The 144,179-nt window shown below is 43.5% G+C and overlaps 1 long non-coding RNA gene across 1 annotated transcript; it reads left to right on the top strand.

Moving 5' to 3' along the window:
* The first annotated feature begins 81,471 nt into the window (after positions 1-81,471).
* LOC127009757 (uncharacterized) lies at positions 81,472-133,520 on the top strand. Its single transcript, XR_007762235.1, has 3 exons — positions 81,472-81,550; positions 85,999-86,097; positions 133,308-133,520. It is a non-coding gene; the product is annotated as an uncharacterized LOC127009757 (long non-coding RNA).
* The last annotated feature ends 10,659 nt before the right edge of the window (positions 133,521-144,179 follow it).

Raw genomic sequence — 144,179 nt, 5'->3', positions numbered from 1 at the left:
TATTGATACTTATAAAGCAACACGTATAACCGGAACTACTACGCGAAATCTGAAATTGATCATTACTGGAAACATTTAGACCTCCCCCTCCTCCCCAATCCGACTACGGAGGCTGGCGTCTGCCTGTCTCGCGGCGGGACAAGACGCTGCCGCTACTGCCGCGAATCCATTCAGGTGTCAATTCCTCCCGCTCCGGGGGCCGCGGGAGGCTGTGGTGATAATGAGGCCAATCACTGTGGCGGCGGGGCGAGGGGCTTGACGAGGTGGACAGGTAAAGATGGACAGGTGGAGAGAGAGAGAGAGAGAGAGAGAGAGAGAGAGAGAGAGAGAGATGGATGGATGGATGGATGAAGACTAAATTAACTCTGGGTCAGTATGTTCTGACAGGGTATTTTTATAGGCGTCTTAATGCGCTCTGATCTCCGTCCAGTGCACCAAAGCATTCAGTCTTGGAACCCCCATAAAGGTAATCGTGGGTCATTTGAAGGAGCGTCAGCAGTCACAGCGTTGAAGTCACTCTCACGCTATATTAAGCATTAGAACTTATCTGGGTTATACAACACGCCTTTGGCCTTATTATGGAATGGACATAAACAGAGAAATCTTGGCAAAATTGGATAACAAATTATTTTTGAGTTGAGAAACCAGCTATAGAGTATAGGCTTAAACTTGTAGATTTTTTTTTAGAAAGGTGAATGTTGCGAGGAGACGTGGATGAACTTTATAGATGGATGAAGGTTTTTAATAAAGGTGATGCTAATAAGGTTCATAACACGTTGTAATTAGTTTCATTCTGATAAATTCAGATTCAACAATGACATAGACAAGAATCAGCTTATTTCACTAACAGTGATGAGTGAGGGGAACAGCTTGGCCGATATGTAGTGAGTGCTAATACAATAGATTCCTTCATGAAAAGGTTATTTAAATTCATGGAATACGATGATAGGTTGTGTTAGATATACATAAATTGCCCCGAGTAGGCGGACCCGTTTCGTGCAGATTTCGTAGTTTTTATGAACTTATATTTTTAGCCTTGCGTGTTGAATAAATCAGACAGACTGTTGCTGCGCTGACGCCTTGTATGCCAGCCACGGTACGAAGTTCTTGAGTAAAAAAAAATTATACTAGTTTTTCTTCATCATGTTTCCCATCCTAAAGATATTTTAAAAGAATCAAATACAAAACAGCAGCGGTATGTGCGAGAAATAAAGAAATTATTTATCAAATACTTTCCAAATAGCGATTTTCGAATAAATAACCCTTGAAAATTGCTCATAGTTAACATTCTAAGCGTTTTACAGAAAAAAATACCTGATTAATTGATGACCTTCAATCAATCAAGTTTCTTCAACAAGGGGAGACTCAGCTGTTCACGCGATATCCTGCTTCTTGGCATACTATTCGGGTAGTATTGTATAGTGACCAAAGATGCATTGTGACTCCTTGCCAGACTCTCTAAAGACCTGCTTTTCAATGCGAGGTCATAATGCTTTCAGATGATCATATAGGGCAGGCATTGACGGTGGGACCAGCACCCACAGGCGGTTGTATACTCGGTGACCCAAACACCTGAAAATCATCCAAATGCTGTATAGCGATTTTGGTGTAGAACTGACGATAGGGGAGCAGCTGCAACCAAAGAGCAAAAGATATCGCCATCAGTATAATAATGATAATGATAATGGTATAATGCAGATAATGGACATGGAAGTGGGTGGCAGAAGGAAGAGAGGAAGACCCAGGACGAGATGGAAGGACTGTATTGTGGCGGACGGCAGGGAGAAGAACTTGGACCTTGAAGTGGCGGAGGACAGGGTTAGATGGAGGAGACTCATCAAAAACACCGACCCCGTATAGAAACGGGATAATAATGCTGCGGAAGAAGAAGAAGATCGCCGTCAATATAAAAAGGAAAGAAGTGCGCTCCCTCCTCTCCCACCGTCGGGATGAGTCGGTCTTTATTGGCTCCCAGGATAGCCAGGCGGTCAATGTGTCTTCCCGTTAAAGCTGATATAGCCCGGGCAGCCAGCGATGAGGTGAGGGATTGGCATATCATCAGCGTTTTCTTTTTCACTGCCATTTATATTTCATGATGTTTTACTGGAGCACCAATCAAAGTCAAGGCAACTCCTCCCGAAATTGACCTCTCTTTCGGCCATCTCTTTTGATTCTTTTTTGTAGGAGCAGCGAGTAGCGGTTTTTTTTTCATTATTGTTTCCTTTTTTTGTGCCCTTGAGCTGTCCCCTTTGTTGTAAAAAAATAAAAAAATAAATAAAACTGCATGGAATACTGAAGATTGTCAGCGGGAATCTTCCGTGGGGATTCCGTGCGCCAAACTTTAACTCTGCCACCACTCTCCTTCATGTATTTATGTGAAGAAAAAAATAATCATGGGAAAAGTTAGTCAGTGTGTTGCTCCATTGCAGGTAGAGTTGAGGTCCACCTGTCGGCTGATGCATCAAAATAAAAGATGATATTTTAGTGCGCACCTGAACCGGAGCGGGAAAAAAATATAGCGTTTAATACTTCACGAAAAAAGTTTTGTTTCTAAAGTTCACTCTCATGTAACAATAAGAAATGCAAAGGAACAAAAAAAACAATTCCGTAATTCATATCACTTCGAGAAAGGAACGGAAGAACACGAACAAGGGTACAGCGAAGATTTTACCTGCCCGTCACAATCTACCGCCTTGTACTTACTTTTACGGCAGCGAAGAAAGGCAGGGGCATCACAGAACAGGAACAAACAACAAATAAAATGCTGCTCCCACTAAAAATAAAACATATAAAGCGTAATCTAGAAATGTTAGAGAGAGGTTAGAGATGTGTTGGCACAGGTTGGGTTAGAATATGTTTATTTCTTCTCCTATGAAAAGTGCTCAACCTCTTAAGACAGGAAACAGTCTAAAGAGGCCGAAGCGGTTTTAAGTTCATCCAGTTTACACAGTTTTGGGTCTGTTTGTGCAGCTTCAATCGCGTCGTCCAATAGAAAGCATTAGGCAGCGATTAACCTAAAGAAATGAGACTGCCCGACCTTGACCTTCCTCCACGGCCGGCATGCAGCGAGAGAAAAAGAGAGAGAGAGGGAGACGCGAGGCAAGGAAAAAAACGTGAAAGGAAAACCAAGCAAGAGTATATGTTTTTTCAGAAAGGTCGAAAGCGCAGTGGAGCAGGAATCACTTTCTTTTGTGTCTTATTTTCTATTCAGTGCAAGAGAACCGAAAGGGAGAAACAAGGCGCATTATGCAGAACCAAAAAGGAGTGAGAGAACAGGAGGAAAAAAGTGGCCGGGGAGGCGCAATAAGTGAGGAGGTCTGAAGGACGGCTCGGGGTGGGCCAGGGAGGGAGGGGGAGGGGGTGATTTGGAGGGTGGAGCGTCAATATGCAGAAACATTGCAGAACTTTGGTAATATCTTGGGTACGTTGGCGAGCCTGCAGCGTAATGAAGACCCACCGCTGCGCCTTAAGTGGCCTAGTGTGTGTGTGTGTGTGTGTGTGTGTGTGTGTGTGTGTTGGTTAGTTAGCTGGTTACTTTTTTTTGCATTGTTTGATACACCTATTTCCTTGCTGGTAGGTGATTGGCTAAAGGAAAAACAAAACAATATAGGTTCCATATACCCAAAATCGTTCATTAGTTAAAGTTTTCTCCTTACATTATTTTATACTTAAGTTTTACCCGTTCTTTTAGCATTGTTTACTTGGTAGGTGATCGGCTGAAGGGAAATAAACAAGCACTACAGGTTCCAAACACCCCAAAATCAAGCATTAGTTAAAAGCTGAGTCTGAGAAGGGAAGGAAAGTCAGTGCCGTGTGGTGATGAAAAGGAGGAGTGCACCGCCGCGCCCAGGCCTCGCGAGAACACCGCCGCAGGGCTGCCGAGGACTGACTGCGGAGATTGGTTGGAAAGTTGGTGGTGTGGAGGCCGCCTTTGTTGGGGCCGCAGAGTGTGAGGTCGGCAGGCGAAGTGAGGGCGAGGTCAGGTCAGGCTTACTGGCAGAAAGTGTAAGGGGGTGAGGTGGATGTGTGTGGGGTGATGCGTTTTTTTTTTTTTTTTTTTGACGAGGTGTGTGTGTGTGTGTATGTGTGTGTATGTGTATGTGTGTGTGTGTGTGTGTGTGTGTGTGTGTGTGTGAGAGAGAGAGAGAGAGAGAGAGAGAGAGAGATTTTGTTTCTAATCACTAAGGGCAATTCATATGATCCAATCGTCAGCACTACAGTTAGAAATAGTTTAGCATCAAAATAATATAATACAAATTTTCACCTCTGTGACAAAATAACTGTTACCGTTTGTGTTTTCCCTCTTCCTCCGTGTGTCTGGTCCTTGAAACTCGCAGCGGGCGGCGGGGCGAGGCGTTGTTTTTGTTCCATCACCCAACAATTTCCTGGACGTCCCGGTGCGGGAGACCTTCAGGGAGCCGGAGAGTACATGTGGGAGGCACTGAAAGCTTGCTGAGAGCCTCGAACATTTTGAAGGCGCCACGAAAAGCGAAAACGAGATAGTTTTATATATATATATATATATATATATATATATATATATATATATATATATATATATATATATATATATATATATATATATATATATATATATATATATATATATATATATATATATATATATATATATATATATATATATATATATATATATATATATATATATATATATATATATATATATATATATATATATATATATATATATATATATATATATATATATATATATATATATATCAGAAGAGATTCGTCTGTGTTCAAGAGACGCTCACAGACGCGAAATTGCTACATTCATGAATATTTGGCGGTTGATGAGAGCAGGAAGAGCTTTGCGAAGAGAACACAAGAGGGAAACGCGAACCTGGAATGTTTGGTTGGTGATGAAAAATCTTGGTAACGCGGCAGAGATTAACTGAGTAATATGGTTATAACTTGGAGAAAAGAATTCCAAATTAAAACGAAAGCGATATCCACTAATCGTCACGTAATGTGTTCAGGGCTTGAGATGACTTGAGATGCCATCACGAGGAGCCAGAGGAAGAAGTCCTTTTGTGTGTGAACCAGTCACGGCTAAAGGAGAGGGGAGAACTGAAAGATATTAAAAGCGGGGAGAATGAGCGCTTGAGATTACAGAACTTATCTCTTAATGAGGAAAATTTGATTTGGGGATAAAGTCAATGGCCAAGTTTTAATCCCTGTAAGAAACTTTGGTAATTGAGGAAAATGGGAAATGAATCGAGAAGGAAAAGAGAGCATGAATAAATAAATATCCTCAGGGAATTAACGAGGCTTAGTTTGCGCCAGATGAAAGATGAATAAAGGGGTGGGCCTGGTAATAGTACTTTGATATGGTTGAGTAGTCTTGTGTCGGAATGTTGGGATGGCTTCCTAATGCGATGACGGAGGAGAAAAAGACCATGATTTGAGGGAAGGAAGAAGACAGAAGAGGAAGAGATATGGTCAGATAATCAGTAAAGTTGACTTCTCCAATACTGCTTCTTCCCGTTCGTATTTTTTTTACATCAAAGGATTCGGCTCAAGGGCAACAGAAAGAGTACAAAAAAAGCCCGCTACTCGCCTCTCCCACAAAAAGTAAAAAGTAAAGAGTAGCCAAAAGAGAGATCAATGTGAATAGGTTTAAAGTTGCGAGTGTTTCAAGACAATACAGTTTTTCCTCTTGTTGGGCGTGTTTGTCTGTCTGTTTATCTGTTTGGTTGTCCTTGTCTTCCTCTTGCAGTCTACATTTACACAAGTCTGCATCTGCCTGTGTATTTGTTTGCCTGCGTGCTTGTGTTTACGTCGGTTTATCTGTATGTATGTCTTTTTTTTCTTTTCACACAGACACACACACACACACACACACACACACACACACACACACACACACACACACACACACACACACACACACACACACAGGAAAAGCTGGACAAATACAGATATGGAGACGGGACTGCACGAGCGTAAGCCCAGGCCCTGTAAAACTTCAACTAGGTAAATACACACATACACACACACACACACACACACACACACACACACACACGTCTCTTAATACGTAGTCCCAGCATTTAAAGCACCCTAAACGAAGCACTACACAGGGTCGTCGCTTCTCGTTGAACTGAACAAAACGACGGACAGATGTTCTTCGCCTGTCGTGTAGCCCGGCAGCAAAGGCACGGACGTCCTGACCTTTACATTGGTTGGCTTCTCTCTCAGTGACTTAGTTTCACATTATTATTTTTTTACAGCAAAGGAGTCAGTTCAAGGGTATGAGAAAAAGGAAACAATAATGAAAAAAAAAAAGACCGCTACTCCCTGCTCCTCCTATCGGGCTACCATTGCCGCTATTTTCCAAGGCTACAGAGACGGTTAACTTGTTTTTTTATGGTGATTTTACCGTTGAAAATGTAGAAATTGTGTTAAACTATCAATAGGATCATGATATAAGTCCACGAAAGTCCCTGTTACTTCTACGAGAGGCTTTTCAAATAGGTAAACTAAGGGGTCGATACGTTGAAAAATACGGGCCTTAGGCAAACGAAGGGACTCAATGACCGTGTCCCATCGACCGCTCTCTCTGTTATGTATATGCAAGAGCAGCGCCAGCGATTATTTTTTAGTTGTACCTTTATTTATTTATTTTATTGCCCTTGAGCTTTCCTCTGTACTGTGAAAGGTATATAGGTGGGTGTTGTCAGACACTTCCACAACTCACATCAACAATTTCCACACGCCAAAAAGGGGATCACTCGGGGTCTAATGAGTGTTTTTCTAGGTTCATGGTACAGAAAAAGGGCCACCTCTTTGGATTCTTTTTAGGATCAGATAGTAGCGGGCTTTTTTTTATTATTGTTTCCTTTTTCTTGTACCCTTGAGCTGTCTCTTTTGTTGTAAAAAAAAAAAAAAAAAGCATGCCCCTTGAAAATGCCCAGACCTCCCACGAAATTAGTCAATTAGGTGAGCTTGGGCGCCAAAATGTTTAACCCGTACGCTGCGAATGGCACGGATTTAGCCTTCATTGGTAGCCTGGTAACATCGAGCCCCAGGTCTTTCTCTGCCTCTGTGGTGGATAGTGGAGTGTTTCCCATGTGGTATTGGTATGCTGGATTTCCCCTCCCACGGTGCATGACTTTACATTTTTCTTCATTGAGTTGTAGCAGACACTTTTTGTTCCATCTCTGTTGCTTGGTGATGTCTTCTTCTTATAGGAAATCCGCAGTCAGGGGGTTAAGAATGTGATCCGTATAATCTGAAGCCCCACGCGATGCCTCCACCGTCAATACCCCCAACAATGAAACGTTCCTCGGTGTCCTATATCCCCGGGGTGTTATAGTGATTCATTTGTATGAGAATTAATTTATTATCTCGTGCGGTGTTATGGAAAGGCATTCGGAGCGTAAATTATGACGATAGGAACGAGTGCTTTTTTATCCTCTATATGATTAACTGTTCACTTTATTAGATTTTGAATGATTACTATAGTTATCCCCGAACATATATAACTCGCTGGTAGAAATGACGGGCTATGCATGAAACAGCACACGCACACGCACACGCACACACACACACACAAACACACACACGCTCTTCCTCCCCCACCCACCACCAACACACACACACACACACACACACACACACACACACACACACACACACACACACACAGACACACAACCTCCCTCACCTTCCCCACACAACTCCCCCCCCCTTCTCTCCCCCTCACCCGCACCTCTCACCCCACCCCTCCATACACACACTGCGCTAACACATCACCATAGCCTCGGGTGTCCAGGAGGTGCAGGTCTGTAGAGTGGGGCGCCAGCTTGTATGACACAGGCTGACGCGATGCAGCACACCCGGCCCTTGCGTCCTTCATGTAATATTCTATCTGGTCCTCTGTGACAGCGACGCGGGGCCATCTTCGCATCTATATTAAACACCGTATTGGATCCCTCTTGTAAAGCCTCCTCCTCTTCCTCCTCGTCCCTCACACCTCTGCCTTATGGGTTACGGCAATTGGTGTGATGTGTTTTGGCAAGCAGTGGTGGGTTTAGGTTTGAGACGTGGTTGGGGTGTTGCTAGACTCTTTTGATGTGTTTCTTCTCTTTCTGTCATTCTTCTCCTCTTTCTCCAGCTCATCCTGTTTTTTTCATTCTTGGTTTTCCGCTCTCCCTCCTCTTTCATGTTTTCCTCGTTATCTTTCTTGTCCTCCTTCCTTGTCCTCTTCATTTCCTTGTTATCCTTCTTCTCCACTTCCTCCTTTGTCTTCTCCTTCGCCGCCTCCTCCTCCTCGTCCTCCTCCTCATGAAACACAGATTTTTATAATGAAAAATGTTCCGTCCCTCGTACATCATCTTCAGCATCGGAGAGCGGCGTGCGGTGGGCGAGGAAGGAAGCACCACTGAAGTCTTATCTTGAAAGTGCTGAAGCCTGAATTTGAGACGCTGAGAAACACTGGCCCATATTATCAAAACTCTTCTAAATCTTGATACATTTAATTGAAAACGCTCTCGCAGGAATTGAAAGGGTGTCCATGGGTAGTTTCTTGACCATGGCGGTAGTTCTGGAAGGCTTCTGCGCTGTAAACGGGAAAAAACACTTATGGCAACCCAGTGTATCTCTTCCGTGGCCTTTACTAACAGTCGTAACAAGAGCCCAAAATGCTTGATAATATGAGTAATTGTCTCTGGGATGGAAGTATTTATAGCCAAACGCCGTCGCAGTCCAAACCTTCATGACAGTCCCTCCCGACGTATTTTCTTTGTGGCTTTCCAAAACGTTCGTAGCAAGAGCCCGGAACGTTTGATCACACGAGTCGTTGTCACAGGGATAGGCGCATTTATAGCCAAGTGCCATCACAGTCTTAACCTTCATGATAATACCTAACACCACCAACAGCATCCGGTATAGTGTTTGATATAAGGAAATCTATTAAAAGTCAATGAGGTGAGGAAGAGTTTTTTTTATCGGACAACACTTTTGACCGTCCTGCGTCAGCTCCTGAATTACGAGGTTATTGGCCTTAATTTTTTTGTGTGTGTGCATAGTCCGAAAACAAGGCCATTCATTGTCTCCACACAAACAACAATCCCGGGTGCGTTTGTGCGTGTGGGGAGGAGGTGGCTGGGTGGGTGTGGGTGTGGGTGGGTGAGTGGGGTGTGGGTGGGTGTGAGTATGGGTGGGTTTGTGAGTATGGGTGAGTATGGGTGTGGGCGAGTGAGTGGGTGTGAGTATGGGTGGGTGTGGGGGTATGGGTGAGTGTGGATGTGGGTGAGTGTGGGTGTGGGTGAGTGTGGGTGTGGGTGGGTGAGTGTGTGTGTGTGTGGGTGAGTGTGGGTGTGGGTGGGTGACTGTGGGTGTGGGTGGGTGACTGTGGGTGTGGGTGGGTGTGGGTATGGGTGGGTGTGAGAGAGAGAGAGCCAGAGAGAGAGAGAGAGAGAATATTTCCCGGCAGCTATTGCATTAGTATTACATTTTATGAAGTTCATGTCAAAGGTTCATGCATCATGTAAACTCCTCGGTTCATGCAGTTCATTTCCGCCATAAAGTCACGCCTCGACGCGGTGTAATAACTCAGCTTCTCGTCAAATTCCGCGTCTCCGAGGCTTATCCGGGCCATTTCGTTGAGTAATTCCTCACACCAAAGGTCTTAGCACGTGATTCGGTTAAATCACTTGCCACCCGGGCAGGCAGAGGTTCAAACTTTGCTCAGGACGAAAAGTATTTTCCTTTCCGCTTTCCGCCACTCAAAGGTGCGTGAACGTGTAGCTCCAAGCTCAACACAAAGCAGGTGCTGGGTGGTGAGGGCGAGTCCAGCACGTTATCAGACCGTGAGAAAATATCACACACACACACACACACACACACACACACCATTATTACATAGCCCAATGAATCAATTATATCTACAAGAAAACCTCACCATGGTGTTAGTTATAACATATTACATTAAGGATAAACCGAAGAGTTAAGTAATTGAAAACTTTAATAGATTGTTGAGTTTTCAAAAATGTTTGCACTCCTTGGCGCCGTGAATAATAACACTGAGTCTCTCCGGGAAATGATCTGCTGGTATTTTCTGCTCCGTCGTGTCGGGACCTGCTCAGCATGCGATCAAGGTTATATATATGCCTTCGCCGACAACATATTGGCAGACGTGTGATGTTGGCGCCATCTGAGCAATATTGAAGGTTGTATTTTATTGGCTGTAGAGTCTTTTATTATTTTCAGTCCCATTGTGCCTTCTGATTATGATCGAGGCATGTTTTCTGTAATATAACCATAGCAAGACTGACGACGTCGCTCATTAAGCCTTTTGAAAACCATTTCTTGGCACAGTTATTATTTTCTTGGAATTTCTGAAGTGAGGAAAGGTGTCTGGCTTTTCGTAAAATTCCTCCCTGGCACGATGTGGGTGTGTTTGCCTCTCGCCTTTATTATCCTGTGCCTTCCCTGCCACGCCCACTGCCTGATATTTCTCTGTTTGTCTTATTTTCTAGTCCTTCACGTTTTCTCCCGAGTCCACCTGATTGTTTTTTTTTTCTCTCTTGGTTTGTGTGTTTTGCGGTCTTACAATCTGTGTTCTTTATTTAAATGAAAAAAAAAAATATCATGGCGTTGGTATTGTGAATGTGCCATCTTACAATATTAGGTTTGCACGTCAGGTCTTGCGAGAGATCGAATTTGGTGTAGACATTGTGCACTGGAAAGAGATATAGCTGTGTACAATTCCGACTTTATTGGAGGTCACTGCGGATTAACCCCCCCCCCCCCCGCCTTACCTTCTCCCTCTTCCTCCTCCTACGTCCTTTCCCTTGTAGTCTGTCCTCTTTCACCACGCCATTTTGACTTTCTCCATCTTCTCCTCCTTCTCCAATTCTTCTTCCGTCTTCTCCTCCTCGTCCTCCTGCTCGTCTCGTCCCTCTGCTTGTCCTCCTTGCCCTTCTAGTCCGCCTCCTCCTCCTCCTCGTCCTCATCATTCGCCTGTACAAAGAAAAGTCACGCCACATCATTGTGTTCGGCATTCTTCCGGGAATCGATGCGTTCCCCAGTTTTCACGACAAAGCGTTGAGAGTCAGCGCTAGTTGTGGGAACCTCCGTGACGATAAAGGCCGAGCGTTCAATAGTGCGTGGCATCACTCTATTGGGCTTCCGCATTTCTGTGACGACAAATTCACAGCAGAACAAAGGACTATCCCGACGTTTTCTGCCTTGTGTATTGTTGTTGTATTCCGTCCTGTATTCATCTCTCCACGTGGTGTTCTGTCTACCCTGACTTGCATTTTCTGGTCTACTTTTTCTCTCTCTCTCTCTCTCTCTCTCTCTCTCTCTCTCTCTCTCTCTCTCTCTCTCTCTCTCTCTCTCTCTCTCTCTCTCTCTCTCTCTCTCTCTCTCTCTCTCTCTCTCTCTCTCTCTCTCTCTCACACACACACACACACACACACACACACACACACACACACACACACACACACACACACACATTCACACACACACACACACACACACACACACACACACACACACACAACTGGAAGGTTAACAGAGCATTGACTAGGAAGGGAGGCGATGTAGTGTTATTGCTGCATAAAGGAAGGACGAGAGGTGGAGAGGGGCGTGCACTGGTAGGGGAGTAAGCCGTGCAAGCAATAATACCACGCCGAGTGTCCCCTTTCCATGTGTTTTCTGAGGCAACACAAAACTAGCCGCTGTCACTCACTTGTGCTGCGCTGCCTCGGAGGTGCACCTGATAAAACCCGTTCGAGTCTCTGTCCTTGAGAAACATATATGCGTCCATTTGATATCTTCTCAATCTTACCGAGTAACAGGATATAATAATGTGCTCTTTCAAGTAGAGGATGTGCCTTTATTTTGTGCATATTTTCTTGTTCTTGAGGTATAATTTTGTGTATCAGAATTTTGCAGGACGATTTAACGTTTTAAACAGAGGTTATAAAGATGTGTGGATGTGGAGTGGAGCTTTTGCGTGACCCATTCCTTGGAGCTGCCAAGTGCGAGCCGTCAGACCTCTTTTAGTCTACTTAAAATTGTTGTGTATGTCTGTGATTTTATTAGCAATGTGCTTTTCCGGTAACAAATTGAGCATGGTATTTATCCTAGACCATTTCCATGAGTTTTCTCCCACTAGTGTCTGCAGTCCTCCAGTCGCATTACCGTAGAACATAGGCAATAATTATTACATTATTGCTCTATACGAGAGAGTGAATCCTCTCGTACAGGGCAGTGTGGTCGGCTGGCTGTTGTTTTGGGGGTCTGTACAAAGTTCAAATGTTAGCTTTTCATTGTTGCCTCTGGCGAACTCTACGTAAGCGGAATTGCATTTCCCTGCATACAAAGTTCAAATGTTAGCTTTTCATTGTTGCTGGTGGTGAACTCCACATAAACGGAATTGCATTTCCCTGCGTCCTGTTTGTCTATTTTTACGGCAGAGAACGTACTTTTGGCGTAACATATTATGCCTCCCCTTTTTGTGCATTCGGTTTTTGCGAGGGCTTCCATATCCCGTGAGTTCGAAGTTAGACATTAAACGTTCAGGTTAGCCAAAGTTTCGGTAATGGCTATCACGTTTGGCTCTTCCGATGCAACGGAGGCACTGAATTCGTTGCGTTGGATTCGTGTAGGATATATATATATATATATATATATATATATATATATATATATATATATATATATATATATATATATATATATATATATATATATATATATATATATATATATATATATATATATATATATATATATATATATATATATATATATATATATATATATATATATATATATATATATATATATATATATATATATATATATATATATATATATATATATATATATATATATATATATATATATATATATATATATATATATATATATATATATATCTATATATATATATCTATATATATATATATATATATATATATATATATATAAAATAAAAGCAGAGGTGTTGTGCCGTTTCGTCTACAGCAGACTGGGCACATATAGTATCGCTGTTTTTTTTCCTAACTCAGTTTTGAAAGTCACCCACTGTGAAACTTTTGTATTATCTACAAATTACTAGATATTATATATCTTATAGTTCAATAGAGCTACATAAATAAAGAATTTGCCGTAGCTACTCTATTTAGATGGAGGTGTACGTGAAAATCATACGTGACAACATGCTCGCTAATTTAATGTTTGCAAAAATGAGTTCTTTCAAGCGTGCATCCTAATGCCTTTACCTTTGTCCCCCCACACCACACGACACTCCTCACGCACACAGTCACTGTGTCACACCAGCCATTGCATATTTTAGCTCGCTTCGAGTCTTAAAAACTGCTTATATAATAAATTATGGACTTGCTCTTTACAAGTGTATGATTCTTTTGTAGCACTTACCTTTTAAAGCACCCTTAAGTCCTTTGGCATTATATCGCTATATTATTTTCTTTTTTACACATTGGAAAGTTTTTAGAATATAACTTCCTTAGCTGAATAATAATTTGGTTTGGCGCCTGATAACCACATCTGTTGTGGCGCAGAGAACCACTGCACCCTACGATCATTCATTCATTCATTTTGCATCAGTTGCTAACCCATCAGTGCAAACTTATAGACGATCTCCCCCCCCTCCTCCGTAGCTGCCACTCCGTCCCACCATTCACCACCGCCGGTCCTCGGCTCTGCCTCGCCGCACGCCGCCCTCCTCCCACGCAGGCCTCTTTTAACCCTGCTCCCACTCACGCCGCCGCCGTCTGCCGCACACGCTCCATCGCTCCCCAGTCATCGCTGCATTCTCCGGTCCAACACATGTTTCCCCAACTGCTTTTATTCTACTCAGCTACACATTTTCCGTTGCTCGTTCCTCATTTGATGATGTATTGTTATGTCAGGCCTCAATACCTTTGCATATCTTTTTCCCAACAGATTTTCCTTATTGACATTTTCAGTAGTCGAAATTGAATTTCTGCTCCGATAGATTTTCAAAGACGTCAGGTCATCGACGCTACACGACTCGATCATTGCAAAATTCATCGAAGCCTTTCATCTGAGCGTGAAATGGATTTTTTTGGATCGCACAGTGGAATGTAGTTGTTGTGGAAAGGATTCTTCCCTATTTATGAGTGTTAATCTCTCAGGTGATATATTTGGACCCATGCTTTTCTCTCTTATCTCACACTGCACGGTAGCGTTCCTGCAACCCAACAGCTGACGCGTGTACCCCTGAGTTCGGCCACTGACTGTCCCGCACAATTGTTTAATCGGGGGCTGTGTTCCGTCTCCTGGGACCTGTTCCCTTCTATAAATCCTTCCCCTCCAGTCTCTCTCCGGCAAATGACCACAGATGTTGCGCCGACTAAACGAAACTTTCCAACTTTCCCGCACAATTGTCCTGAGTGGAGCCACAGTCCTTGGCGTTTGTAGAATTCCAAGACAACAACAGTTTTCCAAATGGTCGTAACTCAGGGCGACAAGTCCGTCATTGCATACTCAGTTGACCTGGCAGGTTACATAATGCCGCGCGTCTCAGGTAAGGGACAGGAAATTGAGCCTCGTCCACGATGCTCAAGACAATTCTCTTAGTAAGTAGTTTTTTTCTTCTTTTTTCTTTTTTACGTGTACGCCTATAGCGCCGGTAGGCTTTTCTTGAGGGGCCTAGATGGTCGTCGGCCCCAGCCCGTCATGGCGTAGGCGAGTGTTTATAGTGGCGCCATCTTCTCTTGTGAGCATTAGCAGTCACAACGAAGGCCTCAGCAGCACACACAGAATATACAAACAATTTGATTGACCTATATAAAATGTTCCTAAAAAATACATCCTCAAGAAAATGTCACTTATGGAATGGCATTTGTAATCCCTCTCGTGATATTTCTCAAGATAAATCCTGAGAAACATGTCATTGATGGCGTGGCATGTGTATTTCCTTCTCGTGGCCTTTCCATTACTCACTCTGTAGACGAGACTGGCGCACGGAGGGGGCATCAGGACCAACGTTGCCAGATTGTCTTACTCATCCTCTTATATTTACCGACTTCCGACCTAAAAACTGTCTCGTGGACCCCAAGAAGGAGATTCAGTTATAATTATCGTTAAAATAGTTAATTTCTGATGTTTCTTGGCAATAGTTAGGCATCAGAAACCGGTAAATACTGCGTGGAGCTGACAAAGGAAATGGATGTAGGACCAATTTTAGGCCAAAGAAAACTGAGAGGAATGATCGATAAAATAAGAGACGCTCGACTTTCATCCGGCTCATCATTCGGTCTGTTACTCATCGCCGCGACTGTCAACAACAAAAGTTATCCTCCCCTGCGTGCTGAGGGCGGCGCCGGATCACAGATAAAAGTGTTGGGTGCGTGTCTTAGCGGAGGGAAGAAACGTGTCTCCCCAGATTACTGTTAATGACCTTTCGATCAAAAAGACTTCTTGTTAGGGCTCTCCCGAGGACGCGTCAGTGAAGGCAGATGAAAAGTAACGATAATAAAACGACACTGCGAAATAAATGAATAATATATGAATGTGAGGAGTAAAGAATAATAGGAAGGTTTATAAAGGTAGAATACACGAAAGGAAGGGATGAAAGGAGGAGGAGGAGGAGGAGGAGGAGGAGGAGGAGGAGAGCTAGCGTGTTTCGTGCGTGACCCAAGCCAATAAGTTCGGACAGGAATTTAGATACATCATTCGTCACTCACACGCGCCCGTAGACACACACACACACACACACACACACACGCACTCGCACACACCTCACACACACTCCCCCTTCTCCTCCCCCTTCCCCTCCCCCCCCATCCTGCACCCCCCCACACAGAGAAAATAATGTCCTCCAGCAAGTCTCGCCAGGAAGTCGAGAACACGCAGTTGAAAGGCCGGCCAGCTCAGACGCAGGTGAGCCTTCGGGAGCCGGGGACGAGGCGCCGCAGGAACAGACATTTGGCGCTGACAGGCGGGGCAGCAGAGTTCAACACCTGGAGGGCCAACAAACACTCCACCTGATTAATTAACGAAGACAGTGCGGGAAAAGGCGTTCGTTCCCGGACTGAGTAGAGGAAGGTAAATAGAGAGATAGATAGAGAGATAGATAGAGAGATTGCCTTCTTTCTCTTCCTCTTGCATCCTTATTTTTTATTAACGTTAGAGTAGATAGATAGATTGGAATAAATAGATAGAGTACGAGGTTGTAATAATAGTTTGACGAAGAGAATAGTTGAGAGGTAGAAAAGTAGATGGAAAGAAGGAGGATTTAAGATATAGTAAGATATTTTTTTTGCAGCAAGGCAGGCAGTTCAAGGACAAAAAAAAAAAAAAAAAAAAAAAAAGCCTGCTAAACGCTGCTCCAAAGAAGAAAAAAAGAGGATGGTTTCGGTTGGCTAAGGATTCCCTGATTGATTGATACATTGATATATGTTGTTAGATAAGCATAGTGGAGGAAAAGGCCTTCATTCGCGGTAAATATAGATAGATAGATAGCCTGAGAGATAGAGTGGTAGATAGATAGACAGATGGATGAATTAAGATATAATAAGATTTGCAGACTTTTTAAATGATTCGTTAATTAACTGATATATTGAGATTGGTTGTTAGATAAGCATAGGTAGATATTTCGAAAGACTGAAGAATAGTTACGTCGATATGTAGGTTAGTGGATAGATAAATTGATCGATAAAAGATGGAGGACGCTGAAAAATTGCGCGCGATACAACATTCATCTTTTTAGGAACAAACACAACAAAAAGTACAAATTGACACTCCCAGCACGTTTATTTTCTTAATGACTGACTGATTGACTGACTTATTGATGCAGTATTTTTTAGATACACATATGTGAATAAAATAATAGAGAAATAAGTTGGTCGGCAGACAGACAGACAGACAGACAGACAAACACATGATAATCCGGGTACGACACATACATACATAAATACAAGAAGACTGACAGCTAGACAAAGAGGTAATCTGGGTACGCTAGAGTGGCGAGAATTAGAACCTGTCCTTAATTTGCGTCGCCAGGTGTGCGGGGGGACCGTGGACCCTAAACAGCGCTTACTTGGGGATATAATCAGAGCGCGTGGCGAGGACCGGCCAGGCAGAGAGAATTTAATATCATGTAATCAGGATTCTGTTACCGATGTGCAGCGGCAAAGACGAGGCGGATTAATATCATATCGCAGCCGTTTCTCTGCCACATATAGAGTAAACTATTTCTGGTAGGGAAAGTGAAAAGGGTAGTGGAAAAATAGATAAATGAATTCAATATCGTGTAATTAGGATGCTGTTATTGATGCTTTGTGCCGAAGACGAGGCGAATTGAGACTAAACGTGCGGGCTATTTCTGGTAGGGAAAGTGAAAATCAATTGATAGCTCGTGGAAGAATAGATACATGAATTTAATATCGTGTAATTAGGATGCTGTTATCGATGCTTAGTGCCGAAGACGAGGCGAATTAATATCATATTGCAGCCGTTTCTCTGCCACATATAGAGTAAAACTGCGGGCTATTTCTGGTAGGGAAAGTGAAAAGGGTAGTGGAAAAATAGATACATAAATTCAGTATCGTGTAATTAGGATGCTTTTATTGATGCTTAGTGCCGAAGACGAGGCGAATTGAGACTAAAGGTGCGGGCTATTTCTGGTAGGGAAAGAGAAAAGGCAAGTGATTGTTCGCGGAAAAATAGATACATGAATTCAGTATCGTGTAATTAGGATGCTGGTATCGATGCTTAGTGGCTAATTAAGACTAAACGTGCAGGCTATATCTGGTAGTGAAAAGACAAGTGATAGTTTGAAGAGAAATAAATACGATAGAGGCCAAAAGTTGTATATATCATTTGGGTCCAGAACTGAAAATCATGCTGTCGTCTCTCCACCGTATATAAATAAGACTAAGCGTTCTGCCTATTTCTGGTGGTTAAAAGAGAAAAGTCAAGTGATAGTTTGTGGAGAAATCGATACATGATGCCCTTTTATATGAGATAGAGGCCAAAAATTGCATATAACATTTGGGTCCAGAACTGAATATGTTGTCTGTCCACGGTATATAAGACTAAACGTGCGGGCTATTTATGGTTGTTAAAAGGGAAAGGTCAAGTGATAGTTTGTGGAGAAATAGATAAATGGTGCTCCTGTATATAAGACAGAGGCCAAAAATTGTATATAACATTTGGGTCCAGAACTGAATACCGTGTTGTTGCCTTCGCCGCATATAAGACTAAACGTGCGGGCTATTTCCGGTAGTTAATAAAAAGGAAAAACCAGCAATAGTAGAAAAAGCTAAATACATGATGCTCCTGTAATTACGCGCAGCAAAAGCGTATACCCCGAAAAATTATCTTCATCTTCACCAAAATTGTTTCAACATTTACGTCCAGAATTGTTTGTTAGGGGACACAGAGCTTACGGGGGACACAGCGCGTACCTTAGCGAGCCACGTGCCGGGTGTATAACGCCGAGACCACGTTCCCTGAGTTAGTTACTTCGTGTGCCAGGTGCGACGCTGCTGAATTATGCTTTGCCGAGTGTAGGGAGGGGGAGGTAAAGGGAGGAGGAGGGTATGGGGTCGCTGGGTTTACTCGGTCCAAGAAGCTCGAGAGAAAAAGCTGCCGAGGTCACGCAAGTTTTGTCTCATCGTTCAGGTGAAAGCATGGTTGGGGTACGCTACCGTCGCTAGCTGTGCCATGGTACATATATTTGTAGAAGGAAGAGCACTCCCCCCCACACACACACACACACACACACACACACACACACACACACACACACACACACACACACACACACACACACACACACACACACACACACACACACACACACACTCGTGGGGCGTAGTCACGACTGTGCACTGTCGGTCACATTTTCTACCCTAAAATATGTATTCAGCACATTTCCTACACACGCAAATAAAACTGAGTACCCAGCGTATAACCTGCACAAATCAGTGCATTCTTCGTAACTCCTACAGTTATCTATAACGTCGTCTCTCCTTCTATTCCGCAATCATGTAAAATATGCAAAAGTGAAGTACAAAGGAATGTGCAGTTTTAGCAAAAACACAGATGCATTATGCATGAAAGAGTAGAAAACCCTGGAGAGTAATAATGTGGGAACTGTTTTATTTATTTTCTCTAACAATATGCGCATTTAAATTTGAACTGCAAAACGAAGTAAAATTTGATTTCTTGAGCACATCCATTTCCATGGAACTTTTTATATGATGGCACAATGAGAGGGACATTTTGCAGGGTTCTTATTATCTGCTGCTGCCACAAGAATAGCCTTGTAATGGCACAGGAGGCAGCGTGTCGACAAGGAAGAAGAGCCAGGGCGATCGCAGCGCTACCGCACGAGGCTTTTCCAAAAATGCCACCTCTCCTTAGTTGGGGAAAAGTTGGTGTCGTCCTTCCTTGTGCGTTCCCCACGGAAGGAGTTTAGCGCTGTATCGAGCCTAAACTCGACTCGACTCGACTCGACTCGTGTCTGAACGGAAACTCGACTTTTCTCCCTAATCAGAATCGACTCATGGTTAGAATTTCGAGTTAAACACAACTTGACTCGGACTCGCTGCCGTTCTTTCAGGAAATATGACTTGAACCCCCAAGGTCCGTAGGAGCTGTGACAGAATATATTTTTTGTGTAAGAGATATGTTGTATCTCTAGGAAATATATCACTACTCCAAGAACTTCTACGTTATGCATGTGCCGTGTAGGATGTGTGCAACGTACTGGGTGTGGGAAATGTGTCCCGACCCCGTCTTCATAGGCTCCACAAAGTGGCCTATTGAGGCCCAATCCCTCGAGGCTCGTCCTTGGTATCTGCCCAAAGTTTTATTAAATTTTATTTTTGACGCCTCTTTCAGATATTGCTCGGCCTGAATCGTGAGAGGAGAGAAAGAGAAATAATGCGGAGAAAACAAGAAGAAAAGAAAAGAAAAAAAGAAAAAAAAGAAAAAAAAAGAGACCAGAAGAGAGATCAATTTCGGTTGGTTTCGGTTGGCTAAATGATTCCTTGCTTGGTTAATACATTGCGGTAGGTTGTTAGATAAGCATAGTGCAGGAGAGATAAAATTGTGAGTAAGAATAAATGAAAGGAGAAGAAACATGCGTCACTATTGATCCAGTGAGGGAAGGCAAATGGAGTTCATGCCGCTGCTCCGTCGTCAGTCTCTCTCTCATCTTGGTGCTTTCTCCTGGAGCTCTGTAGCCTTGTATTGCCTCGTGCTCCTGTAGACAAAGCGGCGGGAAACAAAGGTGCGAAAAAAAAGGGTGTCAAGGCAAGTCCATAAGAGGAAGCAGGTGCGAGGGGACGAGAAATGGGGCGTTAAAGGAGAATCTGATGGAGCGGTGTGAGGGAAAACGAGGGATCATGAGGAAGCGGTGTGTGGGAGAGTGCGGGATGGAGAGAGGGGATGAATGGCGGCCGTAAAGATTGCTGGAAGGAATACACGTTTCGGCATTGATGGAGTGTGAAGGGAAGGTGAGTGTGAAAGGGAGAGGAGGGAAAGAAAGAGGAGGAGATGAAAAGGTCGAGGCGAGGCGGTGTAAAAAGAGCAGCACGGGGAAGGAGCGGCCCCTCGAGAGCCCTACAGAGCATCGGGAAGCAATACCATTTGGCTCTGTCGCATCGCTTGCACCTCCAGCCTGGCGGATCTCGGGGGACAGGCGCTCGAGGGTGACTTCCACGTGTGTATGTGTGGATGTGTGTGGGTGTGGGTGGGTGGGTGGATGGATGTGTGTGAGTGGGTGGATGTGGATGTGGGTGGGTGTGGGTGTGTGGAGGTGTGGGTTGTGGGTGTGCGGTTGTTGGTGTGGGTGTGAATGAGAGGAGAAAGAAGTAAAATAAATAAAAAAAACATGACAAGCGAAAGAGGAGGAATAGGAGGAGAAATTGGAGAAAAAAAAGGAAGATAAGACAGGAGAGAAGGAGGAGGAGGAGGAGTAAAACCTAAATATATGTTCGGGTAACTTCGTTTATTGAGCAATCTAAAGCAAACGCAATTTTCTCGTCTTATTTATTATTGCTGTGTAAAAAAGAAAAAAAAAGTATAAATATAATTCCCTGACTCAACACATTAAAGTGATGAACTGATTTTGAATTTCACTGACTGGGTTGTAACTTTGAAAGAATCGACATTATGATTTTATCTGTTTAATAATTCTTTCAAAAGCCAGTTTCCATAATGTCAAAGTCAGTCATAGCCGCTTTTAAATAAATGAATAAATAAATAGATAAATAATGTGTGTGCGTGCGTGTGTGCGTGTGTTAATGTGTGGAAACATGGATGTAGATGTGAATATGCATGGATGAGTGTATCGATGTTGATGTCTGGGACGGGGTGTGGGGAGGGGTGGGGAGGGAGGTCATTTTCACACTAAGCATTTCTACAATTACATAAGAACATAAGAACGTAAGGAGTCTGCAAGAGGCCGGTTCTCGACTCCTCGCCGCACTCCTCCTTAGCTACCGCCACCTTGGTCTTGTTTCTCAGCTATATACCGCCACCTGTCTCCTGTCTCTTAGTTATGCCGCCCCTTACCTCCTGTCTCTATTCCCCCACCTGCCTCCTGTCTTGGGTTTTCCGTCACCTGCCTCTTGTCTCCTAGTTATGCCGTCACCTGCGTCCGGTCTCTGAGGTACGCCGCCACTTGCGTTCTTGAGGCGGCCCACTGTACTATATGCCCCCTCGGTTGACGTCATTCCTGGCTGTATGGACAAACCAGACGCAGCTGCACGCGTGGCATGGATCAGGGAGGTGGGCAACGGTGGCATGAGCATTTAACAGCACTTGTGTTTTCCTCTCTCTATTCACTCCGTTGCACTCTTCGCATGGTGTCCGCGACGGGAAGCGAGGCGAGTGTGAAGTAATTCCGCTCCCACCTCCCTCCTGCTCTTTATTCGGTGAAATGCGAGCCTTCTGTGTGGTTCAGGTCACTGACAATGGGCCGTGTGGCACTACGTGTGGGGTGGCTGTGGTAGGGGTGAGCAGAGAAATGGAGGAAGTGTGGAAGGGGAGAGGGAGGAGTGGCGAGGATGCCTTTGTCACTGTTGGTGGAGAGCCTCGTGGTTCTCAGGATACCTCGCTTTGTCTCGCTGGCCTCGCTCGTTCGTCGTGTTTTCGTCGAGGCGTTGAAGCGAAGGTAGATTAAGGAAAGCAGCAGGAAGGGAAAGGCGGAGAAGGCGAAAGCAAAAGACACGTCAGGAGAAACAGGGAAAATAGAAACGGGAGATAGAACAAAGAGGAAAATAAAGCCGAAGTTAAAGTAAAAAGCGTAAGGAAGGTAGCAGGTAGGGAAAGGCGAAGGAGGAGAAAGTACTCGTAAAAAAAAAACAGGTAAGGAGAAACGGGGAAAATAGAAACGAGGATGTAACAATGAGGAAAACTGAGGCGAAATGAATGTAAAAAGCGGTAGGAAAGCAGCAAGTAGGGAAAGGCGAAGGAGGAGAAAAAAAAAAAAAAGGTCAGGAGAAACAAGGGAAAAATAGAAGCGGAAGATAGAACAAAGAAGAGGAGAGAACAAATAAATAAAAGTAAAAAGAATAAAAAAAAGCCACAAGGAAATTAGAAAGCTGGGAAACGCAGAGTGGAAGAATGCAGGCAACGAGGAATGCAACTCTGCCCCTGCCTGTCCCGGGGTGCTGCGCGACCGGCACTTCTGTTCTCGACACCTGGAAATGTGATTCTTTACCTGTGTGTGTGTGTGTGTGTGTGTGTGTGTCAGTATTCTTGCCCTATTTTTGTGTTATTTTTGTTTAATGTTAGTACGTGCTTTCCCTTTCCTCTCTTTATAATTGACTGGCCTACCTCATACCAATATCTGAAGTAATTTTGATAACATTTTCCCTTCTGTTTCATGATTTTCCCCGCCTGCATGTTTTTGAAGTACTTTTGATAACATTATCCTTCCTGTTTCATGATTTCCCCCCGTCTGCTTGTTTTTGATGTACTTTTGATAACATTCTCCTTCCTATTTCATGGTTTCCCCCCCGTCTGCTTGTTTTTGAAGTACTTTTGATAACATTCTCCTTCCTGTTTCATGGTTTTCCCCGTCTGCTTGTTTTTGAAGTACTTTTGATAACATTCTCCTTCCTGTTTCATGGTTTCCCCCCCGTCTGCTTGTTTTTGAAGTACTTTTGATAACATTCACCTTCCTGTTTCATGGTCTCCCCCGTCTGCTTGCTTCTGCTGTTCTGCCTTCTTTTCTGCTGCTGCTAACGTATCAAAGAGAGAAGGAGAGAGCGGGAAGAGGGATTCTCACTCTTATTTACTTGATACCAGCAACAAGTCAGCATGGCCCAGGGGAAAAAGCCTCGTTGTAAGCTATGAGGCTCACAGTATTGGAACTTGCAATCTATTTTTTCCTCCTCCTCCTCCTCCTCCTCCTCCTCCTCCTTCCGCCTCTTACTTTAACTCCTCCTCCTCCTCCTCTTTCTCATCTTCCTCCTCCTTCTTCCGCCTCTTACTTTACTCCTCCTCCTCCTTCTTCTTCTCATCTTCCTTCACCTCCTTTCGCCTCTTACTTCTCTTCTGCCGCCTCCTCGTCCTCCCCTCTACCTCGAACTCCTCGTTATTCTCGTCCTCCTCCTCCTCCTCCTCCTCCTCCTCTTCTTTCTCCACTTCTGTAAACTCATTTCAGAAACTAAACTATTTATGGAGAAGCGCGGTAGCACGAAAATGCAATCAGACAAATACATGATAGAAGAAGTAAGGCTTGCAAAAACTATAAGCAAGAAAGCGGCAAAAGAATGAGAGAAAGATCAACACGACCAGAATGGGTGAGGCGCTAATTTTAGATTCTAGCGTAAAAAACAGTTAAAAAGAAACCAGAAAAGCAGAAAAAAGGTATATCCTGCTGCTTTTCCCTCGGCTGCATAGAGTAAGCCGTAAGGAATCAGCCTCACACCGTTACGTGGGATCGCAGACTGAATACTTGACAGAAAAAAAAATAGCTGAAAGAAAAAATATGTAGTTCAAGGATATGAAGCAGAAAAATGGTGAATATTAACGTCGATGAAGCAGTTCTCTTGTCGCCATTGTACAGTGAAACAAAATACACAGTGTTCGTAAAAATGTTCAGCGCTCCGGAGCCGGGAAACGATATTGGTGAATTTAATGGGACCGATTCTGGCCAGCGTGCGGCCAAGAATAAAAGATTGCTCGAGGGTGGGCTGTGCCGCCGCGAGTTATATATTCGTTCTTGTGGCGATAGAAAAAAGAATTTGTGATAAAAAAACAGGGAATTATGACAGCCACATTTAGCGGCATCTGTGTGTCCCCTCGTGCGGTGTTGTGTTCGTTCAGAAGCGCCTTAGAGGATTTTTTTTTTCAACATCCGAGGCCACGGCTCAAGGGCAATAAAAAGAGTACAAAAAAAAAAAGCCCGCTACTCGCCGCTCCTATAAAAGATAAGAGTAAAGAGTAGCCAAAAGAGAGGTCAATTCGGGTGGAGAGGTGTCTTGGTAATGTAGTCAGACAATATAGGCTGCGTTGCATCGGATATTACCAGCTCAAATTGACCTCTCTTTTGGCCAGTCCTCTATACCTTATTTCATAGGAGCAGTGATTAGCGGGGATCTTTGACCATATATTTTTTCCCTTGAGCTTCCTCCTTTACTGTAAAAACGGGATATTACCACCTATTTTTTTTACAACAAAGGAGACAGCTCAAGGGCACAAAAAAGGAAACAATAATAAAAAAAAGCCCGTTACTCGCTGCTCCTACAAAAGAATCCAAAGAGGTGGCCGAAAGAGGGGTCAATTTCGGGAGGTGTCCTGATACCCTAATACCAGCTGAATATTACCAACAGAATATTACCAACTGGCTGAGACGCAGGGAATAGTGGAAACGATCTGGAGGAAAGACATAATTCGTACTTGGAAATTTTTAATCGGTTCAAATTGTGAAAGAGTGGAAGATTGCTTTGTGGGTCTGGATATCGAGTTCGTCGTTAAATGATGGTACAGAATAACACTATTTTATTTGAGCAGGAACATTTTTTTAAAGTTTTTGCTCTTCGTATTAATTATGAACGACATGCAGATATTTAACTCCTGCTAACTTTTTTTTTTCAATCGTCTTCATGGTCATTAACGTTTTTTTTTTCATCTTTTTTTGTCTTCTTTTTCTTCATCTTCTTGTTCTTATTCTTGCTTTTTTTCTTTTTTTTCTTTTTTTTCTTTTTCTGCTTCGTTTTCTTCTTTTTCGTCTTGCTTTTCTTCTTGTTCTTGTTCATGTTCTTTTTTCTTCTTCTTTCTGCTTTTTCTTCTTCACCTTGCTCCTCCTCCTCCTCCTCCTCCTCCTCCTCCTCCTCCTACTACTACTACTACTACTACTACTACTACTACTATACTACTACTACTACTACTACCACCACTACTACTGCTGACTCGTTTAATGTCCACTCCCTTTAATACCTTCACTTCCACACAACCCGATTTTTTTCTGCTTTTTGTACCTAATCTTGGTAACCAGAATATAGAACTTTCATTTAATATTTTCTTTTTAAAGCGTCTCTTATGTGACCTTCATTTCTCAGCTCTCAATCAGTGGAGCTTTAAGTGTGTGTGTGTGTGTGTGTATGTGTGTGTGTGTGTGTGTGTGTGTTGCATGAGAGAGAAAGAGAGAGACAGACAGACAGATAGACGGACAGAGAAAGACAGACACAGAAAGGCATGGAAGTAGAAGAAGATTAAGAAAGAGGGAAGGAGGGAAAGAAGGAAGGACAAGAAAAACGATAAAGACAAAACAACAGATTAAGAAATACGTATATAAGTGAGTGAGGGGATGAAGAACCACACAAAAACAGAAGCTAAAACGCAACTAACCACGCCACGGCTTTTTATTACCTTTTTCAGCGCGGTGCAGAGAGAAAAGACGGGCAAAGGGATTATTGGCGAGGCGTAAGAGGGGACAACAGGGAGGAAGAATATAATAAGCCGTTGTGGGTAATGAGGTCACGTTGGCGGGAGGGAGAGGAAGGAGGATTAGCAGGGATGGTAAAGAGAGGTAGGATGGCAGAGAGAGAGAGAGAGAGAGAGAGAGAGAGAGAGAGAGAATTGCTAGGCTATACGAGAAATCAATGACAATTTATCTCCTACTGCCCATAGCGCCAGTATGTTCTCATGGGGGGGGGGAGAGTGGCTCCAACCCTTTAGTGGCACGGGCCAATTTTATTTTTAGTGCCTGCCATAGAGGATGTTCATAGAGGGAGTGCTGATCCCGTGAGAGAGAGAGAGAGAGAGAGAGAGAGAGAGAGAGAGAGAGAGAGAGAGAGAGAGAGAGAGAAAGTTTTCCTCAAAGGAGTGCGCTGGTGAATTCCAAGAAGGATTTCCCGACTAAAGTTAAGGTTGGCTAGGGCGGCGCAGACACACGGCCGGCAGCAAGCGGAGGACGGACGGGGCAGGAGAAGAACTGTTGCCTCGGACCGGGTGGAGACTAAGGCCGTTTTTTTTGCGTGACGCTCTTCCTTCCTTGATATGTATGCTCGGAGTTAACTTGTTGTGCCAAAGTTCCGAGGCATAACTTCAATGTAAAAGCTGCTTCCAAATGCATTACTTAGTTTTTTTTTCCTGCGCGTCAGAATTCGAGTTTTAGTAGTATGTTATATGTGTGTTTAGTTGCGTTTCTCCATGGCCATGATTTCAGTGTATATGTGTTTGCTTACGTTATTAGGCAGAGTCTCAAATACAGCGGTTTTGTGTTCCATTTCAGATATTTTGTATGTTTTTTAGTATATTTTTTTCCCTCATTGCTACGCTTTACAGGTGAATTTGTATAGGATTTTCAAGTCGGAACTCCTTTAATGTATATACGGACTCTTGGTTTAGTAGTTCAGTGTTGTTTATAGACTTGAATTCCCTTTATTTTTTTTAGAATCTTTCTGGCTGCTCCGCTTCGTTCAGGTCCAGGTTGGCGAGACTTTTAACATTTTTATTTCTATTTTTTTTCAATTCCATTTTATTTCTGTTTTTCTGTTCTAGTCCGCGGCACACACCATGGTTATTATTTTCATTTCCCTCTTATTTTTTTTCCTATGTCCGCCGGTATCCTACAAACCTTCACCTCATCAAGGTAAAGAGGAGGGGAGGTAGGCTCACACCGGCCGTTCCGCGCAGGGTGTGAACGTCACGTGAAATTAAGTTGTGGTAGAATAGATACCGCGCGCTTGACTGGCGTATATGGTCGGCCGCCGGTCATCATATTGGTACGGCAAATATTAGCGCGGACATCTAAAGAAACGTGTAAATTTAAAGTGAAAGAGAATGACAGGTAGCCTGGTCTGTACTCAGTGATGGAGAACTAACGTCTGTGACCAACATCTAATTTTATACCAGTGTTTATTCCTTTTACGGCATGTGACGACTACACTAAAAGGCAACAGAATCTGCTCGAGAATAAGTATTTTTTCATATTACATATTTCCATCCATTTCTTTCTAAGTTCCTGATATCTTGGCAGCCGATTAATGATGTTTCTTTTCACAGAAACTGATCGACAACCGCGCACAATACAAAAGAAAATACACTTTAGCTAAGTTTCCCATAGAGTGAGTGAGGAGCTCAGGTCAGGAGGCTGGTGCGCGCGAGACCGAGCTCTCTTCCCTGCCCGGACACCGCACCGCTCAGTCCTTCTTTCACCTGACGTCATGCGCAGAAGAGACAAATTTAGGTACCTCGCCCCCCCCCCCTGGTGAACCTACCTTCCATTCTCTTTACCTCGCACCTCATCAAAGTATAAACGATGAAAACATTCATTCCATATTTTCCGGGAACAGATTTACTGGAATTCTCTAAAGCAGTTCTCGCACTTATTAAACGTTTGCATGCACATACTTTCACCCCGTAAGGAAATATGTTTTAAAGTAAGCTGGAGGCCGGAGGAAGCTGCTCATTAAGGCTGCATTTTTAACCATGTTTCGCTCCTGTTAATCACCGTGAGACCCTGAGCTGGAGGAAGACGGGGAGGCGGCGGCGGCGGGCGGAGGGAGGAGGGAGGTATGCCGGTTTGTTTGGGGGACGGGGGGGAAGGCGCTGCTGCTGAGAAAATTGTGTGGAGGAGCGCGATAACTTTGGAGATAGTGTAGTGTTATATATGGCATTGGCGGGGAGCAGCTGGCTGGGGATATTATGATGGCTTGCGGGTAGGCGGCCTCGAGGGTTCCACAGCGGCAGAACAAGTGCAGTCCGCCTCAAGAGAAGATGGCGCCACTATAAACACTTGCCTGCGCCATGACGGGCCCCTCAAGGAAGCCTAAAGGCGTGTAGGTTCAGACGAAAAAAAAAAAAAAAAAAGTAACCGGCTGAGGGAAAAAAATCACCGCCGTTGCACGATTGATGGTTTAGAGGCACATCAGAAAAAAGTGAATTACAGTGGACTTAAGCGAGGAATCTTGAAATAGTCGTGGTGGAAATCCATTACTCTGACATACCGCGACGCTGCTTCAGATTAATTCTCTTCTACTAAAACTTTGACCCTTCTTTCGGCCACCTCTTTGGATTCTTTTTAGGAGCAGCGAGTAGCGGGCTTTTTTTTATATTATTGTTTCCTTTTTTGTGTGCCCTTGAGCTGTCTCCTTTGTTGTAAAAAAAAAAAAGGAAAAAATGTACAAGCTGGTATACCAAATAATCAATGAATAAAAATTGCATTATACTAAAGCACCACTGGCAGAGAAAGTGGCCAACGTGATAACGATACTACTACTACTACTACTACTACTACTACTACTACTACTACTACCTGGGGATGCGCCAGAAACAACACTAGGGACAGCAGAAACACTTGTATTATCAATATTAGCAACATTATTATTACTTTATTTTTATTGATTTGCAGTGTTAATAATATTAGTAGGGGTAACAACAGTAATAGCTGTAGTAGTAGTAGTAGTAGTAGTAGTAGTAGTAGTGGGTAGCAGTAGTAGTAGGAGCAGTGAGTAGCGGGCTTTTTTTCACATTTGTTACCTTTTTTATGCCCTTGAACTGACTCCTCTGCTGTAAAAAAAAGTAGTAGTAGTAGTAGTAGTAGTAGTAGTAGGTAGTAGTAGAAGTAGTAGGAGCATCATCAGAGGGAGCAGTCATCGTAGTCGTATCGGAGCGCCACCAGCAGCAAAAACACACCAGGAACAACCAGCAGCGAGCAAGAAGCGGCCTCGTCCCCGTGTTTGTGTTGCAGGGCGGACCTTTTTCTCGCGTGCCTCGTGTGCGTGTCGCCGGTAGTAACACGATTACCCGCCTCGTCTTTTTCACCGGCAAGGAGGGATCCCGCCATTTTTGTCTGTGTTTTCAGTTTACTTCTTTCCATCGGAGGAATTGAACTCGTGTCCGGGTTTGGAAGTTGTGGTAAGGTAAAGAATAAGTGAAAAAATGGAATAAACGTCAAAAGTAGATCACAGTTTAGCAATTTTCATCACCATCTTTGTTACGGAAGCCCGGTTTAGCTATATGGAAAGTCAGCTGTTTCTTCATTCTTTTTTGCATTAAAGGTATTATTGAAGTTTTCCTTTGCACGCGATGTCATTTAGCTAGGCTGTAGATTTTTGTTTTTTACAGCTGAGGAGACACTTCAAGGGCATAAAAAAAAAGCAATTATGAAAAAAAAAAGCCCGCTACTTACTGCTCCTGAATAGAGTAGAGAGGAATGGCCAAAAAGAAAAATCAATTCGAAAATACCAAAAATACTTAGGCTGGTATTATAAGACCATTTCGCTTCTAACATCAACTATTTCTAAAGGTCAAAGAGGGAGGCAATTGAGTTCTAATGAGTGTTTCTTTAGGTTCATGGTACTGAAGAAGGGACAAACTACCATCAGGTCAAAAAAAAACTACTCCTGGAAATGCCCAATCGTCCTAGGAAATCCTTAATTGTCAAATAGGTGAACTTAAGCGACAAAATGTTTAGTAATACGGTCCTTAAAGTCGAACCGCCTCTACCTTTGAGACACTAGTACGAGATCTGGTGCGTTAGTATTAAAAAACGGCATGAACCTGTTTCCTACATGTACGAGGGAAGCGATGTGTTGAAAAATCGCGGAGGAAACAGTCAGGGAAGTTCAGAGAGCGACATCACTGGCGTTTTTCGTATAGCATTGCATTCATCCTAAACCGCCTCACTGAAAAACAACATAAGCGATTTACTGCACGTCACTTTGCATCCAGCGCCCAGCGAGCATAGCCTAGCAGTACGTCCCACGCGAAGCAGTTTAAATGGAAGGATGAAGTGAGACCACCCGCTAACGTGTATCAACATGTAATGGAAGCATATTTAGAGAGAGAGAGAGAGAGAGAGAGAGAGAGAGAGAGAGAGAGAGAGAGAGAGAGAGAGAGAGAGAGAGAGAGAGAGAGAGAGAGAGAATGGGGGGAGTGGGGGGACAGGTGGACGGACAGTGAGGAGAAAATAAAAAAAAGCAAGCATTCCCTGAAATTTGCCCGAGACAAACTCCGCCGAGATTAATGGCCTCATCATCCGGGTAATTAAAACCGTTAGAGCGGCGGTGGACTCGAAGTTGTTTTATTGTTGTTAATGGAAAGTCACGTGCCGGTAAAAGCCTTAATCGGGCCTTAATTTTTTTCCTGAACTCTTATTTTTCTTTATTTGACGACGGAAACAGAAGAAGAGGAATTATGGAAGGCACAGTGCTGGGCGTGACCACTATAGGGTTTAACTACGATGCTGACGATGGGGATGATGAGCGCAAGTAGTAGTAGTAGTAGTAGTAGTAGTAGTAGTAGTAGTAGTAATTTCAATAACAGTGGAAAGGAAGTACACAAAAACATCAGGAGGTAAGATGAAAAAAAAATATATAAGTGAACTAAACTAAACGAAGTGATGGAAATGTGAAATGAAGAAGGTAAGACAAGGTATAACTTGGTAATAATAATGTACTACTCAATGCGTTTATATTCACCGCGTTGATGTATTCACTGGACCTTCGTTTGATGTTAGGATGATGTAAATATTTGGAATCCAAGACTGTTTTCGTCAGTGCTGGAGTCGTAGCCACTTAAGCCCCTTTCATACTGTGCCGATTTCTGGTACAACAACCCAGCGACTCAGGGTATACGAGGTCTTGGGTGTGAAATGTTGATGTGGAAGGGTCGCACATGGTCGGAAAAACTATATGCGACCCTTTCATGTCAACATTTCACACCCAAGACCTTGCTTTCCCGGAGTCGCTGGGTTGTCGTGGTCCAGAGTCTGCACAGTGTGAACGGGATTAATGTAGAATCACTTAGGTTTAAGGACAGACCACTTAGTCTGGACCATGGGGTCTGTGTGGTCTGATTTTCTATGTAAATCTATGTAAATCTCTCTCTCTCTCTCTCTCTCGAGGAATGGTTCACCTTTTTTATAACTAAAGTCTGCATTCAGGTTTTTAATAGCAAGTTCCCTGAAGGCTTAAAGAGTTTTATTGTTATACAATCCGGATTAAATGGGAGAGTCATTGCACTAAGGAAGTTGAAACACAAAGTGTGTGAAGCAAAACTTAAAGATGGATTTTATGAAACAGTTTGGTGATACGTTCACTGTTGAATATATATATATATATATATATATATATATATATATATATATATATATATATATATATATATATATATATATATATATATATATATATATAAACACACACACACACACACACACACACACACACACACACACACACACAGATCTCAGTATCTCTTTCTCATTTCTTTACCTTAAATCATTTATCCTCTTAGGCTGCATTCGACAAAACTGCTTGATGTATGAATTCAGGCAATTCTTTGATCTAATCGGTGAATCCATCTTTGTACTGATCATGTCCGCAACAAAATGAGTTATAGCAGGGCGGTGCAAAGGAGAAACAAAAAATATATTGGAGTAATAGACCTAAGGCGGGATGAAAAACCTGTACACGTCGTTGATTCCTAGAGCTTGTTTGATTAATGTTTTGATGAATGGCTTTTCTAAGATACAGTGGGTCAGAGCACAACAGTTCTAAAAGGATATAAACTGAACGCGTATGTGTGTGTGTGTGTGTGTGTGTGTGTGTGTGTGTGTGTGTGTGTGTGTGTGTGTGTGTGCAAATAAACCTCACACAATGTAAAGTATCGAACGTTTAGCGATGGTCAAACAATGCTTCCCTTGACGAGCAGGCAGGTAGGTAGACAAATAGACAGGTAATTAAATAAATAGATTAATAATAGATAAATGGATGCCTGGACTGATGGGTTGATTGATTGCTGGGTAGTCTGGTTGATGAGTTCACACATAGCAGGAGAGTATCAGGACACCTCTCCACCCGAAATTGACCTCTCCTCCGGCCTCTCGTTTTAATTTCTTTGCCGGAACAGCGACTAGGGGGATTTAAATGTTGTTGTTGCTTTCGTTTATTGCCCTTGAGATGCCTCTCTTGCTGTAAAAAAATAACATTACTGTATCATTTATTGTCCTCGGTCTGCACGTCACACATTGGCCTTTTTATATATTTTTCTTTACGCCCTTGTACTGTCTCCTTAGCTGGAAAAAAAAAAAAAAACATACATGACCGTCACCGCCGCATCTGAGTCGTCCGTCCATCCACTGTCTGCTGATGAAAGGCGACACTCGATTCTTTCCTCCCCTTCCGGCGGGTGTCTTAATGCCTTTGTTCAGTGGTGTGTCGAGGAAGCTTTTATCTCGCCCCTCAGCGCTACGGGTTAATGGTCTCCTTCCCTCACGATGCGCCACCAGGGGATGCGGGAGGGGCTCTTATTGTGTTACTTTATGGCGCATTTTGAAGAGTGTTTCCTTTCAGCGTGCTCTGTATCCCATGAGTGTGTTGTAAGGTGTTGTGAATGTTGTTATGGTGGTGTGTTAGGGTAAATGTTTGTTTCGAAATGTCATGCAGAATACGGTAGTGTAAAGTTTAGTATTGTCATATGTATTTATTTGCGCACACACACACACACACACACACACACACACACGCACGTACATTCCCCCCCCCCACACACACTTATATAGACAAACTAAAAACGCTAATACTAAGAAACACACACACACACACACACACACACACACACACACACACACACACACACACACACACACACACACACCCCCCAACCCCCAAACCGCACACAAAAGCAAACATTAGGATTAAAAGCACTGAAGCAGGAGGAGGAGGAGGAGGAGGAGCAGGAGACTGAGGTAAACACATGCATTATTTACTGTGCTTCTTAGAACTCATGGAGACAAGTTAGCGAATTTGTCTCACTGGTGACGGGAGCGAGGAAGCAAAAACAAGGGGGCAGTGAGAAGGAGGAGGAAGGAGGAGGAGGAGGAGGAGGAGGAGGAGGAGGAGGTTAGGGTGCTGTTATAGTCGGAAGCAGGAGGCAGTTGAAAGTCTAAGGAGAGGTGAGGTTTGGGGGGACATTATAGGAAGCTTAGGATTTGAAGAGTAGGTACGGAGCTGCTTGGGACACAGAGGGAGAGGGTGGTAAGGTTAGTTAGAGGGGGGCTTTAGGGGTAAGATGGGAGGGGGGCACACGAGGCGGGGGCTCGAACCCTGACTGGCATTTTCCCGCTTGAGTCATTAGGAGGCAGCCAAGGAAGATGATTTATTATGACGGCAGACCTCTTATCCCCCTCCTCCTCCTCCTCCTCCTCCTCCTCCTCCTCCGCCTCCTCCTGCTTTTCACTCTCCTTCTCCTCCTCCTGCTTTTCACTCTCCTCCTCCTCCTCCTCCCACTCCTTCCCCCTCTTCCTCTTCCTCCTCCTCCTTCTTCTTCTCACCCTCCGCCGCCTCCTACTTTTCACTCTCCTCCTCCTCCTCCCACTCCTCCCCCTCTTCCTCCTCCTCCTCCTTCTTTCTTCTCCCCCGTCTTCCTTCCTTCCTTCCTTCCGGCCTTTTCCTCGTAGTCTCGTATTGTTTTTTCTCTTTTCTCCTTTCCTTCAGTCGACCGAATACAACGAAACACTTGCCCCCCCCCCAAAAAAAAAAAAAAAAAAAAAAAACTTGTGTGTTTGCGTATTTCTTTGTTTTGTTTTGTTTTTTTCCAGACAGCATAACACGCGGAATAGGAATGATGGACTATCCTATCGTCTCTTGTTTTCTGATCCACCGCTGACCTTTTGTTTGTTTGTTGTTGATGTATTCGTTAATCGCAAAATAAATTTAATACAGCATCGCAAAAGGCTCGTTCATGGAAAAGACGTGATCCAGATATTATTTGGTCGATTCATTGAAGGGGAATTGTAATGGGACTCTTCCAGTATCACGGTGGGTAGGTAGTCTGGGGTATCAATGTGACAGTGAAGTTGGTTGCTGTTAGCGTTGAGTGCACACAGTCGTTGATGCTGCCCTTCCTTTGACCTCCCAGTTACTGTCTATCGGTTGTATTGCCACTAAATTGCATAGACGTTAGGGTGTGTCTAGGGAAAGTGAGGGAGCCCGTGACGTCCGCTCAGGGTAAGGGGATTCAGTGAAGGGTGCAGAGGAAAACAAAATTAAATTAATGATTCAAAACGTTTGCGTTGATAGGGATTTAGGAGGTTGACTTATCATTACCTGATGTACGGATGAATAATTGGCACACACACACACACACACACACACACACACACACACTCACATTGTTTCAAAAATGTTGATTGTCCGTGTGTGTGTGTGTGTGTGTGTGTGTGTGTGTGTGTGTGTGTGTGTGTGTGTGTGTTGTGCGCACACCCCAACAAAGACAAGAGGGCCCAGATCTGAACTTCTTCATAAAGAATAACTTTAAGGACAACTAAGTAACAACTTTTGTTGTTGAGCTAACTTCATAATGGCCTTCCCTCCCTCTTTCGCCTTCCTTCGCCACCCTCACCACCGCCAGGATCACCGCCACACGCCACCATTACCAAAACTAATACCAACACTACGATCGCCACCATCACGCTCACCACCACTATCACGGCTACCATGATCACCACTACTTTCGCCATTTCTTACTCCAACTGCCTCCTCCACACCTCCAGCACACCTCTTACCATCACGGCCACACCGCCACCACAACCACTGCCGGCAGACCCCCCGATGCAGCACTGGCACATTGTTCCTCATTATTCACACGCATTTAACATGTTTTCTGCACCACCACTTTAAAATGTCGTCCCATCGCCCCAACGTCAACATTACAACATTCCTAGCAATGGAATACACGACAAATGTTTAAAAAATAATCAGTACCAAAATTAGACTAGTTTTTGATGAAGCTAATCGAGGGAGCGTAATGCATTTATAAAACTCACATATTTCTCATACTCACTTGCTAATGATGAGGATGAGGATGAGGATGACATCCATGATGATGATGATGATGATAATAATAATAATAATAATAATAATAATAATAATAATAATAATAATAATAATAATAATAATATAATGATAATAATAATAATAATAATAATAATAATATATATATATATATATATATATATATATATATATATATATATATATATATATATATATATATATATATATATATATATATATAGTTATAGTTATATTTTTAATGAGTATTATATTTCAAATCAAACAAGTCATTAGAGCCACATAAGGAAATATAAATAATTATATATTTTCATTTTATGCAAGACGACAACTTGCACAAATCCGTTGATTACTTTACAGGCTGTGGACGAAGCCACGACCAGCGCCTCTTGATAAAAACAGACTCTTGAGTCCTCGGGCAAGAAGATAAACCGGATCTAATCCTCGGCCACGCACCACGAGCTCTAAAAGACCCTTTAGTCACAGATTACTAATGAATCCCGTCGTGTCGTGTTCTTTGGGGGGAAGACTTTGGATCTCTCGGGAGAGGTGTGGGCGGCTGCGGCGGCGGCGGTTGGGTTCTCTGAGGCAGCGGTAGTGATTGCGTCTTCCTGACGGCCGCAGGGACGGAGATTCATCGCGTCTGGGCTGCCTCCAAGGGTGTCCAGGGAGGGTAAAAGTTGCGGCTCCTCAGATGACGTGACTGAGCCGAATGAAGGAGTTTGGATAGATATTTCCCACGGCGGCACGAAAGCGTCGGCGGCTGTGCTCTCGAGGGGCTGGCGGGAAGGAGAATGGAGCCTGATCCAATAACGAAGGAAGGAAGGGAGCGTGAGCGTGCTGGGAGTGAGGCGAGGAGAAGCACGGGTTGGGGGGTAAGGGAGTCAGGCCAAGATTGGTGACGCTGATGTGCATGATGGTCGGCCACAGAACAAAGCCGTGAACCCTTGCCACCAACATCATTCGCTGCTCCCCGGTACAGTTTGTTTGTATAATATCGGTAATAATAATGATAATAGTAAATTCTATCGATATTTTCATGCTGACTGCTCTTCTGAACTTGCTAACTACATGCCTCCCCCCTCCCGTGGCCCCGCTGTACACGTCTTTCTATACTCTTGTCCATCCCTATGCTATCCAGATCCCTTATGCAAGAACTATCCAGCATCTTCATTCCTTCATCCCTTCTGCTGGGAAACTCTGGAACAGCCTATCTTTGTTTGTATTTCCTCCTGCCTGCGGCTTAAGACGGGATATCAAGACACTTCTCCTGTCCGAAATTGACCTTCTGTTTTACGTCGGTCCCATCTTCACAGGAGCAGTGCATGATAGGATTTTGTTTTCCTCTTTTTATGTTTTGGACTAGAGCTGCTTCCTTTGCTGTAAAAAAATGTAGTGAGTCTATTTTCAAGTAGTTTTGCCGTCTGGGGTTTATCTTGGAGGTCTTGAGGATGCCCCGCTGCCGTGCGCCGTGTAAGCCTTAAACCCGGTTCGCTGGTTAGTGGCTTTGTGCGGGATGTCGTTATCCGGTGTTGTTCGATCGTCGCTAACTCGTCAATGCGTTCGTTTATATTCCTGGCTCATATTGTTTTATTATTATTATTATTGTTATTATTATTATTATTATTATTATTATTATTATTATTATTATTATTATTATTATTATTATTATTATTATTATTATTGGGTTAGAGCGTCAAGCCATGGAAAAGAAGAGCCAAGGATCAAACCCCAGTGCCGCGGCGTTCTAGGAGTCGAATCGCCTCGCCCCGGCTCGGCACTTTCAAGGCTTTAGGTTTTAATCCACTAGTGGCTAGACCAAAGCGCCCCCTTCAACATTATCTTTCTTTTCATATATTTTGCTTCTTTTTCTTTTTTCTTGTTCTTGTTCTTTTCTTCTTTTTTCTTTCTTTTCTTCTTGTTCTTGTTCTTCTTCATCTTTTTCATCTTCTTTTTCTTCTTCTTCTACTTGTTGATGTTGTTGTTGTTCTTCATTTTTTTCTTCTTTTTCTTTTCTTCTTCTTCTTCTTCTTCTTCTTCTTATTCTTATTCTTCTTCATCTATTTCTCATTATCACCCTTAATAATGACAGTAATAATAATAATGATAATAATAATAATAATAATAATAATAATAATAATAATAATAATAATAATAATAATAATAATAATAATAATAATAATAATAATAATAATAATAACAATAATGATAGCAATAACAATGGTATCGTTATTATTATTTTCATCCTCATTATCCTCATCCTCATCATTAAGTGCATAAATTATTACAGCCCTATGCAATCTAAGCGCTGAGGTACACTAATAAATCTCCATAACAATGTAAACTATATTCAAAATTTCAATCCGCAATAACATACATGCTCCGCAACATATTATGGCTACATTATTGCGCGAGTCATGATAATTTACATGATATTTAACTTGCATGGCATTGTATTAATATGGTAGTCGATTGTTGTGATGGTGGCTGAGGTGGTGAATGGTGCTGAAGACGAGAACAAGTATGATGGCGGCGTGGTGATGGGGTGGGTGGGATGGGGCTGGTGGTGATGATGGTGATGATGGTGGTTGTGTATCGTGAAGGTTGTGGTGTTGCTGAGAGTGGTGGTGTGCTTAGGGCTGACAGCACGAGCAAGTGGAGCAATAGAGTGGTGGTGTTTGTAGGAAGTGGTAATATTGAGGTGGTTATGTTTTAGAAGAGTAGTAATATTTATAGTGATGGTGATGATGGTGCTTTAATTGTGATGTCATTATTGTTGCCGCTAATTTTTGTTTGTTTTGTGTGGTAGTGATGGTGATGACGATGATATATAGTTGTGAATATATTAGTGTTTTCGCTGTTATTGCCGTTGTTTGTGAGTGGTAGTGATGGTGATGATGGTGGTCTAGTTGTGATGTTAGTGTTGTCGCTGTTATTGTTGTTGTTTGTGAGTGGTGGTGATGGTGATGATGGTGGTCTAGTTGTGATATTAGTTTTGTTGCTGTTATTGTTTTTGTTGTAGTTCATGCTATTGCTAAATGTTGCTTGTGTTCGCTATTATCTTGTAAAAAATCTTCATTGTTTTAAGCCTAATATTTTTTCTTTGGCAAATTTAGCAGGCTCGCCTCTCTTATTTCTTGTCCCTATTCTTAAACGGCCAATTGCTTTTCCTTCAACATTTTTGGCTCTTTCTTTAGCGTTTCAGTCTCCCATGAATATTGAAAGCTGCGTTTTATTTTTTTATTCTGACTATCCCATTATCATATAACTTTTCTACTTCATCGTCATAATGTTGGCGCATAAACTCGGATCATTTTAATTTTATGCCATTTTGTTCAGATTTATAACGTTTCCTGATACGCTTTCGTTGCTGCTGAAAAATTCGTCTACATATCCTGCTAGAATCCTTTTAGTGAAGAATCGTACTATACATCTTTTCTATCTACAAGACCTTGATATTACAAATGCCTCATCTATTATCCTTGTCTTACTGAAACCTATACGACGTCCCATATAGTATCTTTCAGTTCTTCTAGCAATACAGCCAAGTTACTCTGATTTGGTAGTCCTAACACTAAACGTTGTGAGGCTCAGATACGAGGGGCGGCCTGAGTGATTGTTAATACCTTCTAGACTGGAGGAGGTCTGGTCGTTGCCGTGGTCAGTTTTTCCAATGCTGCAGCTGATTGGATGCGGTACATTAGAGGCGTATCTTATTATTGGGAAAGCTGGCCATAACCCCCCCCCCTCCCCCCCCGGATGGCCACGTCTCGTAAATTGTGTTGTCACCTTATTTATTATATTAGCTGGAGCCCCATATATATTAAAGGGTCCCGGTCTGCGCCATGCTAGGACGGAAACTCATCTGTCTCTGAGACCTCGCCAGTTTGCAACTTGTGGACACACACACACACACACACACACACACACACACACACACACACGAGGAAGATTTAGTGCGCCGTCCCAACATGGCCATGACACACCAGTCCCTTGACACGGAAGTTTGTGTGTGTGTGTGTGTGTGTGTGTGTGTGTGTGTGTGTGTGTGTGTGTGTGTGTGTGTGTGTGTGTGCCAAACCCAAATTTAGAATCTGATATATTTAATTGTTATATATTTTTCACTTCTACCGTTTAGGACATTTTCTTATTTCTACATATGATGGTTTAGAAAAGTAGCAGCAGCAATAATAGTAGTAGTAGTAGAAGAAGAGGTAAATAATCATAGTTGTGGAAGAATTTGACAGAAGGAGAACAGAAATAGTTTGAGCAGTAGTATTAGAGTGAGTAGAAGCAGTGTAGTAGTAGTGACAATAGAGGTAGTCAATCATAGTAGCGAAAATATTAGGCAGAGGAGGAAGAATGATAAGAATAACAGCCGGAACAGTAGTAGCAGTAGTAGTAGTAGTAGTAGTAGTAGTAATACAGGTTGTCATTCATAGTAACGGAAGTATTAGACAGAAGAGAAAGAACAGTAACAGGTAGAGCAGTAGTAGTAAGTAGTAGTAGTAGTAGTAGTAGTAGTAGTAACAGAGGTTGTCATTCATAGTAACGGAAGTATTAGACAGAAGAGAAAGTACAGTAACAGGTACAGCAGTAGTAGTAAGTAGTAGTAGTAGTAGTAGTAGTAGTAGTAGTAGTAGTAGTAGCAGTAGTAGTGGTGGTAAGATTAATAGTTGTAATGGACGCGCTGGTAGAGGCACGAAATAGCGGGGGAGGGAGAGAGAGATACCACCCGACATCGTAATTCTCTCGTCGCCGGAGCTCAGTCGGGAAATTGTCTCGCCGAGCAAACTGCATCCCCATTAATTTTGAAACACAGCGACGACGTGCATGTGTGTGTGTGTGTGTGTGTGTGTGTGTGTGCGCGTTATCCATATCCCGGAAGGCGTGAGAAAGGTCGCAGTGAATTATATATATTATCTGTACAGCCGCAGTTTCCTCTCTCTGAACACCGACACAACATATTTTCCAGGCCTTTTAATCCCTCCGTCTCACTTTACACGTTCAGTTTTATCTTATTTATTTCTTGGCTTTTCGTCTCCTTCATATTTTTTTTGTATGTCTGGTTTTATGTTGTTTTCTAGATGTTTTTTTTTTTTTATTGTTCATTACCACACGTTTTGCGCCCTCGACCTCCTGTAGGTTTTATTGACTTTGTATCGTTGTTTTTTATCTTGTATTTAATTTTTAACCGGTTTTATATAGTTCTATTAGTGTTTTTTTATAACGTTTTTAATTTTTAACCGGTTTTATATAGTTCTATTAGTGTTTTTTATAACGTTTTTAATTTTTAACCGGTTTTATATAGTTCTATTAGTGTTTTTTATAACGTTTTTAATTTTTAACTGGTTTTATAGTTTTTTTATAATGTTTTTATTTTTTTACCGGTTTTATATAGTTCTATTAGTGTTTTTTATAACGTTTTTAATTTTTAACTGGTTTTATGTTTTTTTATCATGTTTTTATTTTTTAACGGTTTTATATAGTTCTATTAGTGTTTCTTTTATAACGTTTTTAATTTTTATCTGGTTTTATAGTTTTTTTATCATGTTTTTATTTTTTTAACGGTTTTATATAGTTCTATTAGTGTTTTTTTTATAACGTTTTTAATTTTTAACTGGTTTTATGTTTTTTTATCATGTTTTTATTTTTTTAACGGTTTTATATAGTTCTATTAGTGTTTTTTTTTATAACGTTTTTAATTTTTAACTGGTTTTATAGTTTTTTTTATCATGTTTTTATTTTTATTTTTTACCGGTTTTATATAGTTTTAAATTACAAGTCTTTTTGGGGCCATATGACCCTGTAGTTGCGGTGCCAAGACAAAACGCCACAATAATCTAATCTAATCTAATCTAATCTACCACACGTGTTCTTATTCAGTTAACGATACAATACTACGTGAGAATTATAAGTATTATCCTCCCCACAGCAAGTATATATGATCATGTTGCTATATTTGACGTCTTATCGAGCCTTTGTTGCATAGTCTATAACCGTATGCTGTGAAATACATTCTAGTTAAACTTGGTAATACTCTTTAATACTTTCATGCATAATTCAAACAGGCTTTTGGGGGTATGGAATGCCACGCGCCTTGAATAATGTTTTTTCTGCACTCTGTTCATTTCCGTGTCGTTCACCTCCAGTTACCAGTCTGCTTCTCGTACTGACCACGCTTTTAAATGCATTATCAGTCATTTGTAACGTGCAAATTCTGTTAGAAAAAAAGTTAAGTGCAAATCAGCCTATCGCGTCTATTTTTGTTTCATTGATTATTGATGTTAAAAAAAAGCTCGCAAAGGTGTTAATGTACGGGTTATATTTCCTCTTTTTTTTCCGCATGTGTGTTTTTTTATCCGTGTACCTGTCTATCTTTTTTATCACGTGTGTCTGTCTGTTTCTGTTTGGTCTTCATTGTCGATATCGCAAGCCTCATTTTTTTTTCTTTCTGGCCGCCGGGCAGCACAAAAGGAAACTATTTCGCGGACGTCACGGTGTTTAATTTGCATCGGCTCAACGAAATTTCAAAGTTGAACTCCACGCGAAGCTGCCTCCAATATGTGCCCGACTCAAACACCAATTAACTCCACCTGACGGGCCACGCTTATTTCGCTGCCGCCGCCGACACCTCCACGCGTCCCCCCTCCCCTGCCTGTTGCTATTGACTTTTATATCCACTTAACTTTAATGTGGTGGAGAGGCGGGCGGAAGGGGGCCTGGAGTTTGTAGTGCCCCTATAGGTTGACTGACTGATACACTGATTGATTGCTTGATGTCTTTACTGTAACTCGCTCCCTCCCTCCCCTGCCTGTTGCTATTGACTTTTATATCTGATGAACTTTAATGTGGTTGAGAGCCGGACGGAAAGGCAGCGGGAATTTGTGATGCTCCAATTGACTGATTGACTTGACTGATTGATGTCTTGACTGTAACTCGCTGCCATCGCCCTTGTACCTGTTGTTTTTTACTATTAAAGCTACTTATTATCTATTGTGGTTTAGCGGAGGACGGAAAGGCAACTTGAGATTGTATAATGCTCCTATTCATTGATTGACTAATTGATTGGCTGATTGATATCTTTAATGTAGCTCGCTGCCACAAATCCAGATGCATTTTTTTTTACAGCGAGGGAACAGCTCAAAGGTGAAAACAGAAACACCCCCCCAAAAAAGTCCACTAGACACTGCTCCGAACAAAAGCAGAAAGAACGAGAGCCCAAAAGAGCGGTCAAATTCGGGTGAAGAAGTGAATAAGTTTAAGTCATATAGGCAGGAGGAAATGCAGACGAAGGAAGGATGGGACTTTTTTGTTTTAGTTTGCAGCTTTCTGGTAATAATGTGAGTGTAAAGTGATAGTGTAAAATCGTCTTGATACCACACAAAAAAATCTTAGGTCATTTCTGGGTTTTAGATAGTCAGTTAAAGGGACACTGAATCGCCTCTCTAATATAGCGTTGTTGGAAGTGGGTTTGCTTCTATTCACCTTAACACTTCATTATTTATTTGACGGTGCCGCTAGTAGTGTGCAGGTCTTGTAAAATTTTGCGTTAGAGTACGTGCGCTCCTGATACAGAGAGATTATGTGAGAGGCCTAATAACATGATGAGAGAGAGAGAGAGAGAGAGAGAGAGAGAGAGAGAGAGAGAGAGAGAGAGAGAGAGAGAGAGAGAGAGAGAGAGAGAGAGAGAGAGAGAGAGAGAGAGAGAGAGAGAGAGAGAGAGAGAGAGAGAGAGAGAGAGAGAGTATGCACACATTTTTTTTTTACAGCGCTGGAAACTTAAGTGAAAAAGCCACAAATCACTGCTTCCACTCAGGACAGCAGAAGTTCAAGACGCTTGGGTTGGTAAGTATTGTTAGACACTTTCGCTTCTCACATCAGCTATTTCTAAAGGTCAAAGAGGGGGTCAGTCGGGTTCTAATGAGTGTCTCTTCAGGTTCATGTTACAGAAGAAGGGTCAAACTACCACCAGGGTCATACAACTACTCTTGGAAATGCCCACAACTCCTACGAAAGCCTTGTCAAATATGTGTTCTTGGGCGCCGAAATGTCTTGTAATACGACCCACGCTATAGGCCGGTAGAGAAAGAAAACGAAAGGCTGCGTAAAGAACTTGAGATGTGGCGTTTTTAACATAATTATTGGCTTGGCGAAAGTTGGATATATGGCATTAAGTATTTGGATGGGTTAACCCGGTAGCTGCAGGGATCATGTTTCTTAAAGGTCCCTCTAAGCGAGAAGAATGAGAAAAAAATCATCACTCACGCAAACCATTTCATAATATATATCAACGTATTTGTGATCAGTTTATGCATCATCTATTTTTGGGGGTTTCTATCAGGAGCAGTAAGTATCGGGCTTTTTTTTAATATTTTTTCTTTACGCCCTTGGACTGTCTCCTTAGCTGTAAAAAAAAAAAAAAAAAAAAAAAAAAAAAGGGCAAAAATGTGGCCCGTCGCTAGTACACGGTAAAGCCACAATTTTGGCCCGTCGCTGCTACTGGGTTAATGACGCCAGCGTGTTTAAGTGAGGCATAGTGGCACGTGAAAAAGCCGGTCAATTTGGTTCTCATAGCACATAATCCCGAGTATTAAAACCGGGGGCCGCGCTGAAGCATTTCCAAAGTCGCATTGATTTCAGGCCTGCAGCAAATCGCACCTGTTAGCGAGAATCGGTTCTCCACCAGGACAAATTCCTCTTGATATTCAAATCAAAGCTATGAAATGCTAGTTAACTCGATCGTCATCATGACTGAAAAATCTCCTCGCCACTCGTGCTGCATCGTAAATCAAGCGTGTTGGCACCGGCCGCTTTGCCTTCCCTATTCAGAGTCTGTCACAAGTGGCCGTGATCATCGGCGAGCCTCGCAGCCTCGGCCGGCGGTGACGTGTCCGGCCAGGCTAATGGTCGGCGGCACCGTGACTTTTGCCGTGCTGGAGGCCGAGGAGGACCGGCTTTTCTTTCCTTTGATTACGTTTCGGCTCCAGTAAATATAAATACGTAAACGATCAAAGATATTCTGCTCCCGGGGTTTAGTCTAGAAAAAAAAGAGGATGCGAGGAGCTCAACATGAAAGGAATCCTCGCATATTCATATAAACGAAAGGCCGAGGCAGACACAGGGATATACAGCCGGACTTCCTGGCCGCGCCGCACCAGGGGACCGTGGCACCTCTGGGCCGCCACTCACTGTCTGTCCGTCTGTTCCTCTGTTTTTATATTTATTTGTTTCAGTCTAGGTTTAGTGTGCCTGGCAGTGTGCCTCTCTTTTCCTCCTATTTCTTTTCTTCTCAATTCTCAACAAGTTATTTTTATTGGTGAATAATACTGTATTTGAGTGTAATTTTCGTAATGTATAACCAGGTAACTACATTTAGGAACTGTATTTCAATATGTGTTAGTAATGATAGTAATGATAATAATAATAATAATCATAATAATAATAATAATAATAATAATAATAATAATAATAATAATAATAATAATAATAATAATAATGATAATAATAATGACTAGCTTACCTCATCTTGGCTAGCGTTAAGCTGAATACTTACAGTTTGCAAAGTAAATTAGTATATCTCACAGAACGATAACAAAAGTACAAAATAGAGAGGGTTGGCGTCGGTTGGGCTACCTGACTCAGTTATGTGATGCTTGATAGGGCTGCAGGGTAGAGTGGGTTGGGGTGCAGTTTTCTAGCGCCAAGGTTGAACTGAACTTCTCGGGTGAAGGTGAGTCGCTTTTCTCCGTGTCCTCCTTAGGTCAGTTTGCGGGCCGTGTGACAGCTGATGGAGTGTATGTGGAGCGGTGTCGACGGGTCACTCAGATTATTGGTTAAGTAGTTGGTGTGAAGTCAAGGCCGGCGAGATGAATGAGGAGAGGGGGGGGTAATGCTTGGCTGGGAGATGGTGCTTAGGGAGGCCGCTACACAGCCTTTAAGGGGACATACGTGCATCGTGTTTGCCTGAGTGACAATGACAAACAAAGGCAGGGTCATGGGACAGACATTTTGTCAGCATCTGGGTGAGCTGAGTGGCATATCCCGCCTCCCGGGGACCTTGGCGTTTATTATATGCACCTAAACTCTTTTAAAACTTTCACGTTATGCTTATAAATTTCCTTATAATTTTGTTGAGAAAGAGAGACCATAATGATCTTATTTTCTACCTGAGAGAAAGGTGAAAATATCTTATTATTTTTAGGACGAAGAAACTAAAATAAAACATCGATAATTGTCAATAAAAGTAATGGCTATAACCAACTACAGTATAAGCTGAGTATCGGCCACCACCAGCAAGACGCTCCAGCAGCCACGCCGCCACCGCCATCCATGCAGCCCGCCGCCGCCACGTGTGCCGCCTCGCTAACCTCTGGGCTAAAAAAAAAAAATAAAAAAAAAAAAAAAAAATGAGGCGGGTCGTGTCGAGACTGCCGTTTTCAGGGACCCCCCCCCCCCCCCCCCCCAGCACCGCCTCGCGCCACCTGCCTCTCGGCTTCCGGCTTGGCTTGAATACTGATCAGCCTTCCGAAAAACATCCACACAAACTATCCGTGCGTCAAAACATTCATTACAGAATACCTGTGTCAGAAAACAGGTGCGAACGACATGTATTATGAGGATATTTGTGTGTATACATGTTTATTTATTTGTTTGTTTGTTTAATTTATTTTTTGTGTGTGTGCTGCCTGTAATGCCGGTAGGCTTTCTTGAGGGACCTCATGGACGGCCCCAGCCCGTTAGTGGCGCAGGATATATATATATATATATATATATATATATATATATATATATATATATATATATATATATATATAGATATATATATATATATATATATATTTTTTTATAGTTGCTGCCGTGATGTGTGACTCTTGCTTGGCCCACGCTGCCCCCCGGTGCTCCTCTTGACCGAAGTCGCTAAAGTTGATTGAATATCAGGACTGCATGTGGGTAATCTTCCGCCACTCATCGATGACTTGAAAAATCAGTGTGTTTTGGTGGGACTCGAACTTAGTCCATTCTAGGTCCACGAGCTCACCACGCCCGCACGCTGACCACTCGTCGAGTGGGGTCTCTATATTCTTTTTACGTCTTCGCCTGTAGCGCCGGTAGGCTTTCTTCAGGGGCCTGGTGGTCGGCCCAAGCCCGTCATGGCACAGGCAATTTTTATAGTGGTGCCATTTATGCTTGGCTCGTGTTGCCCCCCGGAACTCATTCTTGATTCACTTGGAGGGTTTCTTCTAGAGTCTGGGTCAATGAATGGTCTTCAGGACAGCATGTGGGTAGTCTTAGGCCACTCGGCGGTGACTGAAAAATCCCAAGTGGTAGCAGGCGGATTCGAACCGACGTCGTCCATGGCGCGGTGAATGCGGGGCCCGCACGCTAACCACTCAGCCACCGCCTACCCTATACTGTGTGTGTGTGTGTGTGTGTGTGTGTGTGTGTGTGTGTGTGTGTGTGTGTGTTTCAGTATTTAGAGAGCAACATAGTTCTTGTTACTACAAAATTTGTCCAAGAAATAATCTCCGGAACAATGTGTAACATGTAAAATTCAAATAAAAACCGTAATTATTGAAAAGTAATAAAATTGAATAGCAATCCATTTACATATTTACCTTTACGTCTATCTATGAATATATTCATTTACCCATCTATCTATCTGTCACTATCTATCTGTATTCATGTAGCTATATCGTCTAATCTTTCATTGGTAAATACAGTTAAGAAATATCTGTTTAACGCATCACTCATTTCCTCATCTGTATCTATCAGTGATTCTCCTGACTTAAGCGGCCCTATCTTATCCCTAACCTTTGTCTTATAAAGCTGAAAGAAACCCTTTGGATTGGTCTTTGCTTCTTTGGCAATTCTTATCTCATAACTACGTTTTGCTGTACGCGTGCTTTTCTTTACTGTTCTATAGCTAAATCGTTGTAACTGTCCCTTAGGTGAGTTTTCCCCCTCTTGATTCTAACATATCGTCACCTTCGTAAGCAAACCGCCGAAGTCAATATTTCCTACTTTACAGGAAATAGGAAAAGAACTGTCATTATCTCATTTGGCTTAATATTTAGGCAGAAATGAAAAGGCCAATTCTAGAACACTCAAACCCTGAATGACGAAGGCAACTGTACAAAAACGGGCGTCACGTGTAAAAAAAATTGATGTAGACAAAAACCTGGAAATCGCTGAAAAATGACTTAGGTGATTATTTTATGAGGGTGACGATATAATCCTTCCTATTTCCTGGTGTTTGTTTGCGATAGCTGTGAGTCAGAAACCGGAAAATACAATGTGCTGGGTGGCTGAGTACGATAATCTGGTAACTCTGTCTCCACCCCTGCAGCAGCCCAGCCAGCCAGTCAGCCAGTCTCTCCTCCTCTCCGTTATTTCATTTTCTCAAGTTGGCAAAAAAATCAAAATCAAACAGGACGAAAGGGAAAAAAAATATGCTGAGGTGCCCCTTCCCTAATCCTCTTTTTCTTCCACTCGCTTCAAAGGGGGAAGGGGGATTGGAGGAGGGGGTGGGGGGGATTGGGAGGGAATGGGGGAAGGGTCTCGGGGTGTCTCCTGATGCAGACTTTTTTCCTTTTCTTCTTGTTCTTGTTCTTGTTTGCTTTCTTCGTTTTCATTTCTTTCTCTTAATTTTCTTTCTTTTCTTTTTCGTTCTCTTCCTTTTCATAGTCATCTCCATTATACTTTTTGTCTTCTCTTTTTTTTTTACCCCTTCCCTCCAATTCCTCTTCTTCCTCCTCCTCTTCCTCCACCTCCTCCTCCTCCTCCTCCTCCTCTCTTCAATTCCTTGTGTCGCGGCATTTTCTCTTCGTCGCCACTCCTCGTCACTTTCCCTCCTCGCCTCCTCTCTACTTTCTGGGCCTCCACCTCCTCCATCCACTCTCACAGCCACCAACCTTTCTCCCGAACGCTTCCTTTCCACCTTCATCCACTTCCCTTTCATCCACTTTACTTACTTCATCCTCTCCACTCTCCCTTTCCTTCCCTTCCCCTGGTGGTGGTGGCGATGGTGGTGGTGTTATTATTATTATCATTATTATTACTATTATTATTATTAATATTATTATGGTGATTATTTTATCATTACTAAAACTACTACTACTACTACTACTACTACTACTACTACTACTACTACTACTACTACTACTACTACTACCACGTTTCTGGCTTAAGAGCAATAGTGTGGGCGTTCTCGTTCAAGGACAGGCCCAAGGCTCCATTCTTCGCAAACGCCTTCCTTGACCTCGAGCGCCTTTTCAAGTACCAGCAGGAAGGCGGACGCGGGCGCCGCACAGGTGAAGATCTGCGTGTCGCTGCGCAGCGGAGCGACTCGCGTGGCCCGCGTCGCTCTCGACGAGTTCATGGGCCAGCTGTTCCAAAGCGGCCGCCCTGACTGGGTTTCCCTGTACGTCCATGAGGGAATGGTCACCCTGATGCAGGCCAACATTCCTCTCTCGAATGTTCCACCAGAATGGCCCTTTGACGGGATGGGACATGGCACCCACCAAGGCCCAAAGGGTGAAAAGAACAGTGCCAGCGATGAAAGCAACGTCATTGGGCCAGAAAAGAGCCAGGAAAAGATGACCGCTGACCAAGGGGCCAAAGACAACGGTCATAGCCATGACAATGCACGGAAAACAGATGTGTCTCCTGCAGAAGATGAAAAAAGTGTTGTGACGGAAAATGAGAAGGAAGTTCAAGAAGAAACTCTTGAAGACATCAATCACCCTGGACACCGACGAAGGCACAGATGGAGAGGGTGGATGGGAGACAGATGACGAGGAGTCCGATGGGCTGAATGAACAAGACTCGGACGGGAGCGGGTGGGAGACACTCGAAGACGATGAAGAGAACGATACTGATGAAGGCCCAAGGCTTGGAGGCAGCCTCAGCTTCCTGGCTTGGGGCGGCCTGGCGCCACCACCGCCGCGGCCTGCTCTTGGCCGCCGTCACTGCCTCGGTGGTTATTCTGAACTCGCGACAGCCAACCGATGACCTTGAGAAGTGGCGGTGGGGCGGCGCCGGCGGGGAGCTGTGAGTGGAGCGAGGAATGGAGAGGCTGGAGAATTCGGAGCGGGGCTTGGAAGCTTCCCCATGGACACGTCAAGGGCTCCCCCTCTAAGCCCACGCCTTCATGTACCTGAGCACGTGTTCAGGTGCAACGGAAGGCGGCGCGGCGAGGAGGGTGTGGGCGGCGCGGGCCTTGGAAACCTCCCCATGGACACGTCAAGGGCTCCCCTCTTTGCCCACGCCTTCATGTACCTGAGCACGTGTTCAGGTGCAACGGAAGGCGGCGCGGCGAGAGGCGTGTGACCAGCGTGGCCTGGGACAGGGAGCATCCTCGTCCTACGCACTCTGCATGCCTCCTCGGTACACTCCCAAACTCTCACAGCCTCGCCTCTCCCCGAAACGCCGCACATGACCCGTCCCTGTAATATCCTCTCCTCCGATCCTGCCCTGACTCGTTACGCCAAGGGAACATCGCCAGGTTAACTCTGTACACTCCCACACCCTCACAGCCTCTTCCAGAATCGCCGTACATGATCCATCCCTCTGATATCCTCTGGTCCTGCCCCGACGAGTTACTCCAAGTGAACATCGCGACATCACCTCTGTAGTCGCCCGAACCATCACAGCCTCGCCTCTCCCGAACCGTTGTATACTTCCCGGTCTTCGGATGTTCAGGCTCCCAGTACGACTATATCCCAAGGCTGCAGAAGAGACGAACAGGGATTTTCACGTTCAAGATGCGGACGTTGAGTAAAATTAGCACCAGCATCATAAAGCAGGCCATGCAAAGCCCAGCAACGTCCACGAGAGGCTTTTCAAACAGACGAACTGAGCTGCCGACATGCTTGCAAATAAGGGCTTGAGAATTACTGTATGGTGGCTTCGTACATCGCACATCTGGGAACGCTGCTCTCACTATCGCCCTGAGTTTCCTTACACCTTTACAGACTCCTCAAAAGGTTGTTGAAAAAAAGGAAAGCGTCACAATATGTCGTTGCTGTATTTCTTAGCGTTACTTTTACTTACTGTATCGTATTCTTGCATCTTTTCTGCGTATACCTTTAACACAAACGAAATTTTCTTCATCATCAAACTCATCAACAACACAAGGCAATCTATTCATGAGATCTCCAAAGAAAACGATATGATTCAAACAACTTTAAAAGACTTAGTACGCTACACTTGGTGATGTTAAAATTCATCTGCCATTTCTCTGACCAAGCTGACAGTTTTTTTGAGATCATCCTGCAGTGCTCTAGCATCCTCCCTAGTCCTAATAGTGCGTCCTATTTTGGTGTCATCCGCAAATTTACCTATGGCACACACACACACACACACACACACACACACACACATGCGTACTCAGAGTGACCGATAATGGTATTGCTCTACTTGCAACTGAAGACAAATTTTCTGAGCTCCTTCAAGAAATCATTACATATACTATACGATAAGACTTTATGACAGCCCCAACGTCAGTATTCCATTAGACATTGTTAACGAGTCATTATTAGAGGGACGTATCACCAAAAAAATATACTACTCAATTTTTTTAACGATGTCTTGTTTGTGGAAGTCTCGTGCCTCAAGTGAGTATAAAGTAAATGCCTCCCAGACAAGTAGCCAATACATGTCGAGTCAGTATTTCAGCACAGGTATCCAGTAATTGTTTATTGGGCAATATTAAGAAGGGAAGTTGATTTACGAGAAAGATGGCAGCTCAGCGTCATGTCAGGGAACCGTCCAAACCCTCAGCATGTTAGTTAGCAACTCTGAATCGGTCACGAGAAACATTCGACAACCTTCGATATTCTGTAGTTTTTTTCTTTATAAATGTACGTATTTTTGTTTGCAGAGTCATTATAACATTACCTTTGCAGAACAGTTTAGATACTTCAATACTAATACAATTTAGACAATAATACTTCTTACATTGCTAACAAATCTTCATTCCAGCATGTTCCAATATCAATATCTTCGAGTAAATCGTTCAGTGGGTGACAGCTTGATACTAACAATGATAGCATATCGCCTCAAAGGGAGAGAGTTGGAGGAAACCCGTCCTGTCCCCCATCGCTCGTCCCCTTCCCCCGCACGTCAGAGTTCCCGTCAGCAGCTTCCGCCTGTGAATCGGTGCTGATTCACCTGCCAGGCGGGGAGAGAGTGTGGGATGGAGGGAGATAGGAGAGAGGAGGGAGATTGACCTGTCGCTTGAGTAATGGAGGATGGGAGGGAAGAAGCAGAGGGGAAGCAACATTCGCAGGAGAATATTACCTCAGAGGGGGGTGGTCGTACTCAGAGCAATGGATAAGGAGAGTTCTCCAACTTAGTCACAGACATCAAAGAGCCGCGCGAATTTCATATTAATGCTTATACAATTGTTTTTTTGTGTGCTTTGTTTATCGTTAGGATCTCAAAAAATTATCTAGAGCACACACACACACAGACAGAAAAAAAAAACACTTGTATTAGCATCAACTGAATATAGCACGGCTCGTTTGGCAACAATATGGCGCCTGTGATGAAGGTGGCCAAACTCTTCTATTCCATTGCTCTTATCTGACCCTCACAGCGCACGGAACACAGAGCAACAGGAGTGTGCAAGAGACTATGGGTCGTATTCTAAGACATAATTTGACATGGCTTTCGTAGGAGTTGTGGGCATTTCCAGGAGTAGTTCTATGACCCTGGTGATAGTGTGACCCTTCCTCTGTACCATGAACCTGTAGAAACACTCATTAGAACCCGTTTGAAATAGATAATGTGAGAAGCGAAAGTGTCTTGTGATACTACTCTATATAATCGACCCACATTCCTATACTAAGCGGATACGTCTCTATGAGTGTTATGGGTGGACGTTTTGAGCTCCTTCCAAAGCTCTGCGAACCACTGGGCAAGATCCCTCAGGAAGCGTTCTCGCCCGTCCGCTGTATGGTGATTCAGGCCCCGAGCGCCGGTGTGCATTCAAGCAAGTCTGGCCATGTCACCTGAAGCGACGCGGTGTCCGGGATAATGCGGAGAGCGGTGCGAGACAGGTAGGTAGTGGCGGTGGTGGTGGTGTGTTGATGATGGTGGTGGTAGTGGTGCTGGTGGTGTTTGTGATGGTGGTGGTGTGTTGGTGTTGGTGCTGTTGGTGGTGGTAGTGGTGCTGGTGGTGTTGGTGGTGGTAGTGGTGCTGGTGGCGTTGGTGGTGGTAGTGGTGCTGGTGGTGTGGGTGGTGGTAGTGGTGCTGGTGGTGTTGGTGATGGTAGTGGTGCTGGTGGTGTGGTTGGTGGTAGTGGTGCTGGTGGCGTTGGTGGTGGAGGTGATGGTGTGTACCGAACCAGAATCTCCTAACTCTTTGTGGCATTACGTAAGAACTGGAGGTATTAAAGGTATTAGTGTTTCATCCCTTTACCTGTTTTTCTTATTCACTATAGCGAGTACATGTTGGTTTAATAATGTTCGTGAAAAAAAAAAAGTCGTACTCATATTAACCTCCCCACACACACACACACACACACACACACACACACGAGGGTATTACATTCATATCTTCCGTTTCTCCTCTTTTTTATTTAGTTGTTGGAAGTATTAGCAAGTATTTTCTTCTTCGACAAGGTGTAGAGACTCGGCGTCCAAGCTCTATGGACCGGTTGAGCATCTCGCACGTTGGAGACACGGGCAGAAGCTTATTAGTCCCTTGAATGCGGATTTTCTACAGTTAGACCTCGCCAAGCTACTGGAATGGAGCAAAAAGTGGCTGTTACAATTCAGTGAAGAAAAATGTAAAGTCCTGCACCATGTGAGGGGATATCCAGCACACCAATACCACATGGGAAACACGCCACTATCCACCACAAAGGCAGAGAAAGACCTGGGCGTATATGTTACCAGGCTACCAAGGAAGGCCAAATCCGTGCCAATCGTAGCGGACGGGTTAGAGGGAGTGTATGTGCGATGCAACGTGAAATAATTATGCGGAGAGGAAATTTGAGTTCCCTTATGTATTCAGAGAGGCGTGTGTGTGTCTTTGGTATGCGTCAGACAGAATTAGATAGAGGGGATGATATGTGAAGGTTGATGTTAGGTAACGTTGCCAGATTATCGTACTCAAAGTATCCTTATTACCGGTTCCTGTCGCTTAAGTATCACCCTAAGACATGAGAAATTAACGAATGTAACGATAAATATAAATAAATCTAGGTATTACGCCCCAGGAGACAGTTTTGGGGGTGTAAACAGGTAAAAATAAGGGGCTGTGTACGACCATCTGGCAACGAGTTTTTGGGGTGTAAATAGGTAAAAATAAGGGGCCGTGTACGACCATCTGGCAACGAGTTTTTGGGGTGTAAATAGGTAAAAATAAGGGGCTGTGTACGACCATCTGGCAACGAGTTTTTGGGGTGTAAATAGGTAAAAATAAGGGGCTGTGTACGACCATCTGGCAACGAGTTTTTGGGGTGTAAACAGGTAAAAATAAGGGGCTGTGTACGACCATCTGGCAACGTGGATGTTAAGAGAAAAAGCTGAAAGTGGTTATTACGATGCAGCGACACAGTAGTTTGCCTTCACGAGTGCCAGGAGAACGAGGGATGTAGAGGCGTGTCACGATGGTCATTCTATTAACAAAATTATAAATGTAAGGGAATAACCATTTTGTGGGGAGAGGGAATAGAGAAGCAAGAAATAACTAAATAACTGTTAGCTAAAGACAAATATATGTAGTACGAAGAATGGGGAAAAATATGAAAATGAAAGACATGAATCGGTATCATTGACACACACACACACACACACACACACACACACACACTCGCACACTCTCTCTCTCTCTCTCTCTCTCTCTCTCCACTTGTTTTCCATAATCCTGTCTGTAGCGCCTCACATTTTAACGTTTATTTTTTTTTTATTTCAAGGAGGAAAAAAACAAGTGACGAACGAATCAACTCTCTTAAGCCTGACACGTGTAGCGTACGGCCAATCCTTTCCTGTGTAACCTCTCGCCCTTAACCGCCTCCAGTTAGAACTCTGAGGGAAGAGGAGCTTTTTAGAGACGATCTCCGGTAAGCGGATCCTGACGTCTGTAACCCGTGGCGTGTGTGTGTGTGTGTGTGTGTGTGTGTGTGTGTGTGTGTGTGTTTTGTTTTTCTTACAACATAGGAAACAGCTCAAGGGCACACAAAAAGAGAAACAATAATAACGAAAAAAAAATCCCGCTACTCGCTACTTGTGTGTATAAATGTATGTTTGCTTCTTTGCATATTCGTTTGCTTGTTTGTCTGCCTTTCTGAGTGTATATATATGTATGTTTGCTTGTTTGTGTGTGTCTGCGTCAACTGTACACAGGGAAGGGGTTACGCATCACGGGTTGGAGGGTCGGTAGGTGTTACTTGCGTACCTTGATTCATCCTCGTACGCAGGGCAGGTGACGGACCCATTACTCCCAGCTCGCCCTTTGTTTTGCCTCCCCGGTGCACTCCTTCCCCGGGCCGTATAACCAGCCATGTCCCGTGCAAATTATTCAAGCTGCTGCTATATAATTACGGCCACTCTCCCTCTGCCTCCCTCTTCCTCCCTTTACTCCAATTCCTTCTCTGATTCTCTCCTCCTCTGGCTGGCGCAAATCCTCCCTCATCTTCTCATCCCATCTCCTTACCGTGTTACTTTCTCCATCGTTTTCATTTGTTTTCTCATTCATAACTCTATTTTTTCCTCATTCTTCTTTATACCCACCCAAGTTTTTTTTCTTTTACACCAAGTTCTGCTCTTCCTGATCTTCTCATCCCATCTCCTTACCGTGTTACTTTCTCCATCGTTTTCATTTATTTTCTCATTCTTAACTCAATTTTTTCCTCATTCTTCTTTATATCCACCCAAGTTTTTTTTTCTTTTACACCAAGTTCTTCTCTTCCTGATCTTCTCATCCCATCTCCTTACCGTGTTACTTTCTCCATCGTTTTCATTTATTTTCTCATTCTTAACTTCCACTTTTTCCTCATTCTTTCTTACATCCACTCAGTTTTTTTTCCTTTTACACCAGTTTCTTCTCTTCATCTCCTCATCTCATCTCCTTTCTCTTCACCCTGCTCTTTATTATTCATTTTTATTTATTTTCATTTTCTTAACTCTCCATTTTTTCCTCATTCTTCTTTATATCCACCAAGTTTCTTTTCCTTTACACCAAGTTCTTCTCTCCTTCATCTCCTCATCTTTCTCTTCACCATGCTCTTTATTATTCATTTTTATTTATTTTCATTTTCTTTACTCTTTTTTTCCCTCATTCTTCTTTACATCTACCAAGTTTCTTCCTCTATCTTTTCATTCTCTCCAAATTTCTCCTTTCTCTGACTGGCGCAAATTCCTCCCTCTTCTCCTCATCCCATCTCCTTGCTCCTCATCGTGTTTCTTTCTCCTCCATTTTAAATTTTCCTCCTCTTAAGTCTCCATTATTTCCCGTTATCTTCCTTTTATCCACTAAGTTACTTCATTCATCTAATCCTTCTCATCCTTTTTTTCTTCTCTTTTCATGCCCCATCTTTCTCACGCCTCACCTCATTATTCTCACCATCATGCTTTTTTCTCCTTATTTTCATTTATTTTCTTTTTAAACTCAACATTTTCTCCCTTATTCTTTCTTCCATCCACAAAGTTACTTCATCTATTCCTTCTCTTCCTCCTTTCCTCTCCTCTCATGTCCTATCTTTCTCATGCCTCATCTCATTATTCTCATCAACTGCTTTGTAATATGTATCTTTTTTACTGTATATATTTTTTAATCTTCCTTCTGCCTCTTCCTTCACCTTTCCTTCCCTTTCTCCTCTCTCTTTTCTCCTCTCTCTTTTCTCCTCTCATGCCCTATCATTCTCATGCCTCACCTCATTATTCTCACCATCTTCTTTTTAAATGTCTCTCTTTTTTTTTTTACTGTTTATATTTTAATCTTCCTTCTTGCCTCTCACGTTTTTTTTTCTCTTCTCGTGTTGTATTTTTTTCAAGCCTCTCCTTATTATTCTCACCATCTGCTTTTGAATATGTCTCCTTTTTACTGTATATTTTTAGTCTTCCTTCTTGCCTCTTAAACGTTAAACCGCAATTTCTTGTCTTCATTGTACATTCTTTCATCCTCCTGTACTCATTCTCATTTCCCATTAACTTTCCGCCCAACAGTTTTCATCCTATCCCTCCCGTTCATCTTCTATGCATTACATCCCTCGTTTTTCCCTTCCTCTAACCTCCTGAAGACCTCCGCGCCCTTTACCTGCTTCCTGCCTTCCCTCGCTCCTGTTTCCGCCACCTTCCATCAGCAGAACACAGGTAAATCTTCTTCTCCGCGTCTGTCTCTCCTTTAGCTGTCTGTTGTCCATGTGTTTCTCTTTCCTTCCCCTCGTCATGCTGTCTTGCTTTCTGGTCACCTCTTCTAATTCTAGCCTTTATTTCTTCTTCTTCTTTCAGTCCCTTCTTCTTCCTGCCTCTTTCCTCCCTTCCTATCTACTTTCCTTCCTTCCTTTCTTTCCTGCTTTCCGTCCCTTCCTTCCTCCTTGCTTTCCTTCCCTTTTTAATTTCCTTTTTATTTTCCTTCCTTCCTTTCTTCCTTATTTCCTTCCTTCCTTCCTTCCTTCCTTCCTCCTTCCCTCGCAACCTCCCTCCCTCCTGTCCTTCCTTTCTTTCCTTCTTTTTTTCTTCCTTTCTTTTATCTCCCTTCCTCTTTTCCTTCCTTCCTTCCTTCCTTCCTTCCTTCCTCTTCTTCTCCCAATCTCCCTCCATCCCTTCATTCCCACAATCTTAACCCTCTCCTCCTTCCTTTCTTTCTATTTTCTTCCTCCTCTTCCAACCTCCCTCCCTTCCTTTCCTCAGCCGTCACCCTCTCCTCCATCCTTCCTTCCTTATCTTCTCTCCCTCCTCTCGCAACCTCCCTCCCTTCTTTCCTCACTCCTCGCCCTCTCCTCCTTCGCCTCCTTCGCCCCTCACTCGCCACCTCTTAACCTTCCCTCTTCCCTCTCTCGCCCCATCTCGTTAGCCTTTGTTCCGTGATAATTACTTCCTCTTTTTCCTGCTGACTTTTCCGCTGCGGGTTATTACTTAGTGAGACTTTATTACAGTACGTTCTCGTGTGTGTGTGTGTGTGTGTGTGTGTGTGTGTGTGTGTGTGTGTGTGTGTGTGTGTGTGTGTCTGGTCCTGTTTATCTGAGGAAGAGAAAGAAAAAAACCCAGAAAGGCAAACAGACAGATAGACAGACAGACAGACAAACAGGTAGACAAACAAAACAAACAGGCAGACAGACAGACAGACAGACAAACAGACAGACAAAGAGGCAGTGGTCGGTTCTGTAGCCCCTTCAGCTTAAGAATGGCAAAGCTGTGGAACTCTTGCTGTGAAGGGGACAAGAAGAAGACAATGCCGTGTGGTTTTAAAGGGAGAAGAGAGAGCGAGAAAGGAAGCGTTACCATGGTGAAGATAAAAGGTGAGTTGCAGATAAGCGAAGAAATAACAGAAAATAAGGAGATGACGAATAAACAAAAGGAGAATAAGAGGAAAACTCACAAACAGAATCATTGCAAAGAACGGAAGTGGAGGGCTGGAGGAAGGTTCAGCAGAAAGGTGTTGCCACGGATATCAAAGACGCGAGAGAGGAAAACAACAGAAAATGAGGAGATGCGGAACAAACAAAAGGAGAATAGAGGAAAAGCCACGTACAGAATCAAGGCAAAGAACAGAAGCGAGGGGCCATATGAAGGTTGAATAGAAAAGTGTTGCGATGTAAAAGATGAATGACGGATAATTGATAAATGGAGAATAACAGAAAACGAGAGGTGAGGAACAAACAAAAGGAGAAAAGAGGAAAAGCCACAAACAGAATCAAAGCAAAATACACAAGCGGAGGGCCGAATAGAAAGGTTTTGCAGTGGAAAAGATCGGAAACGAGTATAGATTAGTGGAAAATAACAGAAAAGGAGGAGGTGAGAAACAAGCAAAAGGAAAATAGAGGAAAAACCACAAACAGAATCAAAGCAAAATACACAAGCGGAGGGCCGAATAGAAAGGTTTTGCAGTGGAAAAGATCGGAAACGAGTATAGATAAGTGGAAAATAACAGAAAAGGAGGAGGTGAGAAACAAGCAAAAGGGAAATAGAGGAAAAGGCACAAAGATAATCAAAGCAAAGAACAGAAACGAAGGGCCATTACGAACGCTCAATAGAGAGGTGTTGCCGTGGAGAAAATATAAAAACCGAGTTACTGATCAATAATAAATAACAGAAACGAGGAAATAACGAACAAACAGAAGGAAAAATAGGAAAAGGCTCATACTGAATCAAGGGAAAGAACAGAAGCTTGGGTTAGAGGACGGTTTCCTATAGAGGTGTTGCCATAGAGCAGAACAGAGGTGATGAAATGATAAAAGAAAACGAGGAAGAGCGGGAGGCATGGACGGGAAGGGAAAGGAAAACCATGAATATCACAAAAAGGGAAAGAGCCAAGTTACCGGGAATCAGAAAAAAGCGTTAAGCTGAATGATGGTTCGTTTGAAGAAGGCCAAAGCTTTACGATGAAGAGCTGCGTGGATATAAAAAGAAATTGAAGAGGAGGTAATGAGAGAACTACATAATGGGAGGAAAAGATTAAAGTGAAGAGCAGCAAGAAAAAAAAAATAGAAAAAGATGCAAAGACAGAAAATAAAAATAGGGAGAGAGAGAGTATAAAGAATTTGACGCGTAGGGCTGAAACCTAATTAGCAGTTGGGAGGACCTATTTTTTTCAGGGTGTGACAGGCGAAAATAGGGAAAAGAAGGAAGGATGGAAAAGAAGGCAAAGAAAAAAAATAAAAATAGGGAGAAACAAGGTAAAAATAAATAGACGCGTGTGACTGAACCCTAATATGGTGTTGGAAGAACCTATTTTTTTCACTGTGGAATAACCAGAAATTGGAAAGAGAAGGAGACAGAGAAAATGGATAAAGTGTGGGATAGAAACAGACACAAGGTAAGGAGAACAAATGTGAGGTATTGGAAGAAAGTTTTCATTTGTAAGGGACAGCTGGAAAGAGAGGAAAGAGAGAAAGACAAAAAGTAAAATGAAAAAATAGTGGAACTGGAAACGACGAAGAAATGGGAAAACAATCGGAAGACTCATGTGATTGCAAGGTATAGAAAAGAAGAAAAAAAGAAAGCGTTTTGAGTGAGAAAGAGCAAAAAATATAGAGAGAGGGAGAAAAAGGAGACAAAAATAAAGACACAAGGAATAGCAAAACAAACCAAGACTCAGACGATTGCAAGATATAAAAAAAGGAGTAAAGAAATCGTTTTGAGTGAGAAAGAGCGGAAAATAGAGAGAGGGGAAGAAGAAGCAAACCAATAAAAGATGTATACTGGAATAGAGAGTAAAAAGGATAAGAATCTGGAAATGAAGAGACACAATTAATAGGAAAACAAACGAAGACTCAGACGATTGCAAGATATAAAAAAAGGAGTAAAGAAATCGTTTTGAGTGAGAAAGAGCGGAAAATAGAGAGAGGGTAAGAAGAAGCAAACCAATAAAAGATGTATACCGGAATAGAGAGTAAAAAGGTTAAGATAGTTGAAATGAAAAAGAAATAAAGAACAGGAAAACAAAAAATAACAGGCGATTACAAGACATAGAAAAGAGGAAAAGTTCAGAGTGAGCAAAAGTGGAAAATAAAGAATGACGAAGAAGAAGCACCCAACCAATAATAAAGATGACGCAAGGAATAGGAAAACAAATCAAGACTCAGGTGATTGTTAGGAGGAAAGAGGAGAGCGTTATAAATGAGAAAGAGAAGAAAATAAAAACCGAGAGGGAGAAGCAGAAAAAAAAAACGATGAACACTTGAAAATTGGGAGAAACCTAGACAAGACATAGGAGGAAAAAATGGGAAAGGGGCCTGATGAAGTTTGTTAGAGGAGGGGTAGATTTTTTTTCGGGTGAAGCTTTTTTTTGGGGGGGCGCCTCCCTCCCCGCGCCAAGCACCCCGCGGGGGGGGGGGGGGATAACAGGGGGATAGCGGAGTAACATGTTGCGAGCCGTTAATTGTCTGGTGCAAGTTTTATTGTTCATCCACTTTGGTGTTGTCATATATTTACCGCCGATCTGTGTGTTGGTGGTGGTGGTGGTGGTGTTGTTGTTGGTGGTGGTGGTGGAGGTGGAGGTGATTGTGAAATTGTACATACTGAAAGAGAGAGAGAGAGAGAGAGAGAGAGAGAGAGAGAGAGAGAGAGAGAGAGAGAGAGAGAGAGAGAGAGAGAGAGAGAGAGAGAGAGAGAGATTACAGTTTCAATTTAACATCTCTTTCACAATAATTACGAAACATAGCGCGTGGAAAAGAGACATCGAACGCAAAAAAAAAAAAAAAAAAAAAAAAAAGATATTTGTGACTGTGTGTGTGTGTGTGTGTGTGTGTGTGTGTGCGTGCGTGCGTGAGGGCAGACACTCACCAAACTTTGAGAATTAGTTTCGGGTTTTTCTCATTAAGTCTTTACAGAAGTGGCATTAGTCGGCATATTTCCACGATGCCTTTTCCAGCCGCGGATCGCCCCGGCGTGATGGAAACTGCAATACATTAATTTATTTTTTTTCGTATTATTGCTTCATGTTTTTTTTTCCCTGGAGCGAGATGAGAAAAAAAACAAAAAGTGGTTGACAGCTTACCCGATCAGCCTTTGTCGTGTGTAAGGGGAAGTAATTGGAGGAGGGATAAGAAAGGGATGGTTTAGTTGGCAGCAAAGGTAGTTAGATGGGTATAATAGGTAGTGATAGATAGATAGAGAGAGAGAGAGAATAACAGAAACCCCCCCAGCACGCCGGGGGTATACAAATAAGGTGCCCGATAAACAATAACAACACCAGAACAACTAACGAACCTACACCATACAACTGTACACTCCTACTGTCTTTCCTATTCCCCACCTGTACCTCACCACTAACCCACTTCCTCTTCGTACTCTACCCTTGATTAAAAAAAAATGAGGAGGTGAGGAACAAAGAAAAGGAGAATGAAGGAGGAATAAGCACTGGCAGAATCTAAGAAGGGAAGAGAAGTGGAGGAAGAGGAGGTGAGGTGATTAGTTGACAGCACAGGTAGATAGGTCAGAGAGAGAGAGAGAGAGAGAGAGAGAGAGAGAGAGAGAGAGAGAGAGAGAGAGAGAGAGAGAGAGAGAGAGAGTATTTTTGCTTTCCCTAATTGCGTTTACCAGTATTTTTCGAACTGGGGATGTTATTAAGCGTATTTTTTCGCAGTTTTCTTTACTCTAGTACTCTGAAAAAAAAGTCAAAGTGGTGTCCGATATCGGCGCCTGTTCAAAGAATACTAAACGGATTATACTGGTCCCGAGACCCATAACTATTATGATACGCAAGGAGTTTCATAGATAATTTTGTTTCAACGTTTAATCATAGTGATGCGCGTTGTCTAAAATAGGTAGTGTTTGCCTCTTTAATAAGAAAACGCCTATTAAGGAAGATGGGTGAGAAATAATGTTATGATTGAGAGAGAGAGAGAGAGAGAGAGAGAGAGAGAGAGAGAGAGAGAGAGAGAGAGAGAGAGAGAGAGAGAGAGAGAGAGAGAGAGAGAGAGAGAGAGAGAGAGAGAGAGAGAGAGAGAACAGTATGATTATCTAAACAAAACTATTAGGCTATACACGAACCTAACCTCTCCAATGTTATATCTTTACAAATTCTCATCTCGTGCATATCATTCAAACTTCACCTCGCCCTTAATTCACTCTCTCGCTCCTCTGCCTTACCAACCCTTCCCTCGCCCTTCAAGCTCTCCAAGTCAATTGCCTCGATAATGCTATTCATAACTCCCGGAGCAACTCACTGAGATCTCCACAACTTCGGTAGTATCGTTACACAGCTCCCGGTCATCATTGAAGTCCACTCGGTGTTCAGGGAAATCGCTCAGGCGCCCTTCATTCAATATCGTAATCAGTCTTGCCTAAATAATCATCAAACAAATATTCAGGACACCTCTCCTCCCTAAATTGACCTCTCTTTCGGCCACCTCTTTTGATTCTTTTTTTTTTAGGAGCAGCGAGTAGCGGGCTTTTTTTTATTACTGTTTCCTTTTTTGTGCCCTTGAGGTGTCTCCTTTGTTGTAAAAAGAAAAAAAAAAATCTGTCGTCTACGAAATGAATCTCAATATTAAAACCTTATCATCCTTCCACGACACTTTCTCCAACAATACCGCAAGTCTCATTATTTTTTTTTTACATCAAAGGAAGCAGCTCGAGGGCAAAAACAAGGATGAAAACATATGAAAACAAAAAAGCCCGCTAAACACTACTCCTGAAAAAGAAATATAAAGAAGAGTGACCAAAGGAGAGGTCAGTTTCGGGTGGAGAGGCGTCTTGAATCTCCTCTTCGTTCAAAGTAATTTCCCCAATGTGTGTCACCCTTATAAACACAGCAACCACCAGTAAGATTTATCCCCAGCTTCCACAAGTCACAGGCAGCCCGAGGTGGGAGGTGGCGTAGGTTATATGAGGATGAACCATGGCTATACAACTAAGGGGGTAAGGGAAAGAAATCCTTGGCTAAGTTACCTGACCTCGACTGTTTTACCATCCCTCTGAAGTCCCTGCATCGCCCCGCCTCCTCGTCTCCCTAAAGCAGCTCGCAACTATTATCACCAAGAACTCATTCACTTCACTACATATTAACTTTAGTCAACCATACCCGGCTCCCTATTTATATGATGTATAGTAAAGAAGCTGCATTACACTCTCGTATATAAAGAAAAGACGAGAAGAGAAATGTTTATCTAACGCTGCAGCCATTTTACTCTCATTCCCCAGTCACCCTTTCATCGTCAGGTAGTTAAGTGGTCGTTATCTGCATATTTAGCCAGACCCATCACCAACCCTCACACTTCTGCCACTTACACCATTTACTCGCCCGAGCTGTTCAAGTTTTACGATGTATAATTCAGAAGATGCCCTCAACTCGGATATAAAATGAGAGGGAGCGTGTTTGTACGTATGATTGTGTGTGTGTGTGTGTGTGTGTGTGTGTGTGTGTTCCCTATGACCCAAACCTGTATACAGTCCGGGAGGCTACTGCTGCCCGGCTATCACGAGTCTAGCACGGGAGAAGACCGCAGGTGAATAACACGCACAAACATGCCTTGAAAAGATCGCGCAGAGGCAAACACGGAGACAGGACAATACATGCTTGGTTTAATCCTTGCATTCCACGAAGAGATGAATACAAATGGTAAATTCAGCCACGCAGCTACGAAGGCAGGGAAGGAAAGTAGACATCGTGAAAATAACAAACAAAAACCTGCAGCATAATGAATGAGCGTTGTCCTGGGAGTTGAATGGCAGGACGATGGTGGTACAACGAGGAGTAAATGTTGGATCAATGAGAAATAGGAGGAGGTGAGAGAGGACGAAAGGGAGAAAGAGGAAGAAGAGGAGGAGGAAAGAAGAAAAAGCGAAAAGGAGTATGAGGAGGAAGAGGAAGAGGAAAGAAGAAAGAGGGAAAAGGAAGAAGAGGAGCTTAAAAAGAGAGATTGACCAAGAGGGAGGAGGAGGAGAAAGAGGAAAAGGAAAGAAGAAAGAGAGAACGAAAAGGAGGAAGAGCAAAGAAGAATAAGCGAAAAGGAGTATGAGGAGGAAGAGGAAGAGGAAAGAAGAAATAGCGAAAAGGAAGAAGAGGAGGAGGAGGAAAAAAGAGAGATTGTCCAAGAGGGAGGAGGAGGAGAAAGAGGAAAAGGAAAGAAGAAAGAGAGAACCAAAAGGAGGAAAAGCAAAGAAGAATAAGCGAAAAGGAGTATGAGGAGGAAGAGGAAGAGGAAAGAAGAAATAGCGAAAAGGAAGAAGAGGAGGAGGAGGAAAAAAGAGAGATTGACCAAGAGGGAGAATAAGGACAAAGAGGAAGAGGAAAGAAGAGAGAGAGGTCGAAAAGGAGGACGAGAAGGAGGAAGAAGAAAAAGCGAAAAGGAGAATGAAGAGGAAAAGGAGGAGGAGAGACGAGAGAGCGAAAAGGAGGGTGCTGAGCAAGAGGAGGAGGAAAGAAGAAAGACCTTGACTGGAAGAAAAATTAGAGGAGAAACAACAGAGGCAGGAGGCAGCAATTTAGAACAGGAAAGAAGAGGAGAAGGCTCTGGCGGAAGAGGGAGCGGAAAGCGAGTCCCGATGCAGCCTTCTCTTTGGGGGCCTCGAACCAGGGCGGTGCAGCGGGCAATGGTGCGGCGGCGAGGCAGACTGGTCACTGGCTGGCCTTGGTGGATGCTGGCTGGCGGACGATCGCTTGTTTGGACTGAATAAACTGGATAGACAGAGACAGAGGACGATGGAGAGAGAGAGAGAGAGAGAGAGAGAGAGAGAGAGAGAGAGAGAGAGAGAGAGAGAGAGAGAGAGAGGAATGGGTAAAACAATCCGAAAATAGAAATGATTTAAAGAATGTAAATATAAAAAGAGAAGAAAAGAAACGGATGATAAAGATTAAAAGAATATAAATAGACTCAGAGAGAGAGAGAGAGAGAGAGAGAGAGAGAGAGAGAGAGAGAGAGAGAGAGAGAGAGAGAGAGAGAGAGAGAGAGAGAGAGAGAGAGAGAGAGAGAGAGAGATCCCCAGAATTACCTCCCATAAATTGGTCAAGTTATCAGTACTGTGTAACCTTCACTATAAAACTTGTATAGTGTAGTAGCTGGTGTATTAATGGTTAGATTTGTTAATTAATAATATGTGCTATTTTTGTAAAGTTACGGGCATCTCTACAAGTCTGCGTAGCTTCAGTGCTCATCTCCGTCACATATCTTCTTGAGCCTGTGGTGGGTAACACTCCAGTACCCGGGGCACATGGCAAGTGTGTTAATCGGATTACCACAGTTTGACTTCCCCAGGTTTTCCCAGGTACCCATTTCTCGACCAGCCTGAGAATGTGTTCCTCTCTGCCTCACCCTAGCCATCAGCAGCATCCCCACCAGCCACCCCCTCCTCCTTCCCTCGCTTCATCATCATCACTCCCTCCTCAATATCCTCTCGCAGGCAGGTCACGTGACTGCATCTTCCTGATGATATAGTTCAAGATTTCTCAAACTGCAACGCTTTAGGCGCGACTTGGTCATTCTTGGATGACGTTTCGCTAGGCAAGCCGTGACTCGGTTTGCAACATACGCGACATTTTGGCCGCAAGTCTGTCGTCGCAAGCTAAGTCGAGACGTTTCTAGCGGCCTGGGAGGGTCTTACCGAGCCAAGTGACGTCCCACAAGGGAGTTGGAGGAAAGTGAGGCACGTTGTTATTTTTATCTCGTAAACACTTACAACATCTATTAAACATATCTATCATACATTGAATATAGGGTATTAGGTTACGAAAGGGGTAAGGTCAGGGCTAGAAAATAACGACGTAGAGGCAGTAATAGGGATGTTGGTGTATGAAAACAGATCATGAACTTCGACAAATTTTCGACTCTTTTAAATGCTTCTAAACATGTAATTCGCACTTTTCTCCACATGTTAGAATTATTGTTAAGAACAATAGGGTGTATGGAAGCAGCGAGGCTGAGCGACAGGCGAAAAAAAGTCTTCTTATTAGTGTCTTCTGTTGGTCCCGCCGTCGAGGAGCCAATCAGGAACTTCGCCCGAGCCAAAGTTCCGGGACCGGGACGACAAAAACGCGCCTTATAATCCGAATGTGTGTGTGCGTGTGTGTGTGTGTGTGTGTGTGTGTGTGTGTGTGTGTGTGTGTGTGTGTGTGTGTGTGTGTGTGTGTGTGTGTGCGTGCGTGCGCTGGTGTTCGTGAAAGTTAATCGAAGCCAAATGAAAGTCTTCCTCTTAGTTTACAAAACTTATACATAAGAAACAGGTACAGATACTTTTTTTTATAAAACACATTTTGTTATATTCAGTTACAGGAAATGAGAATAATCCTAAATATTGTAACGTGCAAATACACCTTTCCCATCCCCCAAATCTCTCCCCGCCTTGATGTCCTCATACATTTTGACGTTTCATAATTTTTCTCTCTGGTCCAGTGTGAGCATTTTGTTTTCCGTAAATTTTGTCCGTCATCGTTCATCGGCCTTTCCGACATATTCTGGAGCGACAAGTCTATTGGGATCGTCAATAAAAAATAAAAAAAACTCCGTTGTAATCGCGTTGAGAATATATCATGCGATCTCTTGAGACAATTTTCACCACAAATGACTGACTTTGTTGACCTAATACTGTGTTCTCTGTGTGTCTGTAGTAAATCTAAGCACTGGATGACCCTTCTCTAAGTTGCTGCTTCATCTCACGCGTATTTTGTCCACTGAAAAATGTCTGTAAAATCTGATACGCATCCATAACGTGCATCGTATTCACCATCAGCTTCAGCAGATATTCGATACCTAGCTTTGTGGATTGCATCATATATGTCTAAAAGGTTGTGATGAAATAGATTTGGAATACTCTTAGTCTGTTTATTTCTCGTCTGCAACTCATGGTTATCGAGTACGGGATCTTTTTTTTTTTGTGTGTGTGTGTGTGTGTTTGTGCCTGACTTTGTAAAATGAACTTGATGAATCGTTAATTTTAGCCCTCCTCCACCTCAGGGTTAGGTTACCGAACACACCAGCGTTGCCAAATTATCGTACTCAGCGCATTGCCTTTTTGTAGTTTCTGACCGATAACTATAGCAAAAAAGAACGAAACCCATCAATATTTAACAGTTTTATCGCTAACTTTAATTTCCTATCGTTATCTGTGTGGTTACGACAGTCTTGGAGCCTAAAAATGATAAATGTAATGTTCAGTGTACGACAATTTGGCAACGCTGGAGCACACACACTACTTAGTTCCGTTTTTGTAACATTATCTTTCCTCCTCTGTAAATGTCAATAAAAAAGGACAAAGAGCCAGTTTTACAGTTCCCCATGATGGGTTAGTAAGCTCCCAAACCAATACCAGAGCGTTCGAAATTTCCTTGTATAGTGTCTGGTGTTTATATTTAAGTTCACAAATTTGATGAAACTATACAGGAAAAGTCTTGTGTATTTAGTGTGGCTTCGAAGACCTCACCATTTTGGATTGTATGGGATTCTATAGTTTGGTTCGGGCTGTTACGAAGACACTGTGCTGGACTGTGAAATCGGCTCATTATCTTTCCTCCTCTGTACTTGTCAATAAAAAAGGACAAATTTGATGAAACTATACAGGAAAAGTCTTGTGTATTTAGTGTGGCTTCGAAGACCTCACCATTTTGGATTGTATGGGATTCTATAGTTTGGTTCGGGCTGTTACGAAGACACTGTGCTGGACTGTGAAATCGGCTCATTATCTTTCCTCCTCTGTACTTGTTAATAAAAAAGGACAAAGTCTCGCCCTAGCACGCCCCAACACGTCAACCACGGGCCTCAAGTTGGTATTGTCAGATGCTCCCATCCCTCACACCAACTATTTCCAAAGGCCAAAAAGGAGGTTAATCGAGTTCTAATGAGTGTTCTTTTAGGTTCACGGTACAGAGGAAGGCTCAGACTACCACCAGGGTCATAAAAGTACCTCTGGAAATGCCCTAAACTCCCACGAAAGACTAGTAAAGTACGTGTTCTTGTACCACCAGGGTCATAAAAGTACCCCTGGAAATGCCCTAAACTCCCACGAAAGACTAGTAAAGTACGTGTTCTTGGGCGCAGAAATGTTTAAAAATATGGCCCTCAGTACCTCGCCCACGCCCGCCACCAACGATGCCAGATTGTCGTACTCAGCCTCTTATGTTTGCCGATTTCCGACCCCAAAACTGCCTCCTTGACCCCAATAACTGCTTTTATATATGGTTATCGTTAAAATGGTTAATTACTGATGTTTCTTGGCAATAGTTAGGCATCAGAAACCGGTAGATACGAGGCTCTGAGTACGATAAACTGAGACCACGGACGTCAGCACCTCAGACACTCCCACAAAGCCACGAGCACAACGAAGTCAGCCCAAAATAGCTTATACGGAGGAGGGGATAAAAACACGTTCCTGGAAATACCTTGGCGGACGCGTCTCTCTCGTGTGTGTGTGTGTCTGCGCCTGTTTGTCTGTCTGTCTCTCCGTCTCTCTGTGTGTCTGCAACCTTTCCTTTTATGTCTTCATGTGTGTCTCGTGTTCCCGTGTGTTTTTCTGGGTGTTTGTCTGTCTGTCTGTTGATACGCTTTCTCCGCTTCTGTTTGTCTGGTTGTGTTTGTCTCTATCATTGTCGTTATCTGTATCTATCTGTATATCTATCTATCTACCTCGGCCTGCCATTCTTGTACCTTTCCCATCGCTAACATAACTTTTAATCCTCCTCCCTCTCCCTCCCTCCACCGTGACCTCATTACCTCTCTCTCTATGTCAATATATCTCTATCTATCTATCTGTATCTATCTATCTATCTATCTCGGCCAGCCACTCCGTCATCCTTCCTGTCTTCACCATCCCTGCTAATCCTCCTTCCTCTCCCTCCCGCCACCGTGACCTCATTACCCACAACACCTTATTATAGTTTTCCTCCCAGTTGTTTCCCTTTTTACGCCTCGCCAATGATCCCTTTGCCTGTATTCTCTCTCTCTGCACCGGGTGTTGCGTGATGTGTTACCTTTTAGTGTTTTTTTTTGTGTGTGTGTGTTTGTGTGTGGTTCTTCATCCCCTCACTCCCTTGTCTTTGTATCTCTTGACCTCGCCTTTTCTTCTTTTATTCCCTCTTTTCTTCATCCTTATCTTTCTCCCCCACTTTCCTTTCACACTCTGTTTATCTTCTTCTTTCCCTTCTTTCCTTTCTTTGTTCTTTATCTTTTTTTTCCTTCATCTATGCCTTTCTCTCTCTTCTACTTTTCCGTCAGTTACTTTCTTTATACTTTTTTCTCATTCCTTCCTTCACTGCTTATCATTCTTCGCCTTTCATTCTTTTTATTTTTTACCTTTTATTTCATCCATACTTTTTTTTTATTATTTTTATCATCCATGCTTTTTTCATACTTCTTATACTTCTAATTCTTTGCCAGTTACTTCCTTTTCACTTTTTCTTTTTCCCTCCTTCACTGCTTTCTATTCTTCGCCTTCCATCCTTTTTTTCAACCTTTTCCCTCATCCATACTTTTGATAATACCAGAGTTTTTGTTTCTTTTATCATCCATACATTTTTCATACTTCTTATACTTCTAATTCTCTTCCACTTGTCTACTTCCTTTTCACTCTTTCTCTCTCTCCCTTCTTCTTTCCTTTTGTCTCTCTCACACTTCCTCTCTACACAGTTCACGTTCCCTATTTCTCGCTCTTCCTTCTTTTTATTATTTTTTTCTCTCATCCACACCTTTGTCTTCCACTGTCCCCTCTTTTCCCCCTCACTTTTTCTCTCCCTCCCTCCTTCGTGCATTTTTTTTTCTCCAACATCCTACACACTACTAAGTCCCTCGCACTGTCTTTATCCCGTTTCTTGCCCTTCCTTCCTTCCTTTAACTTTTCCTTCATCCATACCCCCCCCCCCCCCCACTTTCTCGTCCCTTATTTCCCTTTCACATTTTCTCTCCCTCCCTTCTTCCTTACTTTCCTTCCCTCACACTCACTACACTTTACAAATCCACTTCTCTGACCCCTCTTTCTTTCTTTACCTTTTCCTTCATCCATATATTTATCCTACTTTCCCGCCACTTCCTTCTCATGCCCTTTTTCTCTCCCTCCCTCCTTTCCCGCTTTCCCTTCGCCCCGCTCCCACGCCCACCACACATCACGTCCCACACACCACCGGAACAGGACACGGTCGCCGCCCCAACAAGGCCACAGGTGATCCATTCCCTTGAACACGAGAATGCTCTTGTGTAGCCTCTGAGCGTGGACTGTATTACTCATGAAGCTGTCGCGTGGTAAATCAGAGCCTCTCCCTGACGCTAAGTGTAGAGGCTGTTAGCTCATTTGCGTCTCATTTCTCTCTCTCTCTCTCTCTCTCTCTCCTTACTTATTAAAGCCTCTAGACTCTGAAGGGGAAGTGTTACGAAGGGTGAAGCCGCAGTGTGCCTCTCCCCAACGCTCAATGTAGAGGTTGTTGACTCATGTGTCTGTTCGACCTTGATTCTCACACCCTCGTTCTTAACTTCCATAGCCTTCACTTCCCCTTACTGGCCCTTTCAGCATCTCATATTTCACTGGGTTTGTCGAGTGGGTCAGCCGGGGTGGCCTAGGTATGTCATAGGTTGTTAGAGTTCTTAGCACCAGTAGCATAAAGGAGGCTGTTGCAAAGTTGCCAGATTGTCGTACTCAGCCTCATATTTATCGACTTCCGACCCAAAAACTGTCCCGTGGACCCCAATAAGGAGATTCACTTATAATTATCGTTAAAATAGTTAATTCCTGATGTTTCTTGGCAATAGTTAGGCGTCAGAAACCGGTAAATACAATGCTCTGAGTACGATAATATGGCAACGGTGGGATGTTGACTAAAGGATATCGCTGTGGACTGAGGACAAACCGGCCTTAAGTTATGAGCATTTATATTTAGATCAAGACAGCAGATGGCACAGCTTTACATCCTTTCCTTAAGTGTTTTGAGCCTGCTAAGACATTGAACTTTAACACGGAGGCAGAAATGGCTACTAAGCACGTCGCCAGGTTATCGTACTCAGAGCATAGTATTTACCGGTTTCTGACACATAACTATTGCCAAGAGACATCAGGATCTAACTCTTTTAACGATAACTATAAAAGAGTTTCGTTATTGGAGCCCAGAAGACAGTTTTCAGGTAGGAAGTCGGGAAATATTACCGGCTGAGTACGACAATCTGGCAACGTTGTTACTAAGTGTTGCTAATCATCTCGTTCCCTAAAGTGATATTGACGAGAAAATAAAATGACGAGTGTGTATAATAATTTGGTTCGCAGAAAAGAGATTAAGCGAGTAGATTGGCGAGACGTGTGGTGGCAAAAAGGGAAAAGGGAAAAGAAAGAGGTGAGAAATGAGACGATAAACAGCATAACAAAGAAAACACCAAGACTTTAAGATGCTGGAAGTGAAATGAAAAAGGGACAAAAAGGGAAAAGGGAAAAGAAAGGGGGTGAGAAATGAGACGATAAACAGCATAACAAAGAAAACACCAAGACTTTAAGATGCTGGAAGTAATATGAAAAAGGGACAAAAAGGGAAAAGGGAAAAGAAAGGGGGTGAGAAATGAGACGATAAACAGCATAACAAAGAAAACACCAAGACTTTAAGATGCTGGGAGTAAAATGAAGAAGGGACAAAAAGGGAAAAGGGAAAAGAAAGGGGGTGAGAAATGAGTCGATAAACAGCATAACAAAGAAAACACCAAGACTTTAAGATGCTGGGAGTAAAATGAAAAAAGGGACAAAAAGGGAAAAGGGAAAAGAAAGGGGGTGAGAAATGAGACGATAAACAGCATAACAAAGAAAACACCAAGACTTTTACAACCAACCATGAGATTAAGCGAGTAGATTGGCGAGACATGGGATGGTGTATTATCTGCGTTTTTCTTTTATGAAATGTCTGGTGTGGAAGAGAGGCTTAGTCATTTATCGTAAAACTCCTCGGGTGATTTTTTTGTTTTATGGCCCAAGGGGTATTTGCAGTGCAGCCAACCTTGCTGACGGTCGATGCAGTAATTTATGGCTCACAGTCTTGCTTCAGGATACACAAAGGTCGTCGGCAGGTTTATCTTCTCATTAATATATGTGTTGTTTGCTTCGTGTGAATTAAACTCCTCCACCCGTCAATGCAAGTCGCAATGCAATAGAAACTGTACGATTATTTTGATCTCCTTAAATAAAAACAGTTCATCGAGTGAAAATCAAAGCATTAGAAAAGGTGCAATTATATTAAGCAGATTTTTCTTTCTCCTCCATCTCCTCCTCCTTCTGGTCCTCCTCTTCCTCCTCCTCCTCCTCCTCCTCCTCCTAACTAAAGCGGGCAGTCTGTTACCTGCTTCTCCATGTTTCCGTGTTTCCTCTTCAGTCATCGCGCCTCCGTATCGTCCCCTCCCGTCCATCTCCACCACTTCCAGTCAAGTCCTATTAAATGTCCCCAACTTGGCCTTCACAGTTTGACAGTGAGATCCATCAGGGTCCGCGGCCAGTGTGAGGCTGAGGACGACCAAAGGGACTGTGCAAGGGGCTGTTTGTACCGATGGTTGCCGCCAGAGGGGTTCCCGAGATCATGAACAACAGTTATATTGCCAACAAACACTTTCTTTTCTTCGTTATACAGTTTTGAAGGGTAAGATTTTCCGTATTCTTTTTTCGAGTCGCCCTGATGAAATGGACTTCATGACGATTCTTAGCTCACGAAACAGAGGCAGCAACACCAAAGACCTTAGGAAAGCATTTAAATACAACAAAATAACCACACGAAGATGCGCCGTTACGAAGGCAAGAAAGGGTTTATTTTTTCAGACACTTTCGGCTCTCCTTTCTTCCTTCCTTCCTTCCTTTCTTTCTTTCTTTCTTTCTTTCTTTCTTTCCTTCCTTCCTTCCTTCCTTCCTTCCTTCCTTCCTACCTTCCTTCCTTCCTTTCTTCTTTCCTTTCTTCCTTCCTTCCTTCCTTTCTTCTTTCCTTTCTTCCTTCCTTCCTTCCTTCCTTCCTTCATTCATTCCTACCTTCGTTCCTTCCTTCGTTCCTTCCTTCCTTCCTTTCTTCTTTCCTTTCTTCCTTCCTTCCTTCCTTCATTCATTCATTCATTCATTCCTACCTTCGTTCCTTACTTCCTTCCTTCCTTCCTTCTTTACTTCCTTCCTTCTTTACTTCCTTCCTTCCTTCCTTCCTTCTCACAACATCTATTTCCCAAGGCCACAAAGGATGCTAATTTTTTTTTTTAGTCAGGTTCTCACGAGTGTTTTTCACGTTCATGGTGTAGAAGATATGTTAGACTATCAATAGGCTCGTAAAAGTACTCTGGAAATACTGACAACCTCTAAGAAGGCTTTATCGAATGTGAGTGTGTAAGCCCCAATAGTTTTGAGAATATGAGCTCAGACCCGACTACAGCCTTTTTGTGTATAGTGTGCGCGTTGAGGTAGTGTTATGGTGTTTGTGTATGAAGGGTGAGGTGGTATGTGAGGGTGGGGAGATATTGGGGTGCAGCGTGGAGATTGTATGCTGTGCTATAAAAGGACTGTTGAGATTGTGAAAGCTTTTCCTGAAACCAGAGTGATGAATCGCTCCCATCCCTTCCGTGCTTCTAAAAATGGTATTCTCTTTCTTTTGCTCGGGGCGAGATACGATGTGTTTTCCGTTTATCACAGAACAAGACAATGCAGGCGTGGGAAGATTTAAGGGGAAAGGCCCAGCAGATCTATAGAAGACGTGCGATGAAACTATATACGTGTGTGATGGTCAAACTGCTTTTCCTCTACAAGAGCATTTCTACTTTTTTTCACGTTTTGGCCTTTGGCGACGGTGGGCTTTCTTGGTGGGGCCTGATGGTCGGCCCCAGCGCGTTATGGCGGAGGCAAGTGTTTATAATGGCGCCCCGGAGCTCATCTTTGATCTTCTCTTTTAGAGAGAGAATCTAGAGTTCGGGTTGATAGGTTGTCTTCTGGAAAGCATGTGGGTAGTCTTAGGCCACTCGGCGGTGACTGAAAAATCCCGGCTAGTCGCGGCAGGCGGGACACGAACCCGTGTCCTTCTGAACGCTGTTCCGGCGCGCTAACCACTCAGCCACCGCCTCCCCTCTACTGTGGTTTGTCAAAACAAAAGATGCTATGACGAATAATTGTCTGTTATGGTTTTCTTAGAATTGCTGAGACGCATATTTTTTTTCCTTTCCAGTGTACACATCTTTTTGTCTGGTTATTTGTACGACACACACACACACACACAAACACACACACACACACACACACACACACACACACACACACACACACACACACACACACACACACACACACACACACACACACACACACACACACACACACACACACACACACACACACACACACACACACACACACACACACACACACACACACACACACACACACACACACACACACACACACACTCACACACACACACACAAGCTTGAATAGATTGTGCAGCAGCAAATGCGGGGACGGGACAATACGAGCTCGCTACAAACCTTACATTGCACGACAAGATGAATACAGGCGAGCAAATACCCCCGACAAGGCAGGAACCAAGCAATGTGAGAGTATACACAACGACGGAAGGGAAGGAAAGCAGACGTCGGGACCATAAACATAAAAAAAGCTGCTGAATAAAACGTGAGTAGTGTCCAGGAAGCAGAATGGAATGGATGGAAGGTGAAATATGTGAAGATGAAGGAGCAGTAGGAGGAGGAGGAGGAGAAGGAGGCAGAGACTGAAGGGGAGGAAGAGGAGAAAAAGAGTAAGAGAAAGACTGGAAGGAAAAAATAGGAGAAGAAACAACAGGCGCAGGAGGCAGCAATTAAGAAGAAGAAAGAAGAGGAAAAAGCTTTGGCGGAACAGGGAGAAGGAAAGCGAGCCCGGAATTGTGTAGCAAGTGATGGCAAGGCGCACTGGACACTGGCGGGCCGTGCTGAATGCTGCCGGCGCACGATCACTCCCTTAGACTGAATGAGCTGGCGGGACAGAGGCCGAAAGGGATACACATACATAGGAGAGAGATACATATACGTGGATCGACACATAAATAGACAGGTACAGTGAAAGAGAGATATAGAAAGAGGTGGTCAAGGCTGCCTATCTCATTTTAACCCTAGAACGCTAACCATGGGTATGAGGTACCCATGCGAATGACGTCATTGCCATTGTGTATGGTTCCGGTGCTCTGAGGGTACCCACCTCCTCAGTAGCTTCATGTGCCCGCTTGACAGTGTAGGGAAGGTCGTTGTCTCTCCTCTCTGCTCACCTTTTGCCTACAGGCCTACATTCGGGTGTGCAGCATACCCATGGTTGGTGATGACAGGGTGTTGTACATGTCCTTAGGATATTGTTTACGTACTTTTTAGTGATCACCTGTGCAGTGGATCACAGGACCTGGGAGGCCATACAAAGTTTGGAAGCCATCGGATGATAATTTTTTATGATTTTTTTTTTGAAATTTTTAACATTTTCCTATTTTTAGTAACATTTTTCAGTACCTGATTTTCATACCAAAACAATACGTTTTTCAGTTCTTCTTAATGTTAAGTCAAGATACAAAGTTTGAAGTCCCTTCATGTAACTTTATTCCATTAAAACTTTACATTTATTTATTTATTTTTTTTTTTCAAAATCGGGTATGATGTACCCATGGTTAGTAGTGGTGTGACTTTTTCTAAGGTTAGTGTTCTAGGGTTAAGTAACTATCATGTTTGGAGAAGACCCCTTAGACTGAATGTGCTGGCGGGACAGAGGCCGAAAGGGATACACATACAGAGGAGAGAGATACATATACATGGATCGACACACAAATAGACAGATTTTTTTTTTTTTTTTACAGAAGAGGAGACAGTTCAAGGGCGTGAAAAAAAAAGAAAACAATAATGAAAAAAAGAAGCCCGCTACTTACTGCTCCTGAATAGAGTACAGAGGAGTGGCCAAAAAGAGAGGTCAATTTTTCGGGAGATACATTGAAAGAGAGATATAGAAAGAGGTTGCTTTTCGCTGCTTATCTCAATTTTAAATAACTATCATGTTTGTTCTAATATTGGAGTGGAAGGAGGGTCTATTCTTTCATTACTCTGTCTGTCTTTAAGAAGTTTTACGTGGATTCCAGACTTATAAGATTGTCTGAAAGTTTCGCCTTCAAATGTACAGCGAAATTTCTGAGCTCAGGAAATACAACCTTATAGCAGAATGATACACACATTATTTTTACACAACCTCCGACCAACCTTTTCGCTCCTCCACCATATTTCTTTCCCATTTTTCGCTTCGCCTTCACTTTACTTTCATTAAATGTTCACGCTCCCAATATCTCAGGTTTCCATCACGCTTCACCTCCTTTTCCCCTTCCCTCCCTTCCTCGCCCTCCTCTGTACGAACGGCTGCTCGGATTGCGTCACTCAGCCATCCAGGTGCCCCAAATAACCTCTCGCTTCATTTCTTCACGACGTAATATACCTAAGAGCCTCGCAACACACACACACACACACACACACACACACACACACGCTGGAGCAGGAGGAGCCGGAAGGAAAGCATGGGCACTGTTTATAGCGCCTCTCGCAACATCTGAAGTAAAAAGTTGCGGAAACCTGTCTGGCTGGCGACGTGGCGGAGGAACTTGGAGGCACTTGGCGGGGGAGGGCCGGGGCGACGGGGGCGGGGGGGGGGGGGGGTAGAGGTGTGCCTGGGTTGCTGGGAGGTGGGTGGATGGGTGAACTGGTTGACGGAGAAAGGACATGTTGTATAGGCTTGGAGTGGTAGGCTCCCGCTGGTCAGAAGGTTAAGTAGCAATCAAGGAAGATGATTCATTATAACTGCCCTCTTCTTCCTATTTGCTCTTTTTTTTTTACATATCTTCGTCCTTCTTTTTTCATCTTTTCTTGCTCCTCTCTTCTTGAAACCACCTCAGATAAAATAGAAATAGTTTTACATATCTTCTTCCTCCTTTTTTTCATCTTTTCCTGCTCTTCTCTTCTTGAAACCACCTCGGATGAAATATAAATAGAAATAGAGTCGATGCCTAACGTCAGTGTACTTCCAAGATGCGTTCCTCCGTATGAAGACCTTACCGCCTTGTAGCAACGTTCGGACACTGCTTCTTCAGGACTCCCAAATATGTGCTACACTTTTTAGAGGCATGTTACCAGTAAAAAGGCGGTGGAGTGACAAAACGGGGAGGGGAAATTGAGGGCAGGGGAGAGGCTGGAGTGGGCCTTACTTAAGTGATCTTGCTGGAAAGTGCGTAGAGTATGGGTGCCCGGAGAGGTAGCTAGGTAACGAAGGGGTGACCGGGGCAAGATGTGCAGGGAGGAGGAGAGGGTGATGGTGTCGCTCAAACTCCTTGGTGTTGGTGGTGTAGCGTCACTCCCTCTCCTCGGGCCTTACGCCATTATCATCAGCCTAGTTAGGGAAGGTATAGTTTTACACATTATCATTACCATATTTTCTCTAAGCCTCCTCCATTATCTCCTCCTCCTCCTCCTCCTCCATCACATTTTAGTTCGTCCTCTTCTTGCTTTAACACCATCATAACTTCATCATTGTTTCCACTCTTTTTAACGGCGACGTGTGTGTGTGTGTGTGTGTGTGTGTGTGTTTGTGTGTGTGTGTGTGTGTGTGTGTGTGTGTGTGTGTGTGCGCGTCATTGAAGACTTTAGGGTCCAGATCTCAACTTGTACTTGGAGATTAACTTTGAGGACAACGAAGTTAGGTCTCGTTATTATGGACTAACTTGATAATAGCCTTCCCGACGCTGCTAAGAAGCCCCCCGCCCCCCGCCCGCCGCCCGCCTTGACACCTCCGCCGCCCCGCCCCGCCACTCCGCTCCACCATCGAACTACAACAGCAACAAAACAACAGTATTAACAACAACAATAACGCTTCCACCACCAGCAATACAACAACAACATCCCTATACTGTTCAAACCCCTTATGCAAGAGTTAACCAGAATCATCACTCTTTCATCCCTCACGCTGGTAAACTCTGGAACAATCTTCCTTCATCTGTATTTCCTCCTGCCTACGACTTGAACTCTTTCAAAAGGAGGGTATCAGGACACCTCTACTCCCGAAATTGACCTTTCTTTCGGCCACCTCTTTGTTGGGAGCAGCGAGTAGCGGGCTTTTTTTTTATTATTGTTTTCTTTTTTTGTGCCCTTGAGCTGTCTCCTTTGTTGTAAAAAAAAAAAAAAAAAATACAGTAACAGCAACAATATCAACGCTTCCCTCACCACCAAAATGACAACAACAACATTAGCAAAATCAACAAAAAAATCCAGTTCTCTCTCGCAGCAAGCACAACAGCAGTAACAACGACGACGATATCAACGTTCCCACCATCATCAAAACAAACAACAACAACAACAACAACAACAACAACAACAACAACAACAACAACTACTACTCTCCCTAATCAACCACAACATCTCTCCTAACATCATCTCGTTTACGTTGCACCACTTCCTCACCACCATCACCACCATCACCACCACCACCACCACCACCACCACCGGATACATTCACAATGGTTGCATGTTCAAATTTTTAGGCGTCTTTCCTCCCTTAGCACGCCTCACGGGACACGTAATTTCGGCCTCATTGTCGCGTATAGAAAGTAAGCGATGAAATAATTTTATGCCTGACAGGATCGGGGACAGATTTGCGTGAAGCCGCGGGGAGGGAGATTTCTTTTCCTCCTTCTATGCAGTTTGAGTTTGTGTTGTTACTGATTTGTGTGGGTTGGGCCGTTCGCAGTGAGGCCTTAATTTTCTTGGGGAAGAGTTGGTTGTAAAAGTCTTGGAGGGTCGTATTCCTTAACATTTCGTCGCCCAAGTACACATATTTAACAAGGCTTTCCAGGAGTCGTTATATGGCCCTGGTGGTAGTTTGACCCTTCTCCTGTACCGTGAACCTAAAGAAAAACTAATTAGAACCCGACTGACCTCCTCTTTGGACCTTAGAAATAGCTGATGTGAAAACCGAAAGTGTCTTATAATGCCGACCTTCAAACCGGGTATTCACTATGTAAATTCTTCCCCGCGAACATTGTTAATCGTATTTGCATTAACTACATATCTATTTCCATATTTCAATCTTAATCTCCGTTTGCAGTGAGGTATTCGTTTTTTTTAGGAGAGAGTTGGTGGAGTCTTGGTGTGTCTTTGTTATGCTGTTATGCTTGTTATGTTTTGTTATGCTTTGTTGTTATTGATTCGTGTTGGCTGTACCGTTCGCATGTGAGGTCTTCGTTTTCTTTGGGGAGAGTTGGTTGGAAAAGTCTTGGTGTTTTCTTTGTTATGCTGTTTATCGTCTCATTTCTCACCCATTTCTTTTCCCTTTTCCCTTTTTGTCCATCTTTCATTATATTCCCAGCATCTTAAAGTCTTGGTGTTTTCTTTGTTATGCTGTTTATCGTCTCATTTCTCACCCCCTTTCTTTTCCCTTTTCCCTTGTTGCCCCTTTTTCATTTTACTTCCAGGATCTTAAAGTCTTGGTGTTTTCTTTGTTATGCTGTTTATCGTCTCATTTCTCACCCATTTCTTTTCCCTTTTCCCTTTTTGTCCCTTTTTCATTTTACTCCGAGCATCTTAAAGTCTTGGTGTTTTCTTTGTTATGCTGTTTATCGTCTCATTTCTCACCCCCTTTCTTTTCCCTTTTCCCTTTTAGCCCATCTTTCATTATATTCCCAGCATCTTAAAGTCTTGGTGTTTTCTATGTTATGCTGTTTATCGTCTCATTTCTCACCCATTTCTTTTCCCTTTTCCCTTTTTGTCCCTTTTTCATTTTACTCCCAGGATCTTAAAGTCTTGGTGTTTTCTTTGTTATGCTGTTTATCGTCTCATTTCTCACCCATTTCTTTTCCCTTTTCCCTTTTTGTCCATCTTTCATTATATTCCCAGCATCTTCCTTTACCTTCCTCCTTCCGTCATTGAATCAGATCTCATCCTTCCTCTGTTATACCTTTCGTCATATTTCTTACCCCCTCTTTTTCCCTTTTTGCTCTTTTTCATTTGACTCCCAGCGCCATCCTATATGCTCTTCCTCCCTCCGTTATTGGATCAGACTCCTTTCTCCTTCCCTCGAGCCCCGGGAGAACCCAGCCGCCAACGCTTTCGTGCCGCCGTGGGAGATATCCATCCAAACTCCTTCACTCAGTTCGGTCACATCATCTGAGGAGCCGCAAATCTTACCCTCCCTGGACACCCTCAGAGGCGGCGAGACGCGATGAATCTCCCTTCCCATCGGCCATCGGGAACACACAATCACTACCGCTGCCTCAGAGGACCTTTTCACCTCACCGTCTGTGCCGCCGCTTGCCCCTCTCCCGACATCCAAGTCCTGTCGTCCCATGAAACTTGACACATGGCGGCGTCTATTTCCCCCCCCCCCTCCCCCCTCCCCTTTACTAGGAACCAACAACACCGTGTTCGCTGGGGATAAGGAAGAGAGGGATGACGGTCGCTCGAATCGTGTCGTATCCTCGTCCTCAGAGGTTTGAATATGAGATGCTGTTGCCTCGCTACCACGTATCAAAGATGAATGGTTTTTGTCTGACTTTTCATATCCCTCTCTCTCTCTCTCTCTCTCTCTCTCTCTCTCTCTCTCTCTCTCTCTCTCTCTCTCTCTCTCTCTCTCTCTCTTTTTTCTCTTCTTCTCCCGATCTCCCCTTTCTCAGTATTATAAGATCTCCCTTGTACGACGCTCCCATACTCCCCCCCTCCCCTCCTACCCCTTTATTGCTCTTCATTAGATTTTTTTCCTCGAACTCCTAGTCTCTCCATTTGCTCCTAACCCTCCACGGAGATGAGAGTGAATGAGATGTCACCGTCAACAAGATTAAAAGAAGGAATATTTTGGCCAGATATTGTTTCTCTGTTCTATTGTGTAAGACTTCCTGGTTTGCCTGAAAGGAGTCTCAGGTGTGATGTAGTAATCTTGTGGGTTCAATTAGTATCCCTTCCTTTCATGTCGCCTTGTGAAATGATCGAGAACAAAGTCTGCACTCCTTGCTTTATATGAAACGAATCGAGCAACTTTAAGTGATTTATATGTTCGCTAAAACCTCCAGCTTACCAGAGTATTAAGACGCCCCTTCTTCCGAAACTGACCTGTCTTCTGTCTACTTATTCTCTTTTCTTTTATCGAGGTAGCGTCTAGCGGGATTTTTTTTTTGTATTTGTTTTTTGCGCTTGAGCTGCCCCCCTTGTTGTTAAAAAAAAAGAGACCCTTGTTTTGCAATGCTCACCCTACTGTTTAAATTTGTGACAAAGTAGAAAATAGACTGCACTGCCAAACGGGTGTGGTGGGTGGGCGGGGGCGTGAGATGGATACAGGCAATGTGTGAAATCATCTTCCACAATTGATATCTTTAGGAAAAAAAGGATATAACGATCTTTCTTCACATTTAATCAACCCAAGTCCACCAGTCATCACTATCATATTTTCTCATTAAACTTCTTCGTTACGTGCCTTGTCTGACCCATCTTGTTTACGTAAGTCAACCCCTAGAATCGCCCGTTTTCTTTTATTTTACGCCAGAGGTACCCCATGTTCCATTGTTGCCTCCACTCTCCAGCGACCAACAGGAGTGTGCGTGTGTTGGTGTCTGTGGCGAGTGAACTGTGGCCAAGGACGGAGTGGCGATTTGCGAGTGTCGACAGTGACAGGTAAGCCAATCTGATGTGTCATGAAATCAGCATAATCGTGACCACCTATTTAGGGATATGAAATGTGTGAAGCTAAGCGGTGAATTGCCCAAGGAAGTATCAAGCTGAATGGTCGTCATGGCGCTTAACCCTTTCTGTTTGTGTATACCTCGTCTCAGTGTTCACCTTATATGTAGGACCAGACGCTCTGTTCCTTATCCTTATCGACAAGGCTTTTTACTCTTTATTGTTATTGTAACCTATTTGCGATTAGGATCCTGGCAATGCGAGTGTAATCAAAGTACGGTGATATAAAAGTGATATGAGAAGTGCCTGTAATGGTCACCCGCAGCCTGTTCCTATATTTAGTTTTGCATATTTTCTCCCTCCTCGAATTTAAATGCTTGAAAGACGGAGGCATCATGACACCTTACGCGGATAAACGGAGAGTCGCTTTTATTTTTACATGCATGCCAAGTTTTTGCAGGAGCAGCGAATTTTTTTTTTTTTTGTCATGTTTTGTCCCATGGTGCCTCCCTCTTTAACTGTAAACTAATAGTGGATTGTGAATTTAGTTGCTGAGTCGTGCTTATTACGGTGAATATATAGCGAGGGAACAACTGCTTATAACGACTTAAATTACTCTCTCTCTCTCTCTCTCTCTCTCTCTCTCTCTCTCTCTCTCTCTCTCTCTCTCTCTCTCTCTCTCTCTCTCTCTCTCTCACACACACACACACACACACACACACTCAATAATTACTGATGATATCTGGCAATGATTTTAAGTTAGCGAATTTCATAAGTGTAATAATCACTTTATTTCATTGCCCCCTTAAGTACGTGTTAGCGAGTAGCACTAATCATTTTCACAAAGCTCCAATCTATAGAAAGCTGAAGCATTATATTAAGGACTGAATACTTAGGTAATGCTCCAATGCAGTGTCATTTCAAGAGTTCGGAGTTTCAGGGTTGATTGAAACAGTTGTTGCCTCGTTGCCGTACGTGAGTCTCCGTTCAGAAAGGGACTTAACCTGGTAGCAGCGACGGGCCAAGTTTGTGGCTTTACCGTGTACCAGCGACGGGCCAGATTTTTGCCATTATATAAACCCCCAAAAAACAGATGATGGATAAGTTGATCACAAATACGCTGATATATATTATGAAATGGTCTGCGTGAGTGATGATTTTTTCTAATTATTCTCGCTTAGAGGGAAGGGCCTTTAAGAAACATGATCCCCGCAGCTACCGGGTTAATACTTACTATGTTAAGAGTTCATAGTGACTGTAACGGAATGTAACGGAAAGAGGTCGTGGCCTTTCTGGGGAGCAGCTCACAACAGCAACGAACAAACAAACGTATACACATCGGGCTCTGGATCAGCATAAAAGGGTTGCTTGTTGCTTCACCACCATGTCCATGCGAATATGACGTAGTTGTAGTAGTTGAGGGTGATTTTAACTTCTGTAATGTACTGATATGTAATGTGTTATTGAATCTGCAGGTCTTAACTATTCAACTTTAACCATATTTCATTGTGTAAGTCGCATCGTCGTCTTCAGGTGGTCAGGACAAAAACTGGCCATTGTGTGTTGGAGGTTCGAGGCCGGGGGTGGGGGAGACAGCCTGGAAAAAGATAGTTCACGACATGTATCCATCCATTGGGAGTCAACCTCAGCTCCTGTTCACATCAGTATGCATCACTTTCAAAAGCCTGAAAGTCTGATTAAATTTATGACGTCGAGAAAGCTGTACAGATGTATGTAGAAAATGTATGAGCTCACTGGTAGGAAAAGACATCCGTGCAACGCAGACTGAGACTACTAATGCAACACACACACACACACACACACACACACACACACACACACACACACACACACTACGTTATAACAATCATACGACAATTCTTTTAAGGCAAATATTCAAAGCATCGTAATTTACATTTAGATGAAGCAGGCAGTTCATAAACTTGCGTGGGGTGCCTTTGCTGTGCTGCGAGTGCTATTGTATGATTACCGCCTCGTAGCTCCCCCTGATCCAGCAGACACTCTCCCCTCCTGCCCGTCGCGGAGTAATGAGAACAAAACACGGGCCGAGGCACGCACGCACGCCGCCCCTCCATGTGTTTGGGAGCTTAGAGGTGTGGCCGCAAAGGTGTTTATCAGGCGCTTGTTGGTGAAAGAGGAATTGTAGGTTCAACGAGTGATATACGATGAATAATTATAATTGGAGGCGGAAATAGGAGGGAAATGTTTAAGATGTTGTAATCAGCGGAACTAATTGTTTGTAGCGAAGTTTAGTGAAGACGCAACAGACATCTGTGGAGTAGTAATGGTGAAATGATGGCGTTAGTTCTGATGTTTTTTTTTTTTCATGGCTGGGGAAGTAAACAAGTATTCAACGCACACTCTCTCTCGACATGTTCTCCACCGATAGGGTCTCCTCGCTATTGAACTTTGGCACTAATGACAAGTTTTATTGCGACACCAGAGACAGATCACCTTTCTTCACGTTGTCAGTGCCCAGCTTGTCTTTCTCATAACATTTTCGAGAGTCACACGCAGCAAGGTCCAGTGTTGCATTTATGGAAGGTTTGGGTGGAGGTGTTGGTATAGCACAAGTCGCGTTAGTGCCCCTTACGCCCTATCTTAGCACATGAATATGAGGGGAAACATATTTGGGGTGAAGAAGAAGAGTGTATCAGGACACCTCTCCACCCGAAATTGACTTCTTTTTTGGCTACTCTTTACTTTTATAGGAGTGGCGAGTAGCGAGCTTTTTTGGTACTCTTTTTATTGCCCTTGAACCGTGTCCTCTGATGTAAAAAAAAAATGTGTGATTGTTATAATGAACGTGTGTGGTAGTCCCTGTGCAGCTTCTCAAGAGCATACTTATCTAGGTGTAGGGAACTTGATCTTATGTGGTGGTGTTTTGCGGGATGCAGTGAGGGAGTGGGCCGTGCAGCCTTTGGAAGCTCTGTTCTGTCTTATACACATATTTAAACTTGACCTTTCCGCCGGAGAGTCAGACCTTGATTCTTAGATTCCGATTCCTTCTCAGTCTCCTTGTGGCTCAAGTGCTTCATGAATGATGCTTTTTCATTGTTGTCTTTAGGCACGGAAGGCTGACGTTGTAATATTTTATGATGCAGAGATGAAATGTCTCGGTAAAATGCATGTTTTTTTTTTGTTGTTGTTTTAGTTTCGAGTAAAAAGTCTTGCATTATGACTCAGAAATAAATCATGAGCTACTTATCCTGGGTAATGTTTTTAAAATGAGATATATAAGACAGTGCTTCATATTAACAAAACTTTTGAGTTAAGTTTGTGGGAAAAGTCTCCGCCAGCGCCCCGCCGCCACGCCCCTCCGCCTCCAGGCAGCAGCCGGGCGGCTTTAAGCGCGGCCCGTCGAAGTCACACATTTATAAGTCCTGTGACATTTACGTTGGTGATGAGTGTGGTTGTAAAATTCAAATAGTGGGTTGGCACACCACAGCTCCGAAAAAGAATCGGAAAATTTGATATTTTAGTAAAACAATTTATTTCATTTTTGTAGATATTTTACTTTGGGCAATTTATTATTTATTTTATTGCAAACACACACACACACACACACACACACACACACACACACACACACACACACACACACACACACACACACACACACTATACCGCTGCCTCAGAGGACATTTGCATCTCGCCGTCTGTGCCGCCGCCAGCGCCTCTCATTGTGTGTGTGTGTGTGTGTGTGTGTGTGTGTGTGTGTTGCCCTCCCAAGGTGAAGGAACGGGAAGACAGACAGATAGATATAGATATATAGATATAGATAGATACTTTTGGAGCTGCAGAGACACATTGGCACACACAGGCGGCGGGTGTTCGGGGCAGCGTCATTATGTATCGAGTCACTGAATGGACGCTCGTGGTTGTCTCGTTGGTGGGCGGCGCGGGGCATGAGGCAGTGAATCTCTCTTCGTTTTCCTTATGAAGACGCATTAGGATGTGCTTGAGCCACGACAAATTATTATTAATGGCTGGAGAATAGAGCGGCGTCTCGTTGTTGTCGGGTGAGTTTTTGCCGTGCTGGATGGCGTTGTGTCTGGTAGGAAGGCTGGCTGTTACTCTACAAGACCAATAATTATTAGTAGATGATCATTACTGTCAATATATTTTTCCGTCTTTGCTCTACTTTACGAGAAGGCGCCCAAAAAGTCACAGCAGTCTTACAGGACCACAACTCAAGCACATACATCAGAACTCCAAATGATTATAAGACGACTCTATATTTTGATGTCGTTCCTTCTATTCCGTCGACTTACAGCAACTGCTAATCAGGCCACGACGAGAAGGCTTAGTTCACTTCATGGTGGAACACACATTGTTGTTATTGGAAATTTTAAGATGCAATGCGAGAAATAGGGCATGTGATAAATGATGTTGCTGAAAAAAACTTTATTTCCTTTCAGATTACCAGTAGCGAGCGGCTTCCTCCACGTGGCAGTGCAGGAAACGCACGATTGCCCCGGCGAGGAGCTTTGACGGGGACGCAGTGCTTGGGGTTGTCGGTGAGTACAGTGCTTGTTGTTGCGGGGTGTTTGTGTCCCATTGCCCTCATGACGCAGCTAGAAGTTGCACGCCGGCAGTTTTAAATAGCAAGTAATTAATTCAGTCAAATCCACTAATTGAAGATCACGTTAAAATGGTTTTCAGTTTTCTTGAAAAATGATACGTATGTAACTTAAAAACGATTCAGCTCCTCAGTCACCGTATGCAAATCTCAGGTTTGCCTCCCACATATTGAGTCTTCGTAGACACTGTTTTCTCATCATTTAATTAATATTGGGCATGGGGCGCCTCGCCTCGCCTCTCCCTCGTTAAGACTCCAACCCCAGGAGTTCGTCAGGGGAAGTCTTTCTGCAGTCCCCCATCCCAATCTGAGTACCTCACGGTAGGATCTATCAACAAGCTCAGGCCACAAACTCTGGGCGTCTCCTTGGCTTCCTCCACTCAGGACTGACTCGGGTGGGCAGGGTCGGCTTCTGGGTAGCGTGCCATATGCCCGTTTCGCCAGAGTTGGGGTTCACGAACTATGCGGGTAATAGACCTCGAATCAGATTCATGGAGTAATTGCCGGTTTGACATTTAAGTCATAAACGCGATATTCCTTGATTCTGCGTATACGTTTATTAGAGGCATCACCGCCTTAAGTCACTATTCGTTGTCAGTGTATCAGAGCCGTAGAGTAAGACAGGGAGCACAAACGACTTGAAGATTCGGATATTTATCCCCCTGCACGTGAATGGTATCGGCAACGCCATATACTCGTGCTGAGCGAGTCCATAACGCCGTGGGCCAAGCCAGTCGGCCCTAAGACTTTTTAACGAGACCCGCCGTTATACTTATTCACGCTACCAAGATATGTGATACATTCCAAGATATCAATGTCCTCACTACACATGAACAGACGGTACTGTTTCATCTAGCAAGTCTCTAAACACCTGTACCTTGGTCTTCGCCCAAGAGACTAAAAGTCATGAAGACATGAAGACATGAAGTACCAAAGGCTACGCCTCCCCGTGCAGTGCCGCGAGAGCCATCATCAGATTCTTTAGTGACTCCGCAAGGATTATTGCATCATCGACAGAAGCAAGGTCAGTGTTCTCACCATTTTACAGGTTGTGCATTATAGTATGTCTTTGCAGTTGATTATATCTCTTGGAATCATTTGTCATCTCATTTTAAAAATATCTTTTTCATTTGGCATATTGAATATGTCTTATTTCATTAATTCGATTACTTCCCTTTATTGGTGAAGCATTTCCCATTCTTCCTCTAAATGCAACTGTATTTTTGCGTACTTCATCTTAAGACACATCTGTGTAAATCATTACATTGTTAACTTCGTGTATAGGTCCGTTCGCCATGGTGTAGTTGTACTGTTTGTTAATATTATGGTGACAGTTGTAAGAGGTGTTTTGAGTGTCGGTAGTAACAGTGGCATGACGGGTGTGTGGACATGACGAGGGGGTCTGGGGACGGGAGGGGGAAAGATGGCCACGCCGGCAGCAAGGTCAATAATATCAGCTGAATGAACTATAAACGGGGTATCTGAACAAGTTATTCAGGTAAAAAAAAAATTTTTTCTTTTCTTCCACTGTCACCACTGTCACTTCCCTTTATCTCCTTTATCCTTCAATCTCCTTGTCTTCCATTACCACTTTCATTAGTTCTCTGTTCCTTATCTCTCCTCTCCTTTCCGATCCATTTTCTCTCATACCCTCATATATTTTTTCCCTTTTGTTTTCTTTGTTATTTCCCCTCTTCCTTTCTTCACTTTTCATCCCTCTTCCTGCTTTCACTTTTTGCGATAAGACTGAGGAAGTTTTGTTACGGAGGCGGAAGAAACGGCAAGTTATACGCGAGAGTCTGGCGGGGCTCATGTTGTGACGAGAAGTGAAGGAATGGGAGGGGACAGGTTAGGAGACGGGACGGTTTCGGTGAGGTAAGGAGACAATAAGCGAACGGCGAAGTAAGATAAGGGAACTAGAGGGAAAGGTGAGGTTAGGCTGTTAGGGGATGGGACGGTGGAGTAGTGTAAGGGGACGGGAGGGGAAAGGTGATGTTAGGGAACGAGAGGGGAACGGTTAGATGAAGAGACGGGAAGGTAAATGAGAGGGGAGGGGAAAGAAGGAGAAAGGTGAGAGGAGGTGAAGGGACGGGAAGGTGAAACACACACTCACACACACACACGCACACACACACACACACACACACACACACACACACACACACACACACACACACACACACGTTCAATGCTTACGACTTTTTTTTTTATCGGCGAAGCTTTCCTTAATAATAAATTGTTGCTTCGCTGTTGCATTATTCGCTCACAGGTAAATGGTTCAGGACGCGAGCTTTACCGAGAAGGATTTACGTTCACTATTCTCGCTGTTTTAATTTTCGATGTAAAGAAAATTTAATACACCGAAAATGAAAAGGTGAAAAAATAGCGAAAAATGAGAATATAAAAAGACAATTATCTGATACATAAAAAAATGAATAAGATTTTTCGCACTTTTTTATTTTCATTCTGTATTTAAGATTTTATACCCAGGAAATGGAAAAGTAAAAAAAAAAAAAACTGATAAATGAAAATACAAAAGACGATAATATATAAAATCGATAAAATTGTTCATATTGCACTTTTTATTCTGTATTTGACTATACTTTAGAAACTCTTGCATTATTGGCTCACTTAACTAAAATAACTTGGCGGCCAGTGTAACGTAGCAGCTGGAGAGAGGGGGGGGGAGGGATGGAGTCAATAGCCGGCCCCCGCACGCCTCACTCCCCGGGCGGAGCGCTGAGGCCCCGCCATCCATCAGCCCGGCGGTGATGAACGGCCGACGCCCGCCCGCCACCCGCTCGCTGGGAGGAAGCGCCTCAGCCATGGTGTTATTAGTTTTACTTATTGTTTATACACACGACATTCATAGACCATCTTTCATGAACACGTGCTCTCCCTACGAGCTTTTCGGACGCTTGTATTTTCCCCATAAAGTATTTATCACAGAACCATTTTTACTCTCGATAATTTACCTCAAACACTTATTTTTATACACTTTTTATCACAGACATTCATGCTTTCCCACTTTATTCCCATGAACATTGTTACAACTTTTAGCGTAATTTCTTTATGCACTTTGAGCACCCGCTCGCGCGCGCGTACACACACACACACACACACACACACACACACACACACACACACACACACACACACACACACACACACACGTGCACCCATCCACACACCCGTACTCACACTTTCACAGCATCCAGCACTCTACAACACTCCTGCCAACTCAACTCTTCAAGCACACTTTCCAGCAAGCTGTCATAAATATAGACTCCACAAACATTATTTCAATGAATACACGACTAGAACATTTCATAAACTTCAAAACACACAATATCAACGAACTCGCTCGTTCCGCGAACATGCACTCCACGAGCTGGATTTCCACACTCCTGCAACACTCCACTGACATACGGCTTGTAGGATTATATTTTTACTTTATAAAAATAGTATCTTTTTAATGTCATGGTATATCTGCCTCGTTGAGGAGAGGATGCGCCGAAAGAAACGCTGAATAGTGAGCTTATATGTATTACTGATGAGAGAGAGAGAGAGAGAGAGAGAGAGAGAGAGAGAGAGAGAGAGAGAGAGAGAGAGAGAGAGAGAGAGAGAGAGAGAGAGAGAGAGAGAGAGACCCCTCCACCTTTTTGTCTTAAGACAGAACAGGAAGCTTTAACCCGGATTGTTTAAGCTGAGTGTTGATATAAATGTTCCACATGTGTTTTGTAGAGTTCTAGAGGCGATGGACACATTCTGTTTGTAATGCTTCCACGTTTTGAAAGAATTTTGCTAAATAAATACAAAATATTTTGGATTTAGGAAAGGAAATAAACATTAAGTGGTACGGAGCTTCATAAACCCATTTACGTCGGCTTTGTGTTCTGTTTTATGCGCTGAATGTGTTTGTCGCCGGTGGGTGGCTTATCTCACCCCAGTTTACGTATTGTAAACCCACTGCGAAGATTTCGAAACACATGTACAAATGAATGGATCGATATTTTTTTAACATCACCCAGACCGTATAAATCTAAAAGGAAACTACTGCAGTCTATAACAAATAATGACCTATATAGATAACAGAATGTTCTAACCACTGCATTGAAAACGCCAAGGCTTGACTGTGTGTAATTCATCATGTAGGAATAGGAAGCATGTCGTCCCAGGAGGGCATGAGGGAAGTGTGTGTGCGTGATGTATGTCTCCCGGCGGGGCTGTGATGGCGCGGCGCATGAGGGGCAAGACGCCAGCACGGTACAGCTTGGCGGGCGGGCTTCCTAATACTCCGGCCCTCCTAAGCGTGGCTCTTTGTCTCCCCCTGATATTGACCAACGAGGCGAAGCAGTGCAAGTGGTGTGAGAGGAGGGAGTGTGGTAGGGGTGAGGGAGGATGGCAGGTTGTTGGGGGAAGCTTGAAGTGTATGTGGCAGGGTGTCGGGGTGTGTGGAGGGTTGGGTTTATGTGACAGGGTGTTGGGGTGTGTGGAAGGTGGGGTGTATGTGGCAGGGTGTCGGGGTGTTGTGGTTGGGGGTTGTATGTGGCAGGGTGTGTGTGGAAAGTGTATGTGGTAGGGTGTCGGGGTGTGTGGAGGGTGGGGTGTATGTGACAGGGTGTCGGGGTGTGTGGAGGGTGGGGTGTATGTGACAGGGTGTCGGGGTGTGTGGAAGGTGGGGTGTATGTGGCAGGGTGTCGGGGTGTGCAGGTTGGGGGTGTAAGTGGCAGGGTGTCGGGGTGTGGAGAGGAGGGATGTAGGTTCGGGGTGTATGTGGCAGGGTGTCGGGGTGTGTGTGGAGGGTGTATGTGGCAGGGTGTCGGGGTGTGTGTGGAGGGTGTATGTGGCAGGGTGTCGGGGTGTGTGTGGAGGGTGTATGTGGCAGGGTGTCGGGGTGTATGGAGGGTGTATGTGGTAGGGTGTCGGGGTGTGTGTGGAGGGTCTATGTGGCAGCGTGTCAGGGTGTGTGTGGAGGGTGTATGTGGCAGGGTGTCGGGTTGTGTGTGGAGGGTGTATGTGGTAGGGTGTCGGGGTGTGTGTGGAGGGGTGTTGGGTGGGGGTGTATGTGGCAGGGTGTGTGTGGAGGGTGTATGTGGCAGGGTGTCGGGGTGTGTGTGGACACTGTGGAGGGGTGTTGGGTGCGGGTGTATGTGGCAGGGTGTGTGTGGAGGGTGTATGTGGCAGGGTGTCGGGGTGTATGGAGGGTGTATGTGGCAGGGTGTCGGGGTGTGTGTGGAGGGTGTATGTGGCAGGGTGTCGGGGTGTATGGAGGGTGTATGTGGCAGGGTGTCGGGGTGTGTGTGGAGGGTGTATGTGGTAGGGTGTCGGGGTGTGTGTGGAGGGTCTATGTGGCAGGGTGTCAGGGTGTGTGTGGAGGGTGTATGTGGCAGGGTGTCGGGTTGTGTGTGGAGGATGTATGTGGCAGGGTGTCGAGGCTGTAGAGATGTACGCAGGAAGGATCTCCATTAGCCAGCGTTGGGGCGCCCATTTGTATCGGGGTGGGAGTGCCCTGGGTGTCGGGGCAGTCTTGGGCGTTAACGTATTATTATTAATTAATTTATATATATTATTAAGTGACAGTTTGAAAGTCAACAATAAGTAAACCAAGGCGTTGTGTGTTAGCGAGTGTTTTCCCAGAAGGCTTTTGCTACTTCGGAGGAATTGCTAATTTTGTCGCGTCCTGTGTTATGCAAATCACGCCCCTCTGGATAACGCATGTGACCTTGACGCAGTGCTTTTATATTTGTAGAAAGTAGTAAGGATCTTAAGTAACTCCACCATGATTGCCTGAGCTTGTCGCCGAAGTTATGAGGGTTCGCTCCTCAATAACGTACGAGGAAAGACGGTGTTTCCAGATGGCCACGAAATATTTACATCATCGTCTTTTTACCGTCCTTACTCCGAAAGGTTATCATTTTGTAAGAATTTATACTTAATGGAGTGTTGCATCGTTTTATAGTTTCTCAAGTGCTGAGCTTTTCGTAGAATTCGTATACCTTTAATAATTTTTAGGATACTGCATTAATATTGCGGTCTCATGAAATTATTTCCCAGGAATTGAATCACGAGCTATTAAGCTGCTTATGCATAACCAAATAACTAGTCTCCGATTCAACCCCTTCCTGTGAATTATTATGTTCGCGTATTTGTTTAAAGCCGCTGGCACACAAGCGACCTGTGGTCACCACGCCGTGACGACACACAGTAGTGGGGATGTGGCTTCCCATAGGTTTCCATTGTTCTGAAGCGAACCTTTCACACGAGCGACTGTGGCTGGCGACTATGGCGAGGAGACACGGATCCCCGCCACAAGTGGCATCGCTTTGTGGCTTGGAGCTGAACACACAGGCCACTTGTGATTGCTCGGTGGCGGGCAAAGCTGCGACCCACCAATCGTCCACTAGACTGGATAAACTGAAGAGGCGTGTAGTTGTGTTTCCCTGCCGCGATTACCTTACACATGGGCGTCGCTCAATCGAGCCACAAATCGCGTGTAACAGCGTCTCAAAAGCTACTCGTGTCGTCACGGCGTGGCGACCACAATTTGCTCGTGTGCCAGCGGCCTTAAGAAAAGGAACAATACAGCACCAAGCACAATATCCCGGCGCCAGGAGTTTGTCAGGTCACTCCCCTCCCTCCACGGCCCGCCACCGAAGTCTTGAAGAAATTCTGAATCTGTTTTTCGGCGTTATAATAAGTTGAGATTTCCTTAAAAAACAAATTTGAAGAAAATTATAAACAAGTAAATTCCACCAAAGAAATAAGAAACGCCAAAAAATCAAAACAGATGCAGCTGTCGTGTTTGCCATTTTTAACGCCAGATTAAGAGCGCCCAACTTTTTTTTTTTAAATAAAAGACAATGGGAGAAAACGAATGCATTTTTATGTGCAGTGCCTTATACTAAACTGATTAATAAAATATATATATTTCTCTCTCTCTCTCTCTCGTATTGACGGTCAAGTAAACCAATGGATCGCGAATTGGTTGAGCAACAGACAACAAAGAGTAGTGATTGACGGATTTAACTCAGAGTGGGCGCCTGTCACTAGTGGCGTCCCTCAGGGCTCGGTCCTTGGCCCAGTGCTCTTCATTATTTACATCAACGACGTGGATGTTGGACTCAATAACCGCATTAGTAAATTTGCAGACGACACAAAGATTGGTAACTCGGTTCTCACTGACGAAGACAGGCAAAGCCTCCAAGAGGATTTGCACAAAATTTCAGCTTGGTCGGATAGATGGGAGATGCCCTTTAACGTAGACAAGTGCCAGGTCCTTCAAGTTGGAACGAGGAATAAGAAGTTCGAATACGAAATGCGCGGCGTTAAACTCAAAAGCGTTCAATGCGTCAAAGACTTGGGGGTCAAAATCGCGTCAAACCTCAAATTCTCACAGCAATGCATCGATGCAGCAAATAAAGCGAACAGAATGTTGGGCTTCATTAAAAGAAACTTTGTATTCAAGAATAAAGATGTAATACTCCCGCTCTACAACAGTTTAGTCAGACCCCACTTGGAATATGCGGTACAGTTTTGGTCCCCACCATGCAAAGGATATTGCTAAATTAGAAGGTGTTCAGCGTCGGGCAACGAAAATGATCCCTTCCTTGCGCAACAAATCCTACGAAGAAAGGCTTTCTATCCTTAACATGTTCTCTCTTGAAACGTCGCCTCCGAGGAAAATTGATCGAATGTTTTAAAATACTTAATGGTTTCACGAATGTAGACAGATCAACATTGTTTATGATCGATGACAGACTGCGCACGAGGAACAATGGCGTAAAACTCAGATGTAGACAAGTAAATTCAGATTGCACCAAATTTTTCTTCACCAACGTTGTAGTGCGAGAATGGAATAAGCTTCCACCATCAGTGGTCCAGTGTAACACGATTGACTCCTTCAAAAATAAGCTCGACCGTCACTTCCTTCAACTTAATATCAACTAGAGTAGAAATGCAACGTTTTGGAGTCTTCTGATTAATGTAAAATCACTTAGGTTTAAGGACAGACCACCAAGTCTGGACCATGGGGTCTGTGTGGTCTGATTTTCTATGTAAATCTATGTAAATCTCTCTCTCTCTCTCTCTCTCTCTCTCTCTCTCTCTCTCTCTCTCTCTCTCTCTCTCTCCCCCCCCCCCCACGCACGCTGACGCACACACACACACACACACACACACACACACACACACACACACACACACACACACACACACACACACACACACACACACACATACACACACACACGAAATATTGTAAAGCTCTTTTAATTCTCTGAGAAATACGAGCAACACGGAACCAGGAAGTGTGATGGCCGCCAAGTATTCTGACATTTCCCCAACTTTTAACGGAGATATTTACACGTCCTCGCGTCCAAGCCAGGCACGATCAACACAATCACGCTTCCCACGCCAATCCACCCCATTAATTTAGGACTAAGAGTGTATGTAGGAGAGAACTTCCTGACTTTATGGGACGGACTCTGGTACTAGGGCGCTGGATAACACTTTTGCCGGGCGGACTACACGCCATTTGTATGTGTACCAGGATATGAAGGCTGTTCGTTCGTAATGTATGGCTAGTACCCACTGCCTAACTTGATACAACAAAAATGGAAAAAGTGTAGTTGTACAGACGGTCGTGTGCAGGCGTAGATAACTCGCCCGCTTTGTTAAATGCTCGTAAACTCCCAATCCTCCATCGTGTCCCTCCCTCGCCAAGACCAAGGTCATGAAAGTGAACGAACACACACACACACACACACACACACACACACACACACACACACACACACACACACACACACACACACACACACACGCACAGTGTTTCCCTTCGTGGCCGTCAGTTAAGAGTGTGGGGGTATATCAGTCATTCTCTTGCTAACTTTACCTGGGCTGCGTTTGCCATACAGTTAGAAAAGACATATACATTGCTTTCAACCTGTTTTATCATATGTCCTGGCATGACCCGAACTGTGCTTGAATATATGGCCCTCAAAACATGACCACTCTCTCCCTCTACCGCTCAGAACATCCTTTCTTTCGTGTAGACCTTGTCCCATCCATCATGTCCTCCTCTCCTCTCTCGAGTTCTTCCACCCTCCCTCCCATCAATCCTTCCTGCTAACCACCAGATCTTGTTTTCTTCCCTTAGCCAAAACACAATACCCACCCCCCTCCTCCCCCCACACACACACACTCCTCGTCTCGCCGTCCTCACCACAGGTCACGTATATCCATAAACTTCGAGCCACTTCGTCAATGGACCCTGGAAGAAAAATCTCTGCTGCTGTTTGTTTATCCAGCGACAGGCGTGAATAAGTATACCACACGCTCGTTGACTTTGGAGCACCTCAGCATCGCACGTAGCTTCAGGGGCTCGTACATCTTTCGCTGCCTCTGGGCGTATTTCGGAGGGTGGAGTCCTCTGGCGGCTGTATCAAAATTTACGGCTCTCCGAGGGGCCATATCCCAGCCACGTATGCTGCCCAACCACGACCCGGCAGGTTAATTGCAGGTAGAATTCCCCAGCGATTTTGTTCCCTTATTCAATAGGCTTCTGCTTTTTCACTGAGCTTCCCAGTTTCACATAAACAGATATTCAACTTTACATACGTCATTGTTTTACAGTAATAATAGTAAGTTTCTGAAATTATCCTTAACAGATGCACCTTCAATAGCTGCTGGAATAAGTAGTTTTATTACTCGTGTAAGGCAAACCACGTTCAAATCTTTTAGCTCATATGAACCGCGATTTCATGTTTGGATATTAATAAATAGACATGTTATATTTCGAAATGAATGAATTAGCGGGTGTTTTATTTACTAAGATATATGCTCCTTATTTAATCATTTTACTATAATAATTACTACTACTTTTTTTCATTTCTTATAGAAGATAAGCTGATATAAAGATCTTATAGAGGTGATGATAATGATATTGAAACCCATGTGGCTGGGATTCTGTTTTTTCGATCCTAGTGATTTCTTATACGGCACTGTACTCATAGCGGCTCTCATAATGGGGCTTCAAAATATTAATGGAATTGGATTTTAAGCTTTTAGTATAAGATATAAATAGTTTTGCGTTTCTAGCTCATACAACGTTTTTGAAGTATCATCTTTTTCGTTACTTAGTGTTTTAACAATGATCCTGTGTAGCGAGACGACGAATACTTTCTGTTATCAAAAGTAACGTCATTTTTTTCGCTTACATAATACAAGAAAATGCAGGAATAAGATTTCTCTCTCTCTCTCTCTCTCTCTCTCACACACACACACAAAAAAAAAAAAAAATTAGTGAGTGCGCAAAGGAAAGAAAAGTGCAGTATATTTAGCCGTGTGAGAAATGCGTCACTCGCGGAGAAGCTAAATTGAATTCAGTGTAGATTTGGTGTGAGTAACAGAGTGAATCATTCTTGAGCCGAGCTTCGAAAAATGTAATAAGAGAAGCCGGAGGAAACGAAGTTAAGTAGAACGAACACTCACATATATCAGACGTAGCGATAGTGTGTGTGTGTGTGTGTGTGTGTGTGTGTGTGTGTGTGTGTGTGTGTGTGTGTTCGTACTCCGATTTTCCTTCCTTAACTTTTGTAATGCGATTCGTGCATTTTCGTCAATTATATGTTGCATTCACGTGGATTTTTCTTTGGCATATGATTTTTTTGTCTTGTATTTTTTTTTATATCTATTTGCCGGCACTGTTCAAAGTGTCCTTATATTTACCCCGTCCCAAACAACTATGTGCGCTCTCTATCCTGTATTTTTTTTTTTTTTTAAGTTGGAACAGTTTTTTCCAGAATTTTTTTTTACGTGTCTGTCTGTATAACGAAAATAATAATTCCATTATATTATTTTTCGCGTCATTTTTCTTTGCACTTGCAAATTACATTTATTTTCAACCTTGGTATTGTCTTTTGCTATTAAGTGAGAATAACAACACAAAATCTTTACTGTATTATATGTTCAAGATTACAATTATTTTAAAGACGTCACCATCTTTTGTTACACGTCTGCCACCATTACCACCATCACCAATCCCCTCTAACACGACCTTCTATTACACCACTGCTACCATATTACTACCCCACTTCTGCCACACCACAACCACGACTTAAACCTTCACCCCTATTGCCTCACTGACATTATCATCAGCCAAGCACCACTTACACAACAATCACCACCATCACCACCATCATTATCACCATCGCCACCACAATCACCATTACGACTCCGCCAGCACCCCAACCACCCTAAGTAAAAATAATACCAAGCCTACAACCAAACCATTACCAGTACCCACACCACCACAGCCACTGTATCCATCATCACCTGCAACAATACCACCACCAACACGACCACCATTAAGCCATGTATACAGCACTTTTGTCAAAACCATTCACTCACCACTACCACCACCACCATCACCACCACCACCACCACCACACCAACAGAGGCAAATACTTCACCTTCACTATCAACATTACTACATTATTGCTGCATTCTTATCCAGGTCTCGTCCATTAAGACCCACAACAGAGAGAGAGAGAGAGAGAGAGAGAGAGAGAGAGAGAGAGAGAGAGAGAGAGAGAGAGAGAGAGAGAGAGAGAGAGAGAGAGAGAGAATGATAAAAAATAAACACAATATGCCAGTAATAATGAATCAACCAAGGGCATAATTATTATTTTGGTATATTTGTTATTAAATTAGCGATCATGTTAAGTATAGGTAAAAGCACTCGTTACCTGGTTCCGTGTGATGTTGGCTCGGTTATTTAAGCCATTCCACGAACCATAAACTCCAATTATAATTATAGACGATTACCTCATTAATAGTAAATTGTTCCTGTTAATTAGGAGCAGGTGGGATGGGTAATGGGGGGGGGGGCTTCTCGCTACCCCCCCCACCCCCCACCCCGAGAGCACCTCTGATTTTTCCCGTGAAGTGAAGGCACACACGAGGCGATGGTCCGTAAGAATTCACAGAGGCGAAAGTTGGCATGATTCGCAGTTAAGCCGAGATTTGTTTTTTCGTTCCATTTCCAGGTATTAATATTGATGAATGTCGAACTTATTACCTTTTTATTATTTTCGTCTTTTTTTCTCGACACACACACACACACACACACACACACACACACACACACACACACACACACACACACACACACACACCATTGTTACACCTATTTGCCTCGTATATCTCCGCATCGTCGCCACTCACGCGCGGAGCGATAGGGCCACTGAAGCGTAGTGATGAGTTATGCTTTCATTACCGATAATTCAGATGTTGCTTGATGGTAGTGTCAGACAGTTCCGGTTTCAATAGTACCCCCCCCCCCCACACCCACACCCACACCGTCATCACCACCATTCTCTTCACCCCCAACAGACAATATTAAACACTACCACCATCGCCCTCACAACCACAAATACTACAGTCCTCACCACCACCATCATCACCACCTTACTCTTCACCCCCAACAGACAATATTAAGCACTACCACCATCACCACCCCCACAACCACATATACTTCAATCCTCACCCCCACCATCATTACACTGATCACCAACAGCACCACAGTCACCACCTTAACCGCTACTAATACCATCACCTCCACCACCAACTACAACAACAATAATAATGATAACAACAACAACATCAATATCACTATACAATCATAACCACCAACAACAGTATCACCACCTACACCATTAACACCTAAAGCATCACCACCACCACCACCACCACCACCACCATAATAAGCATCATTACCAATACCAATACCATCACAGTCACCATTAACTACCTCACTACCGCCGCCACCTCCACCACCACCACCACCAACACAAACACCACAATCTCCCATGCTTCGCCTCCTCGTCCTCGTCGGCGTTTTTTCCGCCTCCGCGACTTAATCAGTCATTACGTCTGGAGGCGCGGACCCATGACGTTAATGAGGTCTGAATAATTACTGAAAATTGAGTTTCCCAAAACCCGCCCGTGCTGGATCTGCGGGTCTGCAGCTTATTCAGGTGTGTGGGTGCTGCTGCTGCGTGTGTGTGTGTGTGTGTGTGTGTGTGTGTGTGTGTGTGTGTGTGTGTGTGTGTGTTTCTGTGTCTGTGTGTGTGTTAGGGGGGGGGGCTCTGTTTGGTTATGTATGCTTTCGTTTGTTTGTTTAATGTGCGTTTCATAGCGCCGGTGGACTCTCTTCAGGGTCCATAGTGGGTAGCTTCAACCTGTTAGTGGCGCGCTGTGTAAACATTCACAGATAAACGATTTAGGGAGAAGGGGAAGGGAAAGTGAAGGAAATCATTTAAGAGAAGAACATTACTTTGCAGAGGAATAATGGAATGAGAGACGAGGGAGCTAAGATACATGTGGAACGAATGGAGCACAACCAGGATTGGAAGCCAGCAAGCAACATGAAATAATTTGATATACGAGGAATTGAAAGAGAAATACAAAAGAAGGAAACCCGATCAGCAAATAGATCCCGAAATAGAGAAGCCACACAACTGTTATGGAAAGCAGAATTAGGGATAAAAACAATGAGGAACGAAGGGTACAGAAAAATAGAGAGGAAGGAAAACACGGTGGAGAGAGAGAGAAAGAAAGAGCGCGATTTTTTTTCGAAATTTAGATTGGCATGTCCAAAATTGATCTCACAACGTATGGTAGAAAAAAGTAGAGAGAGAGAGAGAGAGAGAGAGAGAGAGAGAGAGAGAGAGAGAGAGAGAGAGAGAGAGAGAGAGAGAGAGAGAGAGAGAGAGAGAGAGAGAGAGAGAGAGAGAGAGAGAGAGAGTACATTACGCACCGAAGTAACAAAAGAGACAAATTGAGACTGATGGTTGGTGGCGGACGGCGAGGCAAGGGACACACAATCATGACAAGGGAGGCTTTAGCTATTCCTTCCTCGCATTATTACTCTTCTTGTCTCGGGCTCCTTCTTATGACCCCCAAGGCGCCGGGACCCACGGGAAGGGATTGAAATTTATGGCGCAGGAATCACTGAGTAAGACATCCATTACCACACCATTCCCACCGCGACCACCGCCATTGTCTTTCCCTGCCATCACCCAGACAACCACCACCACAACCATCTAAACCACCAACATCACCACCAAAACATCACATTACTTTCTCTGCCACCGTCACCATCACCACTGTCTCTTTGGCTAGAACATAACTGCTACTTTCAAGCGCACTTTTTTTCGTGAACTCGTTTGGATCATTGTTGGTAGATTCTTTTTTTTTTTTTTTATCTTAAACTGATGATGGATTCGTTTGATTCCTTGCCTTTCTTGTCCACCAAACGTGAACTTGGATCTTCTTTCGGTCTCCTCGTCTTCTTTGCTCTTAGGTTCAACGCACGATATTATCATCTATTGTGGATATCGATGCTTTTCTCTGTCTTTCATATTTGTTTTTCACCTGTGGCAAAGTTTTATGATTTCATTTATTGAGCTCTGGTAATTTGATCTGGTCCAACTTTCGCCATGTTTTTAGTGGGGCAGTTTATAACGAACCAAAGTTTTGCTTGTGTTATTGCTTCGGGAGGAATTTCCTAATATAGCTCAGGTCAGAAAAAAGTCTATATTTGTCCCTTTTTGCAGAGTTTCGCTTTTATGTACCAGATGATAGAAATAGAGAGACCAAATACAGTAGAAGTTACATCCTGCGATTCAGTAATATGTCTATTTTTATGATGATTCATGAATGTATGTCACTGATTTACTTATGTACGCGGCAAGAATTCGTGGAGAAGATTAGGTAGTAGAACTTAACGATACTACACAATATAAGTATTACATTATTCTGTATTCCTAACCTTTTATAGTATTAGGCTAATTAGTGGAATTGACTCATTAGCAGCAAATGCAGGATAACTTCAGAATAAAAGGTTTTCTGCTTGCTCAGCCATTAAGTGCTTGCTGCTTCATTTCACTGATTGACGGCTTCTGACGGGAGTGGGTGCAAACGTATTGAGGTCCAAACGTTTGCGCAAAAGCCAGAGATAAGGAAGTGTAAATGAAGTCCCACACAAAACAAGGTTATCCACGTGTTAAAATGGAATGTGCTGAGCGGCGACAGTTTCTCTGGATGCTGGGAGGCAGACACGGCCAAGTTCTTATGTGGGTCGGCCCCTCAAAAAAGTATAGCATTTTCTTCAAACCTTGGCGCATCAATATATCAGTTTATCTTCATTATCCTCCACCAATTTCAGCTGCATCTTGGATAAAATACCTCCTCCCTGATGATAACAACCCCGTCACATAATTTGGAAACTCACGCCTCTTCATCATTTTCGTAATTCCTCCATTCTTCAGCCTCTCCTCCATTACGGTCTCGTTCAATTTTCGGATGGCGTCAATATTCGTGTTATTAATGAACGTCGTTAACCGTGGATCCTAAGTCAGAGCCGCCGCCCCCGCCGCCGTCGCCGCCATGCCATCACCCTGCTGCCCTCCCCTTGGACCGACCCTTCCTCAGCTTTCCCATTAACGGTGACTACAACGACAACAATAATGTCAACAGCAACAGCACCAACAACAGTGTCACAGGTTGGCGTCTTGACACATTGTAGTGCTCGCTATGGAGAACGAAGAGAAGTTAAGCATGATGGAGTAGCCAACATCACTGTCTTTACTCACCGCCACTCCGGCCTCTCTGAAGTGTGCGGATCCACTCCTCAGTTTTCTGCCTTTAACTTCCGTTGCTTTTTTTGGTGATTTTAATCCTTTTCTCCTTACTAATTACTTTTCCTTCCTTCCTTTTATCCAGTGGCCCAACATCCTCCTTCCTCTTGCTGTTCTCCTCTTCTCGTCCTCCTCTTCTTCCATCTTTCTTTTATCCAGCGGCCTGACACCATTCTCCCTCTTTCTTTTCTCCTTACTAATTACTTTTATTCAGTGGCCTGACACCCTCCTTCCTCTTCCTCCTCCTCTTCCTCCATCCTCCATTCCCTCCTTCCCTTCCTTCTTTTCATCCAATTGACTGACACCTTTCTTCCGCTTCTTCCTCCTCTATCATCCTCTTCCCTTCCCTCTTTGGTTCAATGCGGCCTCCCCCCCCTCCCCCCCCCCCTCTCCACCCTCGCAGGCTTCATGTCACTCACTCGAAGTAAGTGTTCTTTACCAACTAGTGGCTGTTGTGGATACTCTATGTCGGTGAGTCGTGTTACTTCCCGCGTCGTATTAACAGCATGCAAAACTCAAGCGGGAATCTACTCCGCCCTCACTCTCTCTGATGAACTCTTTTTCTCCGGCTATTGGTCACTTTCTCCATCCGTGAATTCGTATTTCTGAAGTTAGATAGCTGTGTGGCTTCCTATAAAAGATATTGCATTGTGGAGTTGACAGTAATTGAGGTAGTGCCGCTCACCGTGTTAGGAGATAGGATGATCGCAATACAAGTGATCCATTAGCCATTGTCATGTAGGAAAGTATTGTTTTATTGGTGTTTCATTTGCAGTTTTTAATATTCATTCAATACAGAAAATCGGAAAAATAAGCAGAGGCCTCCCACGTAATTAGTCCTGCTCTTCAGTCCATTAAACGCGTCACACACTTGTTGCACCGCCACGCTCACGTGTTTCCAATCAAACTAATCCAGAAAGATTAGCCTTTAATGCTTCAAACGTGTATAATGTTATGACTATTATTATATCATGAAACTGCTGAAACTCAACATACCTTTTCTTCATTATCATCCTCAGCATTATTAACTAGTCCACTGCACGACAAAGGCCTCTCTTAGTGTTCTCCTCCTCCTCTATTTAGTGTTCGTGTACTTCATCCTGATACTGAAAATACTCTAAATTCGTCTCTCCACTTGGTCCTCTGCCTGCTCTCACTTACAGATTCTGTGTTGCCACTCTGTTAATGTCGCTGTTCCTCCGCTATCAGTTCTACGTATGATATAACTTGCACATATCCATTTTATTTTTCTTCGTAGTCATTGAAATATCTGTAAAATTTGTTTCCTCTCTAATCCATGCCGTTCGCTTCCTGTATCTCACTGTTATTACCAGCATTTTTATCTCCTAACTTCTTTGTGCGCTTCTTAGTTTCTCTAAATAATTTGTTGGCGCCAGGTTTCTGGAGTGACAGGATGCATTGGTTCTACACCGTTCTCTTCACGGAAAGTGGCAGATCTGTATACATGATATTACTGTGTTTATGAAAGGCGCTCCAGCTCCTTTATATCTTCTTTCAGATTCATTTTCTTTTAGTTTGGATTAGTTGGCCTAGATATGTGTCTGTGTAATCGCCGCGTGTGAATAAGTCAAATAGCTGCAGCCGCCTGCCTCCGCATCCTGCCGCCTCGAGTCCCTGGCGGTGCAGGTGTTCCCGTCACGCGGCGTAAAAATACTGATAAAAAAAAATTACGTTTCCTCAAAACAATCACTTCCGCGAATGGGGAGCAAAAACATCTGTGTTTCTCCCTCAGACTTTTATGCACCAGACACTGCTACAGGAAAAAATCTAACCTTTTATATCAACAGCTGCTCCGTATCGATGAAATGTGACTTTGTAAAGGTTATCATAAATATGCGACAGCAAAGGGGAACGCCATAACAATCTTTTTACATGTTTTACTGAGTGAGTACTTGGTGATCAATGAGAGAGAGAGAGAGAGAGAGAGAGAGAGAGAGAGAGAGAGAGAGAGAGAGAGAGAGAGAGAGAGAGTTGATATTTTTTTTTTCTCCTATCACATTACTTCATAGCTATCTGAGACGCTTCGTAGATTTGCAGAAATGGTTTACAAACATCATCAAACATGGCCGGCAGCTGAATGTTGTCTAAATCATATATATTAAGTTTTTTCCCCATTGCATTTAGTGGGTTGTTCAGTGACGAGAGCTGATTTTTAAGCGTGCAGCGACATGCCCCCATTCGCGAGGTTTGGCCCTCCGCCACGTTCATTGCCTTTGATTTTTAAAAGTTGCCGGTGTCTGTCAACTCGATCGCCATCATGAATCAAAAATTCCCTCGCCAGGCACGCGTGCAGCCTCGTAGCTCAGGCGTGTTGGCGCCAGTCCATTTACCTTCCCTGCTCGTTGTCTGTCAATACGTGGCTGATCATCGCCGTGCTGTTAACCGCCTCGGCCGGGTGTTGATGTTCCCTTTCCAGGCTGATGGCCGACGGCACCGTGACGGCAAACTGCTCCCTCAGAAACAGTGACACTTAGTTGCTGCTGCTGCTGGGATAAGTGGTTCGATGAGGACCAGTCACCACCGCCGATGGACTCCCTAAAAAGGTTATAGAGTGGCTTTGTCTTATTGGGACATGAACGTTGCACTATGCACGTGTTTGTGAGAATCGAAGGGAAGGAATTACTTTTGGAATAAACAAACGTTGACTCTGCCGAACCTGGCAACCACGCGGCGAAGATTGGCCGTCCAACATAATTTTTTCTGTTCCCCCTCCCCCCCCTCCCCCCACACTCTCTCTCTCTCTCTCTCTCTCTCTCTCTCTCTCTCTCTCTCTCTCTCTCTCTCTCTCTCTCTCTCTCTCTCTCTCTCTCTCTCTCTCTCTCTCTCTCTCTCTCTCTCTCTCTCTCTCTCTCTCTCTCTCTCTCTCTCTCTCTCTCTCTCTCTCTCTCTCTCTCTCTCTCTCTCTCTCTCATTCGGCATTGTTTATGAACCATCACATCTTCTAATATCTTACATAAAACAAAATATGAATTTCATTTAAAGATAATCTCGCCTCTATTTTCTCCTCTGTAATTAATTGAAATTCACGCGGCAGTGACATTTATGGCCAATATTTCACTGCGCGCGCCTGTGTGTGTGTGAGTGTTTTTTTTTTTTTTTTTTTTTTTTACGTTGTTGCCTATTGCGCCGGTAGGCATCTTCCCGGTGGGGCCTGATGATCGGCCCAAGGCTTCTTCCAGGTGGGGCCTGATGGTCGGCTCAGCCCGTTCTGGCGCAGGCGAGTGTTTATAGTGGCGCCATCTTGCATGCAGTGTGTGTGTGTGTGTGTGTGTGTGTGTGTGTGTGTGTGTGTGTGTGTGTGTTATTTTGCGGTATTGTGTGAGTGAGTGAATGAAAGGGAATAAGGAGAGTGTTTGTGTCCGTCTGAATGCCACAACTCTGACTCAAATTTAGGGTTCGGAAAGTTTAAACAAGAAACAGATAATATTAACGTAAAGGAAAATTTTCCCCTCGCCATCCTACACGACACCCCGGAGCGTGCGATTAATGGAAACCGATCAGACGTTCCTTGCGGCGAGGCGAGGCGAGGCGCTGGAACCTTTTAGAGGCCATCCCTCCTCCTGCTGGACCGGTGCACGAACACACACACACACACACACACACACACACACACACACACACACACACACACACACACACTTGCAAATTCTTAAACGAAGGCAAAATGTCGTTGACTTTCCGGACTTTTCAGGCCACGTTAATTATCTTTCGAGGAAAATAAACAAACCTGCTTCCTCGCTGGTCCTTGTGGAGAGGCTCGCGTCTGTCCCCCTGGCGAGACGGGCTCAAGTAGGTCAATAAGAAGATAGGCAAGCGACGGGTAAGAGACAGGGTAGTGGATAATTGGAAGAGAGAAAGCAAGTGTTTAGTTATTGCAATGATAAAACAAATATAACTGGGAGATCTTTTTTTTTATAAGTTATAGAGTCCATAAAAGTTTAGAAGGAGGATAGTTTATAGGAGGATAACTGATTATTTACGAGTTGTCGTTATTCTCAGTTCCTTCGTCTGCATTTCCCCCTTCCTAAGATTTTAATGCCTTCAAGAAGGGTGTTTAAACGCCTTCAACCTAAACTGATCATCTTTCATAGAAGTCCGTTGATATAATTCGAGTAGGGGGAATAATCTTTCCAATGCCATGTATTGAACCCGCAACCAGCCAAAGTCATTTGGTTTGGTTTGGTATTTATTTCATTAATATATTTAATTTAGTATTTATTCATTATTCGTTTTTTATCGATACATTCGTCAACTTGTTTACAAATTGTTCACAAAATTGTCATTTTGGTCTGCGTGGCATTCCTAGTATTATTATATACATATTTATTTATTTGGATGGCGGTGTACCGATATTTTTTAATCTGAAAGAAAAACAATTGCAATTCAAGAGTGTGTTGCGAGTTTCCGTTCAGTGGCAGAGAACAAGCTTTTTGCATTTCAGCGTCTGCGTCAACATTAACAATGCAACGGGACAGACAGCAGGGGGCCCTTTTATCCTCCCTGTGCCGCCTCCCTCGCAGGGCAATGTTCCCGGCGAGGCGGTGTAGCTTCACCTGCCGCGAGGGGGAGTGAGTGGCAAGATGGAGGGAGATAAGGGAGAGCAGGAAGGAGATTGACCTGTCACGCGAGTGATGGAGGGAGAGAGGTAGGGAGGGAATAAAAGGTGTTGGGGAAGGGAAGGGTGCGTCTTCGGAGGTTAGTTAGTAGTGGGCTGCCAGGCTGGAGAGGCTCAGTAGGTGAGTCACCGCCGAGTGCCTGAGTGTCGCCCACACTCCGCCTTTCATTGCACTCTAGTCAGGTGCAGCAGCGGCAGGAGCACGAGCCAAGCAGCGCAAATGGGCCTGCAAATGGCCGTAAAAAAACAAAACAAATGAATATATAAAACATAGCACAAAACTCTTACACTGTACTACTACTGTGCTTCATCGGTGTGTGTGTGTGTGTGTGTGTGTGTGTGTGTGTGTGTGTGTGTGTGTGTGTGTGTGTGCTTGTGCGTGTGTATGTGTGTGTGTTTGCGTACGTGCATGTGGGAAAACGTAAAGGGCCCCCTCTCCCCACCTTGGGTCATGTAACGCAGCAAGTGCTCCACTCCTTCACCTTGCTCTGCCTTTATGGTGATTCAGGCCCCGAGCGGCTGTGTGCGCCAAGCAGTCTGGCCATGTCACCTGAAGCGAAGCCACGGCCAAGGGAATGCGAGAGCAGCGCCGCGGCACAGCGAGGCGGCTGCTGTCTGGGCTGAGTGCTGAGAGTCAGGTGGTGGTGGTGGTGGCGGTGGTGGTGCATTTGAAGAGACGCATCATCTTCCTAGCCCGTATTGGCGTCCTATAGTCCACCTCTTCTTGCTGATGAATTTTCGTCTATTTTATCACTATTACTATTATTGAATCTGCAAGTTACTCGAAGTGCAAAGCCAACACACGACGCGAAAAGCAACACAAGGACTTGGCGACATCCAGCGTTAGAGACTCTTTATATCGAGAGTTCGGTGTGTGTGTGTGTGTGGGTGTGGGTGTGGGTGTGTGTGTGTGTGTGAGAGAGAGAGAGAGAGAGAGAGAGAGAGAGAGAGAGAGAGAGAGAGAGAGAGAGAGAGAGAGAGAGAGAGAGAGAGAGAGAGAGAGAGAGAGAGAGAGAGAGAATAAACGAAATGGAACACTCATTAAATCTGCCAGCTGAAGGAGTTGTGCTTACCTTCCGCCCTCCCATCACACTCTTCCCCTCCCTCAGTAGCCTACCTGTTGCCTCGACCCGCCGCCCCAAGACAAAGCCTCACGTACTCCAGCCGTTTATGAGCCATCCACCGCCAATTATGTAACTTCAAGGGGGCGAGGTCGTGATGGATTACCGTGAAAGTGAAGAAAGTGGCACTGGCGGAGGGAAGTGATTAGACTGTTAGGGCAAGGAAGAAATAGGGGGAATATTAGGAGGCGAATGATAAATTTACGTGAAGGAGAAGGTGTTACTAGCGGAGGGAAGGGAATTGAAGAGACTGGAGGGGCGAGGAGGAAACTGGACGATTCTAAATACGTGAATTGGTGTGTAAGTCAGAGAAAAGCCTCTAAAAACGGATACAGAGTGATGATAAAGACGGATATAAAGCTGAAGAATGATGAAGAAGAGGATATATTAGGCAAGGAAGATGGGTAAAGGGTGTGAGAGAAACTTGTATAAATCAAATCAAATGGAGGGTCGGTGCCAGGAGAAATATTTGATTGTTCTGCTCCCTCGCACCGCATTTTATTTCCGTCAAAGGGAGCCTGAGGGAGAGTGGGTGAATTAGGGAGGAAAATGGGGAGTGGCGCTAATTGTTGAGGTTTGAGGTTTGTTTTGTATCCATTCCGATGTTGTCAAATATTCACAGACGATATGTGTATTGTTTGTGGGGGTGGGAGGGTAGGTATGGGGGGATATGGGTGAGAGAGAGAGAGAGAGAGAGAGAGAGAGAGAGAGAGAGAGAGAGAGAGAGAGAGAGAGAGAGAGAGCACAAATCCCATGTCATTGTGTGTTTTGCTCTTAATTTCAGTGCCACTAAAAGCAGATCATTGAGGCGTTGAGCTGCCCTGGCGGGTGTTTAGGTGAAGGTGGTGGTGGTCAAGGCTGTGCTCAAGGAATGCTTGGTATGCGATAATACTCAATGTCTAGGGGAAGGTTGTGGTGGTGAAGATAGTGCTGAAGGAATGTGTGATATGCGACAGCTCTCATAATGTCTAGTCTTCCTCCTCTCCTCAGAGACCACGTTGAAAAAAAAAAAAATCCAGTAACGGAATTAGTTCAGGGGGCCAAAAAAAAAAAAAAAAAAAAACACACTGAACGCTTCTCCTGTAAAAGAAACAGAATGGAATGGCCAAAATAGACGATCATTTCGGATGGAGAAGTTTCTTTTCGTAGTCAGGAAAAAATACAGACAAAGGAAGGCTGTTCCAGAATTTACCTGTGAAAGGAATGAAGGAATGAAGATGCTGGATAACGGGATTTGGATAGCATTGAAATGAGCAAGAGTAGAAAGTCGTGTGCAGCGAGGCCGCGGAAGGTATGGATGCATGCAGTTAGCAAATTCAGCAGAGCAGTCAGCATGAAAATATCGACGGAAGGTAGAAAGAGCAACAACATTGAGAGCAGAATTTAAAGGTGGTTTGGAACGCCTTGCCAAGTACAAAGAAACTTAACTTGGATCAATTTTTCTCAACTTTTGAGAAAAAAGTTAAATAATTGCATATACGAATTTTACTCAACATCCCAGAACGAGTTCAGGTTTGCAAATCTTCTCGCTTAACTCTCGCACAAGCAACGGACATTTTCGCACTCTTATGGCTTGCGATTTCGTGCTTAAAGTGATGAACTGCGACGCAAGAGTTGTGTTAGAGAGACTTTGTTGTCATCATTCCATAAAAAATAATCAGAGTCCTGTTAGTTTTAGTTATTGCGTGACTTTTATGAGATGGCTTAAAATTTAACCCAATTATTATTGCAAGCATTTTGAAAAACAACAACTTTAATACATTTCTAGTTCCGGGTCTAAAAGTTAACAGAAAAAGTTAAAATCGTCGCATTTTTGTTAAACTCATATTTCTGTGATAAATACTGAGCGATGCCGAGCTTTCATTAGCTTCCAGTGTTCATTATATCGAGCAAGGTCGTTAGTATAAAATGTTCTTATGAAGATCTTCTTGTCATGAAACTTCTGGCTGGGCCCAGACACAGGCTCTCACAACCACAACTTGAAAGTCATTGATCGGCCATGTAGTCTAGACAATTCATCCGACCTCAATTCCCTCCTCATTTTACTCGTCGTTCCATTCCGCTTTTGGTCACGTCCGCCCTCCACAGAGCCTTTCTGGACGTTCATTTTGTCCCTCACACACCTCCCCTCGCTCCTTCCTTTCCTCAATCATCTCCCTTCCCAAAACCCTCCTTTGCCTCTCCTCCTCATCCCTTTCATCCCCTTATCAGTTTCCTGCTTCCTTCCTAAGTCCTCTCCTCCAGCCATCAGCCCTCACTCTCTCTCTCTCTCTCTCTCTCTCTCTCTCTCTCGCTCTCGCTCTCTATCTTTATCTCTACTAATCTATCTCTGAGCTATATATCCACATGTCTATCTCTCAAAAAAAAAAAAGTTTTTATAAATAGGCTCTCCTAAAAAGGACTTACTTCTGTGAATAAATGTAATTTCTTGAGTTCCTGCAATTCAATTTAGAGAAGACCTAAAAAAAAATATATATATACCTAAAAAACTAAACATGATGATCTGGTTTGTCATATTTTGTTTTTCCTTGTGGGAGGAGCGAGCTACAGGTACTTTTTTTTTTTATTTCCGAGTCCTAACCTTTCATCTCTTTACCTGTCAGCCTTGGAGGGAGGGGGGTATATGAAAGTTCACAGTCTCCCGGGTTATGAAGTAGATGACGGAGGAAGTGCGTCAGGGCTCAGGCATTAGACTTAACATACAAACTGCACCGCTACTCGTATTGCAGGAGCTTAGTATTCAAGCCAGCCACCGTCCCCGTACCCTAAACACACACACACACACACACACACACGTATTCGTATATAAGAGCGGATGCATTTCCCACACTTACTCTCCGTCCTTGTACCATTCTAACCAAACATATCCATCATCTCACCCCAAATCTCTCCTCCGTTCTAACACAAACACTTCCTTCTCAAGCACCACCGCTACCACTGCTGCCTCCAGGAATGACTGAGTCCGAGAAAAAGAAAAATACGTAGACAGCCTGGAAAAGATAAATAAGTTAAAAAGAAAAGAAAAAATGAGAGAAGGTTGGAAAAGAAAGGTAAATACAGAAAACCGTGAATTAAAAGAGAAGAAGGTCAAAAAATAAAGAAGAGGGACTGATAAAGGGAAAGAGAAAGCTATAAAATAAAATAAAAATGAAGAAATGGAAAGAAAAAAATAAGTGAGAGAGAGAGAGAGAGAGAGAGAGAGAGAGAGAGAGAGAGAGAGAGAGAGAGAGAGAGAGAGAGAGAGAGAGAGAGAGAGAGAGAGAGAGAGAGAGAGAGAGAGAGAGAGAGAGGTTTCCTGAGCAGATTTATTTTCAGTGTTCACCTGAGTAGTGTAAAATCAGGTGGGTGTCAAGGTTTGCGATGAGAGGTTTTGAGAAGGTCCTCAACGATGTGTTTTTAAAGGCTGTGATGCGGAGTGTTGTCCATCATTGGATTACCGTTGTGTTATATATATATTTGAGTTACCGTTTTGTTATACTTATTTCGGGGTGAGCATGAAAGGTGAAAATTGTTGTTTCGCGCCCACAAAGATCAAGAGCAACAGCAATAGTATTGACATGAGTATTATTAGCAAGAAATACGTACAGCAACAGCAGTAACAACAAATAATGTGGCAATATACACACAATATGAACCTCGATATTAATATAAAGTTTAATGTATCACCAGCTTGTGAATGAAAAAAATACAACCGTAATATTCATATACTTATAACAATGTAAAACTGGACAACATTTAATGAATTAAGCGTCCCTGCCGCCGTTATCAATATTACATGTATATTTTTAAAGTAACGCAACAGGTGTGACTTGCAAAAAAGTACCAAATGAACGACCACGGTCAGCTTAGTCAAAGGAAAAGTAACACGTCCAGCACAGGTGTATCGGGCGGCTACATTTACCTTTTACATAAAATGTTACATGCAAACTATTTCCATAAAAAGAATGCGCCGTTTAATGAAAAATTATCGGAACGAAATCACTCTAATTGCACATATTTTTTCACATTTTTTGTCTAGTGATATCCAAGTAATCAGGATGAAACTTTTGATTGTCGTTTTTGCTGATTTGCGCGTCAAACGTTGTCATTTTTTACATGTTTTTAAGACACGATGGCGATGGCTATGGCGAGACCTGCCCTCAAGAGCACATACTTCAAATGTAAAGGTATCTATCCTTTTCAAGAACAGTTGCCTCGCAAGACTTTATAAGCACACCATGATTCACTTGTTACGCAGCTCATAGACAGCAGTAAGCGCAAGGATTATACTTGATTCAAAGGTAATGGATATAAAACACTTTTCAGAACCAAATATGAACCGGAAAGCATATTCTCTTACACATTCCATATGTTTGTTTCTGACTTTTAAATCAAAGGATTGTTTATAAGTCGTTTTTTGCATTTTTTCGTTAGAGACCAAATAAAATAGCTTATGCTGGATAAAATTTTTCGTCTGTCTTAATGTATTGTTAACCCATATGAATGACGAACATAAATATCAGAGGAGTAAATCATTTCTCTTATAAACCCAAATAAATGAGTAGGAGATATTGTAGACTATTTATGCCTATTTTCATTTTAAACTATGGGAGCGTTTATTCTCGGGAAGTAAATATCTTTCCTCTGTGTCTACCACATAAAGACACACTACCGTATAAGGGGACCCGCGGCGCACATAACCCTTCTCTATAGTCCCGCAGGTGATATCTGTAGGGCACTGCTGGGCCTGGCCGGAGTGGATTACCTTGTTGCTGTGTTGCCAGTAAATGATGTGTGTGTGTGTGTGTGTGTGTGTGTGTGTGTGTGTGTGTGTGTGTGTGTTTATTTTTTTCCTCGTGATACATTACTGCTACAAACCATATCAGTGAGGGGAGTCGGTGGATGAATGGTCAGCGTGCCGGCGCGGTGTTCTGGAGGACCAAGGTTCGAGTCCCGCCCGCCACTAAGAGCTGGCAATTTTCAGTTATCACCGAGTGGCCAAAAACTTCGCACTTGTTATCCTAATGACCACCTTTCAACCCGAACTCTAGTGAAACTCTAAAGAGGATCAAGTGGAGCTCCAGAGGCCAGCATGAGCCAAGCAAGGTGGCGCAACTAAACCATTTGCTTGTCCTGCTTACGTGCTGGGTCAACGAGCAGGCCCCATCAAAAAAGCCAACCAGTGCTATAGGGCGAACGCAAAAGAAAACGTGAGGCAGACTTTTCACTCACGCGGATAGACAACATATCTGGCATTTTTTTCACACCCAGTTGTATTTTCTCCGTGTCGTGAAGGCCCAGCTCAAACACGGGACTTGGCAGTAAGGCGGAGGTGAGCCAAATGAATGTTACTTACGATCACAGCCCCGCGATTGTGTTATCTGTTCACCTACGAAATTGACAAGGTGATCCCTTATATACCTGATTTGCGTTGCCTTGTTTGCATGATTCCGTACTTACTGTTATCCTCGTGGAGGTCATCAATTTTGGGGAATAATAACACAATTTAGACACCGTCGATTGTGGCAGGAGAGTAGGAGGGTATTAGTAGCCGTGTATTATTATTATTATTATTATTATTATTATTATTATTATTATTATTATTATTATTATTATTATTATCATCATTATCTAAAGGCCCCACCGCATGCAGTAGGTGAAATTATGAATATATCACGTCCGTCGAGGGAAGCAAGATAGTCGCGTGCTTTACATATCTCCTCTTTTACTCCCAAAATTGAGACACGGTGAAGGAAAAAGAGAAAACACTGTCGGACGTTATTTATTAAGTCTTAATGGATCTATTACCGTGTGGGTGTCGTGAAGGAAAAGAAAGGATCCTGATTCTGCACCTCTGAACTAAATCTTTCGTTCCGGTCGTGGCTCTGTTGTGACGATCAAAGTGACGTACTTGTTCAACGACTCGGCCTGACCTGGATGTGCTTAATTTTGTGTGGCGAGATTTCTGCCGTCCGTCTTCGTCTAGAGCAAGGAAGCAAAACCAAAGGTGATTTTTTTGTTGTTGTTTTTCATGGCATTTCCCGTTTCACGTTTCACCTCCGATCTCTTACCATGACCTCTGGCCTTGACGTCTACCTTCTTTCCTCTGACATTTCATATTTTATTTTATAGAATATCGCTTGTAATCCATGGCATATCGTCAGGGAAAAGTAACAATTATCATTATTTTTTATTAATGTGTTTGATATTTGGTTATTTCATCCTATTTTTTTAAAGCTTTATTAATTATTTTTCTTTTACTTTGATAAACATTTTAGACGAAGGCTAAAGTTAACCCAAATTGTTGTATACACTGTTCCATTAAATTATTTCATTGAGGTAACTTAGCTTTTGCCTTTTGCCAGAAATCAATAAGGCAACGAATTTTCCAGACTGCAATACTTATATTACCTCGCCGGGTGTCGCCCAACAGCTGATTTGTCATATATTTACTTACTGACGAAATGCTGAAAATGAAGTCAACCGTGCAATTTGTGAAGCAGGCTTTGTTCGTGTCGAATTTGAAGTTGTTTACAGGTAACAAGATGCGCGCGTTCTCTCTCTCTCTCTCACACACACACACACACACACACACACACACACACACACACACACACACACACGGGAGGCAGTTCGGACCTTAGCATGTTATTTCACCAGATTTAGAATAAGTAATAGATTATCGCGCCCCGCTCCAGCACACGCCCGCGCCGCCCGCCAGAGCCACCCGCTGCACAATCTTGCGCCATAAATTTGCCAGAATTGCATCAGAATGTCATGGCCGGGAATCCGTTTCGCGGCTCCGTCTCACTAATAAAGGCGTTTCCGTGAGACACCAGGGCAAGGTGAGAGATTTATTCCCCAAACTTAATTAATGCACCTGTAATCTTCGCGCATAGCCTGCTCGGGAAAAACACATCAAAACTGATTTACACCACACTGATTTAAAGGCAGTTTGACGCCTGGGGGTGAAAAACTGCGTGTTATGAATTTTGTCGATGCAACTTTTACGAAAGTGGCGCCAACATTTAATTACTGAAAAAAATATGAGCACGTGAATTTTACTTATAGCACCCAAACACACACACACACACACACACACACACACACACACACATGTTATTGAAAACTGCGATCACCGAAATAACGACAAATCTGTGTAGCATTAACCATTTATTGTGTTTGTGGTGTGTGTGTGTGTGTGTGTGTGTGGGGGGGGGGGCTGTTTTTATGTGTGCGTGCGTGTACATATGTAAGTTTGCGCGTGCATATATGTGGGGTTGGTAATTATTAAACATCATTAATAACTACTATTGTTATTTATTTATTTATTATTAATATTGTTGTTGTTGTTGTTGTTATTATTATTATTATTATTATTATTATTATTATTATTATTACTATCATTTATGTTATTAATGTTATTATTATCATTATTGTTGTAAGTTAGCAGCAGCCGGAACAAAAGGAGCAGCAGTAGTACTAGTAGCAGTGGTAGTAGCAGTAGTAGTAGTAGTAGTAGCAGTGGTGGTAGTAGTAGTAGTAGTAGTTGTAGTAGTAATAGTGTTAAACTTGTAATAGTATAAGTAATGTATGTTCATTAAATTCTATTTTTGTGCGTGCAAATGCTCCCGCGTCCACACAGCTTGATAATATTTATTAGTTCAGAAAGTCATGTTTCACACAGGGCATCCAATTAGCCTCCTAAAAGCTGAAACACTGCACTCAGTAATCAGAGTCATTGTGTCTCTCATTTATCTGTGAACATCAAAACAATCTCGTCATGTGTTTTGGGAAATGTAGTTGACAATGAAAGCTCCCTTAATCATATACCAATGAAAGTGTGTGTGTGTGTGTGTGTGTGTGTGTGTGTGTGTGTGTGTGTGTGTGTGTGTGTGTGTGCTCTAGTAATTAAACACGGAAATAGTAAATTGAAGGAAAAGAGAAACACTAACCTTATGCCGAGGAGGTTGATGTGGTAAAACAATAGAAATAATATATAGTCCTCTAGAGTCTAGACGGCGCGAGTGTTTCTATAAAATAAGGCGACAGACCCTAAAGGAAAACGGTATCAAAACCCCTTTATTTTTACTTCAAAGATGATTAATTCACGGAAAGGACATAACGGAAACAGCGTAGCCTTGCCTGCAAATTACATCATAAACTTTTATATACTTGAATCTCATTAAGACTTTCTTCCCATTTTTTCTTTTTATTTCTTTCTTTTCTTCTGTTTTTTCTTTTGTTCCCGCCACGATCAAAGCAAGGAATGACACCGTTTTTCACTTCTATTTTCTACAACTCGTCACTTACCGTAACTCCATTGTAGACTTAAACAGTTGCTTGCGTATGTATAATTAGTGGCATTTTTTCTTAACACATTTTTCCACGGTCCGTCGTTAGTCTTGTCAGTGTCACGATTTCTCCTTCCCTTCGTATTCCTCAGCACTACCATCAGCATTGTCAATATTGCCGGCATCGCTGTCCGGATTACCACAGTTTACCTTTAGCCCATTTAACGACCAACCCGAAAGGCGAGGATGGACAGACTTGACGTCGATATATTCCAGGCCGAGATAGACCCCGGGCCCGTCGATTCCTTGCTATAATACAGGAATGCTCACCAATGCACCACTGAGACACTTTATCCTTTAGCTACTTATTAACTATATAGATTTTGAGAAATCGAATCCACAACCAGGAGGTTTAAAAACAGCAATTTTTGAACCCAATGCCGTTAAAAGAAATATTTATGCGAATAATATAGTCAGGTTTGCCTTTTCATGTCGGTGTACTGTGTTATGGTATGGTGAGTGAAGTGTCCATGGACCACTGAGAGAGAGAGAGAGAGAGACCTTCTTCTTTAGGCTTTATCGAGCTGCATAGACGAGTACGTGCAGGAGGTACAGCAAGGGTCGAGTCTGTGAAACATAAAAACTATGAAATACTGAACTATGAAACACTGGACTAATACTGAACTAAGAAGCACTTATTATTTTATCTATTTATTTATTTATTTATTTTACATTGCGGCGTATTGCGCCGTTAGGCTTTTCCCCTGGTAGGGCCTGATGGTCGGCCCAGCCCATTCTGGCGCAGGCGAGTGTTTATAGTGGCGCCATCCATTAGAGTGAGCATTGACCTGCACGCTTGTTTGGTTCTCAACTTTAACATTATTTTGTTCAAATGTCTCGGTTTGCAGATAAATTCATAAGAGATGACCCTAAAGTAACGTTCAGCCTTCGAGTGATTCAAGACTTACCAACAAGATTAACACGACAGACGAAAGTACACAGTAGATGTTATATTCTTTTAACGACATAATTTTTCCCTACCGTTCGCAAGGTTTTCCAAACTGTAAAAGATTTTTATCTGCTGGTGTTCCAGTAGCAAACTCTTTTTATGTTTTATAACTCTCTTTTCCTCCGCCGTTACCCTTTTTGCCATCAACATCCACACTTTTTTCCCCTTTTTTTATATTTCCTTTACTGCTTTTGAGTGACTGCATATTTTTTCAGTCCTTGTTATTGCCAGTGTGGTCACATGTCAATGAGATTCACAATATAATGCTTCTCAACTTCGTCGATTACACATCATTCAATGAGTTTAGTTTAACCACTTAGTTTTCATATTTTTTAACTTGCATGTATGCCTCCTTTTGTTAATACTTTTACATATATATCACGCAAAGGTTTCCTCAGCATAGCGTTCTGTCTTAATTATCCAGTAAGTACTCAGCGTTATCCTTAAAAAAGAGTGAATGTGCCTGGAATTGCCTCACCTCGCTCGTCTGTCATGCCTTCCCCTGCAACATTCACGTATATGTAATTATGAATCACCCTGGTCATCATCCATCACGTTTCTTACTTCCATACACTAACTCGCCTGCTTTTGCCCTTCATTTTCCATTCCAAAGACTATTATTAAACTGAAAAGTGCCACCTCTGCCCAAGTCATGACTGCACCGTTTACAGCTGCATTAATTCTTTGTCCCCTCCGCCACTTGTTACAGATTTTTCCTCGTCGCATTTCCAGGGTTTCTTTTTCAGTATCTTTTGCCATTGCAGTGTGATGGAACAGTGATTGCTCAGAGCGTGGTTGTAATCGCTTCCCCCTCGTAAATCCTCTCTCTCTCTCTCTCTCTCTCTCTCTCGTTTTGTTCTTTACCCCAAAACCGATTTGTTTAGACGAAAAATTGAGTAAAAATGTAACAGTTTTCCCTCAGCTCACTGTTTATTTCTTTTCCTCTCTGATTGTTTTGAACTTCACTCTTTACCCTTTGATTTCTTGGTGTCCAGTTCTTGGGAAAAAAATACGGAAGCCAACACAAAAGATCTGATTTGATTTTCGTAGTTTTCTTCCATTTTTAGTGTTCTTTATATGTTAACATCTGTCGTGTTTGTAATTATTTCGCGTATTCATGTGTACCTGCTCTCTTGATTGTGTCTACGGATAATGTTATGATCTGATGCAATTCTTGTGAGTACAAAGCGTCTGGAGCGAGATGACCTCCAGCGGAGATCAGGTGTTTTATTATGCAAAATTAATTTATCACGTCACGTCTTTACTGCATATTAACACCACATCCGCGGCGGCGGCGGTCAAATAAAGAAATGAAAAAATATCAGTGTTTCTCGTTGCAGCTACAGATTGCAATGTAAAAATTATCCTCAAAATCTGAAATAATGAGACGTCAAATACTGAAGTGAGTTTACGAATATTATGTTTGAAAACATTGTATGACGATTTTATACATGAAAGAAAAAAAATTGAACCATAGGCAAGGAAATGTTTTTTCTTTGAATTGAATGAAAGAAGGAGGTGATGGTTACGGAATAAAAACACACATGAACCCACTCAACCAGGCAGGGCAGCAGTGGGCCCGCCTCGTGGTCTCCTGCACACCACACCCTCCCAGGCCCCGCACGCCCTCACCCTGGTACACGCAAAACATGTTGACTTTGTTGGATTTCCCTTCCCATCACACTGTGTATTATTCCTTTGTTGCTTATGAGAGAGAGAGAGAGAGAGAGAGAGAGAGAGAGAGAGAGAGAGAGAGAGAGAGAGAGAGAGAGAGAGAGAGAGAGAGAGAGAGAGAGAGAGAGAGAGAGAGATATATATATATATATATATATATATATATATAAATATATATATATATATATATATATATATATATATATATGCAGTGCCGTTCACTGACATGACAAATTTCCTCTCGTGAACACCGGCATTGCCAAGCCGTTCTTCTGCGTTCCAGGACAGCTTTCTGCCCAGGAAATTGTGTCGCGTCCTGCAAGTGTCTGGCGCGACTCTTGGATGATGTGACCGTAGCGTGTGTGTGTGTGTGTGTGTGTGTGTGTGTGTCTCCAGCGTTACCCTGAGCTAGTTTGGCTGTGACATTTGCTTGTTCTGAACGAGTTATACAATTTCACGCAAATGGCCGAAGAGAGTATAAGGTAAACTGTTCCTATACAACCATAAATGTGTTTGACCCAAGACTTCCAGACTTAAGCAACATGAACTGATGCCTTCCTGGTTACGAGAGATCGGAGCCTCACTCTCAAACAGCACATAAAGAAGCTGAAAACTATAAGCATGTAGACCAGAGCTGAATAATTCACGACAAAGGGTCTTCTGTAGCCTTTGGGTTGAAAGGCGGAAGACGCTGAATATAATGTGAGCAGCTGAAGTAAAAATTGTTGTATTGAATTGATATGAACAAAGTGTTTGTCCTGAAATTATGTATGTTAGACACACACACACACACACACACACAAACACACACACACACACACGTACACACACGGTGGATTAACATATTGGGCGTATCCGTCGTGTTTGCTCAGCCGCCGCCTTGTGTCGGCAGCACAGGATGGAGGCATCCCTCAAGCCGCGGCCCGGAATAGATTAGCATTTTGTTTGTTGCTTTACTTACAATGCTGAATCACTGAGTCAGTGCCTGGCAATACATAGTATGCATATGTGTGTGTGTGTGTGTGTGTGTGTGTGTGTGTGTGTGTGTGTGTGTGTGTGTGTGTGTGTGTGTGTGTGTGTGTGTGTGTAAATTTCCGTGTGTTGGTAAGAGCTTACACATGTTTAATCTACACGGAATGGTGTTACTAGTTATCGCCGAGTGTTTCATGTCAGCAGTAAGCCGGTCTTTACAACGCTTCGGTATAGTGCCAGGCGGCCTGCTCGGCGTGAATCAAGAGGTATCGTGTAAATGAACTTCATCTGTTGGCGCTTTGATCAATTTTGTCGCCTGTTGTGTAAGGAAAAACAAAGTCATCGTGTTACTGTAAATCACTCATTATGAAGACACGAGCGGTGAGCCGTGCTTTGATGAGCCGTTTCGCTTCCTTTTTTTCTTTTGTAATTGAGAGTTTGAGGCTCCGTTTGATGTTTGCTCGCCTAATGACGGCCCGCACGCGCCGCCGCCTCAAATATGCCCAGGCCGCCACAAGCCACTCAGCTCGACAATCAGTTTTTTTTATTATTTTGCGGAATGCAACTGTTAGTCTACACTGCAATATAGTTAAGGCTCTTTTTGCCTCTTCTTCAATATGGCGTTTCATCGTGTAGACTTGGATTCATATAAACTTTTTTTCTTGGAAATATTTTTTGTGTGTGTTATATTGTGTGTATCATGCTGTAGATAAGTATATGTGTGTGTCTGTAAAAAATAGATTTACGTTAGTACTTATTTCACGAATTTTGCCACAATTGTGAGATAAAGAAACTGGACTAACCAGGACATTTAGACGCCAGAAGTTTCCACGTGTTAATGTTTCACTTTTCACAAAAATTGTTTAGCATTCGTCACCGCGGATGAAATGCCGCGTGCAGTGAAACATTTTGTTTGGAGAGCATGAAGCGGGGAACAACTGTGGCAGGGAACGGCTCACTGCACACGGCTGTGCCCCGCCCCTGCCAGGCGAGGCTTGGGAAACATGGTGCCGGATGACGAGCAGGGTCGCTATCAGTTCCACCACGGAACGGTGTGTGTGTGTGTGTGTGTGTGCGTGTGCGTGTGTGTGTGTGTGTGTGTTGTCTGGATATATAGATATGCAATCCATCAGGATGTATTATCTTTGACAGCAAATGTTCACAGGCATCCCCACCACTGCGTGTATCACGACGCAAATCTTTTGTTTTCTGTGTGTCGATATATAACTTTGTGCCCAGTTGATGATGGATGACCCCACGTCACGTGTCTCTTGACACCTGTCCTCTGCCCTATCATTACGTTACTAATGCGCAAATCCACAATAATAGTCAGGCATTTTGTGATAAAGGGGAAAAAATAAATGTTGGGTGAACAATGAACGATGGAGCAATAGCGGATTTATGTAAAGACTCGCAGGATTGCCTCCTTGTCTCACGTTACCCTTTACTGATCAGATCAAAACCACCCACTCAAGGCAGAGGCTTCATCGTGGTAATCTGTATACAAGCGGTGCACGGACGCTTCAGTATTGGCCTCAAACGAGCACCACTTCCCTTGAGCCCACTGGGAGCCTCTCTACGCCGCCACGCCAGCTCAAGGGTGGCTGAGGGTACTGCATGCTGAGTCCCGCCAGCCGGTACGCTCTTACAGCCGCTGGTGTAGACATGTTCAAAGGCTGCCTCTAGAGACATCAAGAGATACTTATCCTGGCTTTGAGACTGTTTGTCTGGCGGCACATCTGTGTGCTTCTGTATATTTGATTCCCCATCTGACTAAGTGAATATATCCGATCCGCCTGCCTGCCTGGCTGTGTAGGGTTCCTTCTCTGCCTTTATTTGTTTTTGCCTTCAAGATATTTTCTTAACACCCCACCACCACCACCACCATTACTCCTAAATCCATTATTACACCAAAAACGTACACTTCTGTAGATTTAAATTACTTATTTCCGAATTTTATTTGAGGCGGCTCTCTTGAGTAGCATACCTGGTAAAAGAAACACGCTGAAGTGACGAGCATGTGTCCCTGACGAGGTGAGGACACACCAAGTGTGGACACACTACTGCCAGACATGGTCTCCCAAGATCAACCTTGTGTCTGGTGCTTGTGTTGACTCCTGGAGGCAGCCAGACGTGAGAAAAAAATACTCGACTGTATACAGAGGGAGTCCAATCCCTTGATCCGGCAGAGGAGACACGACCTGACTTTTAAAACAAGGACGTGACTTTTGGTGCAGGCAAAGTCTAAGTTTAGATAACAGAGACATTATCTCTTGTGTTTTCTAATATTCTTCGCAGCAAATACTCGTAATGGAGCCATTGTCCCCTGAAAATTTGCAGTAGTGATGTTCTGTGTACTACGTGTGTCTGTACTGCGGCAGCGAACGTTCACTGACATGGCTGACAGCCGAGGCAACAGTACATGCACCCCGCAGGCCACAGCTGGGGTTGCGGCCTCATATTGCTTGGCGAGGGCAGTTAATGGTATTGCTCCACCAGAAGTGCTCTGCAGAGTTTTTACTCCAATCTGCATTATTCCCACACTGGGTACACACTGTAGTGGCGGCTGGAGAAGCTAGTGAATAAATCGTTAAAAGCGCATCGCACGAAAATGTTATCAATACTCGAAACTTAAACAAGAATAAAACTGCCCACCACCTAAAGTAATATATAACAATAGGAAAATAGTGTGTCATTTTGATACAAGTAATTATTTGATGATTCATTATTCAAACAAATCAATCACTAAAAGTTAGTATTTTCCTTATATGTCCTAACGAAAAATAATTCGACGTGGGGATTAACATATACGAATACATACGAATACGAATATACGCACAAATACGAATATACTAAAACCGCTTTGACGACCGCTCGTTTGTACTGAAGATTTTATGCGTGTACTAAATTTTTTTGGGGTGAATGTAAGATAGGGACTAAAAACATATGGGCCAGACACCTCACGCTCACGGCACTGGGAACGGAGCCAGACAGCGGATGGCAGACACAACCTTTATCGCTCTTTAACACTATACCTTTAACACACACACACACACATACACACACACACACACACAGGGAACATAATATCTATTTTAGTTTTACTGAGTGTATATATTCGGATTCAGTTTGTCATGTTATTTCATCATATTAGAGAGAGAGAGAGAGAGAGAGAGAGAGAGAGAGAGAGAGAGAGAGAGAGAGAGAGGAATTCACTTTTCTCTCCATTTGTTCTCGTTTTTACCTTTAATATAATAATAGCCAGAATCAGCATCTTTGTCATCATTTGTTCTTTACATTACCATCTACTACTACTACTACTTTTTCTTCATCCTCTTTTTTTTTTATTTAACTTTACATTAACTGCAGCCTTTTTACAGTAGGAGTAGCAAAATCACGCTACACTATGCTCACAAATACTAATTAAAGCCTTATTACAGGTATACGTAGAGTCTGTAGGTGTTGTCTGGAACGAAATTCAACTGAGCGAGGGAGTATTCCGTGCGAGTCTCATGTCAACGTTTCCAGAGTCCCAGGATAGGAAAAGGAGAGGAATAAAGGACAAAACTGTAAACCCACCTCGCCGCACAGTGTTTGGCGACCATTCTCAGTTAATGTCTCGTATCTCTCTCTCTCTCTCCATTATCTCTCTATATCTCTCCCAAAACCAACCCCTCTCGCCCTTCCCTCCAGAGAGACCCGTGTCAAATAAACCACCATTCCACTCTCTTCCACCTCCTCCTCCTCCTCCTCCTCCTCTTCCTCCACCTCCTCTATCCTCGTCCTTCTTCATATTATGGCTTTTGTTCTTTTTCCTTTGCCTCATCTTGCCTTTTGTTTCCCAGCCTTCTTTCCTCCCGAACCAATTCCCACTATATCCCTTTCTCGAGTCCCTCCGCGTCTTCTCCATCCCTCTAACGGAGCAGACAACGGCTTATGAGAGAGAGAGAGAGGGAGAGGGAGAGGGAGAGTGGAGTTCGTGCGCGCGTGTGTGTGTTAGGGAATGCGGAGGGAGGATTAGAGGAAAAGTTGTGTTCGGAATGCAATCAGTTCCTGGGGCACCGTGGGTAAAAAATATGACCTGAAGCGAAAGGAAGTGAACAGAATGAAAGAAAGATAAGGGAAACGTATAGGAGGCTTGCACGTGCGCGACTCTCTGGGAATAGCTTGTCCTATGAGAAACGAAGCTCAGTCTGTTGAAGGAATATTTAAACGAAGAAACATACAACCAGACAGACATAGGCATAGACTGACGGTTCCCTTTTTTTCTAGCAATGTCTATATTTACCTTCACCTATTATCCTATGTTTTGTATTTTCTCATTTTTTTCTTTTATTTACCTTGCTCTATTTTTCCACCCAGACTGCACTCGTTATGTTAAGTGCGTCATCACGTTTCTTATATGATTTTCTGCCTCTCATGTTGGAAAGTTGATATGAGAAGTAAGGTTTATGTTTATGGAATAGGTGAGCGGGGTCATGGAAAAGAAAAAGAAAAAAGACGAGGGAGGAGTGGAGATCATGCTGGAGACTGGATAGAAGTGGAGGAAGGGCCAGGGAAATGTTGCAGAGGGAATGGAGAGGGAAATAGAAGAGGAAGGTAAACACTTTAGAGAAGACTAGAGGAAGACTGGAGATAATGGAGGAGATTAAAGAGGAGTGGGGGAGATGCGGGGAGAGAGAGAGAGAGAGAGAGAGAGAGAGAGAGAGAGAGAGAGAGAGAGAGAGAGAGAGAGAGAGAGAATCGTGACAATACTCCTTTCCGGCAACCATCCCACCATTGCTCTCATTCCTATGCACTGAGATGATTTAAACCGTCTAATATATGCAGCTCCACCTCCTTAGCGCTCTCTGAAATATCCTCAATCCATATCCTCTCCGTCTCTTTCATTTTCCTTTAATATATTTCATTGTAGAGCAAGAAACTGATGAGGAAAGAATGGCTCTGAGTAACCACGGGGAATATGTATTAAAATTCCGATTCCGTGGCTATATTTTTCCTTCCATATTTTTCATTACAGAGCAAGAAACTGATCATGGTGGTTTGGCTCTGGGTAACCACGGGGAATATGTATTAAAATTCCGATTGGCTGTATTTTTCATTCCATATTTTTCATTATAGAGCAAGAAACTGATCATGGTGGTTTGGCTCTGGGTAACCACGGGGAATATATATTAAAATTCCAATCCCGCGGCTGTATTGGCCACGGCGAGGGGCGACGGGCGGGACTCTGCCGTGATTGTAATGGTTGGGAGGATCGCACGCATTTCAGCCTCGATAAATTTTTTCCCGTTTCATCACTTTTCATAACGGGGATATTGAGCCTCGGATCGTGATTCATCCCACAAAACGAAAATGAAAGTGGAGAGCGTTATTCACCATCAGCTATATTGCGTCACGCACTCAATGATTCTTCTGCTGCTTGTTGATTCTATTGTTGTTGTTGTTTTTCATTAGCGCGTGCCGCAATAAGTGATGTCTATACCGCAGAATAATTGCGTGACCGTAAATACCTTCCATTAGCGGAGAATCCTAAATATAATTGGTAGATGCTCCTAAAGGGGATATCCTGAAGATGATTGACTCGAAAATTTGTTAGGAAAACTGAAGGCGAGGCAGGAATACTATTTTCTCTAACGTTTCGACAGACAAAACGTTAGAGAATATTGCACTCCTGCTTCAACCTGAGTTTCCTTACCGCTTCTGTATTTATTTGCTGCAAGAGAAGAGCATCAAGACACCGCTCCACCAAAAATTGACCTCTCTTTTGGCCACTCTTCTATACTCTCTTTTTATAGGGGCAGTGATTAGCGGGCTTTTTTTATATCTATCATCTTTTTTTTTTTGCCCTTGAGCTGTTTCTATTACTATAAAAAAAATAAAAACTGAACGGTTAGCATATATCCTTTTCATAGCGAAGGGACATACACGGAATTAGCAAATATTTAAGCATAATTTCTTTAAAGAACTGTTAATAATAATCCATTTTAATATCATAGCGAATACAACAGTAAGAGAAAACAAAGCTGTGCTACTGTAGACAACTAAATAACAGTGATATATTTTTAAGCATAGGCCTAACCATAAACCCATTTCCATTAACGGCCGCGCCTAAACGATGTTATCCGCAGACAATACAGCAGTAAAAGACAACAAATCCGTGTTATTGGAGGAGAGTAAATGTTGTTATCCCCGCCATGCCGCCAATCCCGTGACCCAATACAAACCCTGAGGTGCTAAGCTGCCTAACTCAATTACTCGGCCCAGCTGTCGGGTGGCGCGTGGAGGTGGGGGTGAGGGGGGGTCAAGTGGAGAAGAGGGTGATGGGAAGGGCGGAGTATAGATGAGATGAAGATAAGGGTGAGGTGAGGGTGATTGTGAGAGTAAGGCGATGGTGAAGTTATGGTGAGGGTGAAAATATATTGTGTGGTGGAGGTTTGTGGTGTGAGTGAGAGCTCTTAGGATGTGGAGATGGGAGGTTGTAAGAGTTCTAGATTGTCAGGTGATTGGTGAAAGAATGAAGCTGTGACAGGTAAGTCATTTTTGTGTGAGTATTTGATAGGTAGACGCATGAAAGGTGTAACTAATGAACTGGTTTGGTGAATACAACGTACCATTGAGATTCTATTAACATTCTATACATAATGGAGTGAGTTTCTTATAGTGCATTTGTTGGGGCCGCAGGTGGAATGTTGCGTAAGGCAGGGGCTGGTAACATTAGGAGGCCAGTGTCAGGAAGTTGTTGTGACATGTATTGCTGGAGGACGTGAGTGTGTAGTGTAAGCGTGAAGGAGGGATCATCTGCCGTCATCAATATCCTTTCCAGCGAGCCCATTACACTCCTCTGGCTGTCCTCCACTCCGTTGTGTTGGACTGGACTGTTGCTCTTGTACCCATCCATCATTCTTGCTTCCTCCTCACGTCCATCTCACCCTTTCTTCCTTTTATCATCCATCTTTTCTTTTTTTTCTTCCTTATCATCAGCTTTTATCATCTTTTTCTTCATTTTCATTTTCTTTTATTCTTCTTTTCTCTTATTCTTTCTTTTCTTTTATTTTTTCCTTTATTTCTTTTCCTTTTTCTTTTCTTTCATCTTTCTTTTGTTTATTATTCCGTTTAGTCCTCTTTCTTTTTCTTTTCATCTTGTCTTCTTCTTTTTCTTCAACTTTTTCTTATGTTTCTTCTTCTTAATCTTCTTCCGCCTCTTCTTCTTTGCATATCTTAGTCTGTAGCATCCAAGGGTGTACTAATTTAATTTTGTCTCTCTTCGAAGGCATGCATCTCGTAGCATCTCGCAGCTTTCGGGGAGATGATAAAAGGTCTGACTTTACAAGGATTTCTATTTGGGAGGATTTGTTTACCAGTGGGGAATTGCTGATGTATAATCCCTTTTTTTACAGCGGAGGCAGCTCTAGGGAAAAAAATAAAAACAACAACAACAAAAAGGTCCACTAACGCTACTCCGAAAAAAAAAACAACGAGAGGCCAGAAGAGAGGTCAAATTCGGATGAAGAGGTGTCTTGATACTCCCTTGACTCGTTTATTGACCATTTCTTTCCGAGGTCAATATTCCGGTTGTGAGATAGAGAGGAGGCTGTCATTTTCGATCCATCAACTCTTCCCTCGTGAGGTAGATTGGAGGCTGTCAATGTCTGTCTATTCTCATTTATTTATTGACTATTTCTTTCTGAGGTCAACTACTCCGTCGCGAAATAAATAGGAGCCTGTCATTGTCTATCTATTCTCATTTATTCATTGCCTATTTCTTCCTGGGGTCAACTATTCTGTCATTGTCTTATCTCTTACGATTTATTTATTGGCTATTTGTTTCTGAGGTCAACTGTTCCGTCATAAGATAGATAGGAGACTGTCCTTGTCTATGCTACTCACACCATGTCCTTCCGCCTCGCACTAAAACTTGCTTGCCCCCAGCCGTGTTTCGTCGCCTGACATTAGCGAGTTTGGGTAAGTTTGGTTAAGTTAGGCTCCACCACACCTCCAACCCGGTCACTTCCTTGCCTCACCGTAAAACACGCTGGATGTCACCCGTGGCGTTTTGTTGCCTGATTTATTAAGTTTGGTTAAGTTTGGCAAGCTTGCGGTAGGTTAGTCTCCACCACCACCTTTAGCCCTGTCCCTCACTTCCCTCACAGTAAAACACGCTTGACTTGATATTGCTCCTTGCTTGATCTCACTCTCCGCGTTTTGTTGCCTGACGTCTGTGTTCCTAGTTAGTCAAGCATCACAAACAGCCTCATCAACTCCTATTGACCCTTCTCTCTCTTTTCAGACTCCCTCCTCACAAAAAAGCACACCCCTTTGAACACCTATCATTCCGCTAGACCTCTTTCAAAACCCTATCACTCACAAATTCAGGTCTTTTCTCTGTCTCTATCAGCCACCCGTCTGTCTCTTCTTTCCATGAATATAAAAGTCTGCGTCGAATATTCGCTCCAATCTCTTTTTTGGATCACCCGTCTGAGATAGTGAAGCGTCCCACTTCCGGTTGGCCGTCACCGTTACCCTCATTCTGGCTTCCCTGGAATCGGTTGTCTCTTTCTTCCTGCTCCGTATGTCTTCACTTCTATTTCTGCCTTTGATTTTCCGTTTTTGCTCCCCATATCTATCCTCTTTCATGTTCCCCACATCATTCCTGACCTACCTTCTGACTTCTCTGGAATTGCGATCTCTTTTCCAGATCTATATGTTCTCAATTTTAATTCTCTCCCTTACTTGTAAACTTAGTCTCCATTTGGCTTCACCTTCATGCTCTCCATATCACCGTCAATCTTTATCTTTACTGGCATCGTTGTCCCCTTCTCTAATCCCTATATCCTCACGTCTTTTTTTTCTTTTCCTAACGTTTAGACTTTGCTCCCAATTCCCCTTCCTCTTCTCCCTTCATTCACAGCCTCTACATCACACTATTCCAGGATGATATTCACCGAAACCTCGACTTGGCTTCTCTATCGATGTCCTTTCCTTTCCCAGCTCCGATTCCTAGGTCATCACCGCTTCCATAAAACCTTACTTGGTCTTTTCTTTCTTTCCATGGTTCCTTCTTTTCTCTCCGCATACCCCTTCCCCCTCCTGCCCCCCTCACGGCATGCACAGCACCACATTTACCAATTTCCACTATTTCTGGCTTTCTTTCCCCTTCCCTCTTCCCGTTCATGGTCCCCTCGGCTCTCCTACTTTCCCCGCTACGGCCTCCTAAGCCCTCGCTATGACCCTGCAGCCATCCACGTCCAAAACACTTATGTATGGCCCACTGTCCTTCCCTGTAACAAGTTCCCTCACCCATCCCGCCGACCATATCACCAAATTCACCCAACTTTTCCTCGCCCTCCCGGCCTCTACCACCACAACCGCCTCCACCACGACCACAACCATCACTGCCCCCCCCCCCCCCTTCACCCCCCGCCCGGACCCAGCCCTCCTCACTCAGCCGTGGTAATACAGACGTCGCTATGCAAATTGACTCACGCCAACCAGCTGGTTCGCCTCTCACTTGTCGATTCTCGCGACAGCCTTTGCGTCCCGCTGCCTCGACACGCAAATATGGTGTTCTGCTTGGTGGGAGAAAGACTTGTAGGGGAGGGGGGGCTGTTTGTGTTGAGTATCTTCCTTCCCTCCCCCCTCCCCTCCCGCTCGTTTCTCGCTCTCGCTCTCTAGCTCTCGTAGCAATGGATGACTTTAAAAATATTATTATTACATTTATTCTCGCGATGTTTATTTGGAAATGAAATGTAGGTTATAAAATATTTTTAATAACATTATTATCCCTAAAGATTTAAAAAGCAATAAAAGAATCGTGAAATATGTTGTATCCTGCACAGCCGTCAGTTAGCTCAGACTCAAAATAATATAAATGTTACTGTAGACTTGCACACTTGTTGGTTGGTTAGGTATCATCTGGCATTTGGCGCATGTCCTTATACCTATCGATCAATCGGTGTATTGGTATCATGTTCCCGTTGAAATGTTATCATAAAATAACCAACGCAGCAGGTGTCGTGGGTGCACACTGTCATTCGTTCACACTAATAAAACACAGCCTTCCTTCTCGTCAAGCTGGAGTTCAGGGTCACAGCAACAAAGCCTTTCTTTAACGAGGGCGGACGAACGACGTAGATAGAGGTAGAGAAATGTGCATTGGCACCAATACCTCACCCCGCCTTTTGTTTTATATTTTGACTTGAAGGTGACACGTAACCGTTCATGGGCAGCACAGTCGGCTGACAGAGGAACAGGTTAGCAGGGAAGGCAGTGTTTGGCCGTCTGCTCTCTCACTGGAAGCTCATCTTGATTGCCGTTTACGACCTAAAGCGCATCTCGTGCATTGCAGCGTTGCTTGTTTGTGCGCTTGACCAATTGGTTAGCTGTCTTGTTAGTTAGTTGGTTGTCTAGCAATGTAAGCGACTGGCTGGCTGGATGACTGGTGGGATTGTTGGCTGTCTTGCAAATTGACTGGCTGCATTTGTTTCTCTAGGTTGTCGGCGCGCTAGTTGGTAGACTGGTTAATTATATGGCTGGATGACTGGGAATATAGGTGCCTAATAAACTTCCTGGCTGCCTAGCTTGCTGGCCGGCAGGAGTGCAAAATTCATGTTTTACCGAAAGGCAAGCTTACTTTTTGTTATCAGTATTCTAACCACATAATATAAAGATTCTGTATGTGAGAGGCGGTCTAGGAAATGCAGAGGTAAAGCCAAAACGTAAGCACTTCTGATGACTGGTGGTTATGAGAGAGAGAGAGAGAGAGAGAGAGAGAGAGAGAGAGAGAGAGAGAGAGAGAGAGAGAGAGAGAGAGAGAGAGAGAGAGAGAGAGAGAGAGAGAACAGAACAGAACAGAAGCAGAAAGCGAATCACAGGGGGACAGAGACGAATCAAGCATCGGATTATTCATTCCTGTTTTTTTTTTTTTTAATTTGTCAGCTCTTGGTTTAACGCTCGTCTAGACTTTTTGCGCCTCACCTATTTTTTACATTTTTATTTTTCACGTTGACGACCTTGACCTCAGATATCCGGCGCTGTGTTTGGCGTGCTGTCAGTCACTGTCTCTCAACGAGGAACAAATTGTGTCACAGAGGAGCGATACCTGTCAGGAGGAGCCGAGCTGTCGAAAAGTAAAAAAAAAAAGTGACCTGCAAAAAAATATCATGGAACTTCAACACTTTATATTCACTGAGTTCGGTTCTACAATATATTAAAAGGACAATCATAGCAGAAACGCTTCGGCCAAAAGAACTGTGTTTTATTTTGTTCATTGGTCTTTATTCACTTTTTTTATAAGTTTTTTTTTTTTCAAAGTGTAGAAAACCTTGAACTTTAGCAAATAGACACAGAAATATGAAGCTCGAGTCTGATATTTGCTCATGTACACACACACACACACACACACACACACACACACACACACACACACACACACACACACACACACACACACACACACACACGTAACCTGTAATCAGTGGTAATTCAGTAATGATAAAAAAAATTCACTCCCTTCATTATGTGTCGTCCCGGGAAAAAGAAGAAACGGAAATATTGGCGTTTTTTTTTTTTTTTTTTTTTTTGCGTCGATGATTGCGTTGTGTCGCCGTCTGTCGCCCGGAGTGATTTATTTGTCGGTAAACGGATTGCGAGGGGAACGCGCGCAGACTGAGAGGTAAAGAGGTTAAAATATAATCAAGAAAAACTTATCATCTTGGGAAATTATTTTTTTATTGGAGCAAGAAATAAATGTTTGAGCGCACGCATAAACACGGATGCAATTACACACACAAAAAAGTAAATAAATAAATGATAAATAAATAAATAATTAAAACAAAAAATAATAGATAAATGAAAAAATAAATAGAATAAAAAGGTGGATGATATGCGTAAACAAAGTCTTTAAGAAAATATAATGTAAAAAGTTTGCTTCTTAAAATGGGCAAGAAAGGAAAGAAAGCAAGTTCGTATAAACATGATTGTGTATCGCAGGAGGAGGCGGAGGAAGAGGATGATAAAATACATGGAGGAAGAGGAAAAATAAAGTTGAAGGAGGAGGAGGAGGCAGAGGCAGAGGATGGTATAACAGAAGGAGGTGGATAGTGATAATAATAATAATAATAATAATAATAATAATAATAATAATAATAATAATAATAATAATAATAGGAAGAAGAAGAAGAAGAAGGAAAAAGAAGAAGAAGAAGAAGAAGGAGGAAGAAGAAGAAGAAGAAGAAGGAAAAAGAAGAAGAAGAAGAAGAAGAAGAAGAAGGAAAAAGAAGAAGAGGAAGAAGAAGAAGGAAAAAGAAGAAGAAGGAAAAAGAAGAAGAAGGAAAAAGAAGAAGAAGAAGAAGAAGAAGAAGAAGAAAAAGAAGAAGAAGAAGAAGGAAAAAGAAAAAGAACACAAAAATAATGATTCCTAATAATAATGATAAGAAGAAAAAGAAGAAGAAAATCTTTGATACCCTTAATAAGAAGAACAAGAACAAAAAGTAAAAGAAAAAGAAAAGAAAATACAAAGGGAAGCAAAACGATGAGAGGGCAGAGGAGGTAAGATGGAGGAGCGTCGCAACAAACAAGTCATCACCGAGGCTCTCAACATCTGACCCATCATTCTCCTTTCCCGGAAGCCAACAACCTGCTCGAGGGGATATCCTGGTTCCCGACGCACCGCTTGGACACGAAGGTCGGGATGTTGTTTGCTCCAGAGACAGGCCGAGGCAAGGCTAAAGGCAATGGTCTTTAACTGCATCACGGTGAAGCTGGAGTGTAAGCCGAAAGCGGTCAAGGACAGGATCGAAGGAGGCTTGTATAGGCCGGTGAAGCGTAAGGGGGGTTAAGCTGTGAATGTGAGGTTCTGGATATAATAGATCATGTCGTTAGGAAGTGAGGAGGAGGAAGTGTGTGTATGTGCGTGTATGGGGAGGGCTGGGAAGTGTCTGTGTGTGTGTTTTTGCGTGTTTGTTTGTGTGGTGTGTTTTTGTGCGTTCCTGTGTGTGTGTGTTTGTTATATCGTGTTTTTTGTTTGTGTTTGTGTGTGTGTGTGTGTCTGTGTGTGTGTGTGTGTGTGTGCGTGTCATTTGTACAGAGATAGGAACAAAATTAGCCTCACAGTCAAGGTGTACTGACACGTTATCAAAATGGGGCTGTCTTGGTGGCGTCCAATATTTCCCTCTGGAGTGGCTCACAACGCCCACACCGACCGTGAATCAGAGGCTGTGATGACCCTCGCCCGTTCAGCTCCTCGGCGGTTATTGAGAAGTGAGGGAAGTGACGCAGGAAAGGCTTCACGTGTTTGCTTTTTGCGACCTGTTGGGAGTGGGAAGCTCCCTGGATATAGTGGAGTGTTGACGATGCTTTCAAGGCGCCAGGCGGAGAGGGAGTGAGAATATGCTTACTTGAGGCTTGTTTGGCAGAATAACTAGTGTCGGGGTCAGAGCTTGAGAGAGGATGTCATTGCATTGTTGACCTTCGCTTACGGTTTTACTTTTGTTTTACTTGGCTACCTATTGCAATATGTTAGTGGCCATCCTCCTGAAATGTTAAGTATTATATGTCAGCTTATTTTTATACTCTTCATTTTGCCAAACAGCGGCTTCCCTACTTTTTCCTCTAACCGTGTGTATCTCTATGTCATCTATATGTATCCGTATGCCATAGGAAGATGAAACTTATTCCCGTGAGACCGAGTGTAAAATAATAAGGTACAAGTAGGTGTAGAAAGAGACACATTAACGACGTATTATCCTTTTTTTTCCAGATTCCATTGACTGCCGCGAGGACAACCTTGATGATGATTGGTGAGTACAAAGATTATGGGTCGTATTTTAAAACATCTCGTCGCCCAAGCACTGATATTTGACAAGGCTTTCGTATGAGTTTTGGACTTTTCCAGGGATAGTTTAATGGCCCTGGTGGTAGTTTGATCCTTCTTCTGTACGATGAACCTGAAATACCACTCATGAGAATCTGACTTGATTTCCTTTTATGACCTTAAGAAATTGTTTGTGAGAGCCGAAAATGTCTAACAATACGGACCTATGTGTCGTCCTCATTTTACAGCAAAGGAGGCAGCTCAAAGGGGGAAAAATACAGGAGAATAACCCCGCTATGTCGCTGGTCTCCAATACGTATTGCTCTCCGATTGTCCAAGTGTGATAGGTATTGTGATATTGCCAGTTATTGCGCAAGAGAAAAACTGAGGAAAGAATAGATATTGTACCGGTGGTGTAGGTGTAGGAGTTATTTTACACCTCCAGTCACTGAACAGACGATCGGGTGAAGCTAGCCGTGAGGATTCTGTACCAGTGGCGGTGGCGATAGTGATGGTGAGTGTGGATTAAAATACCGTTTGTGACTGTTTAAGGATGATAGTGATGAGAATTGCAGGTCGTGGTAATATATGACAGTTTTGCTAATGATTATAATAGTGATAAAAGCAGTATGTATAATGACTATGCTGGTGATTGTGATCGTGAGTGTGGATGAACATGATTGTGGAGGGGGACGGTGAACGAGGATCATTACACTTGTGGGGAGGGTGGCGGCAGCAGTGACAGTGGTGGGGATGCGGGTTGGCCAGTGTTGTTATGGTGATGGTTATGGGGGTGGTTATGTTTATGGGCGCGTCGAGGGTGTCAGGGGGTGGGAGGGAGGCAGGAATGGCGACGCTGGCAGTGCGGGCAATAATCTCTGCGGAATGAGCCATAAACTGGGAATCTGCGGAAGTTTTCTCGGTAAAATTTCCTCCCTATCGCTCCTACTTACCCGCCCTCCCTCCCAGCCCGTTAATAATTCCCCCGCCCGGACGGAGGTGTCTGCCAGGGAAGGGTTACGAGCCGAGGCTGGGCGAGGGACGAGGGTTTTGTGCACGCGTCAGCTGAACGGAGGGAGAGGAGTCACCCTATACAGGTGTTCCTCCAGGCTACAGCTTGCACAGGCGCGTAACAGCGTACCGATATCAAAATTAGTGAGGTAGAAGATAGGTATTGCTTGGTAGAAAGTATGTACTGTTTCTATTTTCTCTACTTATGTCTATCTATCTATCTACTTAATTATCTATGGTTCTCTGCCTGCCCTAACGATTTTTGCAATTCCGGGGTTCCCACTCTGTTACTTTCACCGGCATTTGTATTTTTTTCCTGCCTACGACTTGAACTCTTTAAAAAGGGGAGTATCAAGACACCTCTCCATCCGAAATTGGTATCTCATTTTGACCATTTTGTTCTATTTTTTATTATTTACAGGAACAGCGACTAGCGGGCTTTTTTTTTTGGGGGGGGGGGGGGGGCTCAGTATTTGCCTTTTGCCCTTAAGCTGCTTCCTCTGCTGTAAAACAAACATGGTCTGCCCAAATATAGTTGTTTTTGCCATTAAAATATATTCAACGTTTGTTTCTCCCACTCTGATGGCGTTGTTGCATGAGTCCCGGGGATATGTATCGGTAACATTCCAAGTAACAACAACAATAAAAAAAAAATCAAAGGCAACAAATATGTCCGCTTCTTTTATCTCAAAGTTAGCTCTCCGCCCTATCATTTTACTCCCTGCCTTGTATCGATTTGCGTGTGCGTCCTCGTGCGCTTCTGTGTGTGTGTGTGTGTGTGTGTGTGTGTGTGTGTGTGTGTGTGTGTGTGTGTGTGTGTGTGTGTGTGTGTGTTTGCATGCCCTTCGGCTTCTGGAGGTATTTTTTTGTTTGTGTTCTTTCATCTCTAATTGAACTATTATTTCCTGCTCTGTTATTGTGTTTGTTTTCCTCTTTGTCTAGTGGTATTTTTTTCTTCGTTTTCTGCCATTCTCCCTTCATGAGTTTCTTTATCGTAGATCACTCATTTTCCTTGTCTGTAAGTTCTATTCTTTACAGTTTCTTTGTGTTTATTTGATTTCTCTCTCTCTCTCTCTCTCTCTCTCTCTCTCTCTCTCTCTCTCTTTTCCCCCCCACCCCTCATGTGACTGGCGATATCGCTTGAGTATTATTGGCATTGTGCGTTGCAGGGAAATTCTCTGAAGCAAGTTGACAATCACTTCCTCTTTTCCTTCACCTATCACAATTATATTTATCCCAAGTGTCGCTGATATTGGCACAGCCTCGGCACACACCCAGAGGCCACGCGGCATGGATGGCAAGAGGTGTTGTGTTGATTGTTTTGAGAATTGTTAGATACATGATAAGTGGAGGAGACGTGTGTGTATTTTTTTTTTTTTTTTACATCAAAGGACACGGCTCAAGGGCTACAAAAATAGTACAAAAAAAAGACCGCTACTCGCCGCTCCCAATGATAAAAATAACTGATGTTTATTTTGGTTGGTTGTGTTGTGCCTTGGTTTAAGAGTAATGATAGTTGTCGGAGGTGGATAAGATCATGGATAGCAATCATTTGGGTGTGTTGAAAGATATTCGGCTGCATAGAAAGAGGGAATGACGTTGAGTAAGAATGAACAGGTGCAAATATAGGTTTTAGATTTGCCTGATGTGGATTCTTTTTAACAGGATAGGAAGTCCAGGTCAATGACGCAATTAAAAAGAGGAAGCAAAAATGGAATGGTGCAAATGAGTGTTCATCGCTTGCATTAGGAAGAGGAGGAGGAGAGAGGGGAAGGGAGGGCCGAAGGTGAGAGGAAAACTTGCTGATGGCGCTGTGAAAAAAAACGTCAATCAGCACAAATAAGAGCCGGAACAACACGAGGAAAATTCGAAGCGCGGGGATAATGTGTGAACGAACCTGGAAAGCTCAGCGGAAACACCGGGTCAGGGGAGTGTGAGTTGAGCTCTTGGGCCGCCCGTCCCTCGCTGCGCCGGGCCCAAACTCCCTCCAAGTGCTGCTGAGTCGAGGTTCTGGGGCTCGATGCCTTCCGTGCTCGCGGGAATGTTTTTGCGATAAGTCTGAGGTATTTTGGTCACGGCGGCGGAAGGAGCAAGTTCTACGAAGGAGTTTGGTGAGATTCACGCCGGAGGGAGGGATGAAGGAAGGGGAGGGAGGGAGGGGAAGGAGAGAGCTAAATTTTCAAGAATAGTCAATAGTAGTAAAAGAAAAATGAACGCGATAAAGAAAAGTGTGAGGGAATAAGATTGGATCAAGAAGTAAAGAATACATATAATGTTTTCCTTACCGTCAGGACACCGTAAATATATTTCAGAAAATGAAATGTTTTAAGTTACACGTCCCCATTGATGTACCAAATAACTATACGTTATAATATCCATTGACACCTTCTTAAAATGATTATACATACTTTCCTAAGTGATCTCCAACAGTGCTGTGGAAGCCCGTAAGCAATGAAAAGGGAACTCAGTGCTCGTGGCAAAATCAACACAACACCAACTCATACTCATTCTGGGAGCCGCGAAACGATCCCCAGTGTTCCTATAACGACAATAATACTCATAGATAGTATTTCACGAGCTTAAATGAGTCACGGATATCCGGGATTAGCGGAGTGTAAAAGATTCACCGGTTCATCAGATGCCCCAAGGGATTTAGTGCAGTGGAACTCTGGCTGGACTTTATTAAATATAACAACGGCTTGATGAAATGTTATATATGTTTCAGTTAAATATACCTTAAGCGTTCACACACACACACACACACACACACACACACACACACACACACACACACACACACAAAACATCATCATCATCATCATCATCAATAATTATTTTTAATCAAACCCTCACACATCTCCATTTATCAACATGTTTCTAACGCTGCTCCGCGCAATCAACACAACGCCTCATTCCCTCCAGGCCGTGTGTCCTCAGGATCTGTGCCGAGGCTGTGTTAACATCAGCGACACGTTTTGTTATGCCTCGCGGAGTTCATTTACAACCTCAACCTGATCTCTCCTTACACGCGTCAGAGTACCCATAAGCAACCCATCCGGTACCCAGCGTCGTGCAGGCCGTGGCGTCAGCAGGGCCCGTGTTGGCTTGTAAACACTGTGGGCCAGCTCGACAGTCCAAGAGTCATTGTTAGCGCCCGAACCAAACTGTATTCTCCACAGTGATCAGATATTTCTATTCAATGCCAGATTCTAAAGAGACTTCCCGCTTGGTTTCCTAAAATATTCTCCTTTTATATCAACGCCAAACACTAGAGCTACAATGACTTTTCGTAGTTGTGTCTTGTTGGGGAGCTTACAAATGTGCTGTACTTTCTGTAAAATTGGCCCTGTACCCTGACCTGATCTGCCTGACCGTTGGGACGTTTTCCTCTGGCCTCCTTCCACGTTTGCCAGATTGTCGTACTCAGTTTCTCTTATTTCCCTATTTCCAACCCCAAAACTGTCTCTTGGGCACCAATAACTGGCTTTTTATGCTGTCATCGTTGAAATGGTTAACTATTTTTGTTTCCTGGTGGTATTTGTGGGGGAGAAGCCTGTAAATATGATGCTCTGAGTACGATAATCTGGCAACGGTGCTTCCTTCTACGGCATGTTATCGTATGGTTAGTTGTGAGTTCCTTCCTAACAAAACTCTTTTTTTCGTCCATTGGTACAGGTTTATATATTTCAAATAAGCAAAAATACCTGGGTCGTTAGTTTGGTAATGAGTTAATGATGACAGAATATTCTAGCTGAGCGATGGAGGTGGTAAATAGGTGTGGTTGTGGGTGTTTGGTCCGCGCAGGAATGGCAGTCCGTCCAGTTGGCATTTTGCTCCTGTGCTCCTTGTTTACATTTCATTACGTCCTCAGTTAGCCTCACCTTGGCCCCACTCCAGTATTCATATCACATCCACGTCTCCACGCTGCTTTCCCATATCCTCACCTTCACTGTACTCATGTCGCCTTCTCTCGCACTCCCCTCCCCTCCATCCATCTCGTCTCGCTCGCTTCCTTACAAAGTTTTCATGTCGCGTTGGCCCCACTCCAGTATTCATATCACATCCACGTCTCCACGCTGCTTTCCCACATCCTCACCTTCACTGTACTCATGTCGCCTTCTCTCGCACTCCCCTCCCTCCCCTATCCATCTAGTCTCGCTCGCTTACTTACTTGGTTTTCATGTCCTACGTCGCCCGCGCTCACTTGACACCTTCCTTTCGTATCTAATATTGTGATTGTCCCTCTTATATTCTCCCTTTGTCCTTGATACACTGGCCAGATTATTATTACTACCGTTTGCTTCCTGAAACTCTACCCACTACTCTCTTAAACTCACCACGCCCTCAGTCATCTTAACATAATGCATGAAGACCTGTGACGCTGCAGAGAAAGGCTGTGGAGGGATAACGCACGAATCCCATCAGCAGACAAGGCATGACAGGGGAAGGATGTTGTGTGTGCCTGGGGGGGGCACTACCAACCCCATTAGAAGACGTTGTGCCTACGTCCTGACAAGCCTCCGGGATCTAATTAAGGTGAAGCTTGGCTATGATCGGTTGGGAAGCTAAGAGGGCTTTAACACAGTCTATTAAACCACGGCGCGGCTTATCAGCGCGGCGGCAGCGAGGTGTGGGGAAGGGCCTGGGGTGGAGGGGAGTCTGGGAGTCGTTGCTGGTGTTGCCGGCGTGCCAGGTGGTGTGGATTAACTGCACAGACAGGTATGGCGGAGAGAAGGGTCGGCGGGCACGTCAGGTTGTGGGAAAGAGGCACACGTGACCCTGTTTAGTTAAGATACACGGCGATGGGCTGTCGAAACTGTGAGTCTGTTGATGGCGTGCAGGCGTGGAAGGTGAACCGGGGCCCGTAAAGAGGTGCTGCTGGGAAGATGTGGGTGACAAGCTTCCCGGCAAGTTGTGTGGGAGTAACGCGCACCCACGGAAAACAAGGAAACTTTAGGACTAACAAGAACTGCCGGGATAATAATGGAAACTTTACCAATATCACCATGCCATTAACCCGGTAGCTGCGGGGATCATGTTTCTTAAATCCCCCTCTAAGCGAAAAAAATGAGAAAAAATCATCACTCACACAAACCATTTCATAATATATATCAAAGCATTTGTGATCAGTTTATGCATCATCTATTTTGGGGGGTTTATATCATGGCAAAAATTTGGACCGTCGCTGCTACACGGTAAAGCCACAAATTTGACCCGTCGCTGGTAAACTGTCAAAGGATGTGATCTTTTTGGTGTGGTCCATCTCTTCCTCGTCCCCATGTTTGAGTCCGTTGGGAAGCCGCGGTGCCCTGGTGATTGGAATATGTCGAGAAAAAGGCAGATAGATAGACAGATACATAGATAGATAGGTAGATAGATGTTGAGAGAGAGGAAGGAATATGAAAGGAATGGGTAAAAGCGATCACGAAAGAAAATACCACTTCATGTTCGTTTAAAAATCAATTTGTCGTACCACATGCGTTTGACGACCACCACCACCACCACCGCCACTACTACTACTCCTCGTCCCCCTAACAACACTAACAACAACAATAGCGACAGAACACTCATTAAGACTGTACACATTGCCGCTCATTTCTGCATCACCGCCGCTACCGTGCGAGAAAAGGAAAGAACAAGAATAAATAACAAAAAATCATCTTCGTCATCATTATCATCCTCACCATCATCATAAGCATTACTCTCCGCCACCATCACCATCAACACTATCACCACCAACAATAACACTACACAAAAACACGTCACCACCATTACCAGAAAACACCACCACCACCACCACCATCAAAGCGAGTATCACTTACAATAAAAGTACACAGGAACGAAAGGAAATACCACTAACACCAACACCACAAATAATAACAGTACACACACCAAAGCAAAAGCTACCAACACCACCACCAACACCACCACCGCCACCATCATCACCTCCACCACCAGCCCCCCCACCAACGCCACCGCCACAAAACAGCGACACCAAAGCGAGGCGTACTTCACAATCGTCCTTTTTCTCTCGCGGCTTAGGCGAGATAAGAGAACAAGGCGGCTCGGGGCAATAAAACCTCGTGTGCTCGATTACGATTTTATGTGCGGCGCTGAAACACTCCGCGAGATGGCGCTGGGGGCGAGGGACTTCGGGCGGGGAGGGGGGGAGGGGTACACACACACACACACACACACACACACACACACACACACACACACACACACAGGGGAGGGAAGAAGAGTAAAATAGAATGAAAAGTAATTCTGTAAACGATGGAAAAGGAAGGAAAGGAGGGCACGGCAGCACGCACGCACGCGCGCACACACACACACACACACACACACACACACACACACACACACACACACACACATATATAACCAGACTTAGAACTTATGATTAATGCATGGAAAAGAAAAATTATATGACCATTAAGAAATCAACGAATATTAAAGGCCGCGTCGTTATCTTTATGGGCTACGGTAGCTACGATGAATTAATAAATCAAAGAAAACGTTCGGGCCCGGATTGATAACGCGGTCAACGAAATGAGTTTGAAGAGCGAGACTTTGATTTTGAGTGAAGGGTAATGGGCGCAGGGAAGGGGGAGGGAATAATTAATGATAGGTTATCGATGGGAGGGGAAGGTAAATATTAGTGGGAGGAATGATACTGTTCCGTGATGGAGGGACGGTTCCGCGGCCTTCCATCAGAGTCACCTCCTTGTTACATATATCTGGGAAAACCGATACATTGATTAATGGCCTGATGGAGGAGAAGAAAGATCGGCGTGTTGGAAGCGCTGAAAGAGTGAAGAGAAGCAGAGGAGGAACCACAGGAGGAGGAAAAGGAAGAGAAAGAGGCTGGTGTGGAGTCCTTTTTCCGTCTTTTATCCGTATGGTATTGTCTCCACACACAGAAAAAGGCGGCGGTGAGAGATGAATACGTATTTTCTTCGCCGCTCGCGTCTCTTGATCCAGTACACCATTACTCTCGGTGGCGGTAACGATTATTTGTTGCTATTTCATTCCGTGCGAGTGAGGAGGATAATTGGAGCTGTCTGTCGCTGCGGGGAGGCGCGGGGAAGAGCTTCGACGCGTGAGTGATGGTTTCTGCGAAGAGCCTTTTGAGTACACTCTTCTTTTATCCCTCCCGGAGGCAGCACGAGCATTAGGGTTGGTGGTAATAGTAGAAGTAGTAGTTGGTTGTAATAGTAGTAGTAGGTGGTAGTAGTAGTAGCAGTTTGTTGTAATAGTAATAGCAACCAGTATTTTTTTTACAGTAAACAGCTCAAGGGCAAAAACATGTGAAAACAGATGAGCCCGCTAAGCACTGCACCTGTAGAAGAGAGGACAGTATATAACTTCTCTTGTTTGTCGTCTCTTAATTAATGGTAGTAGTAGTAATAGTAGTAGTAGTGGTAGAAGCACTTTAATTCTACCCTGCTTTTGGCCTAATCTCCTCCTACATACACCGCAGTTCAAGGAGATTTAAAGAAGCAGTAAAGCCGGTCTAGCCAGGTCTGAAAGGGGTCTCACTCAGGCTAAGACCCCTGTGGGTGGTATAAGACGCGACAGACCTGTCCGCTCGGGGTGAGACATCCAAGGTAAAAAAAAAAAAAAGTGTGTGTGTGTGTGTGTGTGTGTGTGTGTGTGTGTGTGTGTGTGTGTGTGTGTGTGTGTGTGTGTGTAATAATAATAATAATAATAATAATAATAATAATAATAATAATAATAACAATCGGTTTATTTAGGCTGAAAATGTACATATTAAGATTACAAAGTGGAACTATATAAGGAAATTACAATATGAAAGGGGTGTGAGGGTAGGTAAATTACAGTAACGGAGGGAAAGTTGTGATGATGTTTGAGGAGGTGGAGGAGTGCGGTGTGGTAGAGCGATGAGGCGGGAAGGTTAATCCTCTTCTGGAAGGCGAGTAGGTGTTAATCCGAGGTCATCCCCAGGTCAAAATGCTGGGTCAGGTAGCAGCAGGTGGCCTGAGAGCAGGTAGGGGCGGTATCGATGGTCACTCAGAAAGGGTCTTATAGGTGGAACACTAATCCAAAGTGTGTGTGTGTGTGTGTGTGTGTGTGTGTGTGTGTGTGTGTGTGTGTGTGTGTGTGTGTGTGTGTGTGTGTGTGTGTGTGTGTGTGTGTGTGTGTGATTATTTGAATATGTGAGTGTGAGAAAAAAATTAAAGGAGAGTAAATCACTGGTATGCACATTTATACAACCATTTATGACTTTCAATCAGACAAAGGACGAAACACAAAGGCTCTGATTAATTTAGAGCGTCATCTGTTTGGACCTTCTGCCTTTCGATAATCTGCCAATTACCTCCTCGATCCTTGATGCGCACGAAGTCGATTAGCGTCTCAACAATGCCTGTTTACAACGACAATTATGTTCAAAAGAAGAGCAGATATTATGTTTTTCACTGTGCCAAACGATGCATTCCCGTATTTTCATATACCCTACGCCCCTGTCCACCCAGCAGTGAATGGGTACCAAGTATTAATCGGGGGTTGTGTCACGTCTCCTGGGATCTGTTCCCTTCTCCTATAATTCCTTCCCCTTCCTGTCTCTCTCCGGCATATGACCACAGATGTTGCGCCGACTAAACGAAACTTTCCAACTGCCAACTGCCAACTGCCAACTGCCGGAAGAAAAGAGAGAAAGGGATTTTTTTTTTCAGTTATATATTTTTTTTCTTTTTCCTTGATATTTGAAGACCACGTAGCATTGTCTTTCTATATACATTTCACTAGCTTTTTTTTTTAATGAGGCAGGACTTTCAAGGGCGAAGAAGAGTTCAACATTGATGGCCGAGAGATAGTAGCCCGTTCATTGCTTCTTCCCTGCCAGCATAACACATGGCGTCACTAGTCATGGGCTGATGCATGTGTGTATGTGTGTGTGTATGTGTGTTTGTGTGTGTGTGTGTGCGTGTGTGTGTGTTATTACATGAACGTGTCTGATGTCATGCAGCATATAATTCAGCGCCGGTCTGTTCACTGTTCAGGAGATTAATGAGGCAATAACGAATGCCGGCTCTTGATATATCTGGCTCTTATGAACGCCTCCGAACCCTGACTGCTCCATCCTTAGTGACGGCGGTGACGCGATAGCTGCAAGCCGAGAGGTACTCCTGACATTATTAGTTCGCGCACCGGGATATCCAACCTTTGACGTCACCTGTGGGTATTTCGGACAACCAGGTCTATTCCAGAAGATTCTTAGATGAATAGTATGCTTAGGGAAAGTCAACATAGGCAGGCACTGAAGATTTCAAAGACCGCCGTGTATCGAAGTTTAATCTGTGAGCTAAATAAATGAAGACTAAATATAAATGATTCGAATTGCCCGCCTGTCCGGAATATCCCCTCCTGAAAGATAATATGAATTCGTTTAATATTCGACATACAATGAACGTAGAGACAATTTTTACCTCCGCATGTAAACGAAGGACGCCACAAGTTTCTGCGTGGCTTAATAATGTCAGGTTTGGGAGGCACTCAGCGGTATTAATCGGAAGATGTAAGTTTATTATTCATCTCTCGAGCGGAGGATTTGATACAACGAAGTGGTGCTCTAGTCAGCCCGCCCTCTTATTGCAGCATTTATAATATTGGAATTATATATCGTTTAATTTAATATCCTTGGGGAGGCGGTGGCTGAACGGATAGCGTGACGGCGCCGCGTTCAGGACGATGCGAGTTCAATCCCCGCCCGGTGCCACCAAGCTGGGATTTTTCAGCCGCCGCCGAGTGGCTTAAAACTACCCACATGCTGTCCAGAAGACC

This window comes from Eriocheir sinensis, chromosome 41, assembly GCF_024679095.1.
Source record: "Eriocheir sinensis breed Jianghai 21 chromosome 41, ASM2467909v1, whole genome shotgun sequence".
NCBI lineage: Eukaryota > Metazoa > Arthropoda > Malacostraca > Decapoda > Varunidae > Eriocheir > Eriocheir sinensis.
Note: the sequence above shows the minus strand (reverse complement) of the source record. Positions and strands in the feature narration are given on the sequence as shown.